Source organism: Polyodon spathula, chromosome 24, assembly GCF_017654505.1.
Source record: "Polyodon spathula isolate WHYD16114869_AA chromosome 24, ASM1765450v1, whole genome shotgun sequence".
Classification (NCBI taxonomy): Eukaryota; Metazoa; Chordata; class Actinopteri; order Acipenseriformes; family Polyodontidae; genus Polyodon; species Polyodon spathula.
Genome location: NC_054557.1, coordinates 24,953,878 through 25,098,056, shown reverse-complemented (window position 1 = coordinate 25,098,056; position 144,179 = coordinate 24,953,878). Strand labels below are relative to the sequence as shown.

General features: G+C 43.1%; 2 protein-coding genes across 3 annotated transcripts in view; one reads left to right on the top strand and one right to left on the bottom strand.

Moving 5' to 3' along the window:
• Nucleotides 1-27,447, top strand: part of LOC121298975 (ras/Rap GTPase-activating protein SynGAP-like) — a 357,605-nt gene extending 330,158 nt beyond the window's left edge. Inside the window, exons 15-19 of the mRNA XM_041226381.1 lie at nucleotides 15,974-16,453; nucleotides 17,074-17,247; nucleotides 23,269-23,480; nucleotides 23,946-24,015; nucleotides 26,935-27,447. Of these exons, the coding sequence (XP_041082315.1) occupies nucleotides 15,974-16,453; nucleotides 17,074-17,247; nucleotides 23,269-23,480; nucleotides 23,946-24,015; nucleotides 26,935-27,210 (1,212 nt within the window). The 3' untranslated portion in view covers nucleotides 27,211-27,447. The remainder of the gene's footprint in view (nucleotides 1-15,973; nucleotides 16,454-17,073; nucleotides 17,248-23,268; nucleotides 23,481-23,945; nucleotides 24,016-26,934) is intronic.
• Nucleotides 27,448-79,759: 52,312 nt separating this feature from the next.
• Nucleotides 79,760-131,442, bottom strand: adal (adenosine deaminase-like). 2 transcript variants are annotated; one of them, XM_041226068.1, is made up of 10 exons: nucleotides 131,252-131,437; nucleotides 115,263-115,393; nucleotides 109,732-109,792; nucleotides 106,774-106,861; nucleotides 100,042-100,123; nucleotides 99,460-99,586; nucleotides 89,819-89,899; nucleotides 82,155-82,293; nucleotides 80,629-80,729; nucleotides 79,760-80,142 (listed from the first exon to the last, which is right to left on the bottom strand). In XM_041226068.1, exons 1-10 carry the CDS (start codon nucleotides 131,294-131,296, stop codon nucleotides 79,951-79,953), a joined length of 1,047 nt encoding a protein of 348 aa, XP_041082002.1. In that variant the 5' UTR covers nucleotides 131,297-131,437; the 3' UTR covers nucleotides 79,760-79,950. The 2 variants fall into 2 exon arrangements, with proteins under 2 accessions (XP_041082002.1, XP_041082003.1); XM_041226069.1 differs by lacking the exons at nucleotides 109,732-109,792; nucleotides 115,263-115,393 and having other exon boundaries at nucleotides 131,252-131,442.
• Nucleotides 131,443-144,179: the final 12,737 nt, after the last annotated feature.

Genomic DNA, 144,179 nt, shown 5'->3' with positions numbered 1-144,179 from the left:
CGATGGGGGAACAATTGGTTCCAGATCAGCAACGGGAGCTGCGTAAGCTTATTGAGGGGTTCAGTGATGTTCTTTCACTTGCCCAGCAGAAATTATTTGGTAGAATATGACATTATCCATCAGGTGTCACCATGCGAGAGAGACCATACCGGATCCCAGAAAGTCGACGAAGTGGCATTCGCAAAGAGGTATGGGACATGCTCGAACTTGGGGTGATTGAACCTTCCAGGAGTGAGTGGTGCAGTCCTATTGTCATAGTGGCCAAGAAAGATGGCGCCAACCGCTTCTGCGTAGATTTCAGGAAAGTAAACGCTATTGCCAAGTTCGATGCATACCCTATGCCTCGTGTCGACGAACATTTAGACAGATAAAGCTAGGTTTATCCTTCACAGGTCTTTCTGGTTTGCTGAACTTTCCTGACAGCTTCTTGATGGTGGCGTACAGGTCCTGCATGTTTCCCTGGTGAGCTGCTTCCTCTGCTTCTGTTGCCAGCAACTCCATGTAGTTGCTCTTGTCTTTCTTGATGCTTCTCTTGACTCTCCTGTTCCCTTCAGAATACTCTTCCTGTGCCTTGGCTTTTCCAGCTCGCGTGCAACTGTTGTTGACTGCTGCCGCCTTCATTTTCCTCTTCTCTGTCATCTTCAAAGTTTCTACAGACATCCATTCCATTTGGTTGTGTTTCTTGAAGCCCAGGACTTCTTGACAGGTTGATGATAGTGCCTCCTTTACTCCTTGCCATTTCTCGTCGATGGTCTCTTCCTCTAGCAGCTCTTGTAGGACCTGAAACTTGTTGAAGAGTGAGATAGTGAACTCTTCTAGCTTGGTTGGGTCTTTCAGGAGCATGGTGTTGTAACGCTGTCATTGGTTGGTCCCTCCTATCCAATTCCTCTTCAACTTAAGCTGCAACCGAACAACAAGGAGATGATGGTCCGAAGCAACGTCTGCTCCTTGTTTGACACGTACATCCTGAAGAGATCTGAATAGAGAAAAAGATATGAACTTCTTCCCGTTGCACACATGGTCAATCTGGTTCTCCGTCGACAGGTCTGGTGATACCAAAGTCACCTTGTGTATCCTTCTGTGATGGAAAAAGCTTCCTCCGATGACCAGGTTGCCTGTGGCACATAGGTCGGAAAATCGCTCCCCATTGTCATTCATCTCATCCAGCCCCTGCTGCCCCATGACCTCCTCATAGCCCCTGTTGTCGCTGCCGATCTTGGCGTTGAAGTCGCCCATGACAATGATGACGTTCCGTCCTAGGTGGTCCTGTACAATGGTAAGCAGTTGTAAAAGTCCTCCTTGCCCTCCTCTTCACTGTCATTCGTTGGTGCATAACACTGGATGACGTCCATCTTGATCCTCCTCTTTTTGGTACGGAAGGAGGCTGTGACGATCCGTGGGCCATGTGCCTCCCACCCAATGAGCGCTTCCTGGGCTGTCTTGGATAACATCAAGGCGACTCCCTGGGTGTGCGGCGCGTCTTCTTCCTCATGCCCTGAGAACAGCAGCAACTCCCCTGTGGCAAGCCTCCTCTGACCGGAACCAGTCCATCTTGACTCGCTGATTCCAAGGATGGCAAGGTTGTAATTCCTCATCTCGGCAGCCACTTGTGCAGTCTTTCCTGTTTCGTGCATGGTGCGCACGTTCCATGTTCCGATGGTGATGGTGGTCCTGGTGGAGATGATGGTCATTGGCCTGGCAGCTTCTAGAGACTGGTTTTCACTACCCGGTGTCATAAAACCTCCAGCTGGAGAGTCATCCTCTCCCAGTACCGAAATGTTTGTTGATGTGTCTGTTGGCGTTTCTGTAGCAGTGGGTTTTTCTATGGGGAGGGGTCGCTAGCCCCTCGCCCAACCCTCCTCCTTTCTCATCATGGGCTTGGGACCGGCAATGGCGGAGTTACCCGATACTGTACATCAATGAAAAGATGCTACCAACTACTCTGTAGTCAAAAGGAAGTGTTTGGCCATTAAATGGGCTACTGACTCTTTACAATACTACCTGCTGGGACACTCATTTGATCTTGTCACAGACCACGCCCCACTCAAGTGGTTAAGCACAATGAAGGACGGCAATGCCTGATAACTATGGTATCTGGCGTTGCAACCCTTCATGTACCACATGGTACACCGTGCAGGGAATCGTAAATCTGTTCCTTCGCTTGGTTTGTATTAAGGAACTGGAAGGGCCGTGAGAGATGCAGAGAAAGCGCTGTGAAAGTATTTGTGAGTGTTTGTTTGTTTTTTGTGTTATTAGTAAGTGTCTTGTTTGTATCACTAGACGGCTAAACACAAATTCGGAGCTGTCGCCAAGGGCCAGCACAAAACCGGATCAACACAGCACTACCGTCAAGATTAACATTGCTAGCACTTATTGTACTGCACCACAAGCACTGAGAGCACTCACTTTGGATTTTGTGAACGTGTGTATCTAATTGTGTCTGTTAAAATGTACCGTGCTTATTATTACATGACAGCAACCCCGTTTTTCATTGCGCAATAAACATTGTTGTGACTTGCTTTATTATTTACTGGCTGGTCATCAGATAATTGGTTTAAAAAAACAAATAAAACAATCCATTTCACCCGTACTTTGTTATCTGTTTGTTCTTTGGATTACTGCACCAGCACCGCACCTTGCTATACACTGCTACTAATTACCACTTTGCCACAGGGGGACAGAGGGAACATAGATTAAATATCTGTCCCATTGCTGGTATGGCATCAGGGCAGGGGCAGTACCTTTACCCCACCTTGGTCTCCATGGAGGGGAGAAACTGAGCACTAAACATAAGAACATAAGAAAGTTTACAAACGAGAGGAGGCCATTCGGCCCATCTTGCTCGTTTGGTAGTTAGTAGCTTATTGATCCCAGAATCTCATCAAGCAGCTTCTTGAAGGATCCCAGAGTGTCAGCTTCAACAGCATTACTGGGGAATTGTTTCCTGACCCTCACGATTCTCTGTGTAAAAAAGTGCCTCCTATTTTCTGTTCTGAATGCCCCTTTGTCTAATCTCCATTTGTGACCCCTGGTCCTTGTTTCTCTTTTCAGGTTGAAAAAGTCCCTTGGGTCGACATTGTCAATACCTTTTAGAATGTTGAATGTTTGAATTAGGTCGCCACGTAGTCTTCTTTGTTCAAGACTGAACAGATTCAATTCTTTCAGCCTGTCTGTATATGACATGCCTTTTAAACCTGGAATAATTCTGGTAGCTCTTCTTTGCTCTCTTTCTAGAGCAGCAATATCTTTTTTATAGCGAGGTGACCAGAACTGAACACAATATTCAAGATGAGGTCTTACTAATGCATTGTACAGTTTTAACATTACTTCCCTTGATTTAAATTCAACACTTTTCACAATGTATCCGAGCATCTTGTTGGCCTTTTTTACAGCTTCCCCACATTGTCTAGATGAAGACATTTCTGAGTCAACAAAAACTCCTAGGTCTTTTTCATAGATTCCTTCTCCAATTTCAGTATCTCCTATATGATATTTATAATGCACATTTTTATTTCCTGCGTGCAGTACCTTACACTTTTCTCTATTAAATGTCATTTGCCATGTGTCTGCCCAGTTCTGAATCTTGTCTAGATCATTTTGAATGACCTTTGCTGCTGCAACAGTGTTTGCCACTCCTCTTATTTTTGTGTCGTCTGCAAATTTAACAAGTTTGCTTACTATACCAGAATCTAAATTATCAATGTAGATTAGGAATAGCGGAGTACCTAATACTGATCCCTGTGGTACTCCACTGGTTACCATTCTCCATTCTGAGGTTTTTCCTCTAATCAGTACTTTCTGTTTTCTACATGTTAACCACTCCCTAATCCATGTACATGTGTTTCCTTGAATCCCTGCTGCGTTCAGTTTGAGAATTAATCTTTTATGCGGGACTTTGTCAAAAGCTTTCTGGAAATCTAAATAAACCATGTCATATGCTTTGCAATTATCCATTATCAATGTTGCATCCTCAAAAAAATCAAGCAGGTTAGTCAGACATGATCTCCCTTTCCTAAAACCATGTTGACTATCTCCCAGGACCCTGTTACCATATAGGTAATTTTCCATTTTGGATCTTATTATAGCATTTCCATAAGTTTGCATATAATAGAAGTCAGGCTTACTGATCTGTAGTTACCTGGTTCAGTTTTGTTTCCCTTTTTGTGGATTGGTATTACGTTTGCAATTTTCCAGTCTGTCGGTACAATCCCTGTGTCAAGAGACTGTTGCATGATCTTGGTTAGCGGTCTGTAAATAACTTCTTTCATTTCTTTGAGTACTACTGGGAGGATCTCATCCGGCCCAGGGAATTTGTTTATTTTAAGAGCTCCTAGTCCCTTTAACACTTCTGCCTCGGTTATGCTAAAGTTATTTAAAACTGGATAGGAACTGGATGACATGTGGGGCATGTTGTCCATATCCTTCTTTTGTAAAAACTTGTGAAAAGTAATCATTTAATATATTTGCTATTTTTTTTCTTCATCTATGATTTTGCCATTTGTATCTCTTAGACGTTTAACCTAAGAGATACAAATGGCACTGAGACACTGAGCACTGTGACACTGAGATACTGAGACACTGAGCACTGTGACACTGAGATACTGAGACACTGAGCACTGTGACACTGAGATACTGAGACACTGAGCACTGTGACACTGAGATACTGATACACTGAGCACTGAGACACTGAGATACTGATACACTGAGCACTGAAACACTGTGACCAATGTTCCCGCTATTTTTTTTTATACTGAGCGGACTACAAACTTCTCTGAGCACTACATTTCTGCCAATGGGCAGCTTTATTGAATACTAAATACGTGATGTCATAGTTAAGATAAACTGCCCTACTAAACAATGATCACCAGCAGACGAGATTGTCAGTAAATGCAACACACGCAACAAATAAACTCGAGAATATCAGCAAGAACAAGGCACTATAAATGTTCAAGATTTTAAATAAACTAAGTTTTTAACATTGTCCGACCACACTTTCCATCCTTTCAGCAACTTCCTATTACAGTAATTACCAAACCAAATAAATAACAGGGGACGACACAGGCCTGGTTTTGGGATGGAACCACATAACAGTGTTGTGTTTTGATTGGTCCATGTCTGTCACATGAATATGTCATCACACGAGTGGTAAAGCTTGCAGGCATTTTTAACATTCTGATCACAGAATGTTATATTAAAATATAATGTGGTATTTTGCTGGACTAATATAAAGGGGATTGGGAGTCAAAAGTGATAAAAAGTGATTGTAGTAGTTTTTCTTTTACCCTACACTTCCCAGTCTTTTCCCTGCACCCCCTTATATACCTTCGCCTCCCACCCCCTCTTTTGCACCAAACCTGCACTCCCCTCCACACACATTCACATACAACCCCTGCACGCACACACCACCATGCAACCCCTGCACGCACACACCCACCAAGTAACCCCTGCACGCATATACCCACCAAGTAACCCCTGCACGCACACACCACCATGCAGCCCCTGCATGCATACACCCACCATAGCAATTCTTTGCAAAAAATATTTTCGGGTGTTCAGCCTCATTCATGTTTATGGCAGTGTTGAAAAATACATTTTCAGTGATATCTCTCGAACCAGAGTACTTAAGGTCATGTCTGGGGGCCCTCTTTCACAGGGAGCCACCCCTTTTCAAATGTTACATTTTCAACAAATATTCACATTTTCAGCATGATGGCATGTCAAGGTTGGATTACCAATAGCTTTTCAGCTCCAGGATGGCAAATAAAAAGTGTAAATTGGGTTCCTTTCCAGCCGGGGATACCCCGATTGGAGGTCTTGGGGACCCGGGGACCCCTGGAACCCGAGATATAGCACCCTGAAAAATGTCTGTGGGAAATCCCATTATAAAACACCTTTGGGGCAACACCTGCCATCTGGCGGCGGGGTGTTGTACGAACCCAAGCCGATGTCTTTCTTTAGCTAAAACTCTTGTGCACTCAGAGTGCCCTTCTGAGTTCGTTGGCCCAGGATCGTACAAATCCCATTATAAAAAACACCATCTGGGTAAGGCTCAGCAAATGGCGGTCGTGGGTGGTACGAACTCAAAGGAACACATTTTCTTTAGATAAGACTGTTGTGCATCTAAAGAGAGTACTTCCGGGTTCGTTGGCTCAGGATTTGTGGACTTATGGGGTACGATATGAGGATCCCCCCTACTGCGATTTCATATGGCAAAATAGATACAAAAAAATGTCTATTATATATAAGTAGAGGTCAGCTCTCTTAAAAGTCTTTGCATTGTCAGAATATATTGTCTAAATTGCGATTTTGCAGATTTTGCAGAAATCGTGAAATTGAGCCCTAGTCACAGGTCAAAGCAATGTATGCCTTTCTTGTCGATGCATTCACTTTCACGTACAGTGATCCAGCAAAGTCCACGCCTGTAACCTCAAATGGTGGTGCTTCAGTAATTCTGTCTTTTGGTAAGGGAGCTGTCACTTGCTGTCCAGGTTTAACACCGAGCCTTCTGCATATTAAACATTTGGAGATGATGGATTTAGTCAGTTGTCTTGCTCTTAAGATCCAGAATCTCTCTCTCAGTTGTACTAAAGTGTCTCGCAGGCCTGCATACATCACCCTTTCATGTTGATGTTGTACTAACATTTCAGAAAGTCTGTGTTTTGGTAGTAATATCCATGGATGTTGTTGTCTAGCACTGAAGTCTGATTTCTGTAGTCCTATACTTAGTAGTCCAGTAGAATGGCTTCATCGCTCTGATCTCGGAGTCCTTGTTATAGACTGCACTGCCTTCATCTCTTTACTAACACTCTGGGGTTGTGTTACTTGAATCCAATATATTTCAGCTTCCAACAGTTCTTCTGTAGACAGCTGTCCTTGTTTTTCTTCTCTTGTGCATACATTGTGGATAAATCTTTTCATCCATGCTGTGATACGAAACACAGTTCTTATTTTGCTATATTTCTCCAACTCCAGTACCGGTGTTATTGAATCTTCATCACTGCTACTGAGTTGTACAGTGACTTGGTACTGCACCTTCAGCTCTGCATTTATTTTTTCAGCAGGCGTTTCTTCGTCTTGAAGATGTTTCATACATGTATCTAAAGAAGTCAACCACATGGGTCCCATCCACCAAAGCGTGCTTTCCTTCAAGCTGGCTATTGTTTGTGATCTGCAGGATTATGCTTCCTGCTGCAGTGTGACCAGGACAATGGTTCAGTCAGTGACTGAATTTCTGTTACTCTATTAGCTACAAACAGCTTCCATTTCTTTGCTGTACTGCATATCCAGTGTAAAACTATCATAGAGTCTGTCCACATGTGCACTTGCGTCTTCTCCATCTGTAGAGGTTTGGTCGATGCGCTCCCCAGTCTGGCTCCTATCAGTGCTCCTAACAGTTCAAGGCGAGGAAGCATGATTTTGGTATGGACAAGCGGTGTAAATGCGGCAGCTCTAGACACCATAGTTGCTATATGTCAGACAAGTCTGGTGGAAGCTCTTTATCCCAGTCCAATCCTCTTTCCCACATTTCTTGGAAGAGACATTAGGAATTAAAAATTTGTGCTGCAGATTGCAGAACGCTTCTCTTAGTATTCATTTGTGAAGTCAAGAAGAGGTCGCAGGTCAATCACAAAATCGTCCTATTCCTGCCTCCACATGAAACCTAACACTTGCAGCACTGTTCCATGAATTTTCAACTTAGTGGTCAACTGTGTACTCCTACCATCACGCTCTCAGCTCCGGCGAATTTGTCATCCACTTACAAAGTGTCATGCTGGCTGTGAGCAACATTTCTTTAGCCATGTTAATGATGTATTGAGCTTCTTCCTCACTTTCTGAGGTTGCAATAAAGTCATCGACGTAAAGTGACTCCCTTAACATCTTAACAACTTGTGGATGTGACACTTCATATTGTTTCAGATGATGTCGAATGGTAGCCACCAACAAAGATGGGCGAGGGGAAGCTCCAAACAGCACTCTGGTCATTCGCAAAACACGTAGCTTCCTTTCATTGTGTTTAACTGGAGGACCATCTGTCCAAAAGAATCTCACTGCATCTTGATCCTTTTCAGCCAGGGATATCTGCAAAAAAGCCTTGGTGATGTCTGCCATGAAAGCAATTCTATGCTGTCGAAGATGCCTAATAACGATGATCATCACAATCTTCATGTGACGATGCATCAAACACTACTCACCGTTTTGTTGTAGCCTTATCTTCTCTCATGACTGCGTAATGAGGTAAGTAATATGTCACAATTTCAGTGGCTTCATTTAACATATCATCTGCAGCCACTTCTTCTGCCATGACTTGATCAAGATATTCTTGAACCACTCCATTGTACCTGTTGTACAGCGTCATGTCTGTCCTGAACCTTCTCAGTAGGCTGTCAAACCTTTTCTTCGCAACCCTGTAATTGTCTGGTAGGTCTGGTCTCTCATGTTGCCATAGCACCTCAACTTCATATTTGCCAGTTGTTTTGAAACAAAAGTTTCTTCATCCAGGCTGACATGCATAATCCCAACACTTGAAGCAACTGTCATCATATTGGAACTGGTCCTTGTACACCCTGCCTGAAACAACCTGCCAATAATGATCTCCACCGATGAGCACTGCTAGTTCAGAATCTTGTTTATTTTCTTCAGGAAAATCTGCTAGCTGCATCCCTTTCTCTTCTAGCTCTTGTCTTAAGTGCTCACCTGGTACCTTCATCACAGCAGTGCAGACCTGTGGAGTCTCTAACACCTCTATTTCCCCTCTCTGCTGTCTGTCCCAGATGTTCTTAAGGATTAGTTTAACTATTTTGTGTTGAGTCATTACTGGAACATCTGAGCGAAATGTGTGCAGGTTGAGCACACAGGGAGCTTCAGGGCTTTGGCGACATCCTCACTTATAAAGCTTCTCTGACTACTTCCATCTAGCAGGCAATGCACAACCCTTCTGCCCATGCTTTAGCTGTCTGCAGTAGCACAGTCTTCTGCTAGCTGGTGTTCATGGTGACATCACTTGGAATGACAGACGAAATAACAACATCATTGGCACTGTTAGCAACAACAGGGTTTTGTACTTTACTTTGGTCACACATTGTTTTGTGGTGTCTCTTCCCACACGTAGTACATGAAGCACATTTAACCTTGCAGAATTTGGCTATATGTCTGTCCTAGGCACACAAAGCATCTTCCTAATTTTTTCAGTTTTTCTTTTCTGACTGCAACACTCAACTCAGAACAACATTCTGACTTGTGATCTAGCTTGTCACAGAATATGCAGTTTTCACTTGGCTTCGGGCTGGCTGTGTGTAATGCAGCTGCAGATGGCACACTGGGTCTCTTTGCCATTTGTTCAAAGGATGACCTTGTTTCTGGAAGTATTTCTGATTTAGTTTCTTTTTGTGTACGGTTTGCTTTAGTCAAATGCAATGCTCTCTCTCTACTTCCTACTGAAAAAAGCTTATGAGTTCTGACACCTTCCACTCATCATCTGTATCTTTCTGATGACTAAACTCAAGAGCGATGTCATCAGGAATCATCTGTAGTAAAATAGCGCGCAGCAAGCTGCCATACTTGTTAAAACCACACCCATTGCCTCTAAACTGCGTATTTGGATCTCACACTCCTCAGACAGCTGACGCAAAGCTGTTTTTTTTGGTTTCTGGGTAGTAAGTGTTATTTCCTAATTGCTTATGCCTCATAAGTATAGAAAATGGCTATTATTCCCCACAAACTTTGCTTTTGTGACCAGGACAGTGATATTTTGAAATTTACCTATTTTCCAGAACATTCCAGATAGATTCAGTGCTGAGTAAACTTGAAGTAACTTCTAGAACTTTCTAGAACTTTCCAGTAATATAAATAGTAGTATAAATACAGGGGCCTTAAGCCCACCAGTTCAGTTTAGTTCCAGCTGCCTAAGTGGATACATATCTGCATTTTTCTGAGATGGCATCAAGAGGCTGCAATGGTGGCATTCCTGATGGGTCTCCAAGGTGGTTTTACCAAGTTTCCCTGCTATCTTTGCCTTTGGGACAGCAGGGACACCAAGGCGCACTACCACAGGGGGGACTGGCCACAGGGGACCGAGTTCTCTGTGGGGAGGAACAACGTCAAGTGGGAGCCACTGGTGGACCCCCGGAAGGTGCTGATGCCACCACTGCACATCAAATTGGGCCTTATGAAACAATTTGTCAGAGCTCTAGATAAGGAGTCGGCAGCTTTCAAGTACCTTCAAGACTTCTTCCCTAAGCTGTCTGAGGCAAAGGTCAAAGCCGGTGTCTTCGTCGGACCACAGATAAAGAAGATTCTGGAGTGCAATGAATTCCCCAAGAAGCTCACTAGTAAGGAGAAAGCGGCTTGGAACAGCTTTGTCGCAGTGGTTCGGGGCTTCCTGGGCAATCACAAGGCCGAAACTATGTGGAGCTGGTTGAGACTCTGGTGAAGAACTACGGCACAATGGGCTGTAGGATGTCCCTCAAAGTCCATGTCCTTGATGCTCATCTTGATAAATTCAAGGAGAACATGGGAGCGTACTCGGAGGAGCAAGGCGAGTGCTTCCACCAGGATATACTGGACTTTGAACGTCGCTACCAAGGACAGTATAACGAGAACATGATGGGATACTACATTTGGGGGCTGATTCGTGAAAGTGATTTACAGTATAATCATAAATCTCGAAAAACTACTCACTTCTAAATCTTTTGTAGTCATTTTTGTATTACTTTAGTATAAATACATGTTAATTTGGATTCATATGTTGTTTTTTTCTGACTTTATGTGAACGAAAAGACACAAATTCGCCCGTTTTCTTATTGGAAATAGGTACATTTAAAAATATCACTGTCCTGGTCACAAAAGCAAAGTTTGTGGGGAATAATAGACATTTTCTATACTTTTGAGGCATAAGCAATTAGGAAATAACACTTACTACCCAGGAACAAAAATTGTGTTACATAGTGTTATAAGATCTTTGAGTCCAAATCTGTTCTGGGGAATGCCCACTGCCGTGTCATAATTATCATCTGACAGCGTAAGTCCCGCAACCGCCTTTGCAGCTGATCCGTTCAAATATATTTTGAGATAAAACTTTTCCGTTTTAGATAGGCTGTCATTATTATGAACAGCCGTCTCATACTGACTCCAAAATCTTGCCACAAACTGAATTCGCCAGAAAACTTTTCAATAATCAGCTTCGGCAGTTTAACTGTCGGTCTGTTCATTGTCATTCTATCCGTACTAGATGTGCTCAAACGAGCAGCATTACTCACGGCATCCCGCTCTCTGTATAGCTCTGCTAGCGAGCCTCTTCCATAGGATGGCGCTGTCCTTGTAATCCTGGGTGCTTTCGATTTTTGCCTCTAGCTCATCTAGCGGCGTTTCTTTATCCAGGTCTATCAGACTTTACTCCTTTGTTGACAAGAGTGTCAGCAGCTCCCAGAGTTTCTCTATGCCTGGATCCATATTGTTCAGCTTCCCCTCTATGCGGTTCAGCAGCTTCGTTTTAGAGGTAGCCCCGTTTTTGTTTCATTATATCCATGCGTTCGGTCATTTCTTTTTCAATCCCGGGTCCTTTGGCACCAACATATAGCGTAGCTAAAGTCTAAATAATAACAGACAACAAGGTTTCTTTTCTTGGTGAAAACGTTGTTTTATTTTTTCTTTGTAATTGTCACGAACTGTGTTGACCACCTGTATAAAGTATCAAACAAAGAAAAAGTATTTGAGTGAAACTGAGCTCTTAGTTTGTGCAGAAAAAAAAAAAAAAAAAACGTAGAATTCTTTCTCTCTTGTCTTGTTATCTTCTTCCTGTCTGTTCTAGTTCCTTTAAGCAAAGGCTTTTGGTCATTGTAGTCCTTCAATAAACTCGGACTTCTTAACAGAACCTTAAAAAAAGTTACAATACCATGCAGTACCATCTCTTAGATGCATTGAAATGCAATATTGCGCTACACCATTACGAGCAGGTGCAACTGTGTGTGTGAACAGGATAGGAGTGTGCAAGTTGCAACAGAGCACCTGTAGTAGATGCAGATAATGAGTCTAGAAGCACCAATGTCTGGCCCTTTTGGTTTACAAGAAGCAGCTTGTCTTAGACGGACAAAAATGGACTCTTGCGCTATACTTGTAAACAGCCATTTTTTAAATGTTTTTCAGCAGCAGAAAGGGTTAAGAACTCTACTTGTCTGATTTATAGGAAAAAAAGATTCACAAACAGCATTGTGCATTATATGTATACAACTGGGTGTCAAACAAGCAGTGAATGTGCTAGGAGGCTGAAAATTGGTACAGAGTACCTGTAGGATGGGTTCCCAAAGTTTTGGTGATGGATATTACTACCACTGCAACACCAGCAGCTTTGAAATTTATTTGTATTTTATCCTGTGTCTTTGTGCCACAACAGGCTTAGGTTTGAGCACCAATATCATGCTGTCACATCTTACATTGTCCTGGTCACAACAATTAAAGAAGATAATACTGAAATAGATACTCTTCAAACAATACCAATTAAACTTTTTTCTTCAGTAGTGAGGCAAAATGTGTCTTGACTTGTACAACTAACCACTTCACTAAGAGCTGAATGTATGTACAGTGAACTCCACTTAATTTGAATCTCTGGGGATAACACAAATAGTTTGAGATGTGCAAAGTTCGAACTAAACAACAAATTATGTAAATTGTCCCATGGTGTGGACATTTAGAGCTATTTCCATAGTAAATGTGCAGAAATAAAACACAGACGTTACTGTATTTTACCTTGATGTTTTTATTTATTTTTTCTTTCTGAAATCAAGGAAATATTCACACATTTCTATTTAAAGTACAGCATTGATTATTCTTAAATTATCTGCTAGCTACTGTACTGCAGCCTGACTGTACTCTTATTCTGCAGCACTACATTAAAAAGAAATGTCATAGTAACAATTTTAAACTGTAGCCAGGTACTGTTATTACAGTAGTACTTTCCCCAACAAAAGATCCAAGTTGAACACCAAAACTACAATAGTGTACAAAGAACCATTTCCTTATGTAACTGAAGCCGAATAAAGTTTTGTTCTTACAATAATACAATAAAATCTGCAACAGAAAAAGTGCCTGTATCCTGAACCGTAATGTTTCTTGCAGTTGCATAAAGTAATCTAACGTTGTTTGGATGGTACCTTCACGTCTTGATATCACAGTCATTCAGCATCTTCCTCCATAAGTTAAGAAAAGTAGAAGCGCTTTTTCTTTTCTTAGGAGGTTCCACCAAGTCCTCGTGAGCTGCACTTTAGGAACCCCTGCTGTAGTGTTTAGCTGGTTGGTTCCTTTTTCACAGCTTGTCTTAGATGGACGCAAGTCATTGTATTGCATTGTACTTGAAAATGTCCCTTTTTAAATGTTTTTCAGCCATAGAATGATGTAGGAACTCAATTTCTGTAGTGTCAGACTGGTAGTACCTAACTGATTCAAGAGTTTTTGGAATGATTCCTGATTGATTTATAAGAAAAAAAAGAGACTGACAAACAGCATTTTGCTTTATATGCAAAAACGGGCAACTACAAAAGGGTGTCAAGCAAGCTGTGAATGGGCTGGGAGGCTGCTACAGTGTACCTGTGGGACATGCAGATAATGAATCCAGAAGCTCGAGTGTCTAGCTTATTTGGTTCCCTTGCAGTACCTGTCTTTAGATAGCTAAAACCACTGTACCGCTGTATAACTGAATACCCTATAAATATCACTTTTTATTGTGTGTTTGAGGAACACAATCACTTACGAACTTCATTTAAATTGCTGTGCTATCAAAATATCAATGTATAACTTTGTTGAGTATTGTAGTGTTTGCTGGGTATCAAAGGCCACCACTTTTACAAAAGATAAACATTTTAAATGGCACACAATTATGCTGAGATGGGAAGTAAATTTTAACGTAAAAAAAACATTTAGAGTGCACACTATTTTGTATTATTTATACTAACTTTGACGAATAGAAAGCGAATACGACATACGACTGTTTCCAAAGAGATTACCAAATACTTGTCTTTTTAATTCTGTGCAGCCAAATACTTGTAATTAAAAGTTTTAAGAATTAAGGCTACTGTTATTCTGTCCTCAACCAGCAGTTTGTCACCCAAACTGTTGTGACATTAAATTATTTATTAAATGGGGGGGGGGGGGGGGGGGGGGGGGGGTGTTCATCAGATTATTCTCAATTTCATTGCAACTGAGGTACTGTTCGGTTGTGTGAAAATTGTAAAGGGGGACTTGATCTGAATCCTCCAGGTAGAAGGGGTACAGTTTCAAAACAAGGTTGAAAACTCCTGATTTACAGTATAAACTGGAAAATAGATAATAGATAAGGAAAATGTTGACTAATACAATACTATAAGAAAGCCAATAGGAAAGGTCTGATAAACCCCTATTCGTGACTATATATTGATGGACATTACATAAGCAAAATACCACATTATATTTAAGTGAAAGGTTGTGGAAAGCAGATCTTTCTCTCTCTGTCTCTCATTGCAATGTTAAAAATGCCTGCAAGCTTTTCCACTCGTCTGATGACCTATTCATGTGACAGACATGAACCAATGAAAACGTGAGACTGTTATGCGGTTCCATCCCAAAAACCGGGCCTGTGTCACACTCTGCATATCACACTTATACACAGTATTATCTATGATCAAAGACAAATGCAGGAAGCTCACACCAGTGCAGTTATCAAAAACTCCTCATACTACTATAACATACTTTTCTGCATTTGTATTATTTTTTATTTTAAATAATGTTGTAAAGATGTTGCTATCTCTTCCAGTTTTAAGATAGTGAGGTCACTTGTCTTGTAGGGATTTATGTTTCTGTGTATTTAAAAAAATATACAATTTATTCCCATTTGTTGTTTTTTTTTTGTTTCGTTTTTTTAAAATAAAAAATACTGCTTAACTTTGCAACAATGTCATACCCGCCTACGTTTTCTTCTTCCTTTGTGTTCGTTGCTGTAACTTAACATGCAGTCCAAATGAATAATAATAATAATAATAATAATAATAATAATAATAATAATAATAATAATAATAATAATAATAAATGATTTGCAAGCACCGTCTTCTCATCAGTGTTAATAAGTTTTACACTATGTTGACGGATCAGTGGGTGGGCACTGCATGTCTTAAAACGCACTCGATTGGCTATTGCTAGGTAGCTCGTTGTTTCTCTTAACCAATAGGATGTCCAAACAGATATACACAAAGCAGGTGATTGATACCTCCGCGGTGGTGCAGTATTTCTATTCAGAAAATTAAAAAAAAAATTAGTATCCTAAAGCTAGAGGAGTGCTGTGTGTGAGATTTTATGAAGTGAGCGTGTGCGGTGCTGCGAGGCCGGATGTTTTTGGTGCTCAGCACCCGTCAGCATTCGCACAGCTTAGAGGGAACACTGACTGTGACAAAGAGCATTGTGACACTGAAACACTGTGACACTGTGCACCGTGACGCTGAAGCACTGTGACACTGAAACACTGACATTGGGCACGGTGCCACTGTGACACGGAAACACTGTGACACTGAAAAACTGAGACACTGTGACACTGAAACATTGTGACACTGAGACGCTGTGACACTGAAACACAGTGTCACTGAGACACTGAAACACAGACACTGACACTGTGACACTGAGACACTGAAACACAATGACACTGAAACAATGTGACACTGAAAGACTGTGACCCTGAAATACTGTGTCACTGAGACACTGTGACACTGAAACAATGTGACACTGAAGATTGTGACACTGTGACACTGAGATATTATTCTGTTACCCTGAATGTAAAGCGTGTAGAATGTATACAACCTCTCATACAATGTTGCTTCTGATTTGCCAGTTTGGATTCCCTGCAATACCTCACATTTAATTTGAATCCCTCCGAGCTTCCAGTTCAGTGTATGCTTCATGACCATTTCTGTTTCTAAATTCTCTCTCTCTCTCTCTCTCTCTCTCTCTCTCCTCTCAGGAGAACCTGCAGCACATGCTTGGAGGTGGGGGTGGTGTTGGGGGAGGCTCTGGCTCTGTGATGGGGACGCCCCCCTCCTCCTCTCAGCCCCAGCGCAGACTCCTGGAGCAGCAGCCTTCCACCATCCTGCCTCCCCCCTCCTCCTCCACAGCGCTGCACAGGAGCAAGACCCAACAGCTGTCTGTGAGCTCCGCCCAGCCGACCTCCCTGCAGCAACAGCCCCAGCCCCTGCCCAAGCAGCACAGCCAGGCTCGGCCAGCCAGTGGGAAGCTGCTCCAGTCTCCAGAACCAGCCTTCGGGCCCCAGCTGGGCCGAGCTGGGCCTAGGCAGCAGCTCTCAGTGAAAGATGCTTCCCCGCAGGCTCAGGGGTCAGGTCTGACTCACCAGCAGAACTCTGTCAGGGAAACCCAGAACAGCTCACAGCAACCACAGCCACAGCAGCAGGGTCCGCAACACCTCAAACCAGCCATCAGCAAACAAGTGAGCCTGACCACATTTCACACTCTCCCCTTTACCCCTCCTCTTAGTACCCTCCTCTGTCTACCCCTCCTCTCTCTACTTCTTCCTCCCTCTATCCCTCCTCTTACTTTCTACCCATCTTCTTACTACCCTACTCTTACTACCCTCCTCTCTGTCCATCTCCTCTCTCTACACCTCCTCTCACTACTGCTCTTGTTACTCTTTCTCAGTTTTCAACCAGGCTGTAGTCGACCTCAGGAGGGTTTTTATTATTGGTCATTCTGTTTTTCTGTTATACAGCACAGTATAGTAGAGTACAGAGCAGTACAGTAGAGTACAGAGCAGTATAGAGCAGTACAGTAGAACACAGAGCAGTACAGTAGAGTACAGAGCAGTACATTAAAGTACAGAGCAGTGCAGAGCAGTTCAGTAGAGCACAGAGCAGTACAGTAGAGGACAGAGCAGTACAAAGCCGTACAGTAGAGCACAGAGCAGTATAAAGTAGTACAGTAGAGTACAGAGCAGTACAGTAGAGTACAGAGCAGTATAAAGCAGTACAGAGCAGTATAGTATATCATATTTGACTCTCACTATATTATTGTCAAGCAGCACAGTAATGTTCTTCTTCTTGCCCCTGCCAGGGCTCCCACTCACCTTCGACCCTTAACCCCCCAACCCCGGCCTCAGAGCGCACAGTCGCCTGGGTGTCCAACATGCCACACCTATCAGCAGACATCGAGAGGTCACACATCGACAGAGAGGAGTTCAAACTGAAGGAGTATTCAAAGAGCATGGATGAGTCTCGACTAGACAGGGTGAGTGTGAGGGAGGGTGTGCCCTTATTGCGACCAACATTCTTTCTGTTTCTCTCTCTCTCTCTCTCTCTCTCTCGTGGAGGATTGTGGGAAGGGCTTGCAGAGAGATGGAACGCCGGTGCGGTAGGACCGGGAAATTTAAAATTTTATTTATTTATCTATTTATTTATTTATTTATTTATTTATTTAGTTTGATAGTTACTTAGTTGTTCTTTTTGGGTGTTTGTTTGTTCGTAGGTTCGTGGTGTATGTGTGTGTTTGTTTGTTTGTTGGGTGGTGGTGTGTGTTTGGAGATCCCGTTATGGGGTCTCGTTCAGGAGGGCTGGGGGCTCTCACCTGCCGACATGGAGTCCATTGCCTGCCTGACCCCGGGGTTTCGGTGGAGGAGTGCCTGCTGGCAGTAGGAGAGGTGGTGGGGTTTGAGAAAATTATGTTGGCGTCAAGAATGAATAAAGCGCTGGTAATATTTTTAGTGGAGGTGTCTCTGGTACACAAGCTGGTAGAGGAAGGATTTACAATGAAAGGTGAATTTGTTCAGGTTTCCCCTCTAGTAACCCCGGTTACGAAAGTTATTATTTCTAATGTGCCTCCGTTTTTAAAAAATGAGCAATTAGAAAAGAATTTAGCTCGTTTTGGTAAACTGGTGTCCCCGATTAAGGGAATCCCGCTGGGGTGCAAAAATAACAGTGTTAGGCACGTCATGTCATTTAGAAGGCAGGCGTTTGTCTTACTAAATGATCTTAATCAAGTCATTAATGTTGCCTGGAATTTTAACGTGGAAGGGATGAATTGTGTGGTTTTTGTCAGTTCCGAAACGATGAGGTGTTTTTACTGTGGAGAACAGGGACACCAGAGGAAAGCCTGCCCGAGAAAGGAGGCTAGAGCGGAGACAGGGCAGGATCAGGGCGATGCTGGCGGGGAGGAAGTCGGGGGTGTTGGGGGTGAGCGGGAGGAAGAGTCGGCTCCTGCACCGCAGCCGCAGAGCGAGCCCGTGCTGACCGAGGAGGGGGCGATCCAGAAGGAAACCGGAGCAGAACCACCAACACCACGGCCTCGCACAAAGAGACCCAGCCGCAGCCTGTCACTGACAGGTTTGGAGGATAATACCGCTACTACTGAGAATGGTGAAGAATCATTCAAGGTAGTAGCGAAAAAGACCCGATTTCAACGGAAGGCTGCAGAGCTGCCGGATGGCAGAGCGCAGCCAGTGCAGAACTCCGAACCCGTGCAGACAGGGAGACTGCGGGCTCCAGGCGGGGCGTCAGTCCCTCCCAACGCGGAGGAAGAGAGCACAGCGCAGGGTGAGCCGGGCGCGGTGCAAGACTCTCCGCTAGCTGAATCTCAGCCGCCTGAAATAGTGACGGCTGTGGCAGAGACCGGTGTCGAGGAGTCGGAGGGAGCTGCGGAGGAGCGGATTCTCGGGGGCGAGCGAGAGGACAGCGCGGATGAGATGGAGGGGGAGCTCTCTGACTCCTCGCTTATCTCAGACATCCCTGATAGCCAACCCGTCAGTAAGAAAAAGTTATACACGCTTGAGCAGGTAAATGATTTTATGATAGAAACAAAAGGGAAAAGGGGAGTAGAAATAGAGAGTTTTTTCCCTGATCTAAGGTTATTTCTCCACTCCGCTCACGTTATAACAAGGAAAGCCACAATAGAAGAATTTGATCAGCCAAAACGTTATAGATTAAAAAAAATTGTTCAGAAAATTAAAAAGGATCTTAAAAGTGGTTCAAAATCTCTTGTTTAAAAATGGCTGTGTTTTATGAAACTTCTTTTATTACTTGTTTTAGTGTGTTAGTTTTTTTAGCTATGATGGAAAGGTGCGTTTTTATTTCTTTTAATCTAAACGGCTGCAGACAGTCTTTTAAGAGGGCGCAGCTAGTCGAGTTTTTAGAGCAGAAGCAGGCGGGGGTGGTGTTTCTGCAGGAAACGCACTCGGATCAGGAGAATGAGGAGGCGTGGCGAGCGGAGTGGAAGGGGCTGTGCGTGATGAGTCACGGCGCTAGTACTAGTGCAGGAGTAGCCGTGCTTTTTAAACCCAGCCTGGGGGCAGTTTTACTAGATATGGATGAAATCGAGAAAGGGAGGATTTTAAAAGTAAGAGCTAGGCTGGGCAGTACAGTGTATGTTTTTATTAATATTTATGCCCCCAATAGAGGGGGGGAACGAATTTTATTTTTTAAGAAATTAAAGCAAGCTCTTTTTAATATTAATAATAATGATGTGGTGGTAGTAGGAGGAGATTTTAATTGTACTGTTAATTTTAATATTGATAGAAATAATGATGAACCACACCCTCAGTCCTCCAGAGAGTTGGCTGCATTGTTAGAGTCCAGTGACCTGGTTGACATATGGAGATGCCTGCACCCCAGTTCAAGACAATACACCTGGTCTCAGTATCACACAGACTGTGTATATAGAGCAAGACTAGACCGGTTTTATACTTCTAAAAATGATTTAAATAAATTTATCAAAGCAAGAATCATCCCCAGTAGTCTCTCTGACCACCACTGTCTATTAATTACAGTAATAATTCAATCAGAACCCCACAGAGCATCTTACTGGCATTTCAATGTAAAATTATTACAAGATGTAAAATTCAAGCAACAATTCAAACTTTTTTGGATAATTTGGAAAAAAGAAAAAGCACAATATAAAGATTTAAGACAGTGGTGGGACATTGGCAAAATACAAATTAAATGTTTTTGTCAACAATATACTATAAATGCAACCAGGTCACTGAACACAGCCGTGAGAGAACTGGAGTCCAAAATCCTCCTCCTAGAGGAAAGTTTAAATTCAGAATTTAAAGAACAGACCCTGGAGAACCTAAAAGAGCAGAAAATCGCGCTGGGGAGCTTGCTGAAGGAAAGAGTGAAGGGGGCGATTGTGCGTTCCAGATTCATGGAGTTGAGAGACATGGATGCCCCCACTAGTTTCTTCTTCAACCTGGAGAGGAGAGAGCAGACAGTAGACAGCTGTGTTGTATCAGGACTCCTGGTGGGAAAGAACTGCACACCCGGGAGGAAATCAGCAGAGAGGCGGTGCGTTTTTACAAGGAACTTTATAATAAAGAACTGTGCAACATAGAGGACACTGAGCGGCTGCTCCAGGGGTTACCCAGCCTCAGTGAGAAGGAGCAGATTCAGCTGGACGCACCGCTGACCCACCAGGAGATGACCGCCGCTGTCAAGCAGCTCTCCAGCGGAAAGGTTCCCGGGATCGATGGACTGCCAGCAGAATTTTATAATAATTTCTGGGATATAATGGGGGAGGATTTGCTCCAGGTTCTGAGAGAGAGCCTCAGCCACAAGGAACTGCCTCTTAGCTGCCGTAGGGCAGTGGTTACACTGCTGCCCAAGAAGGGAGACCTTTGCCAGCTTAAAAATTGGAGACCTGTGTCAATTTTATGTTCTGATTTAAAGATTTTATCCAAAACAATCGCTAATAGATTAAAAAGTGTTATTGGAACTGTAATACATATGGATCAAACATATTGTATACCGGGTCGCTCTATTTTTGATAACTTGTTTTTTATTCGAGATTTTTTAACTGTAAGTGATATTTGTGATTTTAATCAAGAGAAGGCTTTTGACAGAGTCGACCACACCTACCTCTTTCATACACTGGAAGCCTTCGGGTTCGGTTCTGGTTTTATTTCTTATATTCGGCTTTTATGTTCCAACATTTTTAGTATTTTAAAGATCAACAATGGGCTGAGTCAGCCCTTCCCAGTGTGCAGGGGTATAAGGCAGGGCTGTGCCCTGTCTGGTATGCTGTATTCACTGGTTATAGAGCCTCTGCTGCACCTGCTGAGGGTCAGGTTATCTGGATGGACAGTGCCCTCCTCGCCCTCCACACCCTCCTCTGCCACAGTGAAGGTGTCTGCCTACGCAGACGATGTGACTGTGTTTGTGAGTGGGGATGCAGATGTCCAAGCGCTGCAGCAGACTCTAAATGAGTTCCAGAGAGCATCTTCTGCCAGAGTAAACTGGGCAAAATGTGATACCTTCCTGTCAGGCAGCTGGGATGAGGGCACCCCTCCTGTCCTGCCTGAGGGGCTGAAATGGAACAGAACAGGTATTAAAGTGTTGGGGGTGCACCTCGGAACAGAAAACTACATGAAAAAGAACTGGGAGGGTTTGTTGGACAGGGTGAGGGGGCGGCTGCAGAGGTGGAAGGGACTGCTGGCTCAACTGTCCTTCAAGGGCCGGGTGCTTGTTATTAATAATCTGGTGGCCTCTAGCTTGTGGCATAAGCTGGTATGCCTGGACCCACCCCAGGGCCTGGTGAAGGAGATCCAGAGAGTGTTGCTGGAGTTCTTTTGGAGCGGGAGACACAGTTTGAGGCCGGCAGTCCTCTACCTCCCTAGTGATGAGGGGGGGCAGGGGCTAGTCAGCATTGCCAGCAGGGTGGCAGCCTTCAGACTGCAGGCGGTTCAGAGACTCCTGTACACTGAGGAGGAGGCTCATTGGAAGAGGCTGGCCTGTTTCCTTCTCAATAGATTTGGGGGGCTGGGGTTAGGAAAACACCTGTTTTTAATTGAGAACACCAGTTTTAGTAAAGCAGGACTTCCTCCTTTTTATCAAAGTATTTTAAAAGCCTGGCAGCTGGTGAGGGTGGAAAGGGATGTGGAGTCCTTGACAGGGCAGGACCTGTTTGAGGAGCCCCTATTTTTTAATCCACTCTTTCCAGTTAAGTTCCTCCAGTCGATGACGCTCTGTGCCAGTTTTTTAAAAGCAGGTGTAACCAGGATGGTCCACCTGTTAAACCTTGAGCTCTCCTGCTGGCTAACTGCCTCCCAGCTAACTGCACAGCTAGGCTGGCACTCAGAGAGGCTTGCAGAAAGACTGATGGGTGAGTTGAGGGGCTGCCTCTCCCCGCGGCTCAAGGCAGTCCTGAGGAAGGAGCTGTCTAGAGGCACAGAGCAGAGACAGCTTTCCTTATTTCCAGGGATGATCGTGTCACCAGCAGTAGGTGAGGAAGGTGAGGGCGGTGGAGAGAATGGAGGGACTTTGCTTAAATTGCAGAATGTGGAGGAAATTATCTTTCACACAATGAATGGAAAACATATATACAAATTGTGTGTTAAAGCCACAGAGTATAGTAGGCTAAGGGGTCTGGTAGACTCTAAGTGGCGAGCTTACTTGGCTGTAGAGGAGGGGCACAGGCCGGTGTGGAGGGTGCTGTACAAGCCGCCTCTCGCCAAGAGAGTGGGGGACCTGCAGTGGAAGATTCTACACTGCATTGTGTCCACAGGCAGGTTTCTCCATAGAGTGGACCCCAGCATCAGTGAGCAGTGCGCTTTTTGCTCAGCAGAGGAAACTCTCTTTCATGCCTACAGTGAGTGTTGCGGCCACTTTTTAATTTACTGCAGGGAATCCTGAATAATTTAGGGGTCGTTTTTAGTAAGGAGCTTTTTATTTTTGGGGTTCTATACAGTTTTAAAATGAAAAACAGGTGTGTTCTTATTAATTTTTTAATTGGACAGGCAAAATTGGCTATTTTAAAGACAAGGAAAAATCAACTCTCTGGTTCTGGACTGACCAGTTTAGTGGTTCAGTTCAGGGTGCTCGTGGTCAGCCAGATTAGAGTAGAGTTTGAGTATTTTAAACTGGTCAGTAACCTGGAGGACTTTCAGGAGAGGTGGTGTGTGGGAGACACCTTGTGTGCTGTGAGTGAGGAGGGGGAGCTCCAGTTTTTGTTCTAATTTTATTTAATTTTTGTTTTACAGTGTTTTATTTTGGCTTTTATCTGTTTTCAACAAAGAAAAAAACACTGTTTAATATTGATTTTTTAATGATCCTTTTATTTTGTTTAAAATCTGTTTTTAAGGAGAACACGATGTATTTTAGGATTTTTTAAATTTTGCTCAGGCAGTAGGAATCTTAACTTTTGTTGTGTTTTACCTTTATTTGAATTTTAATGGATTTTATTTGGAATATTTAAATAAAGGATCTTAAAAGTCAAAGTCTCTCTCTCTCTCTCTCTCTCTCTCTCTCTCTCTCTCTCTCTCAGGTGCGGGAGTATGAGGACGAGATCCACTCCCTGAAAGAGAGGCTGATGATGTCACACAAGAAGCTGGAGGAGTATGAGCAGCGGCTGATGTCACAGGAAGAGCAGACCAGTAAGATCCTGATGCAATACCAGAATAGACTGGAGAACAGCGAGAGGAAACTGAGGATGCAACAGCAGGAAAAGGACTCACAGATCAAAGGAATCATCAACAGGTAAGAGCGAGGCGAGGGAAGAGGGATGGGGAGCGAGTGGAGAGGGGAGAGGAGGAGAGAGATGGGAGACTGAGAGAAGAGGAGGGGAGAGAGGAGGAAAGGAGAGGAGGGGAAGGGGAGACGGAAGAGGTAAGAGAGGGGAGACAGAAGGGAGAAGAGGTGAGAGAGAGAGGAGAGTGGATGATTGAGAGGATAGAGTGGAGAGGATGGAAAGGAGAGTGAAAAGAGGATGGGGATGGAGAAGAGAGTGAGAAGATGGAGAGAAGGAGAAAGTGAGGAGAGGATGGAGAGAAGGATAGAGTAAAAAGAGGATGGGGATGGAGAGAAGGAGAGTGAAGAGATGATGGAGAGGAGAGAGTGAGGAGAGGATGGGAGAAGGAGAGTGAAGAGAGGATGGAGAGAAGGACAGTCAGCCCTGCTCACGTGCTAATAATTTTCTCTGTTTCATTAACCCTTGCTGGCCAGGCTGATGGCAGTGGAAGACGAGATCCGCAAAGACCATGTGCCGACCCCGCCCCGCATGCTCGATGCTCAGGTGGAAATTACAATTTCATTACTCTCTGTATCATGACTGCTTCTGATGTGTCAGTGTGTGTGTGTGTATGTGTATCTCAGTGTGTGTTAGTGTCAGTTTGTCTCATTGTGTTTCTCAGTGTGTCTATGTATGTGTGTCAGTGTGTGTGTCAGTGTGTCTCTGTGTGTGTGTGTCAGTAAGTCCGTGTGTGTAATTCATTATTGTATGTGTATATATCACACAGTTTACATGCTCATGCTTGTAAATGTATGTTTATACATGTGTACTGTATGTATTGCTGCCCGGTATATAGGGTTTACATACATTGTTTCTGTGGATGTTCACTATGAGAATTCTTGTGTCCAGACATGTCTGTACAATGTCTGCATGCTGTGCCGCTGCTGCTACACGCATGTCAGGTGTGTTGCATGCACGTGCAGACCCCCTCTCTCTGTCTTTATGTACCGGATCTAATTACCCCCCATTGCAGTGTCACTGTTTATCCATCTTATAAACAGGTATCAACATAATTCTCTTACTGGAGAGCAGTTTCTCTTTCTTATTTGGCTCCTTTTCTCCTGGCACTAGAGCAAGGATTTGGAGCCAGGTAAGAAACGGGCATGTTCTCATCTCTGGGGCTTCCCTGCACTTCCTTCCTATGTGTGACTGGGAGAATTGTACTGGGAGCACAGCACAGAGACAGGGCTTTTAATAATCTGTCACAGAGGAGTGGAAACAGAGACACTGACATGCCCCTCATCATAGCTGAGCCCTGCACGCATCAGGTGTGTGTGTGTGTGTGGGACAGGTGTGTTCTCCTGCATGCCGAGCTGTGGTGCATTTGCGTACCCCCCACTGTGTTGTGTCACACGTGTTGCATGTGTGTGTTAATTCGCTGACTGACCTTCTCTTTCCTGAGGTTTCTGAACAGTGGAAACTCTCATTCCCCCCCCTGTATGATGACGAGATACGGTGATTTCCCTAGGCGAGGCGACCCTCGATAATACCTCGGCGCGCAGCGCCACGCCCACACAGGTAATAAACACGCACTCACACGCACATGCATACGTACATGTACTCTCTCACACACACATACACACGAAGTACAAAATACGTCCAAATGCACACAAAAGACCAGCACACATGCATATTCACATGCCTTATAGGTAACATACATGTCTACACACACAAGGCAGAGTCAGCACACAGGCAAGCAAACACAAACCACACAGAGCTAATTAACACACATACACACAGACTGCGCATTTTTATCTGACATCATCACACTACTCCTCCAATCAGAAAGCCCCCTGGGGAGTAACACTGCCTCAGTGAGTGGAGAAGTGAAATATTCCTGCACACGCTAATGATTCAGCAACCACATGCTAACTACACGCTAATCACTCAGCAACCACATGATAGACATGCTAATCACTCAGCAGCCACACACTAACTACATGCTAATCACTCAGGAACCACATGATAATGACACACTAATGAGTCAGCAACCACATACTAACTACACATTAACCACTCAGCAATCACATGCTAACTACATGCTAACTGCACACTGATCACTCAGGAATCACATGTCAATCACATGCTTACCACTCAGCAATCACATGCCAACGACATGCTACTGTTCTGCGTTCTGGAAAATCTCCGTATCCCGCCACACTAACATGCATGCGGGGAAGTGGGGCTGGATATGGGGTATTTGATTGTTACTTCGTTTCCTCCTCCAGCTTTGTGCTAGTGTTGTCTGTAGCCGGTTTTCACTAACCGCAGTAGGTGTTTTTGTTTGTTTCCTGTTGCCTGTCTTTCCTCATACTGTAAAACAACACTGTGTACTAATATGTCCAAACATTGCACTCACCCTCTACAAGCAAGAAGAGCCACTCCTGTTGCAGCAGAGTACTGTCAGAGCTTCAGCAGCACAGACTGCACAGTGCACAGCAGACACTGTAGCCCAGGCACCAAGCATCAGAGCCACGAGCCTGCTGAAGGGCTCCGGTCTCACTGAGCTCCACTTCTTCCAGCAAAGGCTCAAGGGAAGCTCAGGAGAGAGGGGCCTCACAGGCCTGGGCTGGGGGAGATGACAGTGTGTCCCACAGCATAGCACTCACACAGGGGCTGTTAGAGCAGGAGATATGACAGTGTGTCCCACAGCATGGCACTCACACTGGGGCTGGAGTGTAGCTCTCCTGGAGGAGGTTAGGAATCTTCTGCCCCGTGGCTCTCCCGGAGCTACAGGAGGTAGAGGGGGAGCAGACCTCACCGCTCCTCCACAGGAAGGCCACCAGAATGAAGCTGTGCTGCTGCTGCCACTATAGCTTCAATATAGATGAGTGATGGCTAGTGAATTATAAAACTTAAGGAGCCGACATGGCTGATGATCCAGGACAAACTAAAAAGCAGAGAGGCAGTACAAGATGTGAGTGTCGGAGTCTGCGATTAGCTTCTCTACAGACACTGATTCTTCATTAAAAGCAGTCAGGTGAGAAGTGTCCCCCTGTGGCTAGCACACTGAAGAACTTCACCCTGTTCCTCAGTGTCTCCCCTCAGATAGCAGGCTTGTCTGTCAGACTGCAAGATGTTCTGATGGGTCTGGATGGATTAGCCTTTAAAGCACGAGAGTGCATGTAACTCCATAGTTGATAAGTCTCTTTCTCTCTCCCTCGCCCTCCCTCTCTTTCTCCTTCTCCCCCTCTCTCTACCTCTCCCTCCCCCTCTCCTCTCCCTCTCTATCCCTCTTCCCTCTCTCTATCCCTCTCCCTCGTATCTCCCACCTCTCCCCCTCCCTCTTCTCTCCCACCTCTCTCCCTCTCTTTATCCCTCTCCCCTCTCCCTCTTCTCTCCCTCTCTCTCTCTCTCTCTCTCTCTCTCTCTCTCTCTCCCCCCCCCCCCCCCCCCCCCCCCTCACCCTCCCCCACCTCACAGGATGAGCAGTTTTCCCCCCTGGGTTCTTCAAACGCCCGTGTGATAGCAGCTCTCCAGGGTAAAGAGCGGAGTGGATCGGGACTGGGATTGGGAATGGGAGGAGCTTCGCCTTCACAGGAGCCATGGAATGGGATGACATCATCATCAGGGGCAGGGCTGCAGCTGCCCCCACTGCCCCCCCCACGCCTGCACATCACAGAGAATGGAGAGTTCCGGAACACAGCGAGCTATCCTAGTGGTCCGAGCAGTCAGGGGGCTGCAGCGGCCGATCACTAGCCAGGGGTCCCACCCCGTCTCCACTCAGCACAGAGCCTTAATACCAGGGAGGACTGAGTGGAACAGCCCCCTCCCCTCCCCTCTCCTCCTTCAGCACAATGCAACAAGAACGATATCCCACAGCATCAAACACAGAGCTGAACTGAGCTGTTCCTCATTAAACAAGTGATACACACACTGACACACAAACCAAGACACTGACACACACACTAAGACACTGACACACAAACTGAGACACCGACACACTGACACACACAGTGACACACACACCAACATACTGACACACTAACACACACACCAGCACAATGATACACACACCGATCACTGACACACACTGGACACACAGTGACAACACACTGACACAGTGACACAGACACACTCACACACACACTGACACTCACTGACACACACACTCACTGACACACACACTGACATGCTGACACACACCCCAACCCAACCCAACCTGACCTGGGCTGGTGTGCCCCAAACTAGCAAGCAACAGAGCTTCAGTACAATATAGCTGTGGCCAAACATTTTGCATCACCCTATAAATTAACTCATACTGCTTCCTAATGTCAAATGAAACCTGCAGAATAATGTTACGTTAACATACTGAATTACACTTCACTGTGTAGTTTTCCATATACTTAAATAAAAAACTGACAAAAATGGAAAGAGGTGACATTTTGAATTCTCACATGAAATACTAATGTGCTACTACTATGGCTTCCAGTAGACTTTTGCGATCTCATCTTGTAGTTTCTTTGATTGCATGATGATAAATAAAAGATCTCAATCATGTTTTACTGCTGTCTCAATTCTCGCATTGCTGGTGATGTAAAGGTTTGGCCCTGCTTGTATATGGAGTGTCTGAGTTCCAGTTTGGAGGCTTGCCCTTGTAGTTTAAAGATTGCACCGGATGTCGAGCACTTTCATTGTTTTCAGATTTTGAAAACAGTTTTTTCTGAATTGTACAGCTGCACGGAACCACATTGTAATTGTTATTACAGTGCAGGCAGCACTTTGACCGGCGATCGACAATCTCGCTTGAACTCAATGCATTCTAACAATCAGATTCCGGGCAAATTCATTAAAGATCCTGTGGCTGCTATCATTGGAATTAGTTCCAAACAGCTAACTTGCATATACTAAGGACATATAAGTGTATGTTAGTACAATAGTATATACAGATTCATATTCCAATATAGCTTACAAAATAATACAATAAGCCCAAAACGCAGTGTTAGTACAACATTGGCTGAAGTGTGCAGTGCAGGATTGAGGACCCCCTCTCACTCACTCTCCCGCGCTCTCCATAAATCACCCTCTGACTCTATCCCCTTCCCCTCTCACCCTCCCCTCAATCTCAGTCTCTTGTTCCCACTCTCTCACTCAGCTCAGCTCAGCTTGTGTTAACCGCTTTTTCGTTGGGGGATTGTTTTCTGAAAATGAGAAACGGCACAAAGCACTGAGCGTCGCTGGGGCATCAGGGCAGGGACTGAAGCAGAGGAACCTGCCGAACCCACTGGCAGCTCTCCCAGGGACACGGAGGCACAGAGACACGCCACAGGAAGCTGCATCCTCAGCAGCCTCCTCTGCCAGTGAGCAGACTGAAGGCTCTCGGATTGGCTGAAGCAAAGGTCTTACTCGCTGCAGCACAGGAGCAGAGTGGATTCTGATTGGTTCATGTGCTGCTCTTCCTGGCCTGAGGATCCTGATTGGTTACTGGTGAGATGTCTCTGAGTTGGTGGAACTTCAATATTTAAAAACAAAAAAGAACAATAATTGAATTTCTCTTTTTTATTCATCAATGAGGAAATGTTTCTTGTTTTATATAAAGGACAATTTCATACCAATTGAAAACAATAATAATTCAGAAGTAATAATAATAGAATGGACCTCTGGCACGGCTGCTGCCTGCTCGCTGCAGTCCTCCGGCTGCCTGCCTGCCTGTCTGTCTTTCGGTCTGTCTCAACGGACTGCATTAGACAGACTGACTGCTGCTTCTGCACTTCCAGAACTCGCTGTTTCCAGCTGAGAGATGATTAGACTGGATGTTTTCTTTCTGATTCGCTTTTAAGTGATTTGTAACAAATGGAATATAGAGGCCATTGGACCTTCGAAGGATTTCTTCCATTCACTTGCCAATGAGAGAAGAGAGGGGATTGGAGTCACACTCCTGCCTTGATCCCACACACAGCACTCACCATCAACACTGACACAGCCCAAACAGAACCAACAGTGAGTCTAAACAGAACAAATACAGTCTGGAGGAAAGCAATGGACTCCATGTACAGTCAACCAGCAGTGCAAGTTATGTCTTAAGACTTTGCAGGCAGGGCGTTGCACTGGGGAATACAGTCAGAATCCAGGCTGTGTAATTAGACAGGGTGCACTGGGGAATACATGCAGAATCCAGGGTGTGTGATTAGATAGGGTGCACTGGGGAATGCATTGAAGGCTGTGGGGTGTGTGGTGTGTCATTAGGACCGTCACTATAACCTGTGCTGGGGTGGTGCCGGCTCACTGCTTGCTTCACTCACTCGTTCAGTAAATATCCTGGCATCCAGGAATAGATAATCACTGCTCTTCAAATACATCACAAAGAGTCAACATTCAATGTAAAGCCAGGCATTGTAGAATCCCACCCAGTCAATCTGTACTGGTAATCAACATTTGAGGTGTGACTTGCTTGGTTGTTGAAAAATATCTTTTGCCTTTTTTTGAAGAGAGAACAATCAGTTATTCAGTGAAGCTAAAATATTTACTAGCAAGGGGTTCGAGTGACAACAAATGCTGCACTTCCATCACCAGCACAGTGTATAATATATGCACTCCAAGCATGCACTACAGTGCAGGGAGCTGTCTTGATACACACAGCAGACACTACACTAGAGACAGCTCTGATCCACACACAGCAGTCACTACACTATAGAGACAGCTCCGATACACACAGTAATCACTACACTATAGAGACAACTTTGATACACAGCTCCATGGCAGAGTTCCTCACAGTGCTTACTGCTCTATAGGGGTCTTCAGTGCAGCTGGTTGGACTGGACTGGATGATTTGAGACACGACAGGATTTCTTGTCTGTCTGTGGAATCAAGGCAGCCCTCTCTCTTATCACGACACTGACTCATGCCCACGCGGACCTGCGATCACACTTCTTTATTACGACATGGACTCATGCCCACGCGGACCTGCCTCACACTTTTTTATTGGTGCTCTGGCTCGGCTGAGCTCCTTCCAGACTCCCAACACAGCAGATTGCTGGAGTGCTCAGGGGTTGTCTCACAGGACTTTGCTTATAGGACAGTGACTCTCCTGGTTGCGCGCTTCATTGAAAGCTGTTGGTCTATGTGGGTGTGTGTAAGCTGTGAGATTCGACAAGGATAAAACAGCAGATTAAACCGAGATCAGTTTCATAGGCACCGTATTGAATTCAGCACAGCAGTCTAGCATACTTTCAATAAAGTGAGTGAAAGACTGTAGACTGTCCATCTATTCCAAGACTGCTTTGATGAATTGATTAAATGCAGAAAGCTTCTCTGCAAAATGTTCACTCTCTTATCAAACACTCATGCCAATCCAGTCTTTCAATAAACACGCAATTCAGTCAAGAGAAAGGCTCATGGAATGGGCTGAGTTTCTGGCTATAGGAATCCACACTATATAAAATCTGTAAGTATTATACATATCTTTATATTTCTAATGTATTAGGTATGGAAGAGGGTGAGGGTGAATGGGGTTTATTGTGCAAATACATCTCTTTTTGTAAAATGGAATATGTTTCTGTCGATTTGTTTTTCTTGTAAAAAAAAATGGTTAACTGAAATAAAGGAAAACAGCATCTCCCTGGAAGGCAATGTGGGTCACATTTGCACATTCTTTAAGAAACGCCCTTTCCAACCTTCCTTTCAGGGTTTATTTAACATGATCTTTTCAGTGTGTTGTTTCAAAGCTACACTGCCTGGCTGGAGGAGCACAGACTGGCAGCTCCGTGTGTCTCGATGTGAGACCAGAATTTAGAGTGACCAGCGACAGCAGGGTCCTGCTCACTCTATCACTCCCACTGATTATCCAGGGTCCTGCTCACTCTGTCACTCATACTGACTATCCAGGGTCCTGCTCACTCTGTCACTCCCACTGATTATCCAGGGTCCTGCTCACTCTGTCATTCACACGGATTATCCAGGGTCCTGCTCACTCTGTCATTCACACTGATTATCCAGGGTCCTGCTCACTCTGTCACTCACACTGATTATCCAGGGTCCTGCTCACTCTGTCACTCCCACTGATTATCCAGGGTCCTGCTCACTCTGTCACTCATACTGACTATCCAGGGTCCTGCTCACTCTGTCACTCCCACTGATTATCCAGGGTCCTGCTCACTCTGTCATTCACACGGATTATCCAGGGTCCTGCTCACTCTGTCATTCACACGGATTATCCAGGGTCCTGCTCACTCTGTCATTCACACGGATTATCCAGGGTCCTGCTCACTCTGTCACTCATACTGACTATCCAGGGTCCTGCTCACTCTGTCACTCACTATCCAGGGTACTCTATCACTCCCACTGATTATCCAGGGTCCTGCTCACTCTGTCACTCACACTGATTATCCAGGGTCCTGCTCACTCTGTCACTCCCACTGATTATCCAGGGTCCTGCTCACTCTGTCACTCCCACTGATTATCCAGGGTCCTGCTCACTCTGTCACTCATACTGACTATCCAGGGTCCTGCTCACTCTGTCACTCCCACTGATTATCCAGGGTCCTGCTCACTCTGTCACTCCCACTGATTATCCAGGGTCCTGCTCACTCTGTCATTCACACGGATTATCCAGGGTCCTGCTCACTCTGTCATTCACACGGATTATCCAGGGTCCTGCTCACTCTGTCATTCACACTGATTATCCAGGGTCCTGCTCACTCTGTCACTCACACTGATTATCCAGGGTCCTGCTCACTCTGTCACTCCCACTGATTATCCAGGGTCCTGCTCACTCTGTCACTCATACTGACTATCCAGGGTCCTGCTCACTCTGTCACTCATACTGACTATCCAGGGTCCTGCTCACTCTGTCACTCCCACTGATTATCCAGGGTCCTGCTCACTCTGTCATTCACACGGATTATCCAGGGTCCTGCTCACTCTGTCATTCACACGGATTATCCAGGGTCCTGCTCACTCTGTCATTCACACTGATTATCCAGGCTCCTGCTCACTCTGTCACTCTCACTGATTATCCAGGCTCCTGCTCACTCTGTCACTCCCACTGATTATCCAGGGTCCTGCTCACTCTGTCACTCATACTGACTATCCAGGGTCCTGCTCACTCTGTCACTCCCACAGATTATCCAGGGTCCTGCTCACTCTGTGGCTCCACGGCTGCGCAGACAGTGTAACTTTAGCCTTTTCATGCTCCCAGTGTGTGTGTGTTTACTGAACATTTTTCTGGAATGGTTTAAACCACTCCTTGCTCTGTGCCTGGTGAATGTTGTTTTTTAAATCTATAGAAGATATACAGTGTACATTGTATAAAATGGAAAACTGAACAGTGATTGTATCTCGTTTTGCTTTTTTTTTGGATGTTTTCCTTTGGTGGGTTGTTTCTGGTTGGAAATATTCCCTTCAAAGATGAAGGGGAGTTGATAATGAACATCCCCTCCCTTCGAGCCAGCCACCCTGTCCACGCCCTTGCACTTACACGCAATACAGAGAAACCTGTGTTTAATAAGCCAGAATATTTTCTAACTAATTTTTCCTGTTAAAAAATTAAAAAATAATATTTATAAGTACATAATTAATATTATATTATTATGATTATATTAGTATTATTATTACAACGGTACTATAAATGTGTATATATATCTAATTTATTTTATCTCTGTATTTATGGGTTGGTTGTTGTAATTTCAACAAAAAAGAAAAAAAAAAAAGATTGCATATACTTAAAAGTTTCCCTTTTGCTCTCCTAACCTCGACCTTGTGAGTTCAGGTTTGTATTTGTACAGAACCACAAAAACCAAGCAGCACTGTTGTTCTTGTGTAAATATCTGTGAGATTCTTCAGGTTTCAATTCCACTGGGCTCGGGCATTTCAATTTAAACAAGCAAATGAACGCACAGAACTCTCTTCTTTTTTAATGTTGTTTATTTGGGGTCTGTGATGACAAAAAAGAGAAACATGTTTAATAAAGAGAGCTGTCACCTTTTAATGCCAGTCTGAGAAGGTTCTTGTGTTTCACTCCCAGTTCAAATGACATGTTCTTTGACAGTGCTGACAGACACTCTCACACTGACTCTAACACTAAAACTCCCCCTCCCCTCCCATCCCCCTACTACCCCTACCTCCAACACCACCTGTACCACCAATCCTACACCCAACCCTACCCCTACCCCCACCCCAACCCCAACCCCAACACCAACAATAACCCCAACCCCAACCCAACCCCAACCCCAACACCAATAATTGATGGGATGTGGGGGTTGTGGGTGGGGATGGGGGTTGTGGTGGGGTACCCAACACCACCCATGGGGATGGGGGTGGGTGGTGGGGACGGGGGTAGTGTTGGGGATGGTGGTGGGGGTTGTGATACCCCTATGGGGGTTGTCCCCTCTCCTCCCAGTTCTCACTGCCTCGCTGTCCCTCTCCTGCCAGTTCTGACTGCCTCCCTGTCCCTCTTTGCAGACAGTTCTCTCTGTGTCTCTGGAAGCACTCGATCATTTTGAATGTCTTGCTGCAGCTCTTGTACGAGTACAGCAGACGGTCCTTGTGCATGATCATGTGCTTAGTCAGGTGGTGCTTCAGTTTAGAGCTCCTGTTGCACGGGGGACAGCCAATGGGTCATGCACTCAGTTTGAGCAGGACGTGTCTGTCCCTGCGGCCCTGCTCAGGTAACCTTTTCCCACACAGACACCGGAAGACATGCTTCCCAAACCGAGAGATGCGATCGACCTGGGCATGGCGCACAGAGGGGGTGCTGGGGTGGGCTTTGATACTGCTGGTTTTGCTATAGAGGAGGGATCCAGAAGCCAGTAGTGAGGGGGTTGGGTCATTGCTAACAGCACTAGTTGTCACTGATGAAAGTGCTAGGAGCAAGAAATTCTGGGACACAGCGGGCCAGGGCACCCATACTGTGAGTTGCATTGGTGTGAGCTGTAAATAGTTCTGGAGGAAGGGTGTGCAGGAACTAAACCCAGTATAGGGAAGAGGCTCTAACCCCCCCCCCCTTTGGGGGGGAACAGTGTCACAGAACTGCCGCACACAGGCTCATGATGCCCTGCCCTGCAGTGCCTGGGGGCAATTTGGGGCAATTGTGTGTGCCCGTGCCCGTGCCCTCCAACAGCAGAAGCCCCGAAGCTGCACTAGTGTGGGTGCATCAGGAATATTACCGCGACTGTTAGCTGGGAGGGAGGGAGGAATCGGGTTAGTGTCGGACACAACTGACATCCCATCAGCCACCTATCTGAATAGTTTCTCCTCGAAAACTTCCACCTTGATGTGACTGACGTCAACAACAGAGTCACCAGAGGCAAAACGTTGAAAGGAAGAGCAGCAGTTGTCCTCTTGTGTGTCTTGTGTGGCAGCACCCTGCAGCTGGTCCCAGTGACTCTCACTGCTCCCCCTGCGTCGAGGTGGGTGAGCGTAGCTGGTGCAGGACGAAAGAGACCGGCTGAGTGGCAGGTGGAAGGACCCAGGTGCGGACTGCTGAGCTGAACCCACGGCAGTGTCAGCAGCAGCAGTGTCAGCGCCCTCTGCCTTCAGGAGGATTGCATTGAAGGGATTGACGATATGCCACATTTGCAGGAAGCTGGCCGCGGTCAGATAGGCCCTGAGCTTTGTCGCTATGGACGGTGATGCAACGCCCCTGGGCTCGGTGCTCTCTACCACCATCCTGAGGCTGCCTGTGTAAGCGCAGTCCAGCACTCTTTCAAACACACCTGTCTCCACAGCCTCAGGGAGGGCCAGCACCAGCTTCTCCCCCTTCCCAGCATGCAGCAGGAACTGGTTGTGGAAGTACCATGAGGCGGCCGCAAAGACAGCGGTGTGCGCTAAGAACATGCCCCCATCACAGGAGTGCACCATGGCATCACAGAAATGTCCACCCAGTCTGTGCTGGTTCAACTGGGAGAGCAGAGAGGTGTTGTACTGGGGGAAATTCAAATGAAGCTCAAACTGGTCCAAATCCATCCTCCCACAAATTGGGAAAGAGATACAAACCAATGATTACCAAGTGATAAAGAGAATTTAATATTAGTGTCTACTACATTCCTAACAATACACAATAAAGTGTCAGGGATGGCTAGCTATAACAGCTAGACTAGAACACAGTGTTGGAGATTGCTTAATATAGCAGCTAGACTAGAACACAGTGTTTGATTGCTGACTATAGCAGCTAGACTAGAGCACAGTGTTGGGGATTGCTGACTATAACAGCTATACTAGAACAAGGAGTGGGTAAAAGCCGGACCAAGACAAAACTACCCAGATAGGGCTAAATAAAATGGGTCTGATTGTCTTAAAACCTTCCTCCAATTATACCACGTCAAAAAGAACGATCATATAGCCATTTCCTCAATACACGTGAATGCTTCCAGACAAAAACAATAAGAATCTAAAATAGACCCGAGCCGGCAGATATACTAAACAAGCCACTTATTGGGGGAAACAAAGTGTAAAATGGTCCTCTGCCAAGGAAAATGCAAAGACTGTCACCACCTTGAATGTATTCAAAACCCAACATAACTCAGGAGGGGAGATACACTTGTCCTGATTGCTTGTAGACAGATGAGAGCCTCTTGGTGTGATGTGTTATGGGTTATTAGGAACTATGTCCAAGGACCCTTTGTAATTAATATGGGGTAGCCTACTCTTCTTATTGAATTACTTGAATTTTATGATCACATTTATCTCACTTAAGATAATTCATTCACTTTTACATTTCATCTTATTTAGATTTTTAGTACTTCACTAAATATGGGTTTGTTCTGTTTTCGTGGCATAAACGACTCAAAGGTGTTAAACTGCATGTTTTGTCCTGGTGTCTAACCCTCCCCGCTCCTAATTGCCTTATCACATATCGATCTTTCTGCAGTTTTTCAAATGTGATGAAATATTCTGCCTCCACGATGGAGAACGGAGCTCCCAGCTGTTCTTTCAGCACCACAAACTGAAGCTTTGAGGGAAATCAAAGTATATTTAGTAATACACATGTTTTTAATGTATAATCTAATAAATTTAAGAAATATAAATATAGTTCTGCTTTACAGAGGGCGAGAACAATACAAAGCAGGCTCAGGAAACAGAAAACTCAGAGAACGAGATGATGTTTCTGAACATTTTATGGTCCCATCCGGGTAGTTTTGTCTTAGTACAGCAGCATTTTATGTGAATAAAAAACAAAAAAACAAACAAAAAAAAATGTATAATGTCAATTCTTTCTAACTCGGAGGCTGCAAGGAGTAATTGTGTGGTACTGAGTTAAAGACGTGTCTCCGTGGTTTAACGACCTTTCCCAGCAGTTTTGTCTGGCTCCGGCTTTTCCCTCTCCAACTGACATAGTGTCAGCTCTTTCTTTGTCAATCAGCATTTCAATGCCTTGAATGAAGCACAAACCAGTTAAAACAGCCTTTCTGAGCAGTCCACACCAGCTTCACACTGGGGTTCACCTGGGAGCGTCACAGCTCCTGTGAAGGTGTGTGGAAACAGAAGGGAGGGTGTGTAACCCTCTTTCCATGTAAACAACTTTCAGAAGCAACCTTAACACGTGCAACACTATGGCATACCCGCAGAGGGGGCTTCTAATAGGCCTACAATAGCAAATCGAGTCCAGGGATCAGCGGCCTACAATGAAAACGAGATCGATCAAACTGGATAAAACCGGAGCATCAATACAAACTAAAACAGAAAACATGCCTGTTGGAAATCCAGCCGTTGCGGCGACTGTGTAAAACCAAACAAAGTCTTCTCTTATTATTAATAATAATAGTAAGTTCTTAACAACACCGTGCTATAGGGTTGCCACCTTTTCCACAGACCAAACCCGGACATATTTCTCAGTCAGCCTAGCTCTATCAAAACTGCAGTATAATACAGTTTAACACAATACCACCAGATCTCGGTACAAGTCAATAATCATGCAGCATACACAGTATAGTGCTCTTGATATATCTAGCAATCAAACTTGCAAGCCAGAAAAATAGTAGCTATATCATCGTAGATTACAGGCTAATCTTACCTGAGACAAGTAGCTGTGGTGAGGAGTAACGTTGTAAATCAATGCAATTTCTGAAGCGACGATACTGTCTTTTTTTTTTTTTTTTTGTTTAATATCTGAGTCTGAAAAGCTGTTTGTGACAACCCCCCCCCCCCCCCCCCCGTAATAAATATTAATAAACGTTATTAATAGATGTTAAAAACTATGGCACTATTGGCTGTGTGTCAGTAAAAACAGACAAAATGAGTCAAAATGTACTCAAATTTGGTTTGGGTTCTTCAATGTACTAATGGCTACTGCTAAATATGCAATGCCACGCATATGTGGTTTAATTACCATTATACACTACCGGTCAAAAGTTTTGGAACACCTCCATTTTTGTAGGTTTAATTGAAATTTATGCAGTTTAATGTATCAATGTACCTTGAAATTAAAGCATAGAACAAATAAACAATTAGAGATAAAAAATAAATAAATCATGGAATCGTTTTGTTTAACAAAATTTTATCTAAATTTTTGACTCAAAGTAGCCACCTTTTGCAGATATAACAGCCAAACACACTTGTGGCATTCGTTCTACACTGGAAATCAAATATTGTTTGGAAAGTTCTTCCCAACACTGTTGCAGTTCCCACAAATGTGTTGCACTTGTAGGTTGCTTTGCTTTCACCTTTCTGTCCAGTTCATCCCAAACCAGCTGGATGGGGTTTAAGTCTGGAGACTGTGCTGGCCATTCCATGATTTGAAGCCTACAGTCTTGTTCTATTCTTCTAGTTCTGACATAGCCTGGAGGTATGTTTTGGGTCATTATCTTGCTGTAGGATGTACCCCTGACCAACTAGACGTATACCAGAGGGTATTGCATGGCGCTGCAAAATGCTGTGGTAGCCATTTTGGTTCAGGGTGCCACTCACTCTGTGCAAGTTGTCGACTCTGGATCCAGCAACGGAGACACAGACCATCACGCTTAATCCTCCATGTTTGACAGTTGGTGTCACAAACTGAGGAACCATCCTTTCGCCTACTCGACGGCGTACAAAAACCCTACGTGATGAACCGAAGATTTCAAATTTTGATTCATCAGTCCATAAGACCTTCTTCCAGTCTTCAGTAGTTCACTGGCGGTGCTTCATGGCCCAGGCAAGCCTCTTTTTCTTATTTTGCCATCTTAGCAATGGATTTCTAATTGCCACTCGACCTCTCAAACCTGCAGCTCAAAGTCTTCTCTTCACAGTTGAAACTGAGACTTGCTTACTTAGACCAGTGTTAAGCTGTGCTTGAAGCTGTTGCCCTGTGAGCTGCCTATCACGCAAGCTGTTGACTCTCAGAAACTTGTCTTCTGATTCTGTTGTGGCTTTGGGTCTGCCAGACCTCTTCCTCTCAGAGTTTCCTCCAGTTTCCAAGTGCCTTTTGATTGTGTAGGAAACTGTACTCACTGACAACCTGGTAACCTAAACTTTTTTTTTTAACCTCTGGCAGTTTACCGCTTACTTTTGTACCATTTCAGGTTATTCACTGGACCTGAACTGCTTAAATTTTAATAAAAACTGGAAAAATGGGGGTGTTCTAAAACTTTTGACCGGAAGTGTATATCGTAAGTAACCCACAGTTTACTGTAAAGGTTATGTATTTAATCGCACCCAGATCGATGTAATTAATGTAAATCATTATTCAAATGCTGGGGCACAGTAGACTGTACAGATCAGTACTAAACACATTTCTAATAAGATAGTGGAAATCCTTTAAGCAAATAATGACTGTATAACTGGATATTTTGTCTGGTATTACATTTGCAGATTCGCTACCTTGGTAGATTTTAACAGTTTTTCCATTGGCATTTATCACTTAGCATGTTCACAATGAAAAATGTGAGTTTTGTATTTCTACTTCTAATTTAAAAAACATGTTTACTTTATGAAATGTGTCTGCTAAAATAGTAACTAGTTATAGCATATACCAGGGATGGCCAACGTTACACAGACCAAGAGCCAAGGAAATAAAATGTACAGTGACAAAGAGCCACAAACTTTAAAAAGTGCTTAATTTAGCATTCCTCTGATATGTTTTACTACAATTACTATCACACACACACACACACACACACACACATACTATTAAATGAAGCTGACCTTTATTTTTTCCAGCACATACGTAATATTGATATCCAAACAAATTCATTTTCACTATATATACCTATATACTATATTTACCGACAGCAGTCATTTTGACGGCCACATTTTAACCAGCTCTGATATGAAAATGAAATAAAACTCAAAAGAGGTATTCATGAACATAATATTTAACATTTGCATAGCACAGTGGTCGTCAAAGTAATTTGGGCACGGGCATAAATTACTTGGCTGTTTGCGGGCACACTGACTATTGCACTGCCTTCTCGAGATATATAATATTTTAAAGAGTTTTAGTGGGGTCAGTCTGATAAAGCCAAGTCTCAGGCAGTAATTGTGTGAGCTTCGCTTATTTGTTAAATAATTTACATAAAATACGCAATGCAAATATTTTTAAATATCATGTTTACACAGAAAAACATGAATAAACTAAAATAAGAGGATTGATAGCGTCTCGCTTTGTTTCAATGTGACAAATTTGTCAACACTACCGTTTTAAAGATCGCTCATCTCCAGTACAATTATTCAGAAAAAGTGGATTTGTAACTCAATATACTACGGTGTTTCCCTTGTCTGGTGAAATAAAAAAATGTAAAGATACAAAATGAAATTCTACATACTGATATTTATTATTTTTCTCAGTAACAGTCGGCGAAATTCAGTGCTTTAACACCCGCCTCTGCTCAAGAATGATCGGACAGCTGTCAGATCTTTCACTTTCCCATTGGCTACTCACTCGCCTTTAATTTTTATGCAGACAACTGTGAAGAACCTCTGCTTGCTTATGATTGAACAGTTGCGTAAAACTTGCCAGATATGACTCTTCTATTGGTTAAACTTACTGTCAATAACACACAGTTTCTGTCCCACCCAGCTAACTTATGATTGGGTTAGCGGAGAGACAATGCAGATATTTAATTGGTTGATCGTAACGCAGAAGCCCTTCAGGAAAAAAAAAAAACAACAATGTAGAGTACGTACAAGCACAGCGTAAGAGAGCAACACTGTCAAGTGTCAACAGACTGCCGTGGCGCTTTTGTAGGAAAACGTGTTTAAAGCTTTCTTAATTTTCCCACGCTACGACCGCCAGAAATGTGTTCACGACCCAAAATTTAAGAACAGCTGCCGCGGGCAAGATGGCCTGGCTTCGCGGGCACGAATTTGACCACTGGCATAGCAGAAACACCATATTTAAATGGACATTAGCACATATAACGCATGACTATCGTGACGGTTCTAGCGTTAACTTTTAAAGACAGAAGTTCTGAATCTTTTGGAAATTCTTTGTCAATGCGGGCATGGTTTGTAGTGAAATAATGCTGCAGATTTGAACTGCAACATAAAGACAAGTGACCGATTGCATAACACCTTAAGTGAAATTCCTCCCTTAGTTTTCCCAAATGTTCTACTTAAGTAATATTTGTATTTAAGTATTTCGTTATTTTTAAATAACTCGTTAAGTTATTTAACCTTTGCACAAAACGACTTTAGGGGATAACTAAGTGAAAATACTTAATATATTAATAAGAAACTGTTGATTTGACCGAAATATTGTCTTTAAATGCCTGTATAATGCTGGAAGCAGATTAACAACCCAACAAGAAGAAATCACGCATTGCTCCCCTGTTCTTCAATTACAACGGTAGCACTTCGTTTTTTCGCATATGGTGGCTTTTTATTACTATAAAAACGTATACTTAAGTGAGATTAATGGTTAATTCTGCTAAATACAAACTACTGCTCTCACTTTTGTTGCGAACATAGCCATACAAATTATTTAAACAAATATGTTTAGTGCACATTTTTTGAAATCAGTATGTATATAATCTCGTGAGTGCTGCGATTTACCGTTAAATTTCTTGCATTCACACGTTCAGTTATTTCTGCCAATTTCTTCTGCTTCATGGCAGTTGTCAAATTCGGACATAGTTTGCATGTTATTATTTGCTTTCTTTTATTATATTCCTCCATAAGTATTGTGTTTTTCCCAAATGTTCTACTTACTGTAGTTTTCCTTAACTGCCCAAATGTTGCCATGGAGACTATTGGTTGAAATCTTAAATAGTCCATTCATACTTAAGTGTTGTCCCTTAGCTAAGAGAGCGGTTAAGATGTTTTGTGCAACACCCTGAAGTTTTCCCCTTAGCTAAGTGAAAAATACACAAGTGATATACTTAATACGGTGTTTTATGCAACCGGGCACTGGAACGCATAGTACTCAAAGAAATGAAAGAAGTTAATTTACAAACCGCTAACCAAGATCATGCAGCAGTCTCTTGACACAGGGGTGGTACCGACAGACTGGAAAATTGCAAACGTAATACCGATCCACAAAAAGGGAAACAAAACTGAACCAGGTAACTACAGACCAGTAAGCCTGACTTCTATTATATGCAAACTTATGGAAACTATAATAAGAGCCAAAATGGAAAATTACCTATATGGTAACAGGGTACTGGGAGACAGTCAACATGGTTTTAGGAAAGGGAGATCGTGTCTAACTAACTTGCTTGATTTTTTTGAGGATGCAACATCGATAATGGATAATTGCAAAGCATATGACATGGTTTATTTAGATTTCCAGAAAGCTTTTGACAAAGTCCCGCACAAAAGATTAATTCTCAAACTGAACGCAGTTGGGATTCAAGGAAACACATGTACATGGATTAGGGAGTGGTTAACATGTAGAAAACAGAAAGTACTGATTAGAGGAAAAACCTCAGAATGGAGTGTGGTAACCAGCGGTGTACCACAGGGATCAGTATTAGGTCCTCTGCTATTCCTAATCTACATTAATGATTTAGATTCTGGTATAGTAAGCAAACTTGTTAAATTTGCAGACGACACAAAAGTAGGAGGAGTGGCAAACACTGTTGCAGCAGCAAAGGTCATTCAAAATGATCTAGACAAGATTCAGAACTGGGCAGATACATGGCAAATGACATTTAATAGAGAAAAGTGTAAGGTACTGCACGCAGGAAATAAAAATGTACATTATAAATATCATATGGGAGATATTGAAATTGGAGAAGGAATCTATGAAAAAGACCTAGGAGTTTTTGTTGACTCAGAAATGTCTTCATCTAGGCAATGTGGGGAAGCTATAAAAAAGGCTAACAAGATGCTCGGATACATTGTGAAAAGTGTTGAATTTAAATCAAGGGAAGTAATGTTAAAACTGTACAATGCACTTGTAAGACCTCATCTTGAATATTGTGTTCAGTTCTGGTCACCTCGCTATAAAAAAGATATTGCTGCTCTAGAAAGAGTGCAAAGAAGAGCGACCAGAATTATTCCGGGCTTAAAAGGCATGTCATATGCAGACAGGCTAAAAGAATTGAAAAGTAATCATTGAACAAAGAAGACTACGTGGCGACCTAATTCAAGCATTCAAAATTCTAAAAGGTATTGACAGTGTCGACCCAAGGGACTTTTTCAGCCTGAAAAAAGAAACAAGGACCAGGGGTCACAAATGGAGATTAGAAAAAGGGGCATTCAGAACAGAAAATAGGAGACACTTTTTTACACAGAGAATTGTGAGGGTCTGGAATCAACTCCCCAGTAATGTTGTTGAAGCTGACACCCTGGGATCCTTCAAGAAGCTGCTTGATGAGATTTTGGGATCAATAAGCTACTAACAACCAAACGAGCAAGATGGGCCGAATGGCCTCCTCTCGTTTGTAAACTTTCTTATGTTCTTATGTTCTTAATGTTTAAAATGCACAGGAGTTTTCCATTGCGTTCAACAAAAAAAATACATTACTCTCCCACTCCGGTAAGCAGGTTCGATATTCATGTTCAGATTTTCTTTTTCGCTATTTTTTTCTGCCGTTATGAACAAAACAAAAGCCGGTCCTGTTCAAAGTAAAGATAACGTTTTCCAAATTTCAGTAACTCGAGTCCCGAACGCACATTAAAGTAAGGGTGGATATGATTTGCTAGTTACTTGCTATGTAACAAAAAAAGAAAAAAAAAAAGTGTTGCTACCACGCTGCTGATTGGCTAAGGTCAGAAATGGATCGGCTTGTGATGAAAAAAACAAAAACAAAAAAAACAACTCGGACACTTATTGTAAACATAATACACATATAAAAAAAGAATACAAATAAAGTAAATAAATAACTTATTCATTGTGTAATGAAATATATGGGGAGTTAGAAGAGCCAAATTTTGACCACAAAAGAGCCGCATGCGGCTCGGGAGGCGCAGTTTGGCCACCCCCGGCATATACACAACACAACAAAGGCTGCCATCTAAAATGAGTTACAGTATTTATCGTTCTTATATGGCGCATCAATTTTATGATCTCAAAGGATGGAAAGGATTACTAACTGCAGTACACTTTAACTATAGGCATTTGCTATCTCTCGGTTTTAAAACGTAGCTATGGTTCATTATTATAACACAGCGGAATGATCACAATGTCATGTAGTAATTGCAGGATAGTATTGCACGTGCGAAAATTTAAACAGAAACTTAAAACAATAAAACCGAAGCTAAAACGCTTCAAATTTAAAACTGGTTAATACAACCACTGGCAAAATTAGCTTTTTATTATAATATATACGGTGCAGAACTAATTTATTTTAACGTATTGTTTGGGGCAGGGGTCTCCAACCCTGGTCCTGGAGAGCCCCTATCCAGCAGGTTTCTAAAGCAGGTTTTTGGCTAAGATTCTTGACAAATTAAACTTGTTAATCTTGACAAATTAAACCAATAATTGGTTCTATTAAGTAACTGAGAGATTGGTTGAAATGAAAACCAGCAGACACAGTAGCTCCCCAGGACCAGGGTTGGAGATCCCTAGTTTAGGGACTTTGCAATACCTGCACGGTGGATAGTAGTATCTACAATAACAATCCAAAGCAAATGTGCACCATTGTTACAGATTTTCTAACAAGTCTTCACACTTACTGAGTCGGCCTTGGGCCGTCTCTGGGCCGCCTCAAAATTTCCGTTCACAGTTGAGGTTTTAGGGGGCCTGAGTGCGTTCACATTTGTGGCTGAAAAGGAAGCCTAAAGTGCTTGTCGGCAATGTAAACAGTGATGTAAACACTGCATTCCCAAAAGTCAACATAATAGATTGAGCTGAGAAATTTGCAGACGTAAATAATACAATCTTATTTTTTGCAACACTGTTGTACTGTACTTACTGCTTAAAGGCGTGTGTTCAGTGCAGTCGGTTACTGTGGAAAGAAGCGATCGTGTTGTATCATGCGTAAATGCAGCAAACAAGGACGTGTACATTACATTAGTCACAATACAGATTATTATATTAATGGTGACTGAATATGCAACGTCGTGAGCATTATTTATCAATATTGAGATTAACAGGAACTGGAGAATGACACAGATACGACATTGCTGGTATGCTTGAATATCATTGGCTGTGACCAGAGCTTGAAATGGAAAAAAAAGTGACGGTGTCATGGAAAATTTCGCCCCCCCCCCCCCGTGACGGTGTCAAATGGACTAAATTTGCGCCCCCCCCCCCCCCCGTCATGTGACATGTCAGCGTTCTGTTGCAATGTGTGTCACTGCTTTTGCTCCGCTGGTCTTTGTGAGGGAAATTTATGTATTCTAATATAATTCTATATTTATCTTGTATGTGCTGAGTTAATCCATTCTTTCTCTCATCTCTCCTCACCCAACTTAAAATGCAAGCTTCAAAAGAAACTAAGGGAAGAAATGTTTTTGAAGTAGCTTTGTCAGTCAGCAAACCTTTAAAATGTTTAGATGCGTGTACGTAGTTTTCCTAAAACTTTCTAAATACAAGATTGACACTAACATTTTGTTTATAAATTTCTTAAACTAACAATACCAAACACTATACACATTGTGATGATTGCTGTCTGTCAAAATGTATTTTGATAACTGTCAGTACGGCCGAAGTGGGCGGCGTCAGAACCAGGAAAGGTAATGCAATACACAAAACACAGGACAGATGAAATGAAATGATGAAGACGCCTGTTGGCGCCGGTTTAATACAAAATAAAAGGTTTAACAAACACGAAAAACACAGGACACGGCACTCTACGCCAAAATAAATAGACAAACAAAAACAGACTAAACTTAACAAAACGGTGCACGGACAGACACTGACAAACACGGTGAGCGGATACTTTCTCCTCTTATTATTATTATTATTATTATTATTATTATTACTACTATTACTACTGCCTGCTGCTGCTGCTGCTGCTGCTGCTGCTGCTTATTTCCTCCGTCTCCAATCCCGTTCTCCGCTCACCGAACACCCAACCCCAGTATGTGACAACGTGCATCTATATATACTATTGTGCTGGGATTCAATTACCAATTAATTATTCACTTGAATCCCAGCACGTGAATTAATAAAGTGCAATTCCCCGTGCTCACATATTACTACATTTTACTTGCACGTGAAGTGCTGTGCAATCCTCGTGCCTAAATACACATATACATTTTTAAACACTCGTGTTACACAGACCCGTTTATATCCCGTGTACCAATGTCTATACACCAACATTTAAACACACCACACGCAACACATAACAGATAATATACACAGGGGCGGGCACTTTGTTACAGTATGATATTAAGGATTGAAAATATTTGTTTTGTGCCTTACAATGACATTTGGCACATACATGGTTCAATCTGTAAAGAATAAATTACAATTTAAAATAAACACATAGTACTTTATAACCAAATATAATTTGTGTTACTCAGGCTCTGAGTAGCCATATATAATAAGGTATGGAGTTATTCATCTTTTTGAGGGCAACATGAATATGAATCTTTTATAGAGAAAGGAAGGCACACAGTGGAGTTATTAATAAAAGAGACTTTTCTTAAGTTATCTTTTAAGAAGATATTTGATGGACAGCCTTATCCAAGGCGTGGACAAGAATTCTTTGAAGATCAAGGACACACCTTTTTCTTAGGACAACTGCCAATGAGGTTACATTTTGAGTCAATCCCAAATGATTGGCTGGTGTCTTAGAACACCCATTTCATGCCAATTTTAAAAGACTGGAAATTGAATGATTTCTGGGTCTTGATTTTTCTATCCATTCAAGATCTGTTTTGAACCTATTCTTTGAGGAATCAATCAGCGACAGCGAGTGGGAGAAGTACAGGCGTGGAAAAGTACAGAGCAGTTTAGAAGCAGTAAGGAGAAATTGCATCTTGAATTGCTTTAATCAGAAAACAGAGGACATTGGGGAAACACAGCAGCAGCTCAAAGTGGAAAAGTACAGAGCAGTTAAACGAGAAGTACAGGCGTGGAAAAGTACAGAGCAGTTTAGAAGCAGTAAGGAGAAATTGCATCTTTAATTACTTTAATCAGAAAACACAGGACATTGGGGAAACACAGCAGCAGCTCAAAGTCAAACAGCCGCGTGTGTTTTTCTGATAACAAACAAGCTGAAACTCGGAGCAGCTGAAAGCAGGTTGACGGCTGCAGAAGAAACTAAACTTAAAAAAAAAAACCCTCAACATGGTCTTCAAGCCAGTAATCTGTGACACCTGTTTGATGTGGGAAATCCGAGAAAACCCAGCGGAGCTAAACCAAGTGTGCGTAAAGTGCCGCGCGATCCAGGATTTGCATAAACTACTAAGTATGCTAGAAATGGAGCTGGAAGAAGTGAGACAGTGACAGGATCTTGAGGAACTGGCACACCCACAATTCATGGAAGTCTGCATCACCCCTAACAGACTGAAAGCCACCAGGGAGATAGAAGGTCAGAACAGCAGGGTTCAGGTAGGCAGAAGCAGGGAAAAAAAGAAACTTCGTCAAACACAACCACAAGAAATCAAAACAACCAACAAATTTGAGTCACTTCAGAATTTTGATGAGCAGAACCAACAACAAGAGAATGAAAGGAACAACATCCAGGACCCTATTAACAGTGGTGACCAGACAGCAAAAAGAAGGGAGGTCATGATTGTTGGGGACTCCATATTGAGAAACACAGCAAGTTCAATTCACAGTTTCAACCCCCTTACTACAACAGTGTGCTGCCTTCCGGGAGCCTCGGTCAAGCACATCACTGAGAACGTGGACAGGCTCCTAGAACGAACAGGAGACGACCCGGTAGTAGTCGTCCACATCGGTACAAACAACATTGGAAGAGACAGACCAAAATCCCTGCAAAACAAATTCAGAGAGCTAGGAAGGAAATTAAAAGAGAAAACCCAAACTGTGATATTTTCTGGTATACTACCAGCACCTTGCAAAGGACCATATGGACAGCTGGAAATAATTAATCAAAACGCATGGCTGAAGACGTGGTGCACACGGGAAAGCTTCACCTATCTTGATCATTGGACCACATTCTACAATGAGGACTATCAGTATAGACGGGACGGATGGCACTTAAATAACAAGGGAACCAGTCTACTTGGAGAAAAAATCCTCGAGCAGGTTCAGAAGCATTTAAACTAGAAAGGAAGGGGGGAGAAATCAGCAAAATAACAGAAGGGAGACCGCATCAAAACAAGAACAACAACTCAGGTAAGACAACCATTAAATGTATTTATCTAAATGCTAGAAGTATCAGAAACAAAATTCTAGAACTTGAAGCTACTGCACTAACAGGTAACTATGATGTGATAGATGTTACAGAAACTTGGTTGTCTGAGAGTGATGGGGACGAATATAATATTTGTGGGTATACACTGTATAGGAAAGACAGGCAGGACAGAAGAGGAGGAGGGGTGGCGCTATACATAAGAAACAGTCTTGAAGCCCAGGTGTTAAACCTGGACAAAGAAAATAAAACCGAATCAATATGGGTCAGAAAAACAGACAAAAATGCAAAGGGCATAATAATAGGAGCATGCTATAGACCGCCAGATTCAGACTGTGAGCAAAATAATCTGTTATACAATGACATTAGAAATGATGAGAAGCCATACCAATGGGGGATTTCAACTTCCCCCAAATAAAATGGGAAACCCTGGCGGGGAGCACGAAGGATGAAATTGAAATGGTGGAAATGACAAATGACTGCTTCCTAACACAATTTGTCAAGGCACCGACTAGAGGGGAGGCATGCCTTGATTTAGTCTTTTCAAATAATGAAGATAGAATAACTAAAACAGAGGTCAGAGAACCACTAGCAAACTCAGACCACAACATGGTCTCATTTGAAGTGTTCTTAAAACCACAAAAGTGGCAGAGGGAGTGGGTGGAAGGAGCAGTGACTATTTCCTGCCCTCTGCCCTGCACAGCAAGGAGCCTGGCCCCGTCTCTCTGCTGGCTGCTGGGCAGGTCAAGGTGGATTCTGCCTCCTTTCCTGATGGCACCAGAGTCATTGCAGACCTCATGGGTTACCCTGCCGATGCTGTCGCCCAGCAACCCATGGATATCCATGGCAACGAGATCAAAACTCACGCCTCTCTGGGCCAGGCAGTGCACGCTCCGGTCATGATCCTGTCCGTGGCGCCTGATGGCAAGCAATTCGGCTGCCTGTGTGGCAAGCGCTTCGCGGTGAAGCCCAAGTGACTGCCACATCATGCTGACCCTGAGCATGCACCCCTTCGACTGCTCCGTCTACAAGAAGAAGTTCAAACTGAAGCACCACCTGAATGAGTACATGAAGACACACATGGGCTTCCTGTACAAGTGTGAGCTTTGCGGCCGCAAGTTCAGAATGAGGAGCTGCTACCTGAAGCAGGAGGTGGAGCAGCTGCAGCAGCAAAGTGTTAGTGCAAGCAGTATGCTGTGAGGAAGCGAGGGTGTGGGAGTGAGAGTGAGGGAGTGAGGGTGTGAGAGCGATGGCGAGAGAGTGAGAGCGAGGTTGAGGAAGTGAGGGTGAGGGGTGAGGGTCAGGAGGAGCAGCTACAACAGCACAGTGCCAGTGCAAGCAGTGCTGTGAGGGAGCGAGGGTGTGAGGGTCAGGGCAAGGTTGAGGGAGTGAGAGCAAGGATGAGAGTAAGGGAGTAAGAGCAAGGGTTAGGCTGTGAGGGTGAGGGAGTGAGAGTGAGATCTAGGGTTAGTGTGGGTCAGGGGGTGAGAGCAAGGGTGAGGGAGAGTGAGAGCGAGGGTGTGAGCATGACGGTATGGGAGTGAGTGAGGGTGTTTGAGTGTGAGTATGAATGTATGTCTGCGAGTGAGAGTGTCTCAATGTGAGTGTGTGTGTGAGTGAGGGGGTGAGAGCGAGGGTGAGGGTGAGTGAGAGAGTGTTAAAGTGGTATGAGAGTGAGGGTGAGAGTTGGAGTATGAATGTGTCAGAGCAAGTTTCATAGTGAGTGTGTGTCAGTGTATATGTCATTGTCAGTGCATGCGTGTGTGTGCATGCATGTGTGCATGTCAATGTCAGTGTTGCTATTTGAAAACAACTCCAGCAAGAGTCAGAGAAGTGTGCCAGCACAGTGTTATTACCATCTACACCAGCCTCTTTGAGAATATGTGCACTTTGTTGAATGCAGTAAAAACTCAGTACCCATGAAAATGATGGAGAGTCCAGTATGATGGACTAATTGACAAGCCCTGAAAATGTCAGTCATTAATTAACCAAAATTCACACACACTGACACATGCTGAATAACACGCTGAGACAAACACACGCTGAAACACACACGCTGATACACACATACATTCTGAGACACACATGCTGAATAACACACGCTGAAACCCACACACACGCTGAAACACGGTGACGCACAAACACTGAAACAAACACACACACACTGACACACACAAATTTGATTTATCGAAGGACAGCCCTCTCGTTTGATGGAAACCCTTAAGCAGCACTTCATCCTAATCACAGTCATTTGTGGCTCATGTACTTAACCAGTAACATTCACACTGTGGGCACGTCAGTCCAATGTTAGCCAATGCACAAAAGGAGGTCTTAAGTACCCTGGAATTCTGTAAATAGTATTGTGAACTTTATCAAATAGCCTTGCTGGAGAGAGGTAGAAGATGGAAGGACATCTTTAAAATCTCCCTTTACTTTAGTGTCTGCATGTGGACTGTTTGTTAGAGTGCAGTGGGGATCCTCTGCACTGGAGAGGTGTCAGGAGAGCATTCCTAGGCTGGCAGTAATAGCTTACCTGCGAGAGCAGTGTGCTGCCACACTGCTTTTAGAAAAGAATGAAGCGTTCACCATCATCACTTCATCTTTGTAGTCTTGATTTTGTAAAATATGAGCTTAAATTGACTTTTATGTTTTGCTAAATGCTTTTTAAAAAATAAATAAATAAATAAATATGCACCTAATGTTATTCTGCAAAGTCCCTTTTTTCCATTTTTGTCTGTGTGTGTAAAATCCACGCTCATGTGTAGACATGCCTCTGTGATCCAGTTCACGCTCATGGGTAGACATGCCTCTGTGATCCAATCCACGCTCATGGGTAGACATGCCTCTGTGATCCAATCCACGCTCATGGGTAGACATGCCTCTGTGATCCAATCCACGCTCATGGGTAGACATGCCTCTGTGATCCATCCATGCTCATGGGTAGACATGCCTCTGTGATCCAATCCACGCTCATGGGTAGACATGCCTCTGTGATCCAATCCACGCTCATGCCTCTGTGATCCAATCCACGCTCATATGTAGACATGCCTCTGTGATCCAATCCACGCTCATGGGTAGACATGCCTCTGTGATCCAATCCACGCTCATGGGTAGACATGCCTCTGTGATCCAATCCACGCTCATGGGTAGACATGCCTCTGTGATCCAATCCACGCTCATGGGTAGACATGCCTCTGTGATCCAATCCACGCTGATATGTAGACATGCCTCTGTGATCCAATCCACGCTCATATGTAGATATGCCTCTGTGATCCAATCCACGCTCATGGGTAGACATGCCTCTGTGATCCAATCCACGCTCATGTGTAGACATGCCTCTGTGATCCAATCCACGCTGATATGTAGACATGCCTCTGTGATCCAATCCACGCTCATGTGTAGACATGCCTCTGTGATCCAATCCACGCTCACGTGTAGACATGCCTCTGTGATCCAATCCACGCTCATGGGTAGACATGCCTCTGTGATCCAATCCACGCTCATGGGTAGACATGCCTCTGTGATCCAATCCACGCTCATGTGTAGACATGCCTCTGTGATCCAATCCACGCTCATGGGTAGACATGCCTCTGTGATCCAATCCACGCTCATGTGTAGACATGCCTCTGTGATCCAATCCACGCTCATGTGTAGTAGATCCATGCCTCTGTGATCCAATCCACGCTCATGGGTAGACATGCTCTGTGATCCAATCCACGCTCATGGGTAGACATGCCTCTGTGATCCAATCCACACTCATGTGTAGACATGCCTCTGCGATCCAATCCATGCTCATGGGTAGACATGCCTCTGTGAGCCAATCCACGCTCATGGGTAGACATGCCTCTGTGAGCCAATCCACGCTCATGGGTAGACATGCCTCTGTGATCCAATCCACGCTCATGTGTAGACATGCCTCTGTGATCCAATCCACGCTCATGGGAATACATGCCCCTGTGATCCAATCCACAGTCATGTTTATGTATATCAGCTGTATTAACAAATGACGACATGAGGTCACACAGTCCTTGCACAAAATAAAAAGAAAAAAGTGATCCTGTAGTCAGGACATCCATTCAAAAACTCTTAAGTATGACGTAATTCCATTTTTACAAATTGCTCAAGTGGTGTCATTTTAGTGAGAATTCCCTGAGTTTAAAGTGAATGACGGTTTTAATCCACTAACATCTTATCAGTAGAAGTCTTGTGTTCTTAAAGACCCTTAACCTGTAGCTCTGGGTCACATATAGGCTGTATTTTAAATAACTAGCCTTTCAGTAAGGGGGTTTATATTGTACATTTGTACATTTATCTGGATAAAAACATACTGTGTCTCAGAGTTATTCTTTCAAGCTAAATTCAATTTATGTTTTACTACAGTTTCAAAATACATTTTCTGTTGGCATCAAAAAAAAAAAAAAAAAGTGAAACTAATATTATTGTGAAATTTAAACTCACCAAAAACAAGGTTGGAGAATAATTAGAAACAGACTCGCCCTGACGCCCGAATCACCAGAGCTAACAAACACGCTGCACTTTCACTATGGGTTTACAATGCACTTTCTGCCAGCATCAAAACAGCTGGACTGTGGCATGAAAGGGCAGGATGCGTGCATTTATTTCCAAAAAACAAACAAAAACACAGGAACAAATAAACAAGGTAGAAGAACCAAAATAAAAAGGGTTAAATAAAACGCAACAACTCAAAATACAAATCAAACCCTAAGCACTGCTATCATGGTGTCTCTTACCTGCTTCATTCAGGCTGGGCATCTGCCTTCTTGGAACTCTCCTTCCAATGTCCTCTCTCTCAAATTCTTCCCTTTTTGTACATGTAGCCATTCCCAATCAGCACCCAATTATCCAGTCTGGGAATGATCACATTGTTCATGTGGATTTTGACAGGAATAGAATTAACCCTACCCCTGCCAAATTCAAGAGAATAAATATTTACACACACATACACATAGAGCCAAACAAAACACTATTTACAGATAGGGTTGTCATGCTGTTGCATCTGGTAATAATAAATAAGGTCATTGTGAAAAGCAGTGAAATACAAACACACTTCTAGAAATACACAATAGTTCAGATATTTACAATATGGTACTATTTCCTAATCCCCAGATACCTGCATGTCTGACTGGTTCTGCCTACCAACAGACTTGATTACAACCCTGTCCCAAATCCACCCCAGCACTGCATTGATTAAAACAGAACCTTTAGCGTGTGAAAACCAGTAATAGTTTTGCAGGCCAACTCCCAGCATGCCTGCCTCTAATGCACAGAACAGCTGGAATTAAAGAGGGCGGTTCTTTATGCTCCAGGGCCCCTCGGTGGAACAACATCTCGCTCGTGTTTACACTCCAGGCCCCTCAGTGGAATAGCATCTCGCTCCTGTTTACGCTCCTGCTAAACTCACTCAGTGTGCGCGAGCTGTCCGGCTGTTAACAGGTGCCCCCTCAGAACATGCAAGGGTAAATAACAACAGCAGCTTAGACTGATGTATTTGTAACCTGGAATTGAACCCAGATCACAAGAACGGGAATCCTGCATGATACCACTACACCACCGGCGCTGATATGCACGAAAACCTTCCAGGTGGGGCAGAGTATACATGCCTTTGATCATTTTGTTTCTTTAGAAAGCAGTTTAAAAGCTTCAGCTGACTTCCAGACCAGGTGTATCAAGAAAACTACAATACAATACAATACAATACAATACAATACAAATGAAATGTGGTTGTGGCAGAGCAAAGCTCTGCCCTTTAAATTGGCAGGGATGGGGTTAACTTCCCCTACCTGCCTGGGTTTATTATGTTCAGGTGGCTGGGTTGATTAGTTGATTAGGTTGATTAACGATCAATCAGCGCCCAGCCACCTGATATAAAAGGAGGCCTCTGCTTCTCATTTGAAGAGAGGGAGCTGAGGAAGCAGGTTGGTTTTTTTGGTTGTGTAGAAAACTTGAATCCAGTGAAGGCATTGCCCAGCCTGGAAACTGTTATTTTTGTAAGTTTTGCTTTTTATCTTTTTGGTGTTTAAATTGCTTTGTTTTGGCCCTTGTGCCCTTTCATTTTGTGTTATAATAAAATAGTTATTTTTTTGAACTGCAGTCTGTCTCTGGGCCTCTATCCACTCGCCAGCCTGCCACAGTGGTATTAAAAGGAATGGAATATTTGTGCACTACAATCTGTTTGTTACATCCCGCTGCTGCCTTGTGCCCTGCGTGAAGCCACCGAGCAGACCTGGTAACGTCCCGGTTCCGACCTGTGAAAACTGACTGTTGCTCACATTCCTGGTTCGGTACCCAGCCGGTCTTGTTGGGGTCTTGACCAGCCCTGTTGCTATCTGTAAGCAGACTGAGTTAACACCTCTACATTATTACTGTACATTGGACTGCTTCTTGCATCGTGCTTGGGTTTTATCACTGCAGCACATGCAAGACCAGTCTGCTTCTTGAGGACAAGCACAGCAGATATGCTCTTCCTATCTGGGGCCAGAGCACACCAAGGAGGCACTGGTGAACCTCAGTTTATGTGACCTTTGTGCACATTCATAACCTGCATAAGGCTCAGCGCCCCTCATTCCTGCACAGCGCCGTGCGTCCCTCACCCTTGCACAACATTCTGCGTTCCTCACTCCTGCACAGGGCTCTGCGTCCCTCGCTTGCACAGGGGTCTGTGTCCCTCACTCCTGCACAGCGCTTAGCGTCCCTCACTCCTACACAGCGCTCTGTGTCCGGCGTCACTCACTCCTGCACAGGGTGCTGCGTACCTCATTCCTGCACAGGGCTATACGTCCCTAACCGCTCCACAGTGCTCTGTGTCCATCACTCCTGCAGAGTGCTCTGAGTCCCTTACTCCCGCAGAGTGCTTTTGGTCACTCACTTCTGCACAACGCTTCGCGTCCCTCACTCCTGCACAGGGCTCCGGGTCCCTCAGTCCTGCACAGGGATCTGTGTCCCTGTGACAAAGTGCCCTCCCCTGTGTATATTATCTGTTATGTGTTGCGTGTGGTGTGAGAAAGCTTTTGACAAAGTCCCGCACAAAAGATTAATTCTCAAACTGAACGCAGTTGGGATTCAAGGAAACACATGTACATGGATTAGGGAGTGGTTAACATGTAGAAAACAGAAAGTACTAATTAAAGGAAAAACCTCAGAATGGAGTGTGATAACCAGCGGTGTACCACAGGGATCAGTATTAGGTCCTCTGCTATTCCTAATCTACATTCATGATTTAGATTCTGGTATAGTAAGCAAACTTGTTAAATTTGCAGACAACACAAAAGTAGGAGGAGTGGCAAACACTGTTGCAGCAGCAAAGGTCATTCAAAATGATCTAGACAAGATTCAGAACTGGGCAGACACATGGCAAATGACATTTAATAGAGAAAAGTGTAAGGTGTTGCACGCAGGAAATAAAAATGTACATTATAAATATCATATGGGAGATATTGAAATTGGAGAAGGAATCTATGAAAAAGACCTAGGAGTTTTTGTTGACTCAGAAATGTCTTCATCTAGACAATGTGGGGAAGCTATAAAAAAGGCTAACAAGATGCTCGGATACATTGTGAAAAGTGTTGAATTTAAATCAAGGGAAGTAATGTTAAAACTGTACAATGCACTAGTAAGACCTCATCTTGAATATTGTATTCAGTTCTGGTCACCTCGCTATAAAAAAGATATTGCTGCTCTAGAAAGAGTGCAAAGAAGAGCGACCAGAATTATTCCGGGCTTAAAAGGCATGTCATATGCAGACAGGCTAAAAGAATTGAATTTGTTCAGTCTTGAACAAAGAAGACTACGTGGCGACCTAATTCAAGCATTCAAAATTCTAAAAGGTATTGACAGTGTCGACCCAAGGGACTTTTTCAGCCTGAAAAAAGAAACAAGGACCAGGGGTCACAAATGGAGTTTAGAAAAAGGGGCATTCAGAACAGAAAATAGGAGACACTTTTTTACACAGAGAATTGTGAGGGTCTGGAATCAACTCCCCAGTAATGTTGTTGAAGCTGACACCCTGGGATCCTTCAAGAAGCTGCTTGATGAGATTTTGGGATCAATAAGCTACTAACAACCAAACGAGCAAGATGGGCCGAATGGCCTCCTCTCGTTTGTAAACTTTCTTATGTTCTTATGTTCTTATGTTAAAATGTTGGTGTATAGTCATTGGTACACGGGATATAAACAGGTCTGTGTAACACAAGTGTTTAAAATGTGTATTTGTATTTAGGCACGAGGATTGCACAGCACTTCGCGTGCAAGTAAAAAGTAATAATATGTGAGCACGGGGAATTGCACTTTATTAATTCACGTGCAGTTGTACCGAGACTCCAATTGAATTAGCAATCGAGTCTTAGTACAGCTGCATAAAAGCAGCATGTTTTCACCGTTTTCGCGTTTGGGTGTTCGGTGAGTGGAGAACGGGATAGGAGACGGAGGTAAAAATAATAAGAATAATAGTAATCGTTAAAAAAATAGAAGCTCGCCGTGTTTGTTTGTTAGTCCATTGCTTGTTTTGTTTAGTCCGTTTTGTGTCTATTTATTTTGGCGAATGTGCCGTGTCCTGTTTTTGTATTGTTACAACCGTTTATTTTCTGTTTGTTTATTTATTAAATGCTGAGCGAGTCCATTCGCTCAGCTGCACTAAACTGCTCCTCTCTCTTTGTTTATTTTCCTGTTCCTGGTCTGACGCCACCCACTCCGGCCATCTTTGTGACAGTCCCTCACCCCTCCACAGGGTTATGCGTCCCTCACCCCTCCACAGCACTCTGCGTCCCTCACTCCTGCACAGCGATCTGCGTCCCTCAGTCCTTCATCGCTCACCCCTACACAGCGCTCTGGCTTCCTCACTCCTGCACAGTGCTCAGTGTCCCTCACTCCTACACAGTGCTCTGCATACCTCACCCCCCCAGAGGATTGTGCGTCCCTGTCACAAAGACGGCCGGAATGGGTGACGTTAGACCCGCAACAGGAAATAAACAACAAGAGAGGTGAAAGGTTTCGCTCAGCATTTAATAAACGAACAGACAACCAGAAAATAAATGGTTGTAAGACAAACAAAAACACAGGACACGGCACTGGTAACCAAAATAAACAGACAAACAAAACAGACTATACTAAACGAATGCAGTGAGCAGATATTTTACTTTATGTTATTATTTTATTCTTATTATTACCTCCATCTCCAATCCCATTTTCCACTCACCGAACACCCAACCCAGAGGACAAAGAGCGCTGTGGAGGAGTGAGGAATCCAGAGCACTGTTCAGGGGTGAGGGACGGGGGACGCAGAGCGCTGTGGAGGACGCAGAGTACTGTGAGGAGTGAGGGAGGCAGAGCCCTGTGCAGGAGTGAGGGACGAAGAGCCCTATGCAGGAGTGAGGGACGCAGAGCCCTGTGCAGGAGTGAGGGACACAGAGCCCTGTGCAGGAGCAAGGGACGCAGAGCATTGTGCAGGGGTGAGGGATGCAGAGTGCTGTGCAGGAGTGAGGGACGTTAATCGCTGTGGAGGAGTGAGGGACATGGAGCGATGTGCAGGAGTGAGGGACGTGGAGCAATAAGGGATGCAGAGTGCTGTGCATCAGTGAGTCGATTGCTAATCAATCATTCAATTGGAGTCGTGGTACAACTGCACGTGAATTAATAAAGTGCAATTCCCTGTGCTCACATATTACTACATTTTACTTGCACGTGAAGTGCTGTGCAATCCTCGTGCCTAAATACAAATATACATTTTAAACACTCGTGTTACACAGACCCGTTTATATCCAAAGCAGCATGTTTTCACTCACTCGGGGTTGTGTGTTCGGTGAGTGGAGAATGGGACTGGAGACGGAGGTAAAATAATAATAATAATAATAATAATAATAATAATAATAATAATAATAATAATAATAGTAGTAGTAGTAGTTAAAAACAGAAGCTCACCGTGTTTTGTCTGCATAGTCCGTTTTGTTTGTCTGTTTGTTTTGGTTACGAGTGCCGTGTCCTGTGTCTTGTTTGTCTTTGCAACCTTTTATTTTTTGCTTGTTTAAATTATTAAATGCTGAGCAGTACCAGTTGCAGAGCTCCACCCAACTCCACCTCTCTGTGGTTTTCTGTTTCTGGTCTGACCTCACCCACTCCAGCCGTCTTTGTGACAGTCCCTCACTCCTACACAGTGCTCTGCTTCCCTCACCCCTCCACAGCGCTCTGCCTACCTCACGCCTACGCAACGCTTCGTGTCCCTCACCTCTGCACACCATTCAGCGTCCCTCACTCCTGCACAGGGTTGTGCATCTCTCACTCCTGCACAGTGCTCTGCATCCCTCACCCCTCCACAGGGTTGTGCATCTCTCACTCCTGCACAGTGCTCTGCATCCCTCACCCCTCCACAGGGTTGTGCGTCTCTCACTCCTGCACAGTGCTCTGCATCCCTCACCCCTCCACAGGGTTGTGAGTCTCTTACTCCTGCATAGTGCTCTGCATCCCTCACCGCTCCACAGGGTTCTGCGTCCCTCACCCCTACACAGCATCTGCGATCCTCAGCCCAGCATAGAGCTCTGCATTCCTCACTCCTGCAGAGTACTCTGCGTCCGTCACTCCTGCATAGAGCTCTGCATTCCTCACCCCTGCACAATGCTCTGCGTCCCTCACTCCTCCACCACGCTTTGCGTCCCTCACCCCTACACAGGGTTGTGCGTCCCTCACCCTTGCACAGCACTCCTCGTCCCTGTGACAGAGAATGAATTCTTGTTTTAGATCTCCATCTGGACCGGTGAGAATGCTAGGGAGGAGGAGCAGTCATCCGCAGGTGGAAGTAGGCCACCTGGAAAGGGGACGGAGTCGCGGTGCGCAACGTCATCAACCCAGTCGGGAAGCTTGGTGGCAATCAGGTATTGGTTGACGGTGGTTGCCCTCGCTGACCATTGGGGACGGGACGGAGCGCACAAAAGGGGGCGTTGCCCAGGGTTCTATTCCTTCTGGCAAGGTACCTTGTGTGTGTGTGTGTGAGAGAGAGAGAGAGAGAGAGAGAGAGAGAGAGAGAGAGAGAGAGAGAGAGAGAGAGAGAGAGAGAGAAACGAGCCGGAAATTGAAAGACGGGTCGTCTTTGTTGTGGGCATGCTTGTTAATCCATCTCCCTTTTTGTATTTTTAGAGCACCAACTGGACGCTCCGGGAATACGTCGGAGTAGAGGCAATCTGGAAGTGCTGAGTTTATTACCGCACGTATTATCCCATTCCTGGATTAAGAAAGGAAGATGGATTGTTTTGTTATTTGTTTATTTGGGACTGCAACCCCGCGTTTCACTTTCTGTTGTCGGATTACACATTGTTGTGTACCCCTGCTTTGACCTATTTTTAAAGAAATAAAACCAGACTCATAAACTGGACTGGAGTCTATTATTTTACACACCACTATGTTCATTCTGCCATAGTCCCTCATTCTTGCACAGCGCTCTGTGTCCCACGTCCCTCACTCCTGCACAGGGCTCTGCGTCCCTCATCCCTTACCCCTGCAGAGCACTGCATTCCTCACCCCTGCATAGCGCTCTGCGTTCCTCAATCCTGCAGAGTCTTCTGTGTCCCTCACTCCTGCACAGGGCTCAACATCCCTCACTCCTGCACAGGGCTCTGCGTCCCTCCCCCCTCCACAGTGCTTCGCATCCCTCACTCCTGCACAGCGCTCTGTGTCCCGAGTCCCTCACTCCTGCACAGCACTCTGCATTCCTCACTCCTGCAGAGTGCTCTGCGTCCCTCACTCCTGCACAGGGCTGTGTGTCTCTCACTCCTGCACAGGGCTGTGCATTTCTCACTCCTGCACAGGGCTCTGCATCCCTTCACTGCTGCACATAGCTCCACGTCCCTCACTCCTGCACAGCGTCATGTGTCCCTCACCCTTGCACTGTGTTCTGCGTCCCTCACTCCTGCTCAGCGCTCTGCGTCCAGCATCGCTCAACCCTGCACAGTTCTTTGGGTTCCTCACTTCTGCACAGCGCTCTGCATCCCTCACTCCTGCACAGAGCTCTGTATTCCTCACCCCTCCACAGAGCTCTGCATATCTCATTGCTGCACAAAGCTTCATGTCCGTCACCTCTACACAGAGCTCCGTGTCCCTCAATCCTGCACAGCGCTCTGCATCCTGCATCCCTCACCTCTTAACAGTGCTCTGTGTTCCTCACACCTGCACAGCACTCTGTATCCCTCACTGCTGCACAGCGCTGTGCGTCCCTCACCCTTGCACAGCTTTCTGCTTCCCTCACCCCTCCACAGCTCATCGTGTACCTCACTCCTGCATAGTGCTCTGCACCCCTTACTCCTCCACAGCGCTCTGCGTCCCGCGTCCCTCACCCCTGCACAGCACTCTGTGTTCTTCACTCCTGCACAGCGCTCTGTGTCCCACGGCCCTCACCTCTGCACAACGCTCTGTGTCCCTCACTCTTGCACAGCACTGTACATCCCTTACTCCTCCACAGCACTCTGCATCCCTCACTCCTGCACAGTGCTCTGCATCCCTCGTCCCTCACCCCAGAACAGCACTCTGCGTTCCACACTCCTTGTGAGGCGAGAGTGTATTAAATGGAATGTCCAGACAGTAATTTATGTGTACAGAAATAAAATATTATTTTTATTATCTATACACAACAAAATAATTAAATAACAAAAGAAAACAAAATGGTGAGGGAAGGAGTGCAGGGTTGAAATCCAAAACAAACCGTGATGACTCGTCTTTAATTGTCTTCGTGGCGAACCATACATAAACAAAAAGACAAAAGAAATGTTAGTGTTTTTTTGTTTTAAAAATCCCGCTGCACCAAACCAGTCTCTCCCTCCACCCGTTACTCGTCCTATTTTACTTTCGGACCAACCCCGAACACAGTAGTACGTTCCCTTTAGTATGTAATGTCCCGCCTCTGTAGTCAGTGGAACACCAATCCCCAACTGACAAGTGTCCTTATCCTTCACTTGACTCCAGTGGCTGGAATTTACATACTCGTACTTCCGCCCCTCACCAAGGTGCCGCCCCTCAAAAGATGACTTTTGCCATGGTCACGAGATCTTGGTAAGGGAAGTCCCGAGTTGGTTTGATGCCATCTACTGTCGGGAGGCTGAATCACAGACCGAAATCCCTTTGACTCATCACACTCCTGCACAGCACTCTGCATCCCTTACTCCTGCACAGTACTCTGCGTCCCGCGTCCCTCACTCCTGCACAGGTCTCCGCATCCCTCACTCCTGCACAGGGCTCAGCGTTCCTCACTCCTGCACAGTGCTCTGCGTCCTTCGCTCTTGCACAAGGCTCTGCGTGCCTCATTCCTGCACAGGGCTCTGCGTTCCAGTTCCACACTCCTGGACAATGTTCTGCATCCTTCACCCCTGAACAGCACTCTGCATCCTTCACTTCTGCACAGCGCTCTGTGTCCCTTACACCTGCATAACACTCTGCTTACCTTACTGCTGCACAAAGTTTCGTGTCCGTCACCTCTGCACAGCACTCCGCATCCCTCACTCCTGCACAGCACTGTGCATTCCTCACTCCTGCACAGCACTGTGCATTCCTCACTCCTCCACATTGCTCTGCCTAGCTCACTCCACATTTCTCAAACCTGCACAATGCTCTGCATCCCTTACTCCTGCACAGGGCTCTGAGTCCCTCACTCCTGCACAACGCTCCGCATTCCTCATTCCCTTAGAGTGCTCTGCGTCCCTCACTTCTGCACAGGAATCCACATCACTATCTCCTGCACAGGGCTCTGTGTTCCTCACTCCTGCACAGAGCTCTTCATTCCTCACCCCTCCACAGCGCTCTGCGTACCTCACTGCTGCACAAACTTTCGTGTACGTCACCTCTGCACAGCACTCCGCATTCCTCACTCCTGCACATGGCTCAGCGTCCCTCACTCCTGCACAGCACTCTGCCTCGCTCACTCCTGCAGAGAGCACTGCATCCTGCATCCCTCTGAAGAGCGCTCTGCGTTCCTCACTGATGCACAGCACTCTGCATCCCTCACTGCTGCACATAGCTCCACGTCCTTCACTCCTGAACAGCGCTCTGTGTCCCTTACTCCTGCATAGCGCTCAGGGTCCCTCACTCCTGCACAGAGCTCCATGTCCATCACCCCTCCACAGCGCTTTGAGTCCCTCACTATTGCACAGCACTCTGCGTCCAGCATCGCTCACCCCTGCACAGCACTCTGGGTTCCTCACTCCTGCACAGCGCTTAGCGTCCCTCACTCCTACAAATCACTCTGCATCCCTCACCCCTGCACAGCGATCCGTGTCCCTCAGTCCTGCACAGCGCTCTGCGTCCTTCGCTCTTTCACAGGACTCTGCATGCCTCACTCCTGCACAGGGCTCTGCGTCCCTTACTCCTGCACGGGGCTCTGCGTCACTCACTCCTGCACAGGGTCTACATTCCTTACTCCTGCACAGGGCTCTGCGTCTCTCACTCCTGCACAGGGCTCCACATCCATCACCCCTCCACAGTGCTCTGCTTACTTCACTGCTGCACAAAGCTTTGTGTCCGTCACCTCTGCACAGCACTCCGCGTCCCTCACTCCTGCACAGCACTGTGCATTCCTCACTCCTCCACATTGCTCTGCCTAGCTCACTCAGCAGAGAGCTCTGCGTCCCGCATCCCTCTGAAGAGCGATCTGCGTTCCTCACTGATGCACAGCACTCTGCATCCCTCATTGCTGCACATAGCTCCACGTCCTTCACTCCTGCACAGCGCTGTGCGTCCGTCACCCTTGAACAGTGTTCTGCGTCCCTCACCCCTTTACAGCACTCTGGGTTCCTCACTCCTGCACAGCGCTTAGCGTCCCTTGCTCCTGCACAGAACACTGCATCCCTCACCCCTGCACAGTTCTCTGTGTCCCGTGTCCCTCACACCTGCACAGCACTCTGCATCCCTCTCTCATGCACAGCACTCCACATCCCTCACCGATCCACAGCGCTTCTCCTCCCTCACTACTGCACAGCGCTCTGCGTCCAACATCGCTCACCCCTGCACACTGCTCAGTGTCCCTCACTCCCGCACAACGCTCTGCGTCCCTCACTCTTGCACAGAGCTCTGCATTCCTCACCCCTCAACAGCGCTCTGCATACCTCACTGCTGCACAAAGCTTTATGTCCATCACCTCTACATAGAACTCCACATCCCTCACTTTTGCACAGCACTCTGCGTCCCCCACTCCTGCACAGCGCTCTGCGTCCCGTGTCCCTCACCTCTGCACAGCACTCTCTTCCTAACTACTGCACAGCTCTCTGTGTGACATGGCCCTGACCTCTGCACAGCACTCAGCGTCCCTCACCCCAGAACAGGGCTCTGCGTTCCTCCTGGACAACGCTCTGGATCCCTCACTGCTGCACAGCGCTCCACGTCCCTCACCCTTGCACAGCGTTCTGCATCCTTCACCCCTGTACAGCACTCTGCGTCCCTTACTCCTGCATAGTGCTCTGCATCCCTAAATCCTTCAAAGGGCTCCCGTCCCTCACCCATTCCACAGCACTTCAACTACCTCACTCCTGCACAGCACTCTGCGTCCACCATTGCTCACCCCTGCACAGCGCTCTGCATTCATCACTCCTGCACAGCGATTTGTGTCCCGTGTCCCTCACTCCTGCACAGCGCTCTGCATCCCTCACGCCTGCACAGCGCTCCGAGTCCCTCACTCCTTCACAGCACTCTGCGTCCTTCGCTCTTGCACAAGGCTCTGCGTGCATCACTCCTGCACGGGGCTCTGTGTCCCTCATTCCTGCACAGCGCTCCATGTCCCTTACCCCTACACAGTGCTTTGCGTCCCTTACTCCCACAAAGCGCTCTGTGTCCGGCGTCCCTCACATTTGCACTGCGCTCTGGGTTCCTTACTCCTGCACAGTGCTTAGCGTCCCTCACTCCTACACAGGGCTCTTCGTCCCTCACTCCTGCACAGCACTCTGGGTTCCTCATTCCTGCACAGCGCTTAGCGTCCCTTAATCCTGTACAGCACACTGCATCCCTCACCCCTGCACAGTGCTCTGTGTCCCGTGTCCCTCACACCTGCACAGCGCTCTGCGTCCTTCTCTCATGCACAGTGTTCCACATCCCTCAGCGATTCACAGCGCTTCTCCTCCCTCACTCCTAAACAGCGCTCAGCGTCCCTGTCACAAAGACGGCCGGTGTGGCTGGCGTCAGACCAGGAACAGGAAAATCAACAGAGAGGTGGAGTTTAATTAATAAACAGAACAGAAAATAAACAGGTAACAATACAAAAACAGGACACAGCACATTCGCCCACAGGTCGTAAGGCTGTCAGCAGCAATGTTGACAGCGGGGTGGCATACTCCTGCCAGGGTAGTCCTGGCAGCGGAAAGGCTGCTTGGGGGGTGGTCTCCTGACCTTCCCCCTTCTTCGGAGCCGGCAGCTCCCCTTGGTGGGGCTCTGACCACAGTACTTCCAGCAGAGAAGAAACTGCAGTGGGAGCAGGTCACTGGACCTCTCCCCCGATCTCCGGCAGCGAAACTGCTGCTGGGGTTGGTGGTCTCCAGACCTCCTCCCCCTTATTCGTGACTGGCAGCTCCCCTTGGTGGGGTTCCGGCCACAGTACTTCCTGCTGCGCTGCGGAGCAACAGGCAGCCCCAGGCGATGCGGAGCGGCTGGCAACCCCGGACGAAGCAGTCCCAGCAACCTCAGGCGATGCTGAGTGGTGGGCAACCCCAGGAGATGCGGAGGCATCCTTGGGCGAAGCGTGGCAGGCATCCTTGGACGAAGCGTGGCAGGCATCCTTGGACGAAGCGTGGCAGGCATCCTTGGGCGAAGCGAGGCAGGCATCCTTGGGCGAAGCGAGGCAGGCATCCTTGGGCAAAGCGATGCAGGCATCCTTGGGCGAAGCGTGGCAGGCATCCTTGGGCGAAGCGGAGTAAGGACAAAACATCTCCCTCTGGAGCTGGAGATGACAGCAACGGCTCCTCTCCCTCTGGCTCTAGAGGCAAAACCAGCAGGAATTCTTCCGGTGGACACTCTGCCTTCCTCTTCTCCTTTCCCCTTCTCTGCCTCCTCCTCCCCTTCCTCTCCTTGGCCAGTTCCTCCTCTCCCTCGGTAGGGGCAGCGGAAGGGACAGTTGGTGAACAGATGGTCCTGGTCGCAGAGGAGGCACCCCGGCGATGGCTTGTTACATCGCCTTGGATGTCTGGCCCTTAGGCGGCACTCCTCCTCCCTGTCTTTCACCTCTTTATCCTCCTTCCATCCCATTTTATTTAGTTATATATTTTTTTGTAATCCAAATTTTTATTTTTTATTTTTCCCCAAAAATGCGGTTCCTGCTCTGGCCTGACGCTTGGAGGCACTGTTATCCCGGTTCTGACACCGCGTGTCACAAAGACGGCCGGAGTGGGTGGCGTCAGACCAGGAACAGAAAAATCAACAGAGAGGTGGAGTTTGGTTGAGCCGAGCGAATGCTTTCGCTCAGCATTTAATTAATAAACAGAACAGAAAATAAACGGTGGTAACAATACAAAAACAGGACACGGCACATTCGCCAAAATAAATAGACAAACAAAATGGACCAAACAAAACAAACAATTGACCAACAAACAAACACGGTGAGCTTCTATTTTTTAACGATTACTATTATTCTTATTATTTCTACCTCCGTCTCCTATCCCTTTCTCCACTCACCGAACACCCAACCGTGAGTCGGTGAAAACATGCTGCTTTTATGCAGCTGTACCAAGAATCGATTGCTACTCAATCATTCAATTGGAGTCTCTGTACAACTACACGTGAATTAATAAAGTGCAATTCCCCGTGCTCACATATTATTACTTTTTACTTGCACGTGAAGTGCTGTGCAATCCTTGTACCTAAATACAAATATACATTTTAAACACTTGTGTTACACAGACCTGTTTATATCCCGTGTACCAATGACTATACACCAACATTTAACACACCATACGCAACATATAACAGATAATATACACAGGGGCGGGCACTTTGTCACAGTCCCTTACTGCTGCACATTGCTGAGCGTCTTTCACCACTGCACAACGCTCCACGTTCCTCAATCCTGCAGAGCGCTCTGCGTCCCTCACCCCTGAAAAACGCTCCACATTCCTCACTGATGCACAGCACTCTGCATCCCTTATTGCTCCACGTAGCTCCACGTCCCTCACTCCTGCACATCGCTCCATGTCCATCACTCCTCCGCAGCGATTAGCGTCCCTCACTCCTGCACAGCACTCTGCATCCCTCACCCCTGCACAGGGCTCTGCGTCCCTCACTCCTGCACAGGGCTCTGTGTCCCTCACTCCTGCACAGGGCTCTGCGTCCCTCACTCCTGCACAGAGCTCTTTGTCCGTCACTCCTGCACAGGGCTATGCCTCCCTCACTCCTCCACAGCGCTCTTCGTCCCTCACTCCTGCACAATGCTTTGCGTCCCTAACTCCTGCACAGCGCACAGCGTGCCGAGTCCCTCACTCCTGCACAGCGTTTTGCGTCCCCCGTCCTCACCCCTGAACAGCGCTCTACGTTCCTCACCTTGCACAGCACTCTGCATTCCTCACTCCTACAGAGTGCTCTGAGTCCCTCACTCCTGCACAGGGCTTAGCGTCCCTCACTCCTGCACAACACTCTGCATCCCTCACCCCTTCACAGGCTCTGCGTCCCTCACTCCTGCACAGAGCTCCCTCACCCCTGCACAGGGCTCTGTGTCCCTCACTCCTGCACAGGGCTCTGCGTCCCTCACTCCTGCACAGAGCTCTTCGTCCCTCACTCCTGCACAGGGCTATGCCTCCCTCACTCCTCCACAGCGCTCTGCATCCCCCGTCCCTCACCCCTGAACAGTGCTCTGCATTCCTCACTCCTCCACAGCGCTCTTCGTCCCTCACTCCTGCACAATGCTTCGCGTCCCTAACTCCTGCACAACGCACAGCGTGCCGAGTCCCTCACTCCTGCACAGCGTTTTGCGTCCCCCGTCCTCACCCCTGAACAGCGCTCTACGTTCCTCACCTTGCACAGCACTCTGCATTCCTATCTCCTACAGAGTGCTCTGAGTCCCTCACTCCTGCACAGGGCTTAGCGTCCCTCACTCCTGCACAGCACTCTGCATCCCTCACCCCTTCACAGGGCTCTGCATCCCTTGCTCCTGCACAGGGCTTTGCGTCCCTCGCTCCTGCACAGGGCTCTGCGTCCCACATTCCTCACTCCTGCAGAGTGCTCTGCGTCCCTTACTCCTGTACAGGACTCCACATCATTGTCTCCTCCACAGGGCTCTGCGTTCCTCACTCGTGCACAGCACTCAGTGTCCCTCACTCTTGCACAGCACTCTGCATCCCTCACTCCTGCACAGCCCTCTGTGTCCCTCATCCCTCTCCCCAGAACAGCACTCTGCGTTCCTCACTCCTGGACAGCACTCTGCATCCCTCACTACTGCACAGGGCTCTGCGTCTCTCACTCCTGCACAGGGCTCCACATCCATCACCCCTCCACAGTGCTCTGCTTACCTCACTGCTGCACAAAGCTTCGTGTCCGTCACATCTGCACAGCACTCTGCGTCCCTCACTCCTGCACAGCACTGTGCATTCCTCACTCCGCCACAGAGCTCTGCTTCGCTCACTCCTGCAGAGCGCTCTGCGTCCCTCACCCCTGAAAAACACTCCACGTTCCTCACTGATGCACAGCACTCTGCATCCCTTATTGCTCCACATAGCTCCACGTCCCTCACTCCTGCACATCGCTCCATGTCCATCACTCCTCCACAGCGATTAGCGTCCCTCACTCCTGCATAGCGCTCTGCATCCCTCACTCCTCACAGTACTCTGAGTTCCTCACTCCTCCACAGCGCTCTGCATCCCGCGTCCCTCACCCCTGAACAGCGCTCTGCATTCCTAGAAGCATCAGAAACAAAGTTTTAGAACTTGAAGCTACTGCATTAACAAGTAACTATGATGTGATAAGTGTTACAGAAACTTGGTTGTCTGAGAGTGATGGGGACGAATATAATATTTGTGGGTATACACTGTATAGGAAAGACAGGCAGGACAGAAGAGGAGGAGGGGTAGCGCTATACATAAGAAACAGTCTTGAAGCCCAGGTGTTAAACCTAGACAAAGAAAATAAAGCCGAATCAATATGGGTCAGAATAACAGACAAAAATTCAAAGGGCATAATAATAGGAGCATGCTATAGACCGCCAGATTCAGAGGTGAGCAAAATAATCTGTTATACAATGACATTAGAAATGCGTGTAGCAAAGGAGAAGCCACACTAATGGGGGATTTCAACTTCCCCCATATAAAATGGGAAAACCAGGTGGGGAGCACGAAGGATGAAATTGAAATGGTGGAAATGACAAATGACTGCTTCCTAACACAATTTGTCAAGGCACCCACTAGAGGGGAGGCATGCCTTGATTTAGTCTTTTCAAATAACGAAGACAGAATAACTAAAACAGAGGTCAGAGAACCACTAGCAAACTTAGACCACAACATTGTCTCATTTGAAGTGCTTTTTAAAACCCCAAAAGTAATGACTAAAGCTAAGGTTTACAATTTTAGAAAAGCAAACTATGAAGGTATGAAACAGACTAACAGAAGTAGATTGGAGTAAAATAGAGAAAACATCCACAGAAAAAGGATGCCTGTTCTTCAAAAATGTAGTACCAGAGGCACAAAACAATTACATCCCTAAAGTAGACAAATCTAAATGTAAAACTAAATTGCCAAAATGGTTTAATAGATCAATTAAAAAAAATATTCAGTGAAAAAAGGCACTTTACAGAGCGTTAAAAAGGGACCAAAAAGAAAGTACACAGAAAGAGTACACGGAACTGCAAACGCAAGTCAAAAAATAAGTTAGAAAGGCCAGAGAGAAATAGAAATGAACATTGCTAAGGGGGCTAAAACCAATTCCAAAATGTTTTTCCAATATTACAACAACAAGAGAACACTCAAAGAGGAGATTAAATGTCTAAGAGATACAAATGGCAAAATCATAGATGAAGAAAAAAAAATAGCAAATACATTAAATGATTACTTTTCACAGGTTTTTACAAAGGAGGATATGGACAACATGCCCCACATGTCATCCAGTTCCTATCCAGTTTCAAATAAATTTAGCATAACCGAGGCAGAAGTGTTAAAGGGACTAGGAGCTCTTAAAATAAACAAATCCCCTGGGCCGGATGAGATCCTCCCAATAGTACTCAAAGAAATGAAAGAAGTAATTTACAAACCACTAACCAAGATCATGCAACAGTCTCTTGACACAGGGGTGGTACCGACAGACTGGAAAATTTCAAAGGTAATACCGATCCACTAAAAGGGAAACAAAACTGAACCAGGCAACTACAGACCAGTAAGCCTGACTTATATTATATGCAAACTTATGGAAACTATAATAAGATCCAAAATTGAAAATTAACTATATGGTAACAGTGTCCTGGGAGACAGTCAACGTGGTTTTAGGAAACGGAGCTCATGTCTAACTAACCTGCTTGATTTTTCTGAGGATGCAACATCGATAATGGATAATTGCAAAGCAATGACATGGTTTATATAGATTTCCAGAAAGCTTTTGACAAAGTCCCACATAAAAGATTAATTCTCAAACTGAACGCAGTAGGGATTCAAGGAAACACATGTAGAAAACAGAAAGTACTGATTAGAGGAGAAACCTGAGAATGGAGTGTGGTAACCAGTGGAGTACCACAGGGATCAGTATTAGATCCTCTGCTATTCCTAATCTACATTAATGATTTAGATTCTGGTATAGTAAGCAAACTTGTTAAATTTGCAGATGACACAAAAATAGGAGGAGTGGCAAACACTGTTGCAGCAGCAAAGGTCATTCAAAATGATAGAGACAAGATTCGGAACTGGTAAGACACATGGCAAATGACAATTAATAGAGAAAAGTGTAAGGTACTGCATGCAGGAAATAAAAATGTGCATTATAAATATCATATGGGAGATACTGAAATTGGAGAAGGAAACTATGAAAAAGACCTAGGAGTTTTTGTTGACTCTAGACAATGTGGGGAAGCTATAAAAAAGGCTCTGCTGCTACACTGAGATCTGCTGCTAAACCCAGGTCTCCTGCTACACTGAGATCTGCTGCTAAACCCAGGTCTCCTGCTACACTGAGATCTGCTGCTAAACCCAGGTCTCCTGCTACACCGAGATCTGCTGCTAAACCCAGGACTGCTGCTACACCAACCTTTGCTGCTAACACTGGGATTGGCTGCTACAATGAGATCTGCTACTACACTCACCTCTACTGCTACACTGAGATTTGCCGATACAGCCAGCTCTGCTGCTACGCTGAGATCTGCTTCTACACTCAGCTCTGTATATTTGATGTATCGTGATTCTTTGAATAACTGCACAATGACACCTATATAGCTACCAGAAGTTAAAAATAAATAAGATTTAGAAAATTATTTGTACGCATTAATAATTGCCACAGAGCAGTAATATACAGTACCAGGATAAATTTTTTGAGTTTACTGGAGTACAGGACTAGATGCAAGGTGGTGTGCGCAGTTCGCTGTCTCCCCCAGGAGATACAGTATGTGTTGTTGTTTATTCATACTACTGTGATACCACTGATGTGGTATGCAGAAATATGAAAATGTTATCACCAGCTGTTATCATTGTAACATCTTGTGGCAAAGTGGCTAGTGGAGGGGAACAGGCATAGCGGTGATGCGATGCAGGAGTGACAGGCAGACAACAGTTTCCAGTGAAAAGGTGCTTTTATTTATAATCCAGGTCTGGTGACCGTTAAATAATAAATCCCCGGCTATACACAACAATGTGTAAAGCACGGGGATAGCAATAATAGGACACAGTCCCGAACAAAACGAACACACGGTCACCAGTCCTGGGTGAGTGCAGACGTGCTTGTGGTGGATGAAGACACTGTATTTCGTGACGGTTCCGTGCAGTGGTGATCCGGATTGTGCTGACCCTGGTCGACAGCTCCGGATAGGTGAGTTAACTGTCTGGTGGTGCAAAACGCAGACAATTACAAAACAAACACAACACGCAATTCCTCTTTACAACGAGAGCTCTTCTCTCGATCCTTCTCTCTCCAAGCGTTTAACCCAAACGAAGGAAAAGACCAGCGTTACCCTGGCCCCTATATGTAATCCCGCATGATATCGAGATAAACGGTTGCAGCTGCCTTATTACTTGCAGCTGCCTCTCGTTTATCTCTCAAATCAATACGGTCTTACAACAGAGTCGCGCTTCCCTCCAGGCTGACCCACTTCCCTGACCCGGAAACGAACTGTCAGGCCAGCCCTTCCAGATGCTTCTCCTCCCGTTCTTTAGCGCCCTCACAGGTCGGGAGGAAGATTCATCACCAGAACTCATTGTTTCCTGTCACATATCCCACCGCTCAGAGTGGAGCCGAAGGAACACTCGGCTAAATCTACCTTCCCCATTACTCCCCCCTCCCGGGAAAAATAATCCGCATTTTGGTGGTCTTTCCCCGCACGGTGTACCATGTGGTACATGAAGGGCTGCAATGCCAGATACCACCGAGTTATCCGGGCATTGCTGTCCTTCATTGTGCTTAACCACTTGAGTGGGGCGTGGTCTGTGACCAGATCGAATGAGTGTCCCAGCAGGTAGTATCGTAAAGAGTGAGTAGCCCATTTAATGGCCAAACACTCTTTTTCGACTACGGAGTAGTTGCGTTCCCGAGGTAACATTTTTTTACTGAGGTATAATATCGGGTGCTCTACTCCAGCTACTTTTTGGGACAAGACTGCACCCAAACCTACATCCGATGCGTCGGTGTGGAGGATGAATCTCTTGGTGAAATCCGGTGTGATAAGAGTGGGGGCCTGGCAAAGTGTACGCTTAATAGTATCAAACGCCCCCTGACACTCAGCTGACCATTTAATTAAATTTGGAGCACTCTTTTTGGTGAGGTCGACTAACGGGTTAACCACTGTGGCGTACTCGGGGATGAAGCGGCGGTAATAACCGGCTAAGCCCAGTAGTGACCTCACCTGAGTCTTGGTTTTGGGGATCGCTGCATCAACCAAAGCCTGGATTTTGGTGACTACAGGTCTCACCCTTCCATTCCCCATTAAAAATCCCAAATATTGAGTCTCTGTTTTGGCAAACGCACATTTCCTCAAGTTAGCTGTCAGCCGGGCTGCCCTTAGAGACTGAAGAACGGCTGCAACCCTAGCCAAATGCTCTCGCCAGGTGGAGCTGTATATCACCACGTCATCAATATACGCTGCTGCATATTCATGATGTGGGCGTAAAACCTGGTCCATCAGTCTCTGAAAGGCAGCGGGCGCACCATGTAGCCCAAACGGCATGGTTTTAAAGTGGAACAGCCCTTCTGGTGTTGAAAATGCGGTTTTCTCTCTGGAGCTGCGGGTTAAAGGGATTTGCCAGTATCCCTTCGTCAGGTCCAGAGTGGAAATAAACCTCGCTTTTCCCAGTCTGTCTAAAAGTTCGTCGACCCGAGGCATGGGATATGCATCGAACTTAGCAATAGCGTTCACCTTTCTGAAATCCACACAGAAGCGGTTGGTGCCGTCTTTCTTAGCCACTATGACGATCGGACTGCACCACTCGCTCCTGGAAGGTTCAATCACCCCAAGCTCGAGCATATCCCATACCTCTTTGCGAACGCCACTTCGTCGACTTTCCGGGATCCGGTACGGTCTCTCTCGCACTGTGACACCTGGTGGAGAGATAATGTCATATTCAACTAAGTTTGTTCTGCCGGGCACGTCAGAAAAAACATCGCTGAACTCCTCAATAAGCTTACGCAGCTCTCTTTGCTGATCCGGAACCAATTGTTCCCCCATAGAAATCGCTCTTGTGCTCGGGGTCTCTGGACAGGGACCTAAATCATCCTCCATATTGCCTGGGGCTATAAATAAGACCTCCCTTGCCTGCCAGGGCTTTAATAAATTGACATGATAAATTTCACGTTCATTTCGGCGATCGGGCTGTCTAATTTCATAATTTACTTTCCCTATAGCCCGAATCACCTCATACGGCCCCTGCCATTTAGCACACAGTTTCGATTCAGATGAGGGAAGTAGCAGCATTACCTTGTCCCCTGGTCGAAAGGTTCGAATCCGTGCATTTTTGTTGTAATGCTGCTGTTGTCGGTGCTGAGCCGATCTGAGGTTGTCTTGGGCCAAACGACCGACCAAATCCAGCCGATCTCGTAGTAGGAGCACATACTTCACTACATTTTTAGACGAGCCTTTGTGCTCCTCCCACCCCTCCCTCAGCAGGTCGAGAATGCCGCGAGGCTGCCGGCCGTACAGGAGCTCAAAGGGGGAGAACCCCGTTGAACTCTGCGGCACTTCTCTCACCGCAAAAAGGAGGTAGGGAAGAAGCGATGCCCAATGTTTCTGCTCCTGTGTTACAAATCGCCTCAGCATCGACTTTAAGGTCTGATTAAAACGTTCAACCAAACCGTCCGATTGTGGATGATAAACGGACGTCCTGATGGGACGTATTTTTAATATTTTGTACACCTGCTGTAACGTATTGGACAAAAAATTGGTTCCGTGATCCGTCAAAATCTCCTTGGGGATCCCTACTCTAGCCATAATCTGCGCTAACTCGGTGGCTATTGCAGCTGCACTAGTGGACCTCAATGGAACTGCCTCTGGGTATCGCGTTGCATAATCCACCACTACTAATATATGCGTATACCCAGAGTCAGAAGGTAGCAAAGGGCCCATTATGTCCATTGCAATGCGCTCGAACGGAGTGGAAATAATCGGCAGTGGGACCAAAGGAGCGGGGCGCACTCGACCTGGCGCTACTCGCTGGCAGTCTGGGCATGTGGCTACATATTTCGACACATCAGTATGAAGACCGAGCCAATAGAATCGAGCCAATATTCGCTCCCTCGTCTTCTCGGCTCCGAGGTGCCCCGCAAAAGGGATATCATGCGCCAGCCTCATGACCTCGGTCCGACAAGACGGGGGAACCAATAATTGTGTTACAGGCTGTCCTGTGCCCGCGGCTAGGTTTACCCTATATAGTAATTGCCCCTTTATACTGAAATGTGGATATACTAGCGGCCCAGCGCCATCAACATCCTTACCTTCAATGGACCGGACCTGCCCCCAAGCGTGCACCAGTGACGGGTCGTTCTTTTGGCCCCACACTAGGTCCGCGCTTGAGTACCACGGGTCCGGTATATTGAGAGGGGCTGGAATAACCTCTGCCCTAGTCGGCCCAGTAACCTCGCTCTCTCGGTCACACTGCGTTCCCACTCCCTTCGACTGGCGTTTGTTACCATTACAGCACTCTCCCACCAGACCCCAGCCTTGTCTCAAAGACGCTCCCTCCCATTTCGCGGTCCGTCTCTCCTTATTTGTTTTTCTAGGACGGAACAGAGGGGAAAACATTTCAGGATGAAAAGGAAACACATCACCAATCCGTTCCTTTTTCCCTTTTTCTGCCACGTTTACGTGTGTGGCTGAGACTGCCATTATTTGCACCAATTCTTTGAATTTTGGCCAGTCTCGGCCCAGAATAACTGGGTGCGGCAACCTTTCCGCCACCCCGACTACCCGTTTTATCTACCGATAAATATACTTTTAGGGTGGGGTATGCCGCCGTGTCTCCATGGATACAGGAGATGGCCACCTGACCTTGTGGCCGCCACGACATACCGCCCAAGAGAGCTGTCCTGATCAAGGTCTGCTCACACCCTGTGTCCACTAACGCGTGGGTTTTCACATTCCCTAAAACCACGTCAATCAGACAGGGCCCCTCCCAACCGTTTTCCCCCTGCTTACCCGTTCCAGGTGTCCAGTTGCATGCAGCCACGTCACACTCCATAGCAGCGGGGCATGACCTGGCCCTATGTCCTGGCTGGTTACATATGGAGGGACAGAGGGGGCATGTATCTGTCCCGCTGCTGGTAGGGCAACGGGGCAGGGGCAACACCTCTACCCCAGCTGGGGGCCATCCTCGGTCTCCATGGGGGGGAGGCAAGGGGGCCCAACGGGGTCGGCGGTCTGGGAGGTCTGGGTGCCGGGACCGAGGGTGATGGTGGTGGTGTTGGAGGAGAGGGAGGGAGAGGTTGGTTCCTGAGCAGGGCAGGGGCTGACAGGATCCCGACCCGGGCTGACGTCAAAGAGTCCTCAAAATCTTCGGCCAATTTGACCGCCTCCTCCAGGGTGTCAGGGTTGTGGCGCCGTACCCACGCCTGAGTTTCGGCGCCGACCACATGGCAGAATTGTTCCACCACAATGGCTTCCCCCATTTGTTGAGCGGTCTTCTTCTCTGGGGTCAGCCAATGGACCATGTGGTCGCACAACCGCTGTGCCACCACCCTGGGGCGTGTCTCCGGGGCTCTCCGGTACTCGCGGAACCGCGTCCGGTGGGTCTCCGCGGTGATGTTGAGACGACGGAGGATAGCCTGCTTGACTAGGTCATAGTCAGTGGCGTACTGGTCGCTCAGGGCTTGGTAAGCTGCCTGCGCTTCCCCGATCAGGCAAGGTCCTAGCTGGCTTGCCCAGAACTCCCGAGGCCATCCCGCCGCGGTTGCCAGCCGCTCGAACGCCACCAAAAATGCCTCCGGATCATCCTCCGCCGTCATTTTCATGGCCCGTGCCTTCGGGGCCGACATCAATGATGTTCCGGTAGGGGTCGCTCCTGCAGCAACGATCAGCCCTACCCGTTCAATGAGCGCCGTATAGCGCTCCTCCCTCCGTCTCTCCTCTGCATCCCGTCTGGTCTCCAGTGCCTGCAGCAGCTCCGCCAGCGCGTTGCGGTCCATAGTCCCGTGTTCTGACACCACGTGTGGCAAAGTGGCTAGTGGAGGGGAACAGGTATAGCGGTGATGCGATGCAGGAGTGACAGGCAGACAACAGTTTCCAGTGAAAAGGTGCTTTTATTTATAATCCAGGTCTGGTGACCGTTAAATAATAAATCCCCGGCTATACACAACAATGTGTAAAGCACGGGGATAGCAATAATAGGACACAGTCCCGAACAAAACGAACACACGGTCACCAGTCCTGGGTGAGTGCAGACGTGCTTGTGGTGGGTGAAGACACTGTATTTCGTGACGGTTCCGTGCAGTGGTGATCCGGATTGTGCTGACCCTGGTCGACAGCTCCGGATAGGTGAGTTAACTGTCTGGTGGTGCAAAACGCAGACAATTACAAAACAAACACAACACGCAATTCCTCTTTACAACGAGAGCTCTTCTCTCGATCCTTCTCTCTCCAAGCGTTTAACCCAAACGAAGGAAAAGACCAGCGTTACCCTGGCCCCTATATGTAATCCCGCATGATATCGAGATAAACGGTTGCAGCTGCCTTATTACTTGCAGCTGCCTCTCGTTTATCTCTCAAATCAATACGGTCTTACAACAGAGTCGCGCTTCCCTCCAGGCTGACCCACTTCCCTGACCCGGAAACGAACTGTCAGGCCAGCCCTTCCAGATGCTTCTCCTCCCGTTCTTTAGCGCCCTCACAGGTTGGGAGGAAGATTCATCACCAGAACTCATCTTTCCGTCACACATCTCCATAAAAATGAAGCTGTCCTTGTGCCCTCCTGCCCCTCAGTTCAGGAATTCAAGTAGTAAATGGAGAGTGGTGTCTGTTGCATGACTTGCTGCTGCTGTTCTTCTCAGTTTGTGACCGGTTCAACCTGTAGAAGCGTTAAATGGAGGCCTTGCTGCAAAGCAAGGGTGACCCCTGGTGCCCATTAAGTCATAGCTCTGGAGGTGGAATTGCTGAAGCTTCTGAACATTTGTAGTGTTAAAACTCTCACATTAATACACAGCTGCTGTGTCTCACTCATTCAGTGTGTGCATTTTGTTGAAGGTTTCAGTTAAACTAAACCATATAGTATGTTGAAATGTACAGTGTAAAATACATACAGTAGGACAGGCATCACCTTTTATTCCAGAGATTCCGATACTCTCAATAACTTGTACTAAGAGGCGTACTGTTTTCCTGACAACTGGTTAAGCAGTTCTCTGGGTAAGTTAATGTCAGTGTGATGTATGTAAGTAAAGACAGAGACAGGCAACTCATTATATTCCTACATTTCAATGCACTTAATAATTCAATATGAACTGGCTTCACCAAACCACTAATAATTATAATGTGTGCAGTTTTGGAAGTACCTGACAACCAAACACATACCATCAGTTATCTATCAGTTATTCACATCAGCTGTCTTATACATCACAACAAATTGATGAGGTAAGAAGGAGATGCATCTTTCATATAATGCTACTGAAGCCCATAAAGCATAGCTTTGACTGTGGGCTTGATTTGTCACAACCCACTGGCCACTGCAGTTGTGACCTTTCCAGGGGGTGGATTTCTGCCAACATTGCCATTAACCCACATTGGTCAGTGCAGCAAGGAGGGACAATGGAGGTTGCACGGGTTCCCACTATCACCCTAATGATGTCAGTAGCAGTACCTTCTGCTTTCCCACACAGCTTACATGGGTCTAGTGCAGTGGTCCTCAAAGTCGTGCCCGCGAAGCCAGGCCATCATGGCTCCTGGAGCTGTTCTTAAATTATAGGTCGTGAACACATTTCTGGCGGTTTGTAGCGCGGGAAAATAAAGAAAGCTTTAAACACGTTTTCCAACAAAAGCACCACAGCAGTCTCTTGATAGTGCTGCTCGCTTATGCTGCTTATGTATGCGACATCTGTTTTTTTTTTTTTTTCTGGAATGGCTTTTGCGATACGAGCAACCAATTGAACAGTTGCATTGTCTCTGCAGTAGCCCAATCATAAGTTAGCTGGGTGGGACATAAACTGCGTCCGTTTCAGGTGCAGGTACCGACTAAGTTTAACCAATAGGAGAGTGAAATATCTGCCAAGTTTTACGCAGCTGTCCAATCATAAGCAAGCAGAGGCCGTTCACGGTATTCTTCATTAAAATTGAAGGCGAGTGAGTAGCCAATGGGAAAGTGAAAGATCTGACAGCTGTCCAATCATTCGTGAGCATATGCTGGGTAAGTACTGAATTTTACCTGTTATTGAGAAAAATAATACATTTCAGTATTTAGAATTAAATTTTCTATCTATTATTCTATTTTATTATTCACCAGACAAGGGAAACACCGTAGTATAATTAGTTACGAATCCACTTTCTCTGAATAATTGTACTGCAGATAAGCAATCTTTAAAACAGAGTAGTGTTGACAAATTTGTCAAATTAAAACAAAGCAAGACGCTATCTACACTTTTATTCATGGTTATCTGTGTAAACATGCTATTTACAAATATTTGCATTGCGTAGTTGTAAATTTTTGAAAGAATAAGCGCAGCACGCACAGTTACTACCTGAAACTTGGCCTTATCAGAGTGAGCCAAGAATAACCCCAGTAAAACTCTTAAAAAAAAAAAAAAAAAAAAAAAAAAAAAAAAAAAAAAGTCACAAGGCACTGTGTAAGAAGAACTTATGCAATAGTCAGCATGCCCACAAAGCCAAGTAAGATCAATTTATGTCCGTGCCAAAATTACTTTGAGAACCACTGGTCTAGTGCATCACATTACATTCATCTGCATGCACTGCAGACTTGGGAACTTTCACATCCCATTTTTAAACACATATTTCTTCATTTAAAATGTATTTTGTTGGGTGTGTAAGAGGTTTGATTTCTTAGAATACAGTAAGCCACAGAAGGAGTAATGTCTGAGCTGGCATCAATGTAGATTTTAGTTTATAGCTACCCTACGTAATATCCTTCACCATATTTGGTCTTGTTTTCCTACCATGAGACAAAGTATATTAAAAGTTAGATCTGCATTTCTTCTTCACTTTACTAATGTCAGCAGAAACCCAAATAACAAGTTCCATTTAAGTACAATGATATGACTTTTGCTCAATTCTGACAGGCAGCAAAGCACTATACCCACGTATCACAAGGTTGAACAACATGGCTAGTGCTTGCAAACTGCTTAATTCTAAGAGTTTATTAACCCTGCGCTAATCCAGAGCGTACACTAAACACAGGAAAATCACACGTTTACAGATAGTTTCAATGATTTATTTACCATTTAAATGGGAAGTATAAGTAACGAGTTGTAGAATGAAAGGATTAAAGGCTGATGAAACAGTAAGAGCTTGTGCAATTTAACTGGAACAATGTGTACACTACCCCACACAAGGTGCGTGTTTATCACAAAAACCCGACGTGTATAGTGTGTTTCAATTGGTTTGTACACAGGCTCAAAACAGCTTATTAAGCCGAAACAATTTATGCTACAAGGTCAGGGAAGCAAGAGTTTTAACCCACTCCTGTCTGACCAGGTCCAACATTACAATTTTCCCTTTCCATTCCAATGTCGGACCCTGTCACAGGTCTCTAGTCGTTTTTTCTCTGGAAAAAGCTGAGAAAACCTTTCAATGGTTGAGAGCGATAGGAGCTGAATAAAGCTGAAAAAAAAAATAGTGAATATCAAAACTCCTCAAGAATATCACAGACATTTGCAGAGCTTTCTGAGATGGTATAGTTATAAAATAATGACTTGGATCGCATTATTAAGGAGTTTGGTGATAAAACGAGCGATCAGGAGAGGATTTATCAGTATGTATGTCAACAAAGAGGTATGTGAAAAATACAGCGAACAGCAGGGTGGGGCTTGGCTGGAGATGCAGTACTAATGTCCTTTTGCAATGCAGGGCCTTTTAAAACTGTTACACTCTGAAAAAAAAAAAAATTAAACAGCGCATGTAAAATACAGCGAGTGTGAAAATAAATTGGACCTGACAGTGCTGAGTAAATGGACCGCTAAGGGTTAAAAGCCATACAGGTGAAAGGTTTTATTGCAACACAAAGGGAAAAAATGTAAGTCTGGGTTTAATTTCAGCTGTTACCCACAAAGAGAAACACACAGCAATCAGAGGTTCTTGAAAAGTCTGTCAGCTGTGCATCTCTCGTTTGAGTTGTGCCCACCGGCGCCTCAGATCCTGCTTGACAGACTCCGGGGCGAAGCACCAGTTGATCGCCTGCTCCGACAGGGCCCACACCTCAGCTGTGCTCAGGTTGAAGGTAGTGGCAGCCAACTGGTACTCCTGGGAGAGCTCGGTGGCAAAAACACCCTTATCATCCGTCTGGACAGAGGGAGAATGGGACACACATTAACCTGAACTCTGTCATCATAGATAAACAAGATATATTTTAATGTAGTTTAATTCCTAATTGTTCTGGAGAAAACTCCATCCATAATAATAATAATAATAATGTTGTTTACTGCAGGTGGTGAACATGTAACCCTGATAGCCTCATCAATCAATGCATCAATCAATCAATTGGACTCCAAGTCCCTGGAGTCATCTGGCCTGGTTGTTCTGGTCTAAATTGGGGCAGCTTGCTATGTTTAATAATGTTATTAACAAAAAATGACTGGGACAAATGAGGAAAAGTCCCGCATTATAAATACAGATATGGACATGTTATGTTGTGTGTATACATATATGAACATGTGTGTATACAGATAGGAACATGTGTGTATACAGATAGGAACATGTGTGTATACAGTCACACACACAGCAGTGTTTTATGGACAGTCATTCCTACTCTAAGACTGGTGAACTCACACAGAGGACACAGGGATGGCCCAGGTTGTACCAGTATAGGAAGTGATGTTTATCGTAGGAGGAGACAGTCTGGCCCTTGATGTTGGAGGTCAAGCACAGCTCTATAGCGAGAGAGAGAGAGAGACACACAGTCAAGAGCAGTTAGAGGAAAAGAGGATATTCTAACAACCCCTCATGGGTTCAGTAGCATTGTGCAGTTTCTATACAGCTTCCTCCAAAAGAATTAGAGCACTGCCCTCAGCAGGTAATAAGGAATACAGCACTGCCCCCAGCTGGCAATAAGGGATACAGCACTGCCCACAGCTGGCAATAAGGGATACAGCACTGCCCACAGCAGGCAATAAGGGATACAGCACTGCCCACAGCAGGTAATAAGGGATACAGCACTGCCCCCAGCTGGCAATAAGGGATACAGCACTGCCCCCAGCTGGCAATAAGGGATACAGCACTGCCCACAGCAGGTAATAAGGGATACAGCACTGCCCACAGCAGGTAATAAGGGATACAGCACTGCCCCCAGCTGGCAATAAGGGATACAGCACTGCCCACAGCAGGTAATAAGGGATACAGCACTGCCCACAGCAGGTAATAAGGGATACAGAACTGCCCCCAGCTGGCAATAAGGGATACAGCACTGCCCCCAGCAGGTAATAAGGGATACAACACTGCCCCCAGCTGGCAATAAGGGATACAGCACTGCCCCCTGCTGGCAATAAAGGACACAGCACTGCCCACAGCAGGTAATAAGGGATATAGAACTGCCCACAGAAGGTAATAAAGGATACAGCACTGCCCACATCAGTTAATAAGGGATACAGCACTGCCCACAGCTGGCAATAAGGGCTACCGGAGCACTCCCCACAGCAGGCAATAAGAGATACAGGAGCACTGCCCAAAGCAGGCAATAAGGGTTACAGGACGGTGAATGAATATGAGTGAATATCGGCACGGAAAGTGAACAAAATCAAGATTTAAAGCCAAGGTCTGTTTACATGCCCATGCACAGATTCTTGCAGTCCTAGAACTATTACATACAGATTTATTATTAATACCTAGGATTTAAAAATTAATCTACAGTATATTTGTTTTCTATTCATGACCAAATTATCTTTGTTTTGCAAGTGAATTTCGAGGGGTGCCTCATATATTATGAAATATTTTGTTTTTAAACAGTTAATGTCAGCTGTCACAATATTAAGAAAAAAGCATAGTAGAAAGTCAACATGGTACAATTGGGTTTCTTTGTGATGTGCTGACATACCAACTCTGACTGAATGAATGATCCTTGGAACTTAATAACAAACATCAGAGCACAGCAGTGAAAGCTGTAACTTTCTGTCATGGTTTTGTGTCACTTAAGACAATTTCAATCCTATATTCAATACCATCACGGCTGACATGCCCAGCTTCACTCAATTCTCCTGCTTGAATTTCAATCCTATATTCAATACCAGCACGGCTGACATGCTCAGCTTCACGCAATGCCCCTGCTTGTTCCAGTACTGCAGGTCCTCCCTCATGCTTACCCAGAGGGATGTGTTTCATCATCACGGTGTCCACTAGCTCCTGTGACCCGCCCACTTCTGGGTGAAGGAAGGTACCATGTCCTATCCTGTCGGGGGGGAGACTCAGGAGCAATCGAGTCTCTTCCTGCTGACTGGTCACCTGAAAGGGTATTGAAAGAGGGTTAATACAGTATAGTAGGTCGTTAATTCTGATGATAGAGTGTAGAAGGTCTTTGATTCTCTTGATACAATATAGCAGGTCACTGATTCTCTTGATACAGCTAGCACCGCCTAATCAGGATATTGATAATCAGGATTTCTGTTTAAATGGGATACAACTCTAGGTTCTTCCCAATGCTATTTATGTCATTTAATTGGGACATCACTTCGTTTAATATGGATACAGTATTTATAAATGATGACCGGAGATCACTTTTCAGAGCAATACAGGTACGCGTAGCACAGTGCAGTGAGTACATGATTTCACTGTTGAACACCCCAAAGAGCCGGAGTCTCCTGTGGTTTCTCAGGCTGCTGTTGCAAAGAAAGTTGTCGTGTCAACATCGCAGGTGCCTCGCCTTGTGGTAAAATGCAATTTCTCATTTCATGTAGAAATAAATAATAATAAAAAAAAAAAAAAGATTAATTTTGTATAGGAATAAAAAAACAATTAACTACATAATTAAAAATATTTTATATTACAGTGGCTCTCAAGTATTCACCCCCTTGGACTTTTCCACATTTTATTGTGTTACAACATGAAATCAAAATTGATTTAATTAGGAGTTTTTGAGACTGATCAACACAAAAAAGTCCATAATGTCAAAGTGAAAAATCTACAAATTGTTCTAAATTAATTACAAATACAAAACAAAAAAATAATTGATTGCATAAGTATTCACCCCCTTGAGTCAATATTTGGTAGAGGCACCTTTGGCAGCAATTACAGCCATGAGTCTATTTGGATCTCTACCAGCTTTGCACATCTGAACACTGCAATTTTTGCCCATTGTTCTTTGCAAAATTGCTCAAGCTCCGTCAAGTTGGATGGGGACCTTTGGTGAACAGCAATTTTCAACTCTTTCCACCTATTCTCAAATGGATTGAGGTCCAGGCTTTGACTGGGCCACTCCAGGACATTGACCTTTTTGTTTTTAAGCCACTCCAGTGTGGCTTTGGCTGTATGGGGTCATTGTCCTGCTGGAAGATGAATCTTCTCCCAAGTCCCAGGTCTCTTGCAGACTTCAGCAGGTTTTCCTCCAGGATTTCTCTTTACTCTGCTGCATCCATTTTGCCCTCTATCTTCACGAGCCAGTTTTGTGAAGCACCTGGGCTATTGTTGCCGTATGCACAGTGTCTCCCAGCTCAGCTGTGGCAGACTAACTCCTTTATGAGTTGCCATGGGCGTCTTGGTGACCTCCCTGACTTGTGCCCTTCTCACCCGGATACTCAGTTTTTGAGGACAGCCTGTTCTAGACAGATTCATAATTGTGCCATATTCTAAACAGTTGTCTCCATTTCTTAATAATGGACTTTACTGTGCTCCAGGGGATATTCAATGCCTTGGAAATGTTCTTATCCTACCCCTGATTGCTGCTTTTGAAGAACCTTATTCTGGATTTGAGTTGAATGTTCCTTCGTCTTCATGATGTAGTTTTTGTTAGGAAATGTACTAACCAACTGTGGGACCTCCCAGAGACAGGTTTATTTAATCTGAAATCATGTGAAACACCTTAATTGCACACAAGTCGACTTCATTCAGCTAATTATGTGACTTATAAAGCTTATTTAGGTGTGTCATAGCAAAGGGGGTGAATACTTATGCAATCAATTATTTTCTGTTTTATATTTGTAATTAATTTAGAACAATTTGTAGATTTTATTTTTCACTTTGACATTATGGACTTTTTTATGTTGATCAGTGGCAAAAAGTCCTAATTAAATCCATTCTGATTCCATGTTGTAACACAATACAATGTGGAAAAGTCCAAGGGGGGGTGTATACTTTTGAGAGCTACTGTATGCAATTAACATGTAATCATAATGTGATGTAATTGTATTCTTTTACTTTTCATTTAGAAATAAAAAAAGCATGACAAAGGTCGTCTCAAATGGCTCTCGTTTAATTGGGTCAGCCTCTTATTTGGTATATTTTTTACTTCTCCCGAGGCCTCCCGATAAAGCGGCGCCAACTGTACTCACAGCTCTTACACCTCTCTACACTGCAGGGGATTCCTGTGACACACTGCTCTTCCTGTGTGTGCACAGGACTCCTGCCCTCAAACCCTTTTCTCCATCACATGTGTAGGGATGAAACGATAGTAAATTTCCACGATACGAATAGTTGAGAGCCCACTCTTTCACGATACACCGATTATCATGATAGCAGCTGTTGTTTTTCAATTACTTTTTTATGAATAAACAGAAAAAAACAAAAAGTTATGTCTTCTTCTCTGTGGGATATGGTCTGCAACACAAGGAAGCTACAGACTTTAAAAAAGAGCAAGATTCTAGCAAGAGTGAAAAAAATTACTAGCACACAGGTGGAAGAAAATAATCTTAATGAAATTGTCCTTCTATTACCATGATCCCTTTATTTAAATCTGTCAGAATGGGACTAAGCTTTTTTCCTCCTGCTTTATTTATACATTTTATTTATTTAAATGTACATAATTACAAAATATGAAGCATCTGTACTTCTTTCAATACATTTAAAGTACTTGCTTTAGACACATACTGCTAACTATTCTCTTTTTTTTCCAGTCTGCAAAATAAATCAATTATTTTGTACTATATAACCTGTACGTATGGAATAGAGCAGTATGGGCATGATGTTCTTTATGCATATTCCTTTTTTTTATTCGTTTTTTGTCATTATTTATAAATTTAAGAAAACACATTTCAATACCGTTATCAACCCGTTATTACCCGAGGAAGCCTGTTTTTCTGCTGGCACAATAGCCTATAACGTGTACATTTTATGAATGTATTGAAATGATACACTGACAATTGAGGGTGGAACAGAGGACAGTATAGGGAAGATGCCGCACTGGAAAAAAAGTACATTATTAAAGTGACCTTGCTTGTTGGCTGGTGATGTTTTTTAAATCCACTGCGTGCTAAGTACTGAAGGGCATGTTTGAAGTTGTTCCTGTTTTCGTTGTTGTACTTTTGCCGCATTCTGCGGAGGTGCACCCTATGGGACTGTATTTCCCCGCTATATATTTTTTTGTAGTGAAAGTACACACTAAGGCTGTCAGTTAAGCCTGAAAATACCAATCGATTAATTGGGCTCACAAAATATAATCGTTCTAGTAAATATCGATGATTGCACCATACATTTTGGGTGCATTCCTCTCCCTGTGATGTTATTATTTTAACATAAGAACATAAGAAAGTTTACAAACGAGAGGAGGCCATGCGGCCCATCTTGCTCGTTTGGTTGTTAGTAGCTTATTGATCCCAGAATCTCATCAAGCAGCTTCTTGAAGGATCCCAGGGTGTCAGCTTCAACAACATTACTGGGGAGTTGATTCCAGACCCTCACAATTCTCTGTGTAAAAAAGTGCCTCCTATTTTCTGTTCTGAATGCCCCTTTGTCTAATCTCCATTTGTGACCCCTGGTCCTTGTTTCTTTTTTCAGGTCAAAAAAGTCCCTTGGGTCGACACTGTCAATACCTTTTAGAATTTTGAATGCTTGAATTAGGTCGCTACGTAGTCTTCTTTGTTCAAGACTGAACAGCTTCAACTCTTTTAGCCTGTCTGCATATGACATGCTTTTTATGCCCGGAATAATTCTGGTCGCTCTTCTTTGCACTCTTTCTAGAGCAGCAATATTTTTTTTATAGCGAGGTGACCAGAACTGCACACAATATTCAAGATGAGGTCTTACTAGTGCATTGTACAGTTTTCATTACTTCCCTTGATTTAAATTCGACACTTTTCACAATGTATCCGAGCATCTTGTTGGCCTTTTTTATAGCTTCCCCACATTGTCTAGATGAAGACATTGCTGTTTAGTAAAAGCTTGCGCACAGCAATTCAATGCAAGGGGTAATTATGCCCTGGTAGCATCAAAGGGAAAAAAAAAACAGCATTCGCAACAAGCCTAGCAAGTTTAACATATTACAGGAGTATTACTAAAATATTGATTCCAAACAGATTACAGTACTTTGGAATCTAAGCTTTACATACTCTACACGAGTTTACAAAAAACGTTTTTTTTTTTGTTTTTGTTTTTTTTTAATTCAGCGAAAGCTGCAGCATCATGCATTGCATCTTGTTAATACTGTACCACCTAACCTTCACTATCTGTGAAACACAATGCAGAAATCCTGGCTTAAAACATAATAATAATAATAATAATAATAATAATAATAATAATAATAATAATAATAATAATAATAATAATAATAATAATACATTTATTTATTACTTACTTCTAGCCACGTTTTCTACGATTATCGAATAATTAAATAATGTTAACGATACGATTATGTGGCAAAGTGACCACCCCATTGTGTATTTTGTGTTGTATGTTGTGTGTTAATGTTGGTGTGTAGTCATTGGTACACGGGATATAAACGGGTCTGTGTAACACGAGTGTTTAAAATGTATATTTGTATTTAGGCACGAGGATTGCACAGCACTTCACATGCAAGTAAAAAGTAATAATATGTGAGCACGGGGAATTGCACTTTATTAATTCACGTGCAGTTGTCCCGCGACTCCAATTGAATGATTGATTAGCAGTCGAGTCTCGGTACAGCTGCACAAAAGCAGCATGTTTTCACTCATTCGGGGTTGTGTGTTCGGTGAGTGGAGAACGGGATTGGAGATGGAGGTAATAATAATAAAATAATAATAATAATAATAATATAATAATAATAATAACAACACTATGTAACACAATTTTTGTTCCTGGGTAGTAAGTGTTATTTCTTAATTGCTTATGCCTCAAAAGTATAGAAAATGGCTATTATTCCCCACAGACTTTGCTTTTGTGACCAGGACAGTGATATTTTGAAATGTACCTATTTCCAATGAGAAAACGGGCGAATTTGTGTCTTTTAGTTCACATAAAGTCAGAAAAAAACAACATATGAAATCAAATTAACATGTATTTATACTAAAGTAATATAAAAATGACTACAAAAGATTTAGAAGTGAGTAGTTTTTCGAGATTTACGATTATACTGTAAATCACCCCCAAATGTAGTCTCCCATCATGTTCTCATTATACTGTCCTTGGTAGCGGCGTTCAAAGTCCAGTATATCCTGGTGGAAGCGCTTGCCTTGCTCCTCCGAGTACGCTCCCATGTTCTCCTTGAATTTATCAAGATGAGCATCAAGGATATGGACTTTGAGGGACATCCTACAGCCCATTGTGCCGTAGTTCTTCACCAGAGCCTCAACCAGCTCCACATATTTTTCGGCCTTGTGATTGCCCAGGAAGCCCTGAACCACTGTGACAAAGCTGTCAAGCTGCTTTCTCCTTACTAGTGAGCTTCTTGGGGAATTCATTGCACTCCAGGATCTTCTTTATCTGTGGTCCGACGAAGACACCGGCTTTGACCTTTGCCTCAGACAGCTTAGGGAAGAAGTCTTGAAGGTACTTGAAGGCTGCCGACTCCTTATCTAAAGCTCTGACAAATTGTTTCATAAGGCCCAATTTGATGTGCAGTGGTGGCATCAGCACCTTCCGGGAGTCCACAGTGGTTCCCACTTGACGTTGTTCCTCCCCACAGAGAACTCAGTCCGCTGTGACCAGTCCCGCTTGTGGTAGTGCGCCTTGGTGTCCCTCCTGTCCCAAAGGCAAAGATAGCAGGGAAACTTGGTAAAACCGCCTTGGAGACCCATCAGGAATGCCACCATTTTGAAGTCTATGACCTCCCAGCCGTTCTCATCATACTTCAAGGCGTCCAGCAAGGTCTTGATGCTGTTGTAATCCTCTTTGAGGTACACCGAGTGAGCCAGGGGAAGAGACGGGTACTTGTTGCCATTATGGAGCAGCACGGCTTTGAGGCTCCTGGATGAGCTGTCAACGAAGAGGCGCCACTCATTCTGGTTACAGGCGATTCATCCAACAAGTTCCACTGCTTGAGCCTAGACGTCAAAAGCTCGGCATTGGACTTGGTGAGACCAAGATCTCTAATCAAGTCGTTGAGGTCTTTTTGGTTGGGGTAGTATGGGTTTCTCTCCTCAGCTCCACCTCTGAAATTGTCATCTGGATCTACAATGTCTTCCTCGCTCTCTGACTTGCTGCTCTCTTCTAAAGACGGCTGCTCTCTCTCCGGAGGAGTGGGTACGGGGAGCTCATGACAGTGTGGCACCGGGGCGATGGATGAAGGAAGGTCCGGATACGTGACAGCAGGTGCATTCTTGCCAGTCCGACGTTTGGAAGGGTCCACCATGCAGAAGTAGCAGTTGCTTGAGTGGTCAGTGGGTTCCCGCCAAATTCTTGGGATAGCGAACTTCATGGCTCTCTTTTCCCCTCTGTTCCATCCTACAAAAATACATTTATTTCACCCAATGTGTAAGAGATTCTCGCAACATTTTTCATATATGATATATTTTTTCAATAACACTGAAAATTGTAAAACATTTTAAAATTAAAAACTTTTACAATTTTAAAAATTTTAACAAATTTTATAACATAAAATTCCGAGCAACAATTGTCCATCTTACCTTCCAGAGCTTTTTTTGCAGTGCTCGCAGGTGAAATGAGGTGCCCAGGGTTTGTCTTGATCCCCGACAGGCATGCCGAAATATGCCTTGTAGGCCTCACACATCTTAGCAGATGCTTCCACGGAGTACTTTTTCGCTCTTGTCTTGATGAATTGGCCGCAGACATAGCAAAATGCGTCTGCCGGATGCTTGCAGCCTCTTGATGCCATCTCAGAAAAATGCAGATATGTATCCACTTAGGCAGCTGGAACTAAACTGAACTAGTGGGCTTAAGGCCCCTGTATTTATACTACTATTTATATTACTGGAAAGTTCTAGAAAGTTCTAGAAGTTACTCCAAGTTTACTCAGCACTGAATCTATCTAGAATGTTCTGGAAAATAGGTAAATTTCAAAATATCACTGTCCTGGTCATAAAAGCAAAGTTTGTGGGGAATAATAGTCATTTTCTATACTTTTGAGGCATAAGCAATTAGGAAATAACACTTACTACCCAGGAACAAAAAAAAATAAAAAATTTGTTACACGGTGTAATAATAATAATAATAGGTAAAATATCAGCTCACCGTGTTTATTTAGTGTTAGTCCGTTTTGTTTCATCTCTTTGTTTTGGCTACCAGTGCCGTGTCCTGTGTTTTGTTTGTCTTACAACCTTTTATTTTCCATCTGTCTGTGCACAATTAAATGCTGAGTGAGACCATTCTCTCAGCCTCACCAAACTCCACCTCTGTTGTTTATTTCCTGGTTCCTGGTTTCTGGTCTGACGTCACCCACTGCAGCCATCTTTGTGACAGATTATCACGAATATTCGTAATCACGACATATATCGTACTATCGAAAAATTGTTTCAACCCTACACATTTGGTTTAGGTATCGTCAACCACAAGCGGAGGAAATGACACAGAATTTGGTCAGCTTAATGGAATGACCAACAAAGCATTCCACCTCCAAAGGTCCAACACTCCGGCCTCCCTGCAGCAGTAATGCCAGCGCTCTTACCTCAGCCAGGTGCACAGCCAGTTTGAGTCCTGAATTCCTGGCCCTCTGAAGTGAAGGAATGAGATCCTTGCCGTGACCTACCTTCAAACGAATAAACAAATATTTATTCATTAACCGAAGACAACGGTAATGGTGTTTCATTTCATATTGATTTCAGTAAAACCTGTAGTTAGGCCTTAAGCAGTCACCAGTCATTATACTATCCCCTCTTCAATTAACATTGGCTATCTTACTCGAGTTGTTGCCCTTGTTTTGATGTGGTCTCCCTTCTGTTTTGTTGATTTCTCCCCCCTTCCTTTCTAGTTAAGAAACATTTAAACTAGAAAGGAATGGGGGAGAAATCAACACAACAAAAAACAGAAGGGAGACCACAATAAATCAATTGCAACAACTCAGGAAGATAGTCATTAAATGTGTTTATCTAAATGCTAGAAGTCTCAGAAACAACATTTTAGAACTTGAAGCTACTGCATTAACAAGTAATTACCATGTGACAGGTGTTACAGAAACTTTGTTATAGACACTGATGGAGACTAATATAATATCAGTGGGTATACACTGTATAGGAAAGACAGGCAGGAAAGACAGGCAGGACAGAAGAGGCGTAGAGGTAGCACTATACATCAAAAACAGTCAAAGTCCATGTGTTAAATCTTGAAGAAAAAAAACAACGCCGAATCAGCATGGGTCAAAATAAACTGACAAAAATTCAAAGAGTATAATAGGGGCATGCTATAGACAGTCAAATTCAGATGCCGAGCAAAATAACCTGTTATGCAATGACATTAGAACTGCATGCAGCAAAGGAGAAAACATATTAATGGGGGATTTCAACTTCCAACCTATAAAGTGGGGAAACCCAGTGGGGAGCATGACAGACAAAACTGAAATAGTGGAAATGGCAAATGACTGCTTCCTATGCAATTTGTCAAGGCAACGACTAGAAAGGAGGCATGCCTTGATTTAGTCTTTCCAAATAACGGAGACTGAATAACTAAAACAGAGGTCAGAGAACCACTGGCAAACTCAGATCACAGCATGGTCTCATCTGAAGTGCTTTTTAAAACCACAAAAGTAGTAACTAAAGTTCAGGTTTACAATTTTAAAAAGGTAAACTATGAATGTATGAAACAGAGACTAACAGAAGTAGATTGGAGTAAAATAAAGAAAACATCCACGGAAAAAAGATGGCTAGATTTTTTTTTTTAATGTAGTACTAGAGCAAACCTATTGCATCACAAAAGTAGACAAATCTAAATCTAAAACAAAATGGACAAACAGATCGATTAAAAAAATATTCAGAGAAAAAAGGCACTTTACAGAGCGTTTAAAAGGGACCAAGAACAAAGTACACAGAAAGAGTACTTGAAACTGCAAACACAAGTCAAAAATGAAGTTAGAAAGGCCAAGAGAGAGATAGAACTGAGCATTGCTAAGGGGGCTAAAACCAATTCCAAAAAGTATATAATATTTTTCCAATATTATAGCAGCAAGAGAACATTCAAAAGAGGAGGTTAAATGTCTAAGAGATACAAATAGAAAAATCACAGATGAAGAAAAAAAAATAGCAAATATATTAAATGATTACTTTTCACAATTTTTTACAAAGGAGGATATGGACAACATGCCCCACATGTCAACCTATTCCTATCCAGTTTTAAATAACTTCAGCATAACCGAAGCAGAAGTGTTAATTGGACTAGGAGCTCTTAAAATAAACAAGTACCCTGGGCTGGATGAGATCATCCCAATAGTACTCAAAGAAATGAAAGAAGTTATTTACAAACCGCTAACCAAGATCATGCAACAGTCTCTTGACACAGGGGTTGTACCGACAGACTGGAGAATTGCAAACATAATACCGATCCACAAAAGGGAAAACAAAACCAAACCAGGTAACTACAGAACAAGAAGGCTGACTTCTATTATATGTAAACTTATGGAAACACTGATAAGATAAAAAATGGAAAATTACCAGTATGGTAACAGTACCTGGGAGACAGTCAACATGGTTTAAGGAAAGAGAGATCTTGTCTAACTAACCTGCTTGATTTTTTGAGGCTGCAACATCGATAATGGATAATTGCAAAGCATATGACATGGTTTATTAAGATTTCCAGAAAGCTTTTGACAAAGTCCCACATAAAAGATGAATTTTCAAACTGAACGCAGTAGGGATTCAAGGAAATGCATGTACATGGATTAGGGAGTGGTTAACATGTAGAAAACAGAAAGTACTGATTAGAGGAGAAACCTCAGAATGGAGTGTGGTAACCAGTGGTGTACCACAGGGATCAGTATTAGGTCCTCTGCTATTCCTAATCTATATTAATGATTTAGATTCTGGTATAGTAAGCAAACTTGTTAAATTTGCAGATGACACAAAAATAGGAGTGGCGGCAAACTCTGTTGCAGCAACAAAGGTCATTCAAAATGATCTAGACACGATTCAGAACTGGACAGACACATGGCAAATTACATTTAATAGAGAAAAGTGTAAGGTACTGCACGCAGGCAATAAAAATGTGCATTATAAATATCATATGGGAGATACTGAAATTGAAGATGGAATCTATGAAAAAGACCTAGGAGTTTATGTTGACTCAGATATGTATTCATCTAGACAATGTGGGGTAGCTATAAAAAAGGCCAACAAGATGCTCGGATATATTATGAAAAGTGTTGAATTTAAATCAAGGAAAGTAATGTTAAAACAGTACAATGCATTAGTAAGACCTCATCTAGGATATTGAGTTCAGTTCTGGTCACCTCACTACAAAAAGGATATTGCTGCTCTAGAAAGAGTACAAAGAAGAGCGACCAGAATTATTCCAGGTTTAAAAGGCATGTCACATGCAGACAGCCTAAAAGAATAAAATCTGTTCTGTGTTGAACAAGAAGACTACACGGAGACCTGCTTCAAGCATTCAAAATTCTAAAAGGTATTGACAATGTCGACCCAAGGGACTTTTTCAACCTGAAAAAAGAAACAAGGATCAGGGGTCACAAATGGAGATTAGACAAAGGGGCATACAGAACAGAAAACAGGAGTCACATTTTTACACAGAGAATTGTGAGGGTCTGGAACCAACTCTCCGGTAATGTTGTTGAAACTGACACTCTGGGATCCTTCATAAGAACATAAGAAAGTTTACAAACGAGAGGAGGCCATTCGGCCCATCTTGCTCGTTTGGTTGTTAGTAGCTTATTGATCCCAAAATCTCATCAAGCAGCTTCTTGAAGGATCCCAGGGTGTCAGCTTCAACAACATTACTGGGGAGTTGATTCCAGACCCTCACAATTCTCTGTGTAAAAAAGTGTCTCCTATTTTCTGTTCTGAATGCCCCTTTTTCTAAACTCCATTTGTGACCCCTGGTCCTTGTTTCTTTTTTCAGGCTGAAAAAGTCCCTTGGGTCGACACTGTCAATACCTTTTAGAATTTTGAATGCTTGAATTAGGTCGCCACGTAATCTTCTTTGTTCAAGACTTAACAGATTCAATTCTTTTAGCCTGTCTGCATATGACATGCCTTTTAAGCCCGGAATAATTCTGGTCGCTCTTCTTTGCACTCTTTCTAGAGCAGCAATATCTTTTTTATAGCGAGGTGACCAGAACTGCACACAATATTCAAGATGAGGTCTTACTAGTGCATTGTACAGTTTTAACATTACTTCCCTTGATTTAAATTCAACACTTTTCACAATGTATCCAAGCATCTTGTTAGCCTTTTTTATAGCTTCCCCACATTGCCTAGATGAAGACATTTCTGAGTCAACAAAAACTCCTAGGTCTTTTTCATAGATTCCTTCTCCAATTTCAATATCTCCCATATGATATTTATAATGTACATTTTTATTTCCTGCGTGCAGTACCTTACACTTTTCTCTATTAAATGTCATTTGCCATGTGTCTGCCCAGTTCTGAATCTTGTCTAGATCATTTTGAATGACCTTTGCTGCTGCAACAGTGTTTGCCACTCCTCCTACTTTTGTGTCGTCTGCAAATTTAACAAGTTTGCTTACTATACCAGAATCTAAATCATTAATGTAGATTAGGAATAGCAGAGGACCTAATACTGATCCCTGTGGTACACCGCTGGTTACCACACTCCATTCTGAGGTTTTTCCTCTAATCAGTACTTTCTGTTTTCTACATGTTAACCACTCCCTAATCCATGTACATGTGTTTCCTTGAATCCCAACTGCGTTCAGTTTGAGAATTAATCTTTTGTGCGGGACTTTGTCAAAAGCTTTCTGGAAATCTAAATAAACCATGTCATATGCTTTGCAATTATCCATTATCGATGTTGCATCCTCAAAAAAATCAAGCAAGTTAGTTAGACACGATCTCCCTTTCCTAAAACCATGTTGACTGTCTCCCAGTACCCTGTTACCATATAGGTAATTTTCCATTTTGGATCTTATTATAGTTTCCATAAGTTTGCATATAATAGAAGTCAGGCTTATTGGTCTGTAGTTACCTGGTTCAGTTTTGTTTCCCTTTTTGTGGATCGGTATTACGTTTGCAATTTTCCAGTCTGTCGGTACCACCCCTGTGTCAAGAGACTGCTGCATGATCTTGGTTAGCGGTTTGTAAATTACTTCTTTCATTTCTTTGAGTACTACTGGGAGGATCTCATCCGGCCCAGGGGATTTGTTTATTTTAAGAGCTCCTAGTCCCTTTAACACTTCTGCCTCAGTTATGCTAAAGTTATTTAAAACTGGATAGGAACTGGATGACATGTGGGGCATGTTGTCAGTATCTTCCTTTGTAAAAACTTGTGAAAAGTAATCATTTAACATATTTGCTATTTTTTTTTCTTCCTCTACGATTTTGCCATTTGTATCTCTTAAACATTTAATCTCCTCTTTGAATGTTCTCTTGCTGTTGTAATATTGGAAAAACATTTTGGAATTGGTTTTAGCTCCCTTAGCAATGTTCATTTCTATTTCTCTCTTGGCCTTTCTAACTTCCTTTTTGACTTGCGTTTGCAGTTCCGTGTACTCTTTCTGCATACTTTCTTTTTGGTCCTTTTTTAATGCTCTGTAAAGTGCCTTTTTTCGCTGAATATTTTTTTTAATTGATCTATTAAACCATTTTGGCAATTTAGTTTTACATTTAGATTTGTCTACTTTAGGGATGTAATTGTTTTGCGCCTCTAGTACTACATTTTTGAAGAACAACCATCCTTCTTCTGTGGGTGTTTTCTCTATTTTACTCCAATCTACTTCTGTTAGTCTCTGTTTCATGCCTTCATAGTTTGCTTTTCTAAAATTGTAAACCTTAACTTTAGTCTTTACTTTTGGGGATTTAAAAAACACTTCAAATGAGACCATGTTGTGGTCTGAGTTTGCCAGTGGTTCTCTGACCTCTGTTTTAGTTATTCTATCTTCGTTATTTGAAAAGACTAAATCAAGGCATGCCTCCCCTCTAGTGGGTGCCTTGACAAATTGTGTTAGGAAGCAGTCATTTGTCATTTCCACCATTTCTATTTCATCCTTCGCGCTACCCACCGGGTTTTCCCATTTTATTTGGGGGAAGTTGAAATCCCCCATTAGTATGGCTTCTCCTTTGCTACACACATTTCTAATGTCATTGTACAACAGATTATTGTGCTCACCGTCTGAATCTGGCGGTCTATAGCATGCTCCTATTATTATGCCTTTTGAATTTTTGTCTGTTATTCTGACCCATATTGATTCGGTTTTATTTTCTTTGTCCTTCAAGAAGCTGCTTGATGAGATTCTGGGATCAATAAGTTACTAACATCCAAACAAGGAAGATGGGCCTAATGGCGTCCTCTCAATTGTAAACTTTATGTTCTTATGACTGTTCTTCCCGAATGGAGCATTAATATTGTACTGGAGGTTGTCACAAAGACCCAGTTTGAGCCAATACATTATATAAAGCTGAAGTACCTGTCTGTGAAGACAGTCTTCCTCTTGGCTATCACCTCCGCTACGCAGATCAGTGAGCTGCAGGCGCTGTCTGTACACAGCTCCTGCATGCATATTTGGGAAGACGGCAGCAGGGTGTCTCTGCTCACCAACCCTGCTTTCCTCCCCAATGTGATCACAGCCTTCCACATTAACCAGTCTGTGGAATCGGAATCCTTCCTTCCACCTCCGTTTGCTTCAACGGAGGATGACAGATTGAATTTCCTCTGCCCAATGCAGGCATTGAGATGCTACATGCATAGGACAAGAGCTTTGCGTCAATCTGACCAGCTCTTCGTCTGTCATGGAACACGGACCATAGGACAGGCCATCTCTAAGCAGAGTCTGTCACATTGAACTGTGGATACAATCTCGACTGCGTAGAATGGTGCTGGCTTGCCCCCTCCTGGTAGGGTAGCCGCACACTCCATTAGAGGGTTGGCTACATCTTGGGCCCTTTTTAAAGGTGCCTTGATGTCTGATATTTGTACTGCGGCTACGCCACATACTTTCTCCAGGTTATACCATCTTAATGTGGTAGACCCTGCCTTGTTTTCTGTAACACAAGCGTCCTTGAGGGTGTAATTTCACACCGCTAACCTCTGGGTTAGAGGGTGCTTGTGCGTCCCTCATATGCTGCTGTTCCATCTCCCTCGCGATGACTCTAGCATATATTATCCCATACCTAATGTCGTGGTGGTCGTCATCTTTTTCAGGGAACCAGGGTTACAGTAAGTAACAGTTTTTTTGTAGTATTTATTTATTTTAATGGGAAAGTGAACGTGAATTGAGGAACAATTTCCAGTGTTTTTCCGCTGTTTATTGGCTATACACCAATTTCATTTTATTTGTATTGCAGCATTTTATCACTTTTTATCTGTTAAAACCGAAAATCGACACCCTAATTATGAGCCACACCTTACACACCCTACCTTGCGTTTTAACAGCAGGAAAGACTAATGTACTATGTAACTGTTTCTTGAAGCAGTCTGCTAACAATCGCAGTCCTCACACAAAGGTAAAGAACAGTCTGTATTACAGTATAAACCTTAATACTCAATTCATATTTCACCATCTACTGGCCAAAAAAAAATGTATATGGAATTGTCTTAAAGAGTAAGTAGCGGGGTTCAGACAAATATAGTGCTATTCATCCCTGCGTGTTGCTACAGCTGTTTAAATAACATACCTGTACATCCTGACAACTTTTTAAATCTGTTTCAAAGCTCTTTTCAACATATCCGCTCTAGTGCACTGGGGTTTGAGATCTAGAACAAATAAACAATTGGAGATAAAAAAAGAAATCATGGAATCGTTTTGTTTAAAAAAATCTAATCTAAATTTTTGACTCAAAGTATCCTTCTTTTGCAGATATAAGAGCCGAACACACTCGTGGCATTCTTTCTACAATGGATCGTATATATATATATATATATAGACTATATTAAGACTAAAACATAATTTCTATACCTTATAGCAATGCATCAATATAAAATAGATATTAAATTCAAATATATGCTTACCTTCCAGTATATGGAAGTGTAGTGTAGGATATATTGAAAAATAAAAACTGTCTTCAAAAGGTAGAGACTTGACTTTGACCAAACAGCAATCAGTTTTTCAGAGATCCTCAGAGCATGGATCACACAACACATAGTTAGCAAGTCATGCGATATCGAATGGGGTCTTGCTCTGGGCTTATATAGGATTTTGCCTCCGTTGAATACATCAGAAGTCCCAAGTTACTTATTTGATAATAACTAATACTGGACACAACTCCCTTAATTTGTGGAATGCTTGGTACGACTGCCAGATCCTCTTATCACAGAAAGACCCTGGATTCAAAACATGACTACAAGTATAAACTGGCAAAAAGAACCTTCCATATCTAGCACTGCTTTGCTTGCAAGCAAATAAGGGCAAGGCTATTTTTTGTAGGTTTTTTGTGTACTAAAATTATTGAATACAGTTTACACTATTTGTCTAATTTTCTGACCTAACAGTTCCTGTTTTTTATTGCAATAAAACTTTTATATAAACTAAACATTTATATTATTTAATTTATGGATATTGTAATATTTTTGTTTAGTTGGAGAAAGAAAATCAACTAATTCTTAAATTGATTAAATTAAATGCTCGCTCCTGCTTTTACAGTCTATTTGTATTACAATAGAGCCTTAAACAAGCAAAAACACTTGTTAGTTTAAACATTATGATTCTTATTAGATCAGAATACTTAAAACATTATTTCTCTTCAGAGAGTTTAGTCACTCTATTAGATCAGAATATATATTTTTTTAATTTAAAACCTATATGCTTAGTAAACACAATCAAATAAAATCAAATAGATATTTTTAGTTTTAAATATCGTTCTGTCTAAAAAGTTACCCTTTTGTTTTTGCTAATTTGCAATACCTAGCATCCGTATTTAGTTCCCCCAGATGCCTGCTTCTTTCAAGGCCACAGGCCTCCATGCACATTAGTCTGGCTGGCCTTCAAAAGTGTATGTGTTGCTTTTTGCCAATTTTAGGGTTGATTTCTAATACTCCTATCTTCTGTTATCCGAACGTAATGAAAGACACTGGCAACTTTTTCTCATAAAACTGGAATATGCTAACAAGGCCTTATGATAAGAGCCTGTCAAGTTTGACTCCTTCCAGCAGGTGGTTTCATAGACTGCTAATATTTTCCACTGAGTATACAGATCTATTTGAAAGAAACACATACAGTATTATTATAATTATTGACAAAGAGCATATTATTTCAATCAGTACAGGCTAGTTTAAATCATCCAATTCATGTCTAATAACTCAGCATGTTTCCAACAGGATTCAAACTCTGTGCCAGGCTCAGCTCAGAATGGTTCTGTGAACACTAAGACAGGCCTGTGCAGAGCTCCTAAAAACATTTTCTAAAACACATTACAGTCATTACAATATTTGTTGCAGTTTCACAAATATTCAATTTGTATCCCAAAGATCAGCGTGCTTCTAGTAGCTGTGACAGTCTTGTGTCAGTTTCTGCCGAACAGCTGGTTAGATTGACGCAGAGCTCTTGTTCTATGCACTTAGCATCTCAGTGTCTGCACTGGGCAGAGGAAATTCAATCTCTCATCCTCCGGTGACAGTGAAGCAAAAGGAGGTGGATGGAAGGACTCCAGTTTCACAGACTGATTAATGTGGAATAGACTGTGATCACCTTGGGGAAGAAAGCAGGGTTGTGCGCAGAGACACCCTGCTGCCATCTTCCCAAATATGCATGCAGGAGCTGTGCACAGACAGCGCCTGCAACTCACTGATCCGCTTAGTGGAGGTGATAGCCAAGAGGAAGGCTGTCTTCATAGACAGGTACTTCAGCTCTATGGAATGTATGGGCTCAAACCAGGCCTTCATGAGAGCCTCCAGTACAATATTAATGCTCCATTCGGGGAGAACAGTCATAAGAACATAAGAAAGTTTACGATCGAGAGGAGGCCATTCGGTTAGTAACTTATTGATCCCAGAATCTCATCAAGCAGCTTCTTGAAGGATCCCAGGGTGTCAGCCTCAACAACATTACTGGGGAGTTGTTTCCCTGTACACTCACCAAAAGCCTAGGGAATTTAACTGAACTCCAGAACAAGTTCGGTTTCTTTGGTGCCAAGTTCATTAAACTTTTATTGTATTGAAGACATTACAGCAAAAAGGTAATCTCAGACAGACTGACCGTCGGGTCCCCGCTGAGATCCAGCCCCACCACAACACCGTCGCTGGACACAGAGAAATCTTCAGCCATCTTTACGGTTTCCATGGCAACTTCGGGACCATGCCTTCTGTCGATGGCCACCAAAAATCTAGAGAACGGAAATCCTTCAGCTTTGTCTCACACCATAGCAGCAACATCAACCACTTAACACTGTCAGAGTGTAGGAGGTGCATCACTGCCTGGAGTGTGAGTGCTAACAATGAAAACAGTGTGCGACTTTAGCTTTAGGCAATGAGCAATGGGTTTAATGAAAACAGTATAAACTGTATTTAAGACCAAGATGTCATTAGGTAAGTGGGTGTTAGCGTCACGGTAAAGTACAATAAAATGGTCGATTTACAGCACATGGAATAACTTCTTGAGATCTCAAGATACATGCAGAAATGTAAGTGTTACACATAGGTGGACAAATGCACACTGACAGACAGAATCAGATTTATCAGATTTTATTTTTTTGTTCATTTATTTGACAGTTTGATAAAATTAAGTTCATATCATACAAGTTTACACCAAAGGTGTAGGGTATGGTTAACTGTCATTTACCTTACGTCAATATCCACATCTTCTTGTTTACAGTGTTTGATGGCTTCAAGTACTGTTTCCACATACTTCCTTTTAGTCAGCCCTACAAAAATGAAAAATAACCTGTATATGCATGTAATAAGGCCCAACAGAGTGTCCGCATACATTGAATACACAAACACCTCGGGGCGTTGTGAGGCATGAGATGAAGTGCAGTTCCTCCACCCCCCCACCACCCCCTCGTATACACGACGTATACGGACACATCGAATGGCCTTATTGCATTTATAATCCAGTTCAAACAATTGAATTTGAAAAAAAAAAGCATAAATCATGGTTAGAGCAAAAAATTATTATTATTTTTTTTTTTTTATTAAATATCCTTATGCCAATAAAGTAGTCCAATTTATAACTTTGAAATATACACAAAGTTAAGCTAAATTAATTTTACTGGCACATTGAAAAGAAAGTACATCTGTATTTTTGACATTGTGCACATTACCATTTAAAAGATACAGCAGGGGGCAGAGTTGAGATGGCACAGAGTTATTTTTTCCCCTGTCACTGACAGTGTAGACACACTGTTTGAGCAGAACAGATGGGAGGAATAAAAATAAATACAACGATATCTCAGATTTTTCAGTCATTTGTTCAAGGTCTGTGGGTTGATAATGTGCAGAAATGTCTTTTTTTTGTGTTTTTCTTTAGCGTTTACAAACCACTAAGAATACATTATTTGAAGTGACAAAGTCGGGGTGAGTGAGTATAAAGACAGCAATTTAGTTTTTTCTGTTTCGCTATCTTTCAGTTCATTAATTGTCACCCAGATTGGCATGTCTACTTACTACTTTTGGGATTTTTTTGCTGGTAATTGGTCACTCAGTTTTATAGTTATGGCTGTACATCTGTTACTGTAAACAAGATGGTTACCGTTAATTTAAATGCTGTGAAGCAGCACAGTGATATTGAAAATGTGACAAGGCTAAAACTGTCCGTATCCATCCAATATATGGACATCTGGAACCTTTCTTGCCCAATCACACGTTCCATTGCCAGCCCTTGAGATATACAGGCTAACTTCACTATAACAACCCCCCCCCCTGGAACCTGGATAAATGTTTGTTACATCAGGGTGTTCACTGTAATAGGGTTTGACGTTTTCTGTATCAGAATAATGACAATACACCAAATTTGAATTAAACCTCAATGTACAGTACTTTTATGAAGATTCCTTCACATTGATCAACATTTAAAAGGTATTGTGACAAGGTACTCATGTCACTTGTGGGTAACCGCACTGCAAGACCGAGGAGTTGGAGTTGAAACGGCAGCACAGGCACACAGACGTATTAAACACAAATCAGAAAGGAAACAAACAGGTCATGATGTGACACTACCAACGATGGTAACGCATGAAGGACACATACAAGACAGACAGACAGGCAAGTCTCAATCGAGTGCCTGTCTGTAAACAATCATTTGATCAAACATAACAACTCCAAAAAGCACACAAAACAAACCAATTTCCACATATAAAGTACACCAACACTAATTCTCCCCTCTGGTGTGTTTAAAAGAAAACAGTAAAGAAATGAAAAAGGAAAGAATGTACATTTACATGCTGAATACAGTAATTACATGTTCTTTCTCTTGAAAAAACTATCCAGCAAAGATTGCTCCTTACGCTCATTGCGCTGTTGCAGTTGGTGTGAAGATGACTGACAGGCAACGATTGCATTCATCATGCATGATTCGTACTACAAACGGTCATCTTTGAATTAGCATATCCGGGTCGATCCTGTAATTTGCATTGAAAAAAATCAGTTCTTGCTACTGGGATCTTTAAAAATGGGCGTTTCTTATAAGAAGGGTTTGTTATAGTGAGGTTAACCTGTGTATGCACACACACACACACACACACACACACAGTTGTTTGCAAAAGTATTCACCCCCTGCAAAGTTTTCACATGTTTTTTGGCATCAGAGCGTACTCCACAACGCTTCCAAATTAGACTTTACATGTAGAATCTACACAAACTACTTGTGACGGGGAACTCCCCGTCTATATGAATATGTTTGGAACTGGCAGGGAGGGGGTTAAATTTCTCCCTGCCAGGAAAACATGTGAGAATGTGGCTGGAGCTCTAATTGCATAATTAGTAATTATTGATTAATTGGGCTCCAGCCATAGGGGATAAAAGCCAGGGGAGAGGGCCTGGCTGGGAGGTGTTCTTTTGTTTGGGAGTTTGCTTTTGTGTTGGAGAGTTGTGTTTTTAAAAGAAAGGAGTATCTTGTTTAAAGACCTGGAACCTGACCGTTTACTTTGTAAGTCCATTTTGATTATTTCTGTTTGAACCTCTTTCTGTTGGCCCTTGTGCCTATTTATTTGATTATTTGTGTTTAATAAAGAACTTTATTTTTGCCTTTACTCTGTCTCTGAGCCTCAGCCCTCTGTCATCCTGCCACACTACTCCACAATGATAAAGTTAAAAAATGTGGTCTAATTCTTAGATAATTTCCTTCAGGTATATAAAGACTTTCAAACTGCAACTCACATAGTGATCCAACAAAGCAACCATGAAGACCACCGAGTTTTCAAAACAAGTCAGGGATAAAGTGGTAGAGAGACACAGAGCAGGAGAAGGGTACAAGAAAATTTCAAAGGCGCTGATTATCCCTCAGCACAGTGAAGTCCACCGTTAAGAAGTGAAAGATGCATCATATCACCCAGACACTACCCAGATCAGGTCGCCCTCCCAAACTGAGCAGCTGGGCAAGCAGGAAACTGGTTCGGGATGTCACTCTGAAGCCAGCAATGACCTTGAGAAGATCTGAAAGTTTTGTGTCTAAGATGGGAGTCAGTGTTCACACATCAACAATAAGCCGGTCCCTACACAAAGCTGGCCTGTATGGACGGGTGGCAAGAAAGAAGCCATTACTCAAAAAGCTTCATCTTAAAGCATGTATGGAGTTTGTGAAAAGCATGTAGATGATACTACAGACATGTGGAAAAAGGTTTTGTGGTCAGACGAGACAAAAATTTAACTTTTTCGTCTAAATTCCAAGCGTTACGTCTGGCACAAGCCCAACACTGCACATCACCCAGTCAACACTATCCCAACTGTCAAGCATGGTCGTGGCAGCATCATGTTATGGGGATGCTTCTTTTCAGCAGGAACTGGGAAGCTTTCAGGGTAGAGGGAAGAATGGAATGCAAAGTACTGGCGAATCTTTGAGGAAAACCTGTCTGTCAGCCAAGCAAAACTCTGAAACTGGGGAGGAAATTCACATTTCAGCAGGACAATGACCCAAAGCACAAAGCCACACTAGAGTGGTTGAACAAGAAAATAATTAATGTTCTTGAGTGGTCCAGTCAAAGTCCTGGCTTGAATTCAATCGAAAATTTATGGAGAGACTTGAAGATTGCAGTCCATCGACGATCCCCAACAAACAGCATACTGGAGCAATTTCCCCGTGAAGAATGGGCAAAAATTTCACCATCTTACTGTGCAAAGCTAGTAGAGACCTATCCAAAAAGACTCATAGCATTAATTGCTACAAAAGGTACTTCTACCAAGTACTGACTTAAGGGGCTGAAACAATTTACTTATGAAACAAGTAAATTTCATTTAGTATATTTTCTTTGCAAGTTTTGCTGACATTTAACCTCTTCCTCATATAACAGTGTTCAGTTTAACCACTACAGCTTTGAATAAAAAAAAGTTTGTTTGAAAAACTGTGCACACATTATTTGTTATTCAACAAAATGTGATATTATTGGTAGGGGGTGAATACTTCTACAAACCGCTCTATATATATATATATATATATATATAGTATATCCTCAGAGTTGGGGAACATTGTCAGAGCAGAAGGAAGCAAGTTTTCTTCCAGGACAACTTTGTACTTGGCTTGATTCATGCCAAAGCTGCCCGATTCCAGCCTTGCTGAAGCACCCCCAGATCATCACCGATCCGCCACCACATTTCACAGTGGGTGCGAGACACTGTGGCTTGTAGGCCTCTCCAGGTCTCCGTCTAACCATTACATGACTAGGTGTTGGGCAAAGCTGAAAATTGGGTGATTCAGCAAGGCTGGAATTGGGCAGATTTGTCTTTGTGAAGGATGCATGAATCAAGCCAAGTACAAGGTTGTCCTGGAAAAAAACTTGCTTCCTTCTGCTCTGACAATGTTCCCCAACTCTGAGGATTGGTTTTTCCAGCAGGACAATGCTCCATGCCACACAGCCAGGTCAATCAAGGTGTGGATGGAGGACCACCAGATCAAGACCCTGTCATGGCCAGCCCAATCTCCAGACCTGAACCCCACTGAATACCTCTGGAATGTGATCAAGTGGAAGACGGATGGTCACAAGCCATCAAACAAAGCCGAGCTGCTTGAATTTTTGCGCCAGGAGTGGCATAAAGTCACCCAACATCAATGTGAAAGACTGGTGGAGAGCATGACAAGGCGCATGAAAGCTGTGATTGAAAATCAGGGTTATTCCACCAAATATTGATTTCTGAACTCTTCCTAAGTTAAAACATTAGTATTGTGTTGTTTAAAAATGAATCTGAACTTATTTTCTTTGCATTATTCGAGGTCTGACAACACTGCATCTTTTTTGTTATTTTGACCAGTTGTCATTTTCTGCAAATAAATGCTCTAAATGACAATATTTTTATTTGGAATTTGGGAGAAATGTTGTCAGTAGTCTATAGAATAAAATGAAAATGTTCATTTTACCCAAACACATACCTATAAATAGTAAAACCAGATAAAAATTTTGCAGTGGTCTCTTAATTTTTTCCAGAGCTGTATATATATAGAATATATATATAGATATATATATATATATATATATATATATATATATATATATATATATAATTAAAAAGGTATAATTCAATTTGTTGTTTAGAAACTATTAAACACAGACCGGAAAAGAGGAAGAGAGGACGAAATTACAGTAATACATTGTGAGGGTATATCGTTGTTATATCGCCCAGGATTAGATTCTTCAGCTTAGAACAGGTCTAAGAGTTCGAGTTAGATTGTGATTAGGTGAACTGGTAACACCGAAAAAGATCCTCCCGTACATAAGAATAATTAATGAGATAATGTTCTTTCTTATTTACTTATATGTAATATGTAGCATGTTTATTTTATGCTGAGGCAGCCACCCGATCCAAAATTCTCCACTCAGTCACAGCTGTAAGTTCGGATGAGACAGGCACAAGCAGACACGCTCTAGCGTCCTCTATAGTTATGATTAGCATGTCTATTAGCCAATCATATTCTTCCGTTTCTTCAGATGGCTACATGGAACACGCGAGTAAAGCCGTCTAAAATAGCCAAAGGCAGCATAGTTCCCATCCCCTTTTGCATGTCAGCCAATGACCAGACGAGTACCATCCCACAATGATGACCTCATATGCTAACACTGACGAGAAAGGAGAGAGGCGCAGGTTATAGCAAAAGACATTTATTTTTTTCAATTAATGTTTTTAATTCTAATTCTAATTACTGTTTGTTATTTTTTTTATTACTTTTGGGAGGTTTTCCATCAGCCACCTTTGTTTCAAGAGATACAGCTGAGTAATGCACCTTGCTCCAGAACAAGTTTGTCTGAATTGTTTCTTTTATATTAAATAGATACGTTTCGTATGTACTGAACATTTTGTTGGCCATATTAAGTTTAACAAACTAAATCAATAGGGTGTGCTTGATTTGTGTCTGCCTTTCTCCTGCTTTAACAACTTTGTGTAGAAAACATGTTATGCAAAGTATGTTAAAGTGACACGGTCTCAGTGCTATATTAATTTTGTATTTTAACCCTATGCTAGCAGTGTGTGACAGTTACGTTCATTAGAATAAACTACTCTGTTTTCTTTTCTCTGCTGGCTGGTGGAGAAAATGCATTTAGCAGTTTTGGGGCAAAATGTTAAGATATTAAAAGTGTGGCCAGTCAGAATAGAATAATACGACTCTTCTGCTGCTGAAGGCTTAAGGGGACCCCAAGACCTCTGTTTTTTTTTCTGGTTCCCCATTTATTTGTTTTGAGCACCAGCCACCACTACCACTGAACACATGCCATGCTATCCACCTTTTCTACTGAAACTGTAGCTTCAAATTACATGATTACAATCCTGTTTTTTTTTTTTTTGTTTGTTTGTTTTTACAGTCCCTTTATCTTTTTTGTGATTAACAAGTGAATTTATTTAAATAGTACATCTTTTTTTACTTTTTGATATTTTCGGTGTTAAGGTCCTCTTGAGTTCGCTGCTCTTTGGTTCTTGCTGCCTGTCATAGACATATGAAGCCCAGGCTGGATGTGAAATACTGTCTTTATAGAAGCAAGACACAGCACCACCTGGTGCACGTAGTGCCAGCATCACAAAAATTAACTTCAGCTCTTATCTTTTCACTACATGGCGTTGGCTCTTTCATAAAGTCTCATGGCAATCAACTAGAAATGAAAAGCAGCTCCCGCACTTGTTATGGTATGAATATGAAATTATGGGGGGGGTGGGGGAGGGGGTAAAAAATGGGGGGAATATTAAAATCTAAATGGGGGTTGATGGGGGCGAGTGGGGGCGTGGGGTGGGGGTGAATAAAATAATATGGATATAAATATATGGGGGGGGTGGGAAAATGGGGTGGTGATTAATAAATGGGTTAGTCTCTGTTTTGGTATGAAAGGCTAAACTAAGCAGGGATAAAGGGGTAGAACCAAATGAAAGAAGCGAGTACCTGTGCTCTTCTCCTCTCTGGGTGTACTTCTTAACTCCAGGTATTTCACTCCGTCTGAAGCAAACTCCTTTATAACATCTGTGGTTACCTGCAATACAAAAGTTACCCCGAGACATATCACACAGGCCAGTACTGAAACTGCAGCAGGAACTGGAAATCCCATTCATTGCATAAGTCTTTTTTTGATGGGTTAAGTAAAGCTTGATATTTGTAAAATGGCAATACACTGTTACAGACTTATGCAACAGTGTGAAAATTAAATTCACAGGAATCTATACCGCAACAGTAGTAGTAGTGATGGGCTGGTCAGTCTAAAGTATTGATATTTCAATCCAAAACAAAAGGTGAACACACATCTACCTAGGGCTGCAACAAAGGGTACATTTTGACCTTCGAAGGTTCAGAACACATTACCGAAGGAAGGTTCGAACTTTCGAATGGTACTCATTTGCATAACTTACTGGTGATGTCACCATAGCTACTTCTTTATATTTGATTGAAAATCCTATTTTACAGATAATCAATATAAATGGAATAAATCATTCACATGTAGTTTAAAAATACATTATATAGAACAGTAATCATTTTTTTAATAATTTAAATAACAAAAATACACGTTGTTTATTTACATGGAATAGGGATGGGACGGTAAGAAATTTGCAAGGTATGAAAACCGTTAAAATAAAATATCGAGGTACCCTTAATATCACAGTGACAGGGCATCATGCAAGCTATCAAAAGGCTCAAATGAAGAAAGACCAATGTAAATCACTTAAATTAGTGTAATTCACAAAAATAAAACCAACAAAACACACTTCCTTTCACGGAATGGTTTAAACATTTGGTATTTAGTATTTTACTATGCCAAATAACTTGGTGTGTTTCTTTTTTATAAAGACAATCAGAATAAAAATAATAATAAAAAAAAAAACACTAAAGTTGTACACTCTCAATGTTATACTACAACAGCATTAAGATCTATTATTTGCTCAAAATGACACGGTGCTGTAGTTTAAAACCTTTTAACGTATAAAATAAAACAAACAAACAAACAAATAAATACTTTGTTTAGCTGATGGTAAATAGAATTGGGAAATGATCTTTTTGCTTAAAACACAAACACGTACAAGTAAAGCTTATTATTTAAGAGCAGAGATGAGTCATTTCTTTTTCAACCGGATAAATAAAATATGTATAGCAAAAAAATATATAAAGTATTTTAATACTAAAAACGTGTTATTGGATTTACATTTACGACAATGCACAAGTAAGCTTCCATGATTATTACACATGCAGAGTTTGTAAAAAAAAAAAAAAAAAGATTTCTTCACTTACCTAAGAAAATTGGAATACTGTTACAACTAGTATAAACAAAACTACGTTGATAATAAGTAGGCTGTCCTGCTGCAGTCGCAGGTCTGTGCTAGTTTTATTTGAGAGATCGGTCGTGTTCTGCACAGTGCTACAAAGAATCTCGGAGCTGCGCTGTAGACGTCACTCAACACCCACAGAAATCTGTGCAGATTCTGAATAGCCCAGCGCAGCTTTGAAATGTTACTGCGGGAAGCTGGTTGCGGCTGTGAACCAAAGGGACGATGCCAAGATCACAAGTGACCTGCTGATCGTAATGCAAATAAACAGTAAAACTACTGCTGCCACAATTTTACTGCTGCCATATTTTATCATTATACAATGAAGCCATGAAAATCCTTGTCCACACTATATTAAATAAATAAATCATTTATTAAAAAAAAAAAAACAACATATTGTACTAAATCTGTGATATGTGATGTATAATTTTACAATAAAGTTAAAGTTTAATGTTAAAGTTAAAGTTAATGTGACGTCAGAAAGACAGCAGCCAAGAGCAGCCGACACAGCAAGATCTGGGTAACAGAACGCAGCAATTGAACCAGTGTATAACCGAATTACGATAATTGCAGTTTATAATAAAATGAACAGTATTAATACCGTAATGTACCTAAACCACGGTAAACCGGAAAACCGCTATACAGACCCACCCCTAACACAGAATTGATGCTGCTTGCGATATATACAGTAAGCTTGCACTGCAGCAGCATCAACTGCAGCAGACTTTATTTAACAGTCATCATTCCAGGCATGTTATCAGTTACATTTTAAAAAATATTAGTAATAATACTAAGAATAATATGAACTTGCACTTGTCAGTTTGCATTCAACTTTTTTTTTGTCTGTCTCGGCATTTAACAAAACAATCCGAAACAGAGGGGTTTCGAGACGCTTCTTTCAATAAAGCTTACGTTATACAGCTCTTTGCTGTCGAGATGGGGAATGAAGAAATTTGCCTCTTGTTAACACAAGCTGGAGGGGGGAGGGACGGATGGTGCTCAGTTTTTTAGGAAATTAAAATGATTAGTGTCAGCATATATTTTGTATGTTTCAAACATATTCTATCATAGTACTTCTCTTCTGTCTTGTACACTAGGTATTTAGTACGTATTTTACTGAAGCACTACAACCGCTATAGGTACCCCCCAGTGCTTTGGATAATATATCTGCGCCATACACGGCGGCAGCGCCATATAGAGTTACTATATGTAACGATTTGGTAGTGGATTTTAATATGAATGCAACTTGATGAACTTTCGAAAGTTCAAAACTACCTTTGAATTCCTGGCTAGCTAACGAACCTTCGAACACAGCCCTACATCTATCTGACTGAATCACACAAATGATATATGTAACCCTATTAACGTCAAGCCATTAAAAAAAAAAAAAAAAAAAACTAATTAAGAACTTTGGTCGGATTGCAATACTTAACATAATGTAAAGGTGAGTTTTTGTGCATAATCTAATGTCATATCAGTTTAAAGATATGTGAGAAAGATCGGATTCATTGAAGTGTCTGGAGGTTACAACAATGTGGCAGTGAAATGGTTACTTTCTACTGTAACAGACAGCGAGTAGAATCTGTACCTTGAATATGTCTTCCACTCTGTCCGTCAACTGGTGAATTACTTCAAACACCTGGAAACATCTAAAACAAGGGAGAACCACACAATCCATTATTATCATGCCTTTTTTTAAATAACCATGTGTGACGGAAAGATGAGTTCTGGTGATGAATCTTCCTCCCGACCTGTGAGGGCGCTAAAGAACAGGAGGAGAAGTATCTGGAAGGGCTGGCCTGACAGTTTGTTTCCGGGTCAGGGAAGTGGGTCAGCCTGGAGACTCTGTTGTAAGACCGTATTGATTTGAAAGGTAAACGAGAGGCAGCTGCAAGTAATAAGGCAGCTGCAAGCGTTTACCTCGATATCATGCGGGATTACATATAGGGGCCAGGGTAACGCTGATCTTCTCCTTCGTTTGGGTTAACGTTAGGAGAGAAGGACTGAGAGAGGAGCTCTCAGAGAGTATTTGTGAAGACTGTTGTACGTGCTGTGTGTTATTTTCTGTCTGTCTGTAAATGAGTGTCTTTGTCGCACTAATAGACAGTTAACGCACATCTCCGGAGCTGTCGAAAGGAGAGCACTATCCGGAGCACCACTGCACTGAGCACCTGCACGTTTTCGATCACCCAGGACTGGTGACCGTACCGTTGTTTTTGTTCGGGACTGTGCCCTTGTTTTCATTATCCCCGTGCTTTACACATTGTTGTGTATTGCCGGGGATTTATTATTTTTGACGGTCGCCAGACCTGGAAAAGAGCAATTAAGCACTTATTCACTGAATCACTGTTGTCTGTTCATCACTCCTGCACCGCATCACCGTGACATCTGTTCCCCTTGCCAACCACTTTGCCACACGTGGTGTCAGATCCGTGATGGACCGCAACGCACTGGCGGAGCTGCTGCAGGCACTGGAGATCAGACGGGATGCAGAGGAGAGACGGAGGGAGGCGCGCTATACGGCGCTCATTGAACGGGTACGGCTGATCGTTGCTGCAGGAGCGACCCCTACCGGAACATCATTGATGTCAGCCCCGAAGCCACGGGCCATGAAAATGACGGCGGAGGATGATCCAGAGGCATTTTTGGTGGCGTTCAAGCGGGTGGCAACCAGGGCGGGATGGCCTCGGGAGTTCTGGGCAAGCCAGCTGGGACCTTGCCTGGTCGGGGAAGCGCAGGCAGCTTACCAAGCCCTGAGCGACCAGTACGCCACTGACTATGACCTAGTCAAGCAGGCTATCCTCCGTCGTCTCAAAATTACTGCGGAAACCCACCGGACGCGGTTCCGCGAATACCGGAGAGCCCCGGAGACACGCCCCAGGGTGGTGGCACAGCCGAGGGACACCCTCGGTCCCGGCACCCAGACCTCCCAGACAGCCGACCCCGTTGGGCCCCCTTGCCTCCCCCCCCATCAATGGGGGGTCGGGAGGAAGATTCATCACCCAGCTGGGGTAGAGGTGTTGCCCCTGCCCCGTTGCCCTACCAGCAGCGAGACAGATATTTAACCTATGCCCCCTCTGTCCCCCCACTCTGTTTTAGGTGTAACCAGCCAGGACATAGGGCCAGGTCATGCTCCGCTGCTACGGAGTGTGACGTGGCTGCATGCAACTGGACACCTGGAACGGGTAAGCAGGGGGAAAACGGTTGGGAGGGGCCCTGTCTGATTGACGTGGTTTTAGGGAATGTGAAAACCCACGCGTTAGTGGACACAGTGTGTGAGCAATCCTTGATCAGGAGAGCTCTCTTGGGCGGTCTGTCGTGGCGGCCACAAGGTCAGGTGGCCATCTCCTGTATCCATGGAGACACGGCGGCATACCCCACCCTAAAAGTATATTTATCGGTAGGACCAATAAAACGTCACCTTGTACTCGGGGTGGCGGAAAGGTTGCCGCACCCAGTTATTCTGGGCCGAGACTGGCCAAAATTCAAAGAATTGGTGCAAATAATGGCAGTCTCAGCCACACACGTAAACGTGGCAGAAAAAGGGAAAAAGGAACGGGTTGGTGATATGTTTCCTTTTCAAACTGAAATGTTTTCCCCTCTGTTCCGTCCTAGAAAAACAAATAAGGAGAGACGGACCGCGAAATGGGAGGGAGCGTCTTTGAGACAAGGCTGGGGTCTGGTGGGAGAGTGCTGTAATGGTAACAAACACCAGTCGAAGGGAGTGGGAACGCAGTGTGACCGAGAGAGCGAGGTTACTGGGCCGACTAGGGCAGAGGTTATTCCAGCCCCTCTCAATATACCGGACCCGTGGTACTCAAGCGCGGACCTAGTGTGGGGCCAAAAGAACGACCCGTCACTGGTGCACGCTTGGGGGCAGGTCCGGTCCATTGAAGGTAAGGATGTTGATGGCGCTGGGCCGCTAGTATATCCACATTTCAGTATAAAGGGGCAATTACTATATAGGGTAAACCTAGCCGCGGGCACAGGACAGCCTGTAACACAATTATTGGTTCCCCCGTCTTGTCGGACCGAGGTCATGAGGCTGGCGCATGATATCCCTTTTGCGGGGCACCTCGGAGCCGAGAAGACGAGGGAGCGAATATTGGCTCGATTCTATTGGCTCGGTCTTCATACTGATGTGTCGAAATATGTAGCCACATGCCCAGACTGCCAGCGAGTAGCGCCAGGTCGAGTGCGCCCCGCTCCTTTGGTCCCACTGCCGATTATTTCCACTCCGTTCGAGCGCATTGCAATGGACATAATGGGCCCTTTGCTACCTTCTGACTCTGGGTATACGCATATATTAGTAGTGGTGGATTATGCAACGCGATACCCAGAGGCAGTTCCATTGAGGTCCACTAGTGCAGCTGCAATAGCCACCGAGTTAGCGCAGATTATGGCTAGAGTAGGGATCCCCAAGGAGATTTTGACTGATCACGGAACCAATTTTTTGTCCAATACGTTACAGCAGGTGTACAAAATATTAAAAATACGTCCCATCAGGACGTCCGTTTATCATCCACAATCGGACGGTTTGGTTGAACGTTTTAATCAGACCTTAAAGTCGATGCTGAGGCGATTTGTAACACAGGAGCAGAAACATTGGGCATCATTTCTTCCCTGCCTCCTTTTTGCGGTAAGAGAAGTGCCGCTGAGTTCAACGGGGTTCTCCCCCTTTGAGCTCCTGTACGGCCGGCAGCCTCGCGGCATTCTCGACCTGCTGAGGGAGGGGTGGGAGGAGCACAAAGGCTCGTCTAAAAATGTAGTGAAGTATTTGCTCCTACTACGAGATCGGCTGGATTTGGTCGGTCGTTTGGCCCAAGACAACCTCAGATCGGCTCAGCACCGACAACAGCAGCATTACAACAAAAATGCACGGATTCGAACCTTTCGACCAGGGGACAAGGTAATGCTGCTACTTCCCTCATCTGAATCGAAACTGTGTGCTAAATGGCAGGGGCTGTATGAGGTGATTCGGGCTATAGGGAAAGTAAATTATGAAATTAGACAGCCCGATCGCCGAAATGAACGTGAAATTTATCATGTCAATTTGTTAAAGCCCTGGCAGGCAAGGGAGGTCTTATTTATAGCCCCAGGCAATATGGAGGATGATTTAGGTCTCTGTCCAGAGACCCCGAGCACAAGACCGATTTCTATGGGGGAACAATTGGTTCCAGATCAGCAAAGAGAGCTGCGTAAGCTTATTGAGGAGTTCAGCGATGTTTTTTCTGACGTGCCCGGCAGGACAAACTTGGTTGAATATGACATTATCTCTCCACCAGGTGTCACAGTGCGAGAGAGACCGTACCGGATCCCGGAAAGTCGACGAAGTGGCGTTCGAAAAGAGGTATGGGATATGCTCGAGCTTGGGGTGATTGAGCCTTCCAGGAGCAAGTGGTTCAGTCAGATCGTCATAGTGGCTAAGAAAGACGGCACCAACCTGTAGTCACCAAAATCCAGGCTTTGGTTGATGCAGCGATCCCCAAAACCAAGACTCAGGTGAGGTCACTACTGGGCTTAGCCGGTTATTACCGCCGCTTCATCCCCGAGTACGCCACAGTGGTTAACCCGTTAGTCGACCTCACCAAAAAGAGTGCTCCAAATTTAATTAAATGGTCAGCTGAGTGTCAGGGAGCGTTTGATACTATTAAGCGTACACTTTGCGAGGCCCCCACTCTTATCACACCGAATTTCACCAAGAGATTCATCCTCCACACCGACGCATCGGATGTAGGTTTGGGTGCAGTCTTGTCCCAAAAAGTAGCTGGAGTAGAACACCCGACATTATACCTCAGTAAAAAAATGTTACTCCATAGTCGAAAAAGAGTGTTTGGCCATTAAATGGGCTACTCACTCTTTACGATACTACCTGCTGGGACACTCATTTGATCTGGGGACACTCATTTGATCTGGTCACAGACCACGCCCCACTCAAGCACAATTAAGCACAATGAAGGACAGCAATGCCCGGATAACTCAGTGGTATCTGGCATTGCAGCCCTTCATGTACCACATGGTACACCGTGCGGGGAAAGACCACCAAAATGCGGATTATTTTTCCCGGGAGGGGGGAGTAATGGGGAAGGTAGATTAAGCCGAGTGTTCCTTCGGCTCCACTCTGAGCGGTGGGATATGTGACGGAAAGATGAGTTCTGGTGATGAATCTTCCTCCCGACCTGTGAGGGCGCTAAAGAACGGGAGGAGAAGTATCTGGAAGGGCTGGCCTGACAGTTCGTTTCCGGGTCAGGGAATTGGGTCAGCCTGGAGAGAAGCGCGACTCTGTTGTAAGAACGTATTGATTTGAAAGGTAAACGAGAGGCAGCTGCAAGTAATAAGGCAGCTGCAAGCGTTTACCTCGATATCATGCGGGATTACATATAGGGGCCAGGGTAACGCTGATCTTCTCCTTTGTTTGGGTTAACGTTAGGAAAGAAGGACTGAGAGAGGAGCTCTCAGAGAGTATTTGTGAAGAGTGTTGTACGTGCTGTGTGTTATTTTCTGTCTGTCTGTAATTGTCTGTCTTTGTCGCACTAATAGACAGTTAACGCACATCTCCGGAGCTGTCGAAAGGAGAGCACTATCCGGAGCACCACTGCACTGAGCACCTGCACGTTTTCGATCACCCAGGACTGGTGACCGTACCATTGTTTTTGTTCGGGACTGTGCCCTTGTTTTCATTATCCCTGTGCTTTACACATTGTTGTGTATTGCCGGGGATTTATTATTTTTGACGGTCGCCAGACCTGGAAAAGAGCAATAAAGCACTTATTCACTGAATCACTGTTGTCTGTTCATCACTCCTGCACCGCATCACCACGACATCTTTTCCCCTTACCAACCACTTTGCCACACCATGGGATACAATAACTGAATTTCATGTCGTTTTACACAATTATGCAGCTATCTGAAGGGCTATTTTCACAATTAGCAAAACATTTTGTGCATAACACCATGCCCTACAATAACACAAGACAATGGCCAGCATAGCAGTACTATGTTTAATACAGCTAATGACACTTGAAACTGAACATATAGAGAAAGACATTTGAGTATTGAAATGTCTGCTGGGGGTATTGGGTCTACAGCCCCGGCTGGTTTCAGTGTGGCAGTACTCACTCATCCAGCGTCCTGCGCTGACCTCTGTTGATGGCAGTCATGCTGTGCTGGATGTGGAGGTCTGGCTTCTGAGCAATGAGCCACTGCATCGTGGCCGAGCTGATGGAACCATTCAGGTGAGCGTGCAGCTCCTGTACAGACAACGAGGTTGCGTCACCCTTCACATGTTTAAAACCAGTTTGTTTGTATGCTGCCTACGTACAAGAAGTGCACTTTTATGACCACCTGTCATTTGTGGGGGAGTCTCATAATCTCTTCAACTAATTAATACAAGTACTTGCAATTAGGTAAGTGATGTCTTACAGCAGGGGTTCCCAAACTGTTTTTGCTGGGCCCCCCTTTGGAAACGTTTCAGGCTGTATCGACCCGCAGCAGCCTACACTGCGATACTGGTGCTTAAAACAACAATGGCGGCTAATGCAAAAATGGTATCTTCCAAAGCAAATAATATATTTGCAACCAAAGAGCACACTTCTTACCTCCAGTCACCAGAATTAGAAAGATATAATGATAAGCGCTAGATACTCGGATTTTGTGACCCTACTGTGCACCCCCGGTGAGTAAGCACAGTTTTGACATTTCTTTTTACCTTGTGAGAAAACTTACTTACATGTTACCTCGTGCCTAAATACAAATATACATTTTAAACACTTGTGTTACACAGACCCGTTTATATCCTGTGTACCAATGGCTATACACTAACATTAACACACAACATACAACATAAATTACACACAGGGGCGGCCACTTTGCCACAGGATGAAAGACAGGAAGTGAGTCGGGACTGGATAACTGTTAGAAAAAGTATGAACAGGAGGACAACACCAAGAGCGCTGGAACTAGGGGTGCAGTAGCACCCCCTGGCTTTGCATGGCTTCCATCATATACAGGGGTTACAGTTTTGTTCAATGGCATTCAGCACCCCACTTTAAAAATTGTTCCAGTGCCACTGGATGACATGAGCAATCAACATAGAGAGGAGATTGATCTTGCTAATAGATTCCAAGCACTGAGCAATGACGACAGCAGGGCATGAAGTTAAGATCATGAAGGGCAAGGCAATGTTGCTTTCGTTGGGCTTGAAAATTCAGGGGCATTAAGGCAGTTCTAGGGGTCAGAAAGGCAAAATATAAATCCAATCCAGGACAAAAAGCAATTTCATATCATTCATAAAACAACAAAATTAATAGAGAGCTTATGTTGATGAAATGCTGAATCAAACAAAGAAAAATCAATGTTTTCTGGGTGGTTCACACACTAATTGTTACAAAAATAAAATATACGTCACTTCCACTGTAAAAATAAAATGTCATAAAAAAAATCCAATTTAAAAACAAACCTTTATAATGAAAAAATACAAAGGGTAATTTGGCAAAAAATAAATATTCAGGGTATTATTTTTTTCTAAAGACCGCCAGCCTGGTAACAAGAGCTAAATATAGCGCTTGTCTGTGTCAAGATCAAGATCTGCAGTTAGCAAAGACATGGAACTCCAGGTTTGTGTCTGTGGCTGGAGCAAGGCGACAACGGTCAGGGGTTTGAAGGTTCAAGGGAGAATTAAATACTTGAGGGAGAAGGGGCAAGGGCCTCACATTGAGTAAGCACATAAGTACTTCTTATAAAGTCAGTCGAATGAAATCCAGCGACAGGAAGCAAACCACAGTTCGCAGGATATCAGCACCCCTGTCATAGATGTGACTTGCGTGGATACAACTAGTGATGAACCTAATGATCCTTGTGAACCCGGTCAGACAAACCAACGTATGAGAGAAAAGAACCTCAACGGGCACAAGCCTGGAGTTAAATGGCCAAGAGCTTGTGAGAAAACTGCGTAGGTCACAGTAAACACGGATCTGTGTTTTATGTTCTACACATATGGAAATGTGGCAGGACGATTGTCCTGCACAATGGTAAATTAGTGTTGGTGTGATTTATATGTGGGAATGGGTTTATTGTGTGTCGTTTTGGAGTTGACTTGTGTAATTTAATTATTGTTTACAGACGGGCGATCGATTGAGATTTGGTGCATGCTAGGCTTGGTTGAGGGGAAGGGCAGCAATTGATTGGCTGTGCTGGTGTTCAATCAGCAGGTGGGCAGGTCTTGACTGAGTGTCCGTCAGTTTAAAGACATCCGCGGGAGATGGCTAGGGGCTGCTGCAAGGCCTGCCGTTTTCACAGCACCTTCTGATTTATAGTTTGTTGCATTTTTGTACAGCTTGCTGTAATAGTCCTCTGTGCATTGCCATCGCTGGTAACGTCACATGACCAACTTTATTTACTTTAGTTTTCTGTTTGTTAATAAAACCTGCTCGCCTGTGCCGGCACTTCAACACCACGTCTGCCTCTCTGTTTGCTTGAACAGTGGCTACCCACACGCGTGATCCGAGCAAGACCCTGACACAGGAAGTAAGAGGTTTGGAATTGCAAAAAAGAAGGAAAAAGTACAAACTGTTCCTGGAAAGTCTAGACGGCAGCAAGAGATTGAACGCTTAGTTAGAGAAGGGAAGCAGTTGAGGAAGCAATGGAGAAAAGCAGAACAAAGTCAGAAGGGGTGACTCAATCTGTTACAAAGGGTCATACAAGATAAGCTTGCAACATTGCACAGAGCTGAGCGCCTACGGAAACGCTACAAAAAGAAAGCGCGTGAGAGAACTAACTTTTATAAAGATCCATTCAAATTTGTAAAGAAGTTATTCACCAGTGAAAAAAATGGCACACTAAAATCATCTAAGTTTGAGCTGGAGTGATATTTGGAAGAAACACATACAGATTCAAAATGGCAGGAGTGTATGTCAATTCTTTCAGACATCCCACCTATCAATCCACCCAAACACCAAATGGATTATAGTGCACGTAAGTGGAAAGAGGTAGAGCAAGCTGTGAAAAAAGCAAGGGCGTCATCATCTCCAGGGCCTAATGGAGTTCCATATGGAGTGTACAAAAGTGCTTCTGGAGTTCTACAAATCCTGTGGAAATTGATGAAAGTGGCATGGGAAAAACAGATTATACCAAGAGCATGGCGCAGAGCAGGCGGAGTCTTTATACCAAAAGAAAAAGATTCTACAAGCATCGATCAGTTTCGTCCTATTTCCCTGTTAAATGTAGAAGGCAAGATTTTCTTCTGCATTATTGCTTTGAGATTGAGATTGTCAGCCTACCTATTAAAGAACTGCTTCATTGACAACAGCTGAGAAGCTGGAAGCTTTAATCAGTTCATATGTCAGGAAATGGTTGGGAGTTCCACGCTGCCTCAGCAGAGTGGGACTTTATGGTAAAGGAATACTGCAGCTACCAATCTCTGCTCTAACTGAGGAGTTTAAGTGCGCCACATTTCGACTGGAAAGAACATTAGTAGAATGGCGCGAAAAATGAATAAGGCAGGCAGCACCTGTGTTGAAAACTGGAAGAAAATGGGCGGCAAAGAAAGCTGTGGAAGATGCTAAGGCTGCCCTTCAAATCGGAGATATTATGGGGCAAGTTCAGCATGGAAAAGGAGGTCTTGGTCTCAGTTCAGCACCTTCTACATGGCACAAGGCAACCCCACCTCAACGTAGGAAGCTGGTAGTCAATGAGGTGCAAAAGCAGGAGGAGAGGATCAGGTGTGTAAAGGCAGTTTCCCAGGCCAAGCAGGGAGAATGGATGAGATGGGAAAGTGTGGAACAACGCATGATCGGCTGGCAAGACCCTTGGACAATGGAACAGAGCAGGATCAGTTTCCTCATCAGATCAGCATATGATGTTCTCCTATCACCACAGAACCTAAACATCTGGGTGGGTGAGGATCCCTCATGTCCTTTGTGTTCATCACCTGCAACATTAAGGCACATTTTGACAGGATGTAAGGTGCGTCTTAGCCAAGGACGGTTTACTTGGCGCCATGACCAGGTGCTGCAATGTCTGGCCTTAGCATTGGAAGACAAGCGTAACCTGACCAATAAGTTGCCACCAGTTCCATCAAAGCATTAATCACAAAAGACAATATTCCTCCGTCCAGGAGAGCAACCACCAAGAAAAGGTGTTAAAACCAAGCCTCGCCTAGGACAACTGTAAGCTGCTAGAGGCTGGAAGATGCTGGCAGATGTTCGTCAAACGGCTTATTTTTCCACCTGAGATTGCCACCACTAACCTTCGACCAGACATTGTCTTGTGGTCTGGATCAGCACGCCTTGTTCATGGTAGAGTTAACAGTGCCATGGGAGGATGCTGTGGATGAGGCGTACGAGAGGAAGAAACTTCGGTATGCTCAACTAGCTGCTGAAACGGAACAGCGAGGATGATGAGTCTGAGTTTACCCAGTGGAGGTGGGTTGTCGAGGATTTGTGCCACACTCTACAACCCGGTTTCTCAGAGATGTCGGCTTCAGTGGCCAAGAGTTGTGTCGCACAGTGAAGAACTGGATGTGGTTGAGACGGAAAAATTCTGGATGGGGATCTCAAGCACAATAGAAAGAAAGCAACGCTGATGTACGGGTAAGTAAGCTGGGCTAAGCTGAGTGGGGGGATGGAGGGGGGGTGATGCTGGGATGCCAGAATCACTGTTGAGCCCTCTTGAGGTGTTGTGGGCTAGTCGACGAAACACAGAGGATGGAAGGTACCCACTTAAGGACTCCAGAGATGTACCTTACATAGCTCAATCCAGACGGTTGTCATGCTGATGTGCTGGGGAGACCGCACTGGGTTGATCCCCGGAGCCAGCATCGCAGCCATTGTGTGTGCTGATGCGCTGGGGAGGCAAAATAAGCTGATCCCTGGAGCCAGCATTACACTTCAGCAATCAAAATCAGACAGAAGGATATCTACATAATCCGATGCAAAAGCAACACAAATGGATGGAGATGCAGATGGATCACATTAGTTTACTGTAAAGCTACATCTTAGTTGGTGCTTATCTTGGCGAAAGCTGAGTTCAAATCAGCATGAAGTTTAACAACTACCCTCATGTAATGGCAATCATGTCTTGTAATTAAAGCTTTTTAAAAACCCTCTACACCATGTGTCTCATAATTTAGGGTAAGCACGTTCAACTGGATTTCATATAACAAGTTGTCCGCTGGTGAAGCACACGTTTAAATCAATACATTTTTAAATGTTAAAAATAATTTTCACTGAGAATTTTGTCAGGGACGAATTGTTGTGCACCCATTAGGGAAATCCTGGAACATTTTGCTGTCGCTTTAGACAGCTCTTCTTTTTTTAAACATTTGAGTTACCATGGAACTCACAGATGGGGAAAAAAAAATCACGCCATGACACTGCCAGTAAACAAGTGTGATTGAAAATTCCTTGAGGCATGGTCAAATTGAGCTCAGTCTAACAGTATATATACGAGCCTCTTGCTGGCCTTTTTAATAGCTTCCCCACATTGTCTAGATGAAGACATTTCTGAGTCAACAAAAACTCCTAGGTCTTTTCATAGATATCTTCTTCAATTTCATTATCTCCCATATGGTATTTATAATGTAAATTTGTATTGCCTGCACACAGTACCTTAGATGTTTCGCTATTAAATGTCATTTGCCATGTGTCCGCTTTCAGTGCTGATCAAGGTCATTTTGAATGACCTTTGCTGCTGCAACAGTGTTTGCCACGTCTCCTATTTTTTTGTCGTCTGCAAATTTAACAAGTTTGCTTACTATCCCAGAATCATTAAGTCTTTAAGCAGAGGAATAGCAGAGGACCAAATGCTGATCCCTGTGGTACTCCACTGGTTACCTCACTTCATTTTGATCAGTACTTTCTGTTTTCTACATGTTAACCACTCCCTAATCGATGTGCATGTATTTCCTTGAATCCCTACTGTATTTAGTAAGAGAATTAATCTTTCATGCGGGACTTTGTCAAAAGCTTTCTGGAAATCTAAATAAACCATGTCATATGCTTGGCAGTTATCCATTTTCAATGTTGCATCTGCAAAAAGAGTCATGCAGGTTAGTTAGACATGATCTCCCTTTCCTAAAACCATGCTGACTGTCTCCCAGGAGTAATGAGTCTTTTTGGATAGGACTCTACTAGCTTTGCACAGTAGAAGTCTTTTTCAAGAATCCTTCAAGAAGCTGCTTGATGAGATTCTGGGATCAATAAGCTACTAACAACCAAATGAGCAAAATGGGCCGAATGGCCTCCTCTCGTTTGTAAACTTTCTTATGTTCTTATGTAATATTGAAAAAACTTTTTGGAATTGGTTTTAGCCCCCTTAGCAATGCTCACTCATGTCTCTTTCTTGGCTTTTCTAACTTTTTGACTTGTGTTTGCAGTTCCAAGTATTCTTTCTGTGTACTTTGTTCTTGGTCCCTTTTAAACGCTCTGTAAAGTGCCTTTTTTCTCTGAATATTTTTTTTAATTGATCTTGTAACGAGGTGCCCTGTACATGTATTTGTTTATTTATTTTAGAACGGTGTTTCCCCCTCTGCCCGTGTCATATTTGTGTTTGTATTATGATTTATTTATTGTATTTATCATGGCGTAGCCATGCGTTTGTGTTTGTTATTGTTTTGTTTCTGGCAGAGGCGAGATTAGGCAGCTCGTCCTTTGCCAGGGGTAATTAAAAACCTTGTGCAGAAGGTGGTCATCTCCCAAATTAATTAAGTGATTAATTTGTTGCTAATCGGGAGAAAACCTGCATAAAAACCTGACGCTCTCTCCACTCTGGGTTAGTGCAGGAAATGAGGAATGAGAGTAAGCCAGGTGGTTAAAAACTAAACTAAATTTTATTTTTATATTTACACATACAGTACAGTACATAAGAACATAAGAACATAAGAAAGTTTACAAACGAGAGGAGGCCATTCGGCCCATCTTGCTCGTTTGGTTGTTAGTAGCTTATTGATCCCAAAATCTCATCAAGCAGCTTCTTGAAGGATCCCAGGGTGTCAGCTTCAACAACATTACTGGGGAGTTGATTCCAGACCCTCACAATTCTCTGTGTAAAAAAGTGTCTCCTATTTTCTGTTCTGAATGCCCCTTTTTCTAAACTCCATTTGTGACCCCTGGTCCTTGTTTCTTTTTTCAGGCTGAAAAAGTCCCTTGGGTCGACACTGTCAATACCTTTTAGAATTTTGAATGCTTGAATTAGGTCGCCACGTAGTCTTCTTTGTTCAAGACTGAACAGATTCAATTCTTTTAGCCTGTCTGCATATGACATGCCTTTTAAGCCCGGAATAATTCTGGTCGCTCTTCTTTGCACTCTTTCTAGAGTACCGTGCAAAAGTTTTAGGCAGGTGTGAAAAAATGCTGTAAAGTAAGAATGCTTTCAAAAATAGACATGTTATAGATTATATTTATCAATTTACTAAATGCAAAGTGATGAACAGAAGAAAAATCTAAATCAAATCCATATTTGGTGTGACCACCCTTTTTGCCTTCAAAACAGCATCAATTCTGCTAGGTACACTTGCACAAAGTCAGGGATTTTGTAGGCATATAGTCAGGTGTATGATTAAACAATTATACCAAACAAGTGCTAATGATCATCAATCTAGTATGTAGGTTGAAACACAATTATTAACTGAAACAGAAACTGCTGTAGAGGAGGAATAAAACTGAGTGAGGAACAGCCAAACTCAGCTAACAAGGTGAGGTTGCTGAAGACAGTTTACTGTCAAAAGTCATACACCATGGCAAAACTGAGCACAGCAACAGGAAACAAGGTAGTTATACTGCACCAGCAGGTTTCCAGATGTGCTGTCCAAGCTCTTTTGAAGAAGCACAAAGAAACGGGCAACGTTGAGGACCGTAGACGCAGTGGTCGGCCAAGGAAACCTACTGCAGCAGATGAAAAACACATCATGCTTACTTCCCTTCCCAATCGGAAGATGTCCAGCAGTGCCATCAGCTCAGAATTGGCAGAAAACAGTGGGACCCTGGTACACCCATCTACTATCTGGAGAAGTCTGGTCAGAAGTGGTCTTCATGGAAGACTTGCGGCCAAAAAGCCATACCTCCGACATGGAAACAAGGCCAAGTGACTCAACTATGCACGAAAACACAGGAACTGGGGTGCATAAAAATGGCAGCAGGTGCTCTGGACTGATGAGTCAAAATTTGAAATTTTTTGGCTGTAGCAGAAGGCAGTTTGTTCGCCGAAGGGCTGGAGAGCGGTACACGAATGACTGTCTGCAGGCAACAGTGAAGCATGGTGGAGTTTCCTTTCAAGTTTGGGGCTGCATTTCTGCAAATGGAGTTGGGGATTTGGTCAGAATTAATGGTCTCCTCAATGCTGAGAAGTACAGGCAGATACTTATCCATCATGCAATACCATCAGGGAGGCATCTGATTGGCCCCAAATTTATTCTGCAGCATGACAACAACCCCAAACATACAGCGAGTCATTAAGAACTATCTTCTGCGCAAAGAAGATAGTCCTGGAAGTGACGGTATGGCCTCTACAGAGCCATGATCTCAACATCATCGAGTCTGTCTGGGATTACATGAAGAGAGAGAAGCAACTGAGGCTGCCTAAATCCACAGAAGAACTCTGGTTAGGTCTCCAAGATGTTTGGGCCAACCTACCTGCCTAGTTCCTTCAAAAACTGTGTGCAAGTGTACCTAGAAGAATTGATGCTGTTTTGAAGGCACAGGGTGGTCACACCAAATATTGATTTGATGTAGATTTTTCTTCTGTTCACTCACTTTGCATTTTGTTAATTGATAAATACAAACTATTAACATGTCTATTTTTGAAAGCATTCTTACTTTACAGCATTTTTTCACACCTGCCTAAAACTTTTACACAGTACTATATATATATATATATATATATATATATATATATATATATATATATATATATATATATATATATATATATATATATATTATAAGTGAAGGCGATTGCCCAGCCTGAACTATTGTTTGTGTTTTTCTTTACCCTTTTTATTTTGGCTCTGTGAGCAGTGTTTTTTTGTTTAAATATTTATTTTATTTTTGTTTTTTAAAAATAAAACAGCACTATTACACCCTACCTGCAGTGCCTGTGTTTACTTCCTGCATTCTGGACTGACCTCACCACAAACCTATCATGTCACATGTGGTATCAGAAAAGGGATTGCAGCGCCTCCAGGACCCAGGGCAGAGGATGTACGGCAGGTGCAGCAATGACAGGAGAGAGGAGGAGGTGGCACAGAGGAAGGAAGGTGTGGGAGGAAGAAGAGTAGTGCACCAACTGCATGCGTTACGGGCATGAGGAGCATCACTGCCTGGAGGTCTTCCAGGACACAGATCTGGAGTGGGAGGAGCCTGAACATCCTATGCCCCAAGTGGGAGGAGCTGAACGTCCTGCGCCCAAGAGGGTGGAGCCCAAGAGGGGGGAGTTGGTGCATCCAAAGCTCAAGAGGGGGGAGTCGGTGCGTCCACAGCCCAACAGGGGGAAGGCCAAGAGTCCACCGCCCAAGAAGGGGAAGCCCACAGGTCCATGGCCCAAGGCACCAGCACAGGGAAATTACCTGCTTTTTCCACCTCCACCAGCAGAGGGAGAGTACCTGCTGGTTCCGCCTCCACGGCTGCTGTGGGAGGACTGCTTGCTGCTCCGATCTCCACCAGCAGAGGGAGAATATCTGCTGGTTCTGCCTCCACCGCCATGGGAGGACTGCTTGCCCCTCCCACCTCCACCAACAGAAGGAGAGTACTTGCTGCTTCCGCCTCCACCACCCACAGCAGAACAAGACCTGCTGTGCCCATCTCTACAAGCAGAGGGAGCACCCACTGCAGCCTGAATCGGAGGAGCCCCTGCCGCCTTCGCAGCCAGAAGGGGAGGAGCCCCTGCCACCTTCGCCATTAAGAGCAGCGCAGCAGGAGTTGCCTCTGTCTCCACCACCGCCACAGGGAGAGAAGCAGGAGCTGCCTCTCCCTGCACCCATAGGAGGACCAGGACAGGATGCTGGCAGTCCTCAGCAGCCCCTGCATAGGTTGCTGAGGGGAGCACGGGGGGAAAACGCCCCTCGTGCGGGGGCACGCGGGTGCGTCCACAGCCACAGTGTGCTTCCGGAGATTGCAGGGGGGAAGGCCATGTGTGCTTTGCACAAGGGGGGGGGGGGGCATATGTAACAGGGCGAGGAGCCCTGTACATGATTTGTTTATTTATTTTTAGAACGGGGTCTCCCCCTCTGCCCCTGTGTCGTATTGCGTAGCCATGTGTTTTTGTTTGTTATTGTTTTGTTTCTGGCAGAGACGAGATTAGACAGCTTGTCCTCTGCCAAGGGTAACTAAAAACCTGAAGGTGACCATCTCCCAAATTAATTAAGGGATTAATTTGTTGCTAAAATCGGGAGATGGTCACCTGCATAAAAATCTGCAGCTCTGCACTCCGGGTGGGTGCTGGAAAGGAGGAATGACAGTGAGCGAGGTGGCTAAAAACAAAACTTATATATATACACCCACACCCACACCCACACCCACACCCACACCACACACACACACACACACACACACACACACACACACACACACACACCCACACACACACACACACACACACACACACACACACACACACACCCACACAATGCCTTGCAAAAGTATTCAAACCCCTGACCAATTCTCTCATATTACCGAATTACAAATGGTACATTGAAATTTCGTTCTGTTTGATATTTTATTTTTAAACACTGAAACTCAGAATCAATTATTGTAAGGTGACACTGGTTTTAAAAAATGAAACACATGTACATGGATTAGGGAGTGGTTAACATGTAGAAAAAACAGAAAGTACTGATTAGAGGAAAAACCTCAGAATGGAGTGTGGTAACCAGCGGTGTACCATAGGGATCAGTATTAGGTCCTCTGCTATTCCTAATCTACATTAATGATTTAGATTTTGGTATAGTAAGCAAACTTGTTAAATTTGCAGACAACACAAAAGTAGGAGGAGTGGCAAGCACTGTTGTAGCAGAAAAGGTCATTCAAAATGATCTAGACAAAATTCAGAACTGGGCAGACACATGCCAAATGACATTTAATAGAGAAAAGTGTAAGGTACTGCACGCAGGAAATAAAAATGTACATTATAAATATCATATGGGAGATACTGAAATTGGAGAAGGAATCTATGAAAAAGACCTAGGAGTTTTTGTTGACTCAGAAATGTCTTCATCTAGACAATGTGGGGAAGCTATAAAAAAAGCTAACAAGATGCTCGGATACATTGTGAAAAGTGTTGAATTTAAATCAAGGGAAGTAATGTTAAAACTGTACAATGCACTAGTAAGACCTCATCTTGAATACTGTGTGCAGTTCTGGTCACCTCACTATAAAAAAGATATTGCTGCTCTAGAAAGAGTGCAAAGAAGAGCGACCAGAATTATTCCGGGTTTAAAAGGCATGTCATATGCAGACAGGCTAAAAGAATTGAATCTGTTCAGTCTTGAACAAAGAAGACTACGTGGTGACCTAATTCAAGCATTCAAAATTCTAAAAGGTATTGACAGTGTTGACCCAAGGGACTTTTTCAGCCTGAAAAAAGAAACAAGGACCAGGGGTCACAAATGGAGATTAGACAAAGGGGCATTCAGAACAGAAATTAGGAGGTAGTTTTTTACACAGAGAATTGTGAGGGTCTGGAATCAACTCCCCAGTAATGTTGTTGAAGCTGACACCCTGGGATCCTTCAAGAAGCTGCTTGATGAGATTTTGGGATCAATAAGCTACTAACAACCAAACAAGCAAGATGGGCCGAATGGCCTCCTCTCGTTTGTAAACTTTCTTATGTTCTTATGTTCTAATACTGCCGCTAGAATTCTGACTGAAACTAGGAAAAGTGAACATATTACCCCTGTTTTGGCCTCTTTACACTGGCTCCCTGTGCAGTATAGAACTGATTTTAAGATTTTGCTTTTAACTTACAAGGCCCTGAATGGATTAGCACTAGGGGTGCACCGATAAAGATTTTCTTGACCAATACTGATAACCGATGGTTATCTACCCACATCGTCCGATACCGATAGGATACCAATAATAAATCATTGTAAACTACAAGACATAGGGCCTATATTTAAACGGTTTTATAATTATAAACGTTAAACAATTAACATATTGTTTGTGTTGTATTTATGACAAAAATCGAACAGGTATGGTTTACTTGTTGCATTTACTTCAGAAAATGAATACAAAGGATAACGTTGTATTATATTGTGTGCTTGACTGCAATTTATAAATTTGTTTTACAACAGTCACAGAAAAATAACACTTTGCATTTGTACTAGTAAAAACACTTATTTTGAAAGTATATAATGTGACATTAACTTTTATTTAAATTGTGTATTATAACTTTGACCTATACCTTGCAGTACAAAAAATTTAGCCTATGCAATGTTAACTACAACGTTTGTTATATTCTTGTTTTAAGCATACGCTGCTTAAAAATGCAGCCCAACTTAAATTGTACACTTAATCAAAAACAAAAAGATGTCATGAAAATATATGGTTACAAAATTCAGTCAAACTTGAATTTGCAACTAAACAAGACAGCACAGTAATCAATTCCTACTTCAAAATACCACCTAAAACACATTTGCAACCAATGAAGATTAAGTAAGATAAACCAAAATTATAAAAGGCAATTCCCATTTAACTTTTACAGAGCCCACAACTCTTTGGAAGTTCAGAAGATTGTTGTCGTTGCTGCTGTAGTCTTGGTTATAAAAAAGTGCTTTTCAGCTTAACTGTTTACATTCATGGATTTGATCAAGTGAGCTATGGAGGCAAGGTGATACCAAGCTGCCAGAGAGACAGAGAGATGGAGCAGAGATGTTTATGTTGATTCAGAAATGTCTTCATCTGGACAATGTGGGGAAGCTATAAAAAGCCCAACAAGATGCTCTGACATATTATGAAAAGTGTTGAATTTAAATCAAGGGAAGTAATGTTAGAATATTGTGTTCAGTTCTGGCCATCTCGCTACAAAAAGGATATTGCGGCTCTAGAAAGAGTGCAAAGAAGAGCGGCCAGAATTATTCTGGTTTAAAATGCATGTTATATGCAGACAGACTAAAAGAATTGAATCTATTCAGTCTTGAACAAAGAAGACTAAGCGGTGACCTGATGCATGCATTCAAAATTATAAAAAGGTATTGACAATGTATTATAATAATAATAATAATAATAACAACAACTAGAACTGCTAGGCAGTTTTATGGCTTCCAAGCCCCAGTACCAGTACCAAACACTTAAGCAATTACTGGAAGAAGTGGATTTTGTTAAAAAAAATGCATCAAACAGCCATTTTGGTTTCAGGTTGACACCATTTTTTTAAAAGTCAGTTGAATAGCTACAGTATCAAGAATGATGCTTGTGAAGTTTGGAGTTAGTCAAGTAAACCGTTTTGTCAGCGACACTGGTTTAAATTTCAAATGTAAAACGTACACTGCTGGCCATCTTGTTTTATAAAACATGACCATTTTCACATATTTGCATCCCATTGTTACTGGGACAATAACTACCAAGTTTGGAGTTTGTTGGTCAAACGGTGTTCAAATACCAGTAGTTTGCTGTTAAGGGTGCGTTTCGTTAAAGTTTGTGGCAGCCAATTCGACATTAAAATTTAACGCAGAAACTTCTGGTTTGCAAACTTGATGCGGGTTTGGATGCTGATGATATATGCCAAGTGTCAGATCAATTGCTTCACCGGTTCCCAAGAAGATTTCGAAGGTTTCTAAAAAAATGCATCAAACTGCAATTTACATTTTGGTCAACCATTTTTTTTTTTTAAAGTCAGTGCTATTGATACAGTATCAGGGAAGATCCTTGTGAAGTTTGGAGTTAGTCAAGTAAATAGCTTGTCAACTGACCCAGGTTTAAATTTTAAATGTAAACGTATAACTGGCGGCCATCTTGTTTTATAAAACATCACCATTTTCACATATTTGTATCCCATTGTTACTGGGACGATAACTACAAAGTTTGTTGGTCAAACGATTTTCAAACAGCAGCTGTTTGTTGTTAGGGGCGTGTTTCGATCATATTTGTGGCAGCCATTTTGACAATAAAATTTATCACAGCAACTTCTGCTTCGCAAACTTGATGCAAGTTTGGATGCTGATGATATATGCCAAGTGTCAGATCAATCACTTCACCGGTTCCCAAGAAGATTTCAAAAGGTTTTATCGAAAAATGCGTCATTGCGCCAATTGCAGGGACGCAGCAGTACAATTTTTTCAGCATCTGACAGCCAATGTATCCAGCTTGTTACCTGCCAAGTCAGACCCTGATCAGTCACACAGCAGCAGTTTAAAGTTTTCAGAAGACAAAATAATAACAATAAATAAATAAAACTTTAATAATAACATTAGGATTCCCAGCCTTTTGCTTTGAAGCCTAATAATAATAATAATAATAATAAAAAAAAAAAAAAAAAAAAAAACCTTGTAAAAAAAAAAAAAAAAAAAAACCTTGGACGTGTAATCGTGACAACTCCCTGACTGTGATCCATATATAAGTACAGCAAGACTATAAACCTCAACATTACTATTCACAAATATTTGTAGAAAAGTTACAATTTTAATATAACGTTTGCGCTACAGTTGTGATCATTCAAGCTATTATACCTTATTTGTCTTATTTTTCAAAAGGTATTTATGACATAACTTAAACCAGCCATATAATGAAACACAATTCCACTGTTTGATCTCTTTAATATATATATATATATATATATATATATATATATATATATATATATATATATATATATATATATATATATAGATGAGAGAGAGAGAGAGAGAGAGAGAGAGAGAGAGAGAGAGAGAGAGAGAGAGAGAGACTACAGCTTGTGGTTTTATGCCAAAAAAAATACATGTAAAAGTACACATGGCGTTAATTTTTATGTACATAAATTACCAATAAAATAATATGAAGTATTTTAATTTACTTCATTAGTTGTTTGTAATAACGTTATTTTATGTTAAAAAACACTATTTATGATTAACAAAATATAAATAATATAATATAATACGAATAAATGCCAATAAAAACGCAAAAGTAACTTTAGAAAGTAAAATGCCGAGATGTTTTACCCTATCCTGTCTTCGTATCACGAAAACTAATCGTCACGTCACATGTGATATGACTCAGAAGGGCGAAATTTACGATGATACCGGCTGCAAGGAGAGTATATCTGATTTATATCTTCGCGTGATTTCATCACCTACCAGCCCTGCTGCTGCCTACCCCTGTGCACGTTACAATACAACAACTGCCTACCCCTGTGCACGTTACAATACAACAACTGCCTACCCCTGTGCACGTTACAATACAACAACTGCCTACCCCTGTGCACGTTACAATACAACAACTGCCTACCCCTGTGCACGTTACAATACAACAACTGCCTACCCCTGTGCACGTTACAATACAACAACTGCCTACCCCTGTGCACGTTACAATACAACAACTGCCTACCCCTGTGCACGTTACAATACAACAACTGCCTACCCCTGTGCACGTTACAATACAACAACTGCCTACCCCTGTGCACGTTACAATACAACAACTGCCTACCCCTGTGCACGTTACAATACAACAACTGCCTACCCCTGTGCACGTTACAATACAATATCAAAACAGTCGACACGGGTCATTTCTGCCTCACCAAATCAGCTACTGAGCTTTAGTGGGTTAAACCTGTACATTTTACGCAAAGCACAGGATAGCCCATTTGAACTGTCATTTCTGCCTCTCCAAATGACCTACCTATTGATCAATTAAGGTAGCAAATTTGAGGAGCACTATTTTTAGGATTAGTCTGTTAATCTGTGCTACCGGTAACCCATTTTGAGGGGAGGCGCAGATTTTCAGAACAGTGGTTAAAAGTACAAGTTACCATGTCAATTATCACTGCGCTTTTGTAGTTTTCCAATGGTTATCCTGTTGATTTACCATGTTTTTAATAATAATATGCTGTACCTTTTTTTTTTTTTACGGTCTACCAATTTCCGATGAAAACGACACAATACAAATCGTAATAAGATTAACAAAATGACTACCGAAAAGGCGACTCACCACTTTTGGAAGCTGTCGGTAAAATAGGTCAGCTTCCTCCTGCATCGACTCTGTCACTGTGCCTGAAAATGTATAGTTCTAAACAAACAATGTTAATTTACACTACATATGTACAAATACACCGCTACAGATTTCAGCGCGTTGCACTGACGTTAAATATTTGCACTGTGTGGTTGCAGCATTGAAATATTTCCCCCACGTAATACAGACTACTGAATGCCAGTTCCTTCTCGTTTTGTTTATTTATTTATTGTTTAAATTAAATCTCCACATGAGAGCTAATAGCCGTGTGGATGATAATGTGGTGCATCCCTGCGTGCATTGTGTGATATATACAAGCTGTATCTCCCTGCAGCAATTCAGCGTCGCTCACTCTTGCAGAATCTCTAGTGTTGGCAAGGGCTTCTTTTATTTCCCAGTACCTGTGTGTCTATATTCCATTTGCTGACTCTGATTCACAGTGTTTCTGGGTTCTCTGTGTTCAATTTGCTAGCTCTCAGGCCCTCAGTACTGAAGATGCTATAGTGCTGACTTGTATTGCATTTTCTAGCTCTTAAATCCACAGTGTAATTCATTGTTCTTTACTGTGGATTTACTGGTTCTCATATCCTCTACGTTGAAATAGACCCAACTGAATTTACTCCATACAAGTTCAATCAAATGCTAGCTGCTAGCACTTTTCCTTTTATTTCGAATTTGTGTACTTTCATGTAATTTGTAAAGCACAGTATTGTCACTATAGTAGTGTGATCTATTATTTTTTAACACTAACATAAGAACATAAGAAAGTTTACAAACGAGAGGAGGCCATTCGGCCCATCTTGCTCGTTTGGTTGTTAGTAGCTTATTGATCCCAGAATCTCATCAAGCAGCTTCTTGAAGGATCCCAGGGTGTCAGCTTCAACAACATTACTGGGGAGTTGATTCCAGATACTCACAATTGTCTGTGTAAAAAAGTGCCTCCTATTTTCTGTTCTGAATGCCCCTTTTTCTAAACTCCATTTGTGACCCCTGGTCCTTGTTTCTTTTTTCAGGCTGAAAAAGTCCCTTGGGTCGACATTGTCAATACCTTTTAGAATTTTGAATGCTTGAATTAGGTCGCCGCGTAGTCTTCTTTGTTCAAGACTGAACAGATTCAATTCTTTTAGTCTGTCTGCATATGACATGCCTTTTAAGCCCGGAATAATTCTGGCCGCTCTTCTTTGCACTCTTTCTAGAGCAGCAATATCTTTTTTATAGCGAGGTGACCAGAACTGAACACAATATTCAAGATGAGGTCTTACTAGTGCATTGTACAGTTTTAACATTACTTCCCTTGATTTAAATTCAACACTTTTCACAATGTATCTGAGCATCTTGTTAGCCTTTTTTATAGCTTCCCCACATTGTCTAGATGAAGACATTTCTGAGTCAACAAAAACTCCTAGGTCTTTTTCATAGATTCCTTCTCCAATTTCAATATCTCCCATATGATATTTATAATGTACATTTTTATTTCCTGTGTGCAGTACCTTACACTTTTCTCTATTAAATGTCATTTGCCATGTGTCTGCCCAGTTCTGAATCTTGTCTAGATCATTTTGAATGACCTTTGCTGCTGCAACAGTGTTTGCCACTCCTCCTACTTTTGTGTCGTCTGCAAATTTAACAAGTTTGCTTACTATACCAGAATCTAAATCATGAATGTAGATTAGGAATAGCAGAGGACCTAATACTGATCCCTGTGGTACACCGCTGGTTACCACACTCCTCCTCCTTCACCCCTCCTACTGTCTTTAGACTTTAGCAGTATTCTTTTGGCTGTTTCCACCAGTCCATTTGACTGAGGAAAGTTTGGACTTGAAGTGGTATGGACAAACTTCCACTCTATAGCAAACTTCTTAAATTCAGCACTTGCAAACTGTGATCTGTTATCGCTGAATACTTCGTTTGGTATGCCATGTCTAGAGAAGCTGGCTTTCAAACTATTTATCACTGCTTCACTGGCTGTGTTGCTCAAAATGCACACCTCAGGGTGGAGTGTTTAGTAATCAGACACAATAAAAAAATGTCTTTCTCGACACATGAATAGGTCCGTGACTACCTTCTGGTACGGTCGATGTGGTACTGGGTGAGGAGTCAGTGGTTCTGCTGGGTTACTTGGTCTATATTTTAGGAATGATCAATCAATCAATCAATCTTTATTTTTGTGTAGCGCTTTTATTATATAGAAATCTTTATAATCAGTAATAATCTATATAATCTATATAATCAGTATTTATAATCAGTAATAAAACAGTACAAAACACACACACACACACACACATATATATATATATATATATATATATATATATATATATATATATATATATATAATGATAAATAGGTGTATAATCGCTAATGTTATGAATATAGAACAGTGGGTGTATTATATTGTAACACAGAGGATTATAATACTTTGTTTATCCATGTTTTAACCTGAAATAGATGCAACTTATAAAAATATGGTTTGTTGTAATGACAATGGAGTGACCACTTTTAGGGGTGGTGCTGTTTCAGATAGAGCTATGGGAAGTGGGTAGACTTATCTAGGAAAAGGAAAAGAACTCTATGGTTGACCTGTGACCCAGATCTAAAGGGTGGCTATCTTTAAAAGGGGCAAGGGGAGTTTGCAAGAGTGAGAGGGGTGTTTGCAGTCAAGCGTTTTAACAAAAGGAAATTCGTGTTTGGTCATAAAGTGCCTTTTTGAAGATAAAGAAAAGCCTGGACCTTTGAGAGTGAAGTCTAGCCTCTAAGTCCAGCTAAACCAAAGTCTGTTGGAGAAGCTGACTGGCCATGTGCTCAGCGCAGAAGAAACCAGACCAAGTGAACCAGAATTGAATGACACTTTTCATTGGAAGTGAAGCAAAGAATTACTTACTAACGCCTACGGTTTAAACAAAGCAACTGAGTAGTTGCAAAGAGACTGCAAAACCCCCACTCAAGAGCAAACCAACCAAGTGCATGTCAGGTATACACTGTCAAATGTATATAGTGTAAATAGTAGTCTGTGTGAACTGTATAATCAAGGGTATGGTACACCAGAGACTTACACAACTACCATTGTAGGTAAGAGTACTCTGGTGGAGGTAACGGTGTCAGACTGGCGGTGCTAAATTTCACACAGACAGTTTAAAGACTACCACTACTTGGTAGTGAAGATTTGAGTTGTTTTCTTTCTGTTACCTTCACCTTCTAACAAAATATTAAAAAATATTGCCAGCAGCTGATGGTCATAAATTACAGTTGTGGACATTGTAATCATTTACACCACCTTGTCCATCCTGTTCAATATATATATATATATATATATATATATATATATATATATATATATATATATATATATAATATATATTAACTTAAAAAAATGGATGGTGAGTAAATAGATTCAAGAAAATGCACAGAGTCCTTTTCTTCAATCAGTTGGTAGGTTTATTGAAATATGCAGGGAGTCTGGTCCCAGGGACAGGACAAACAGAATACTCATCATTACAATTTGTGCAGGACATAAATATCCTTTTGTATAGATGGTCCACCTCCTCTTTCTCTGACACTTAACCAATAGCAAAGGTACAACACATTATTCTGTACCATATATTTAATTTTGTGTGTGTGTGTCTGTGTGTGTAGTCTTGTGTGATGACCTCTGAACTCAGTGCATTCTTCAGACCCCTGGTGCCCTAAAAGGTCCATACATCTAGTTTTTGTCATCTTCCTTGTTCATATTTCTCCGTTTTGCTTGAGACTCTTTGAGTCCAGTGATGTTATCTCTTATTCTCCCTGAGAACCTTTGGGTCCAAAGCTAGTCCTTGGGAGCCTTTTAGCACCTTTATGCTTTGCATTCCAAAAGTCTTAGAGCCTGGCCCCTTCTGGTCCACAGCATTGTTATCTTGTTAGCTTGCAGTCAATGCTGGGTAAGAAGCTTGTAGATGCAAGGTCTCTATCAATTGTTAGCAGTACATGCAATTTGAACCAAACAGTGTGCTATCTGCAATATTAGTCTCTTTTCAGAAAAGAACACCAGTATAGCTCTGCCAGTCCACATGCGTAGCAAACTGCTAATCAATTCTCGATCCATGTTTTCCAATATATATATATATTATATATATATATATATATATATATATATATATATAATATATATATACACACACACACACAACACACACACACACAGTACTGTGCAAAAGTTTTAGGCAGGTGTGAAAAAATGCTATAATGTAAGAATGCTTTCAAAAATAGACATGTTAATAGTTTATATTTATCAATTAACAAAATGCAAAGTGAGTGAACAGAAGAAAAATCTACATCAAATCAATATTTGGTGTGATCACCCTTTGCCTTCAAAACAGCATCAGTTCTTCTAGGTACACTTGCACAAAGTCAGGGATTTTGTAGGCATATAGTCAGGTGTATGATTAAACAATTATACCAAACAGGTGCTAATGATCATCAATTCAATATGTAGGTTGAAACACAATCATTAACTGAAACAGAAACAGTTGTTGTTTAGTGATAAATCCACACTAGTGGGAAACGGTAAGTTTTGTCCAGCATCAGTTCTTCTAGGTACATTTGCACACAGTTTTTGAAGGAACTAGGTTGGCCCAAACATCTTGGAGAACTAACCACAGTTCTGTGGATTTAGGCAGCCTCAGTTGCTTCTCTCTCTTCATGTAATCCCAGACAGACTCAATGATGTTGAGATCAGGGCTCTGTGGGGGCCATACCATCACTTCCAGGACTCCTTGTTCTTCTTTACACTGAAGATAGTTCTTAATGACTTTCGCTGTATGTTTGGGGTCGTTGTCATGCTGCAGAATAAATTTGGGGCCAATCAGATGCCTCCCTGATGGTATTGCATGATGGATAAGTATCTGCCTGTACTTCTCAGCATTGAGGAGACCATTAATTCTGACCAAATCCCCAACTCCATTTGCAGAAATGCAGCCTCAAACTTGCAAGGAACCTCCACCATGCTTCACTGTTGCCTGCAGACACTCATTTGTGTACCACTCTCCAGCCCTTCGGGAGCAAACTACCTTCTGCTACAGCCAAATATTTCAAATTTTGACTCATCAGTCCAGAGCACCTGCTGCCATTTTTCTGCACCCCAGTTCCTGTGTTTTCGTGCATAGTTGAGTCGCTTGGCCTTGTTTCCACGTCGGAGGTATGGCTTTTTGGCCGCAAGTCTTCCATGAAGGCCACTTCTGACCAGACTTCTCCGGACAGTAGATGGGTGTACCAGGGTCCCACTGTTTTCTGCCAATTCTGAGCTGATGGCACTGCTGGACATCTTCCGATTGCGAAGGGAAGTAAGCATGATGTGTTTTTCATCTGCTGCAGTAAGTTTCCTTGGCCAACCACTGCGTCTACGGTCCTCAACGTTGCCCGTTTTTTTGTGCTTCTTCAAAAGAGCTTGGACAGCACATCTGGAAACCCCTGTCTGCCTTGAAATTTCTGCCTGGGAGAGACCTTGCTGATGCAATATAACTACCTTGTGTCTTGTTGCTGTGCTCAGTCTTGCCATGGTGTATGACTTTTGACAGTAAACTGTCTTCAGCAACTTCACCTTGTTAGCTGAGTTTGGCTGTTCCTCACCCAGTTTTATTCCTCCTACACAGCTGTTTCTGTTTCAGTTAATGATTGTGTTTCAACCTACATATTGAATTGATGATCATTAGCACCTGTTTGGTATAATTGTTTAATCATACACCTGACTATATGCCTACAAAATCCCTGACTTTGTGCAAGTGTACCTAAAAGAATTGATGCTGTTTTGAAGGCAAAGGGTGGTCACACCAAATATTGATTTGATTTAGATTTTTCTTCTGTTCACTCACTTTGCATTTAGTTAATTGATAAATATAATCTATTAACATGTCTATTTTTGAAAGCATTCTTACTTTACAGCATTTTTTCACACCTGCCTAAAACTTTTGCACAGTACTGTATGTATGTGTGTGTGTGTGTATATATATATATATCAGCAATAAAATACACATACAAAAAAATAAATAAAATAAAATAAGAATGCAGAAGCGAGAGAATATCACTTTAAAAACTTGCAGAAGCCAAGCTATACAAGTGTGTTTTTAAACAAGATTTATAAGCATCGGCAGAAGGAGCTTCCTAGTACTAGGTAAGTCGTTCCATAATTTCGGTGCAATGTAGCTGAGGCATCTACCACCTGAGTTTTTTTTTCTGAATACTTGTTATGGAAAGTAGCCTGGCATCCTTTGATCGAAGTGGACGATTAGGAACGTAGCAGCCGAGATACAACATTGTTACTAATACCGGCAAAAAGGCTGTTACAATAATCAATCCTTGAAGATATAAAAGCATGCATCAATCTCTCTGCATTCTGCTTGGAAAGCATACCTCTCAGTCTAGCTATGTTTCTTAAATTAAAAAAGGACATTTTGTGACATTTCGAAAGAAATGTAAAAACACACATACGTCAATTACACAATAATGTGTGATTCAAAGGAGAGGTCTGGATCAAAAATGACACCTAGGTTTTTTATCTCTGTTCTAGAATCTGTACAGAGACTGTCAAGTAGAAAACCAGATGAATAATGTTCTTGTATTGGTTCTGAGGTCTCATTATCATCAATTCTGTTTTGTCTGAGCTTAGCATTAAAACGTTTTTAAACATCCAATGTTTAATGTCAACAAGGCAGGTATTCAAAATATTAGCAGCAGATACGTCCCCCTGTTTGAGAGACAGATAAAGCTGAGTGTCATCAGCATAGCAATGAAAATGAACTCTGTGTCTACAAATGATATTTCCCAAAGGTAACATATATAGAGAGAACAGAATTGGGCCAAGAATTGAACCCTGAGGAACCCCACACGAAACCTTTGACATAAAAGAGGTCTCCTCCTCGACTTTAACAAATGAAACCTATTAAAGCGATAGGATCTGAACCAGGACAAGACAGTACCTGACAATTCCATTAAGTGTTCAAGGCGATTAATGAAGACAGAATGATCAATGATGTCGAAAGCAGCACTTAGATCCAGTAGAACAAGTACTGAAGACGAGCCCATGTCAGAGGTCAACAACATATAATTTACCACTCGAATCAGTGCCGTCTCAGTGCTATGATAAGAACATAAGAACATAAGAACATAAGAAAGTTTACAAACGAGAGGAGGCCATTCGGCCCATCTTGCTCGTTTGGTTGTTAGTAGCTTATTGATCCCAAAATCTCATCAAGCAGCTTCTTGAAGGATCCCAGGGTGTCAGCTTCAACAACATTACTGGGGAGTTGATTCCAGACCCTCACAATTCTCTGTGTAAAAAAGTGTCTCCTATTTTCTGTTCTGAATGCCCCTTTTTCTAAACTCCATTTGTGACCCCTGGTCCTTGTTTCTTTTTTCAGGCTGAAAAAGTCCCTTGCGTCGACACTGTCAATACCTTTTAGAATTTTGAATGCTTGAATTAGGTCGCCACGTAGTCTTCTTTGTTCAAGACTGAACAGATTCAATTCTTTTAGCCTGTCTGCATATGACATGCCTTTTAAGCCCGGAATAATTCTGGTCGCTCTTCTTTGCACTCTTTCTAGAGCAGCAATATCTTTTTTATAGCGAGGTGACCAGAACTGCACACAATATTCAAGATGAGGTCTTACTAGTGCATTGTACAGTTTTAACATTACTTCCCTTGATTTAAATTCAACACTTTTCACAATGTATCCGAGTATCTTGTTAGCCTTTTTTATAGCTTCCCCACATTGCCTAGATGAAGACATTTCTGAGTCAACAAAAACTCCTAGGTCTTTTTCATAGATTCCTTCTCCAATTTCAGTATCTCCCATATGATATTTATAATGTACATTTTTATTTCCTGCGTGCAGTACCTTACACTTTTCTCTATTAAATGTCATTTGCCATGTGTCTGCCCAGTTCTGAATCTTGTCTAGATCATTTTGAATGACCTTTGCTGCTGCAACAGTGTTTGCCACTCCTCCTACTTTTGTGTCGTCTGCAAATTTAACAAGTTTGCTTACTATACCAGAATCTAAATCATTAATGTAGATTAGGAATAGCAGAGGACCTAATACTGATCCCTGTGGTACACCGCTGGTTACCACACTCCATTCTGAGGTTTTTCCTCTAATCAGTACTTTCTGTTTTCTACATGTTAACCACTCCCTAATCCATGTACATGTGTTTCCTTGAATCCCAACTGCGTTCAGTTTGAGAATTAATCTTTTGTGCGGGACTTTGTCAAAAGCTTTCTGGAAATCTAAATAAACCATGTCATATGCTTTGCCGGCTAAACCTGACTGAAATTTCTCAGAAATGTTCTGTGCAGTAAGAAATCTGTTTAATTGTTCAGTCACTACTCTTTCTAACACTTTGGACAAAAAAGGGAGATTAGAAATAGGCCTGTAATTATTAAGCACATTGGGATCAAGGATAGACTTCTTGTGCAGGGGTTTTACTACAGCAGTCTTTAAAGAATTTGGAATAATACCTGATGAGAGTGAGCTGTTAATAATATTTAAAACTGTGTTATTAATTTTTGGATATACTTTTCTCAAAAGTGTAGTAAGAATGGAATCTAATGACATGTTGTGGATTTTGTCTTTTTAATTATGGCATCCAGCTCTTGTTCAAATGTCAAGCAAAAGTATTGTAAGGTTTGGTTGGGTTCAGATGGACCAAGAATATTTGTATCATTGTTTACATCAGTCAACTTATCTCGATGTAGTTGCTCAACTGATTCCTAATGCCAAACAGAGCTTTAGGTATAGGAGGACAATAAATAACAGAGACAGAACTAGAATAGAAGTTTGGCCATGAACCTTAAAAGATAGTATTTCAAATTATGTATAGCCATCTGTTTTTTCACAATTAACATTAAAATTATTACCAAAAATGGTTACAATACCACTGCCTCTTCCCATTGGGCGCATCTTCTGACTGAAGGAGAAACCTGTAGGACAGGCCTCTACCAGAGGTACAATTTCATCTTGCTTCAGCCATGTCTCAACTAAAGTTAAAAAATCTAAGTTTGTTTCAAGAATAAAGTCATTCATTAAAACAGCCTTGTTAGCCAAAGATCTTATATTTAAGATCTTTGGCTGTTGTACTAACTTTGATTAAATTCTTAGTACATGAGCAGGGGGAAAAGCTGAACATTTTAAATGGGGGACTGATATAACTTGAATTGGATAAGTCTCTTCAGGAATTGGATTAAGTGTTTGCATTGCATTCAGTCAGAGATTTGTATAATAGTTCTCTATATTTTCTGCTAATCTGAATGAACCCCTCCTGTTTGGATGCAGACCATCTTTCTTAAAGAACCCTGTTCTTTCCCAGAAACCATCCCAGTTATCAATTAAACCCAGATTCTCTAAGGCACACCACTTAGTTAGCCAGCTATTAAGAGAAAACAGTCTGCTAAAAGCCTCACAACCCATCCTAATGACAGGCAGAGGGCCTGAGACAATTATATTCCTACCCAATGTTTTTAATTTCTGACAAAGGGATTTAAAGTGTTTCTTGAGTGTCTCAGATTCTTTAAGTTTAATATCGTTAGTGCCCACATGGACAATCACAATGGTCGCTTGTATATGGTTCTCAACTAAGTTTACCATCTGACCAGCAATATCAAGAACTCTTGCGCCTGGAAAACATTTAACAGTCATTTTCTTAGTATTCCTGAAAGCTGTGCTGACATTTCTAATAATGGAGTCACCAACTAAGAGTATTTCACCAGAATTGGATTCATGTTTATTACAAACAATAAGGGCATTAAATCTATTTCTGAGCACAAGTTTAGGTGAAACAGGTGAAACAGGTGAAAAAGAAGCTTTGACCTTGGATCCCCTTCTAACAGATACCCAGCGATCTCCACCTCTCTGGGGTGAAGAAAAAACACTATGACCGCCCCTGGGAGGAGTTGAGTGGGCCACAGGGGCAGGTTCTCCCAGAACCGAAACGGCCTGCGGGTTACCCCAGAATCAGTACAGAGTCTGCGGAACCAGAGTCCCCCCCTGCCCTTACACCAGTGCCAGTGACAGGCCATATTGTTGAAATGTTGTTAAAGCTGTAATCAATCATTTGCTCAGACTTAATGATTTCTCTGAGGGTCAATATATGTCTTTCAAATGCAAGTACTTGATCCATGATATCTTGGTTGACCTTACATTTTTCACATGTAAAAGCTCAGTACAGTTAACAACTACAAACATATTACATGCTAAGCATTGCATTGCTTTCACATCATTATCAGATAATTCCATGGGTGACATTTCAGTTAATAAATAAATAAATACAATTAATTATCTTTGTGAGGAAAGAATCATATCTAGGCAGCATCTCAAGAGTCTGTTAAAACAACAAGTGATGATTGTAGAATGTATGGTCAAGTGTGTCACACAACCAAACATACAGTAGGCCTCAGAAAGACCAGGGTTTTTCCTACAGAGCCTCCTTCTGATCTGGGATCTGTTGTTGCAGTGAGTCTCTTGTTGCAGTGAGTGGATTGCTGGCCTGTGTACAACAGAGCCACCTCCTGGTTCTAGTTCTCTTGTTGCAGTGAGTAGATTGCTGGCCTCTGTAAACACAGAGCCTCCTTCTGGTCTGGAATCTATTGTTGCAGTGAGTCTCTTGTTGCAGTGAGTGGATTGCTGGCCTGTGAAGAACAGAGCTTCCTGCTGGTCTTGATCTCCAGCAGCAATATCCAATATCCGTTTAGTACTTTTCTTGCCTGATGCCTGATGCTTTCTCGTTGATGTTAGCAGGGTTTTAGTTTTTGCGGGAAAGACAATCAGTCAACAAGTAAAAGTGAAGCTCCCTTCCTCAGGTAAAATGCTACTGCTGCTGTTGTTGGATTGGAGCTGGGCAGTTCCTGTTGTGCAGATCCTTGCATCTGGGCTTGAGTGGTGGACTGTGGTGGATTGCAGGCCTCTGTGAGTCCAGAGCTTCCCTTCGTGAGGAAAGAATCAAATCTAGGCAGCGTCTCAAGAGTCTGTTAAAACAACAAGTGATGATTGTAGAATGCTTGACTCCACTCATCCTCTGTTCAGAAACATGTTGGGCGCTTCTTTCTAGGTATTGAAGTGTTTCTCACATATATTAAAGTATAAATCCATACTGCAATATACTAGAGGCATGAAACTGAGTATGATGCACAATTAGTGACTTATTGTGGTATTTCTTGATTTATTCTGGGCCAGTACATGACTTCACATGCTATTTTCTTGCACTTTTCCATGCCCAGATGTCCTTCACTGCTCTTCTTTAGCATTTATTTTCTCAAGCTTTTTGGAATTACAATTTTGCTGCCTTTATATACATTTCATTACATTATTTCAGTATTGCAGTCTTAATGTTTCTGAAAGTCTCATCTTTCTCAGTCTCTGCCTGTAGAACTTCCATCTTATTGTCAGCTACTGGCAAACTTGTAGTAATCATGTCTACATATGCTTGTACATCTCCTGCAGTTTTCCCTATTGCTTGAGTTTTCTGATCCACAGCTCTTGACAATATATTTGTGGAAGTATTTAGCATTAGCAAACTGCCATAATTTCTTCTTGTGTTTGAAGTTTAAAATGTTCTTTTTTAATTGCATGATTCAGATCCATGGGGTCTAAGCATATTCTCAGTTTTCCTGTCAACAATTACAAGTTGGTTCACCCACTCTGTTGGTTAATCTACCTATTTTTTTTATCACATTCATACTTTCCATTCTGTCAAACTCTAATTTGAGTTATTCCTGTAGTGAAATAGAACTTTTCTGCTCAGATGAAATACTGGTGACACTTGTCTGTCTATCCGATTCTGTGTTCTCCTGGAAGACAAACAGGTCCTTTAAACAGATGGCTGTAATCCTGCATTACTGCTTCATACTGAGTGTCTTTTCATTCTCAATCATGAGCACTCTTTTTACCAGGTCCAGTTTTTTACAAGCAGACAAACCAAGTATTGCCTGTACATTTTTGGCACCACCACGAATGACAACTTGTACTGTGTTCTTGTGTTTGTCCACAGGTGTAATGTCCAAAAAGTGTCAATTTTGGTGAAAAAAAAGGCTTTTAAAATCAATTACAATTATTCGCCACTAGACGGTACTCCTCACAAACATAATGTGTTTGCTGGTACTAACATTCTCACAACAGTTATGTTGAAAACCTTTGATCTACATGAAAGCCAACTTTAAAGTAACTCCCACCAATTTTGCAAATATAAGTGCAGTATGTATTTGTTATGCATAGATATACTTATTACTGTCAAATATTTATTATGATGCATCCCTATAGAAACTATGCAATGGCAACAGATCAATGTTCTAAACTTTACCAATGCATTATGCTCTATATGGTAATCAGTGTTTCAGTAATTGTTTGTAACAGTAACCCTTAAATTCATGTCAGCCTTGTTTCATCCATTGCTTTCAACGTTGCGTTTACCTTACTGACACTTAAAGCCAGACTGCATACTCTTTACAATATTGTTTGTATTTTCACAACCTTTCAATTAATCTGAACTTATTTTAAAAACAAAAATGAATTTAAGCTCACTATATTCCAAATATAAGTACAGCTTATATTGTTTATGCATTACTTTCAAATGTTTGTTATGATGCATCCCTATAGAAAGTAATGGATGGCAACAGATCAATGTTCTTAGCTTCACCATTGCATTATGCACTGTACAGTAATCACTGAACCAGTAATTGTTTATAACAGTAACCTTTAAACCGTGTCAGCCTTGTTTCATCCATTGCTTTCAACATTGCGGTTACAGTACTGTGTCTCTGTCTTCAGCCAGACTACAGACTAGTTATAATACTGTTTGTATCAAAACAGCATTTCAATTGACTACTAACCCACAATCCCAAGATTTTTATCAAAATGGAAAAGTCAGCTGTATCTAACACAGATCA

What these genes read in the sequence shown, in the direction of transcription:
- adal (XM_041226068.1), bottom strand. Translation starts at nt 131,296, where the DNA reads ATGCAGGAGGAAGCTGACCTATTTTACCGACAGCTTCCAAAAGTG. An exon ending in ACCGACAGCTTCCAAAAGTG is followed by an intron (nt 115,394 to 131,251) that starts GTGAGTCGCCTT and finishes TTGTCTGTACAG; the next exon opens with GAGCTGCACGCTCACCTGAA. An exon ending in ATCTCAGCGGGGACCCGACG is followed by an intron (nt 89,900 to 99,459) that starts GTCAGTCTGTCT and finishes ATTCGTTTGAAG; the next exon opens with GTAGGTCACGGCAAGGATCT.